At 39.8% G+C, this 139,948-nt stretch overlaps 12 protein-coding genes and 2 long non-coding RNA genes across 23 annotated transcripts; 7 read left to right on the top strand and 7 right to left on the bottom strand.

Moving 5' to 3' along the window:
- The first annotated feature begins 6,285 nt into the window (after nt 1–6,285).
- Nucleotides 6,286–13,770, top strand: LOC115732815 (nicastrin). The gene is made up of 16 exons (XM_030663572.2): nt 6,286–6,520; nt 6,639–6,755; nt 6,863–6,977; nt 7,899–7,978; nt 8,086–8,162; nt 8,826–8,903; nt 9,044–9,115; nt 9,220–9,293; nt 9,829–9,961; nt 10,096–10,167; nt 10,747–10,866; nt 11,119–11,190; nt 11,729–11,869; nt 12,210–12,294; nt 12,402–12,837; nt 13,302–13,770. Exons 1-16 carry the CDS (start codon nt 6,457–6,459, stop codon nt 13,564–13,566), a joined length of 2,001 nt encoding a protein of 666 aa, XP_030519432.1. The 5' UTR covers nt 6,286–6,456; the 3' UTR covers nt 13,567–13,770.
- A 1,081-nt stretch (nt 13,771–14,851) lies between these two features.
- LOC115734105 (biogenesis of lysosome-related organelles complex 1 subunit 2) lies at nt 14,852–15,818 on the bottom strand. Its single transcript, XM_030664694.2, has 2 exons — nt 15,660–15,818; nt 14,852–15,508 (listed from the first exon to the last, which is right to left on the bottom strand). The coding sequence occupies exons 1-2, from the start codon at nt 15,735–15,737 to the stop codon at nt 15,245–15,247; spliced, it is 342 nt and encodes a 113-aa protein (XP_030520554.1). The 5' UTR covers nt 15,738–15,818; the 3' UTR covers nt 14,852–15,244.
- Nucleotides 15,819–22,549: 6,731 nt separating this feature from the next.
- Nucleotides 22,550–24,570, top strand: LOC115733969 (centromere protein V). Of its 3 annotated transcripts, none has more exons than XM_030664600.2 (2): nt 22,550–22,620; nt 23,867–24,570. In XM_030664600.2, exon 2 carries the CDS (start codon nt 23,931–23,933, stop codon nt 24,366–24,368), a length of 438 nt encoding a protein of 145 aa, XP_030520460.1. In that variant the 5' UTR covers nt 22,550–22,620; nt 23,867–23,930; the 3' UTR covers nt 24,369–24,570. The 3 variants fall into 3 exon arrangements, with proteins under 3 accessions (XP_030520460.1, XP_030520515.1, XP_048129579.1); XM_030664655.2 differs by lacking the exon at nt 22,550–22,620 and adding an exon at nt 22,628–22,758; XM_048273622.1 differs by lacking the exon at nt 22,550–22,620 and adding an exon at nt 23,638–23,752.
- Nucleotides 24,571–25,222: 652 nt separating this feature from the next.
- Nucleotides 25,223–28,674, bottom strand: LOC115732947 (putative pentatricopeptide repeat-containing protein At1g09680). The gene is made up of 2 exons (XM_030663659.2): nt 26,370–28,674; nt 25,223–25,575 (listed from the first exon to the last, which is right to left on the bottom strand). The coding sequence occupies exon 1, from the start codon at nt 28,644–28,646 to the stop codon at nt 26,850–26,852; it is 1,797 nt and encodes a 598-aa protein (XP_030519519.1). The 5' UTR covers nt 28,647–28,674; the 3' UTR covers nt 25,223–25,575; nt 26,370–26,849.
- Nucleotides 28,675–32,294: 3,620 nt separating this feature from the next.
- Nucleotides 32,295–33,128, bottom strand: LOC115733797. Its single transcript, XM_030664444.2, has 2 exons — nt 32,459–33,128; nt 32,295–32,327 (listed from the first exon to the last, which is right to left on the bottom strand). The coding sequence occupies exon 1, from the start codon at nt 33,087–33,089 to the stop codon at nt 32,484–32,486; it is 606 nt and encodes a 201-aa protein (XP_030520304.1). The 5' UTR covers nt 33,090–33,128; the 3' UTR covers nt 32,295–32,327; nt 32,459–32,483.
- Nucleotides 33,129–34,540: 1,412 nt separating this feature from the next.
- LOC115733034 (kinesin light chain 3) lies at nt 34,541–51,115 on the bottom strand. 7 transcript variants are annotated; one of them, XM_048274434.1, is made up of 19 exons: nt 50,919–51,115; nt 50,203–50,310; nt 49,160–49,350; nt 48,970–49,074; nt 48,308–48,408; nt 47,957–48,035; nt 47,216–47,227; nt 46,727–46,792; nt 45,958–46,026; nt 45,834–45,890; nt 44,908–44,985; nt 43,659–43,747; nt 43,533–43,578; nt 42,324–42,451; nt 41,158–41,263; nt 40,760–40,822; nt 35,939–36,004; nt 34,894–35,168; nt 34,541–34,788 (listed from the first exon to the last, which is right to left on the bottom strand). In XM_048274434.1, exons 1-18 carry the CDS (start codon nt 50,992–50,994, stop codon nt 34,968–34,970), a joined length of 1,641 nt encoding a protein of 546 aa, XP_048130391.1. In that variant the 5' UTR covers nt 50,995–51,115; the 3' UTR covers nt 34,541–34,788; nt 34,894–34,967. The 7 variants fall into 7 exon arrangements, with proteins under 7 accessions (XP_048130391.1, XP_048130390.1, XP_030519708.1 ...); XM_048274433.1 differs by having other exon boundaries at nt 43,659–43,756; nt 50,919–51,114; XM_030663848.2 differs by having other exon boundaries at nt 34,879–35,168; nt 43,659–43,756; nt 50,919–51,114.
- A 511-nt stretch (nt 51,116–51,626) lies between these two features.
- LOC115733525 (glutamine synthetase nodule isozyme-like) lies at nt 51,627–55,445 on the bottom strand. The gene is made up of 13 exons (XM_048274122.1): nt 55,427–55,445; nt 55,288–55,396; nt 54,406–54,445; nt 54,194–54,297; nt 54,002–54,050; nt 53,767–53,873; nt 53,572–53,659; nt 53,020–53,148; nt 52,833–52,907; nt 52,705–52,758; nt 52,554–52,591; nt 52,259–52,418; nt 51,627–52,012 (listed from the first exon to the last, which is right to left on the bottom strand). Exons 2-13 carry the CDS (start codon nt 55,359–55,361, stop codon nt 51,860–51,862), a joined length of 1,071 nt encoding a protein of 356 aa, XP_048130079.1. The 5' UTR covers nt 55,362–55,396; nt 55,427–55,445; the 3' UTR covers nt 51,627–51,859.
- An 8,770-nt stretch (nt 55,446–64,215) lies between these two features.
- Nucleotides 64,216–72,703, top strand: LOC115734218 (condensin complex subunit 3). Its single transcript, XM_030664858.2, has 12 exons — nt 64,216–64,649; nt 64,998–65,201; nt 65,600–65,745; nt 66,051–66,322; nt 67,368–67,465; nt 68,906–69,053; nt 69,128–69,567; nt 70,115–70,626; nt 70,728–70,788; nt 70,902–71,174; nt 71,553–71,814; nt 72,059–72,703. Exons 1-12 carry the CDS (start codon nt 64,284–64,286, stop codon nt 72,373–72,375), a joined length of 3,099 nt encoding a protein of 1,032 aa, XP_030520718.1. The 5' UTR covers nt 64,216–64,283; the 3' UTR covers nt 72,376–72,703.
- Nucleotides 72,704–80,014: 7,311 nt separating this feature from the next.
- LOC115734232 (nudix hydrolase 18, mitochondrial-like) lies at nt 80,015–81,857 on the top strand. Its single transcript, XM_030664899.2, has 5 exons — nt 80,015–80,281; nt 80,534–80,651; nt 80,755–80,838; nt 81,215–81,343; nt 81,448–81,857. Exons 1-5 carry the CDS (start codon nt 80,097–80,099, stop codon nt 81,559–81,561), a joined length of 630 nt encoding a protein of 209 aa, XP_030520759.2. The 5' UTR covers nt 80,015–80,096; the 3' UTR covers nt 81,562–81,857.
- Nucleotides 81,858–82,691: 834 nt separating this feature from the next.
- LOC125313844 lies at nt 82,692–94,975 on the bottom strand. The gene is made up of 3 exons (XR_007197516.1): nt 94,964–94,975; nt 91,894–91,898; nt 82,692–82,807 (listed from the first exon to the last, which is right to left on the bottom strand). It is a non-coding gene; the product is annotated as an uncharacterized LOC125313844 (long non-coding RNA).
- LOC115734226 (plasmodesmata-located protein 7) lies at nt 86,211–88,414 on the top strand. Its single transcript, XM_030664886.2, has 3 exons — nt 86,211–87,148; nt 87,959–88,072; nt 88,180–88,414. The coding sequence occupies exons 1-3, from the start codon at nt 86,350–86,352 to the stop codon at nt 88,185–88,187; spliced, it is 921 nt and encodes a 306-aa protein (XP_030520746.1). The 5' UTR covers nt 86,211–86,349; the 3' UTR covers nt 88,188–88,414.
- On the top strand, nt 91,949–94,226 carry LOC115734223 (probable inactive receptor kinase At5g16590). The gene is made up of 2 exons (XM_030664872.2): nt 91,949–93,491; nt 93,606–94,226. Exons 1-2 carry the CDS (start codon nt 92,249–92,251, stop codon nt 94,187–94,189), a joined length of 1,827 nt encoding a protein of 608 aa, XP_030520732.1. The 5' UTR covers nt 91,949–92,248; the 3' UTR covers nt 94,190–94,226.
- An 8,357-nt stretch (nt 94,976–103,332) lies between the features above and the next one.
- On the top strand, nt 103,333–103,835 carry LOC125313892. The gene is made up of 3 exons (XR_007197593.1): nt 103,333–103,375; nt 103,636–103,698; nt 103,790–103,835. It is a non-coding gene; the product is annotated as an uncharacterized LOC125313892 (long non-coding RNA).
- Nucleotides 103,836–128,431: 24,596 nt separating this feature from the next.
- LOC115735325 (sodium transporter HKT1-like) lies at nt 128,432–131,310 on the bottom strand. 2 transcript variants are annotated; one of them, XM_030666534.2, is made up of 4 exons: nt 130,752–131,310; nt 130,084–130,691; nt 129,054–129,287; nt 128,432–128,693 (listed from the first exon to the last, which is right to left on the bottom strand). In XM_030666534.2, exons 1-4 carry the CDS (start codon nt 131,295–131,297, stop codon nt 128,495–128,497), a joined length of 1,587 nt encoding a protein of 528 aa, XP_030522394.1. In that variant the 5' UTR covers nt 131,298–131,310; the 3' UTR covers nt 128,432–128,494. The 2 variants fall into 2 exon arrangements, with proteins under 2 accessions (XP_030522394.1, XP_030522387.1); XM_030666527.2 differs by having other exon boundaries at nt 130,084–131,310.
- Between the last annotated feature and the right edge of the window lie 8,638 nt (nt 131,311–139,948).

Genomic DNA, 139,948 nt, shown 5'->3' on the forward strand with positions numbered 1-139,948 from the left:
CGCCCGTGCCCGGCGAGCCAAGACTTGACATTGCCTAGGCCGGTGACCCCAAATCTATTTGTCGACCACCAGCCATTGCCAAAGTTGCCGAATCTTGTCAAAATCCCTAGATTCGGCGTTGCCTATGCTCGGTGAGCTACATCCGAAGTCGCCTAGGCCCGGCGAGCTAAGACTAGACGTCATTCGACGTCACCAAGGTCGACGAGCCTAGATATGGGGTCGTCCGATGTCACCTAGGCCCCGGAAGTCCGGAATCGATGTCGTTCGATGTCGTCTAGTCGAGCGGGCCCGGCTTCGGCGTCCTCCAACACCTTCATGTGCTTGCGATTAACTGTTCTAATGTTCTATTAACTATTCTTGATGTTACGTTGTTAGTGTCTCTTATCCCACAATTTGGTGACCGCAATTGAGTTGGTTTTTTTTTTACCGGTGTGGGGTTGAATGTGTTGATTTCATGGCGATCGATGTGTTTATGATCGGATTGCATCTTGGGTTCAGAAGTTTTGATGGCGATTTTCAAAATTTGAAGACTTGTTGGAGTTGGTATTTATCATTATGTCGAAGCCAATGTTTAGAATGATGTTGTTATATACTATTGGATTGAAGTTGTGAACTACTGGTGTGGCTTGCCGAGCCCGGGCGATTCTGTAACTAGGGATTCCGACAAGATCCTGCGACTTCGGTGGTGGTTGGCGGTCGACGGTGGTGACCGATGGTTGACGGTTGTAAGTGGCTACATAGGGTTTAGGATTTCAAGAAGGCTCTAATATCATGTTGAAGGGATACTAATTTCTATTAGTTAATAATAATTAGAATAGGGTTCCATATACATAATCGCGACTTTTATTACTATTTTATCCTCCCAACCAACCAATACTTTCCAATAATTCCCCTCAAGTTGAGATGAAGATCTCAAATAATCCCGACTTGTTATATAAGAAGCTCATTCTATTTTCTAGTAGAGACTTAGTAAAGATGTCCGCGAGTTGAAGAATAATCTCTCCTTTTGGAACTTTTTTCTGAAAACAATGGCAATCAACCTCTTTGTATTTGGGTCGCCCATGGAAGATAGGATTTGATGCAATATGAATGGCGGATTGATTATCACAATATAACATTGACAAATTTGAAAGTGACATTCCAATCTCTAATAGTAACATCCTCAACCACAATAATTCACCGGTCGCATGTGCCATAGCTCGATATTTAGCTTCAGCACTTGATCGAGAAACTATATATTGTTTCTTGCTCTTCCACGCACCTAAATTACCTCCAAAAAACACACAATAGCCTCAAGTCGATCTCCTATCCATAGGACATTCAGCCCAATCGGTATCAAAAAAGCTTGTAGTGTTTAGATAACCATAATTCTTAAACAATAATCATTTACTTGATACTCTCTTCAAATATTTGATGATTCGAAACACAAGAGAAGAACTTATGAAGCGGCTTACTACGCTAACAATAAAGGATATATCGGGTCTTGTGATGGTAACAAAGTTTAAATTACCTACTAATCTCTAATATCTTGATGAATCATGTAGTAATTCTCCATGTTTTATATCAAGTTTTACATTCGGATCCATAGGGGTATCAATCGATAAATCCAACCTCACCAAGAATGTTAGTTACATACTTTCGTTGTGATAAAGTGACACCGGCATGTGAATAGGCTACTTTAATACTAAGAAAGTATCGAGACGTCCTAAATCTTTAGTGTTGAATTATATATACAGAAATTGCTTGAGTTTCTTGGTGCCATTTGTGATGATATCATCCGCATATATCACAAGAGAGATACAACCAACCGAAGAGACAGATCCGAAAACCGAATGGTTTACCTCACATTGCTTTAATCCAAATTTGATAAGCGCATCACTAAATCTACCAACCAAGCAAGATGAGATTGTTTAAGTCCATACAAAGCCATGTGTAAACGACAAACCATTTTCTCCCGCTAAGCTACAAATCCAGGTGGTTGCTCCATGTAGACCTCCTCGCCTAAATCACCATGTAAGAAGGTTCTTTTCACATTCAACCGATGAAGAGACCAGCCAAATCGCACAACTAATGAAATAAATACACACGCAGATGAGATTTTGACGATCGGAGAGAAGTTGTTGTCATAGTGCTATGATTCGGACCCTTATCTAGAATAGCATGGATCCTAAGGTTAGTTCTCTCTTTATTCGGTGTAGGTCTGCTAAAGCAGTTTAGGGGAAATGCGCATCACTCTATTCTAGACAGAATAATATGATGCAAGTATGTAACACGTGGGGAGCATTATTTGATATTCGGTGTGGAGATCAATCTTCATTCGATCATTATGCTCGGTTCACGACTCTTTGCCGGCAATTGGATACTTATCTTCCTACCTAGGATGATCCAAATGTTTTAGCCAAACACCAAGAGGATCTACGAGTATTCATCTCTTTGGCAACGTACTACGTCACAAAGCTCTCTTCTACAATAGATGAAGTCTTCTCTCAAGCTCTCCGTTCTACAGTCACCGAGAAAATTTCATCCATACCAACTTTGGAGACGAAGCTATGCTTTCCCATGGTCTTGGTGGACATGGAAGTCAAGGTCGAGGTTACCGAGGTGGTGGATGTGGTTTTGTTCATGATGGAGGTTATGGAGGCCGCAATGGAGGGGTTAGTAGTCGTGGTGCCATTAATTCTGGGAATGGTCATAGCTCACGATATTCCCATCATTATCAAAGAGCTGGACATATAGTAGCTTTTTGCTATACTTTTCACCCGGAGCTCAAACAACTCTTGTTGCCTATGCAGAAGTGAAGAATTATGTTGTTTTTCCCTCACCAATTCTGCCAAGTTCGACCATCATACAAAATATGGGTGACTATGTTACCTTGACACATGCTAAGTATGAAACATTGGTTCGTTCTCAACAGATGACAAGATCTTTAGCTCCTCCTACAGCTTTAGCATAAATCCCCAAAGGTAGTTCATCTTGTTTGTTTTCCGCGGCGTTCAACTCCTAAGTGATTGACTCTTGATCTACCCAATCTCATGATTAGCAACTCTAATCTACTATCTTCATTTCATTCAACATCACCTTTATTGTCAAACTCGATCACATGGGCAAATGGCTCCCAATCATATCTAAAGGGGTGCATGACAACCATTCTACTTCTCCGTTTCTATTTCAAACTTATTTCTGGAGCAGATTTGGAACAAAAGCTTGTTTGGTAACGTAATTCTTATTTTCTATTTTTGAAACAAAAATTTGTTCGAGAAATGGATTTAGAAGGGAAGTCAGAAACAAAATCTTTTAGCTTCTCGGAGAAACAGAAATCAGAAATAATAACCCCACACTTTTTCTCAAGTACCTGCTGCCCCCCGCCTCATCGCCGGCCGCCGCCACCAACCACCTCCTACTACCAACCACCGTCGGCCGCTACCGACCTTCGTTGACCTCCACCGGCTGCCACCAACCACTACCTACTGCTGACCTTCGCCGCTGCCGCCGACCAACATCCACCATTGTCTCCCGCCTCACCGTCGGTTGTTGCCACCTACAGTAGTAACCATCGTCGGCCATTGCCTCTAACCACCACCTGCTGTTGGTTGTCGCCACCACCAACCATTGTCATCGGCCGCCGGCCATCGTCGCCCCTCGCCTCACCACCGGTCGCCGCCTATCGCCGTTGACCCCGCCGCCACCCGCCCCCCTCCACCAATGGCCGCAACCATTGTCGGCTACCGCCGACCACTACCGACCTCTACCGCTTGTCGCTGCGACCACCGTTGCGATCGGAATAAAAAATAAATAATATTTTTTATTTTTAAATAGTAAATAATAATTTCTAGAAGTAGAAAATTTCAACAGTTGTCAAACGAACTTCTGTTCTAGGATTAAAAATTTTATGTCCTTATCAAACACTTTTTTTTTTCTTAAAAACTCATCCAGAAAAAGAAATAAAAAAATATATTTCTGAAACGGAATGGTTGTCATGCACCCCCAAATGATTGGTTCCGGCCTATATTTGCTACAGTAGGTTACTACACTCGCAGAACTATGCATGCGATCCTCGATCGGGTTCAAGACTCGTGCCGCATTCTTCTCTCTTCTATGTTTTACCTTCGAAATTGTTCATATGTAAGGAATCATAATCGGAGAGTCAGCACGGAAGCTTCTGCTCAAAATGGTCAATGACATTCGTCGGGAACGGTGGCAAGAAATGCAGCAACCATGTCTTTTTCATATGCATGGAGACAAAGAGTTGACCAAGTTATAGTGGATTTCAAAGCTGAGCCTTCGGGATTAATGACTGAAAATTCCAAACTAAAAGAAAGAGGATCGACTCCGGAAGCAAGCAATGACGTCAATTGGAATGATAGATATATGATGTAAGAGCACAAAATACATGAAAATAACTATCAGGGTATGTACCTAAACATGATGCTTGTTCGCACAGTCACCTTCATCGCATTTGCTCTCTTTTGCATCTTCGATTCGATGAGAGGCGATCATTGTAAGAAGCGTGCACTGAACATTCTCTGCAGCGGCTATGAGTATCCTCCCGAAGCGTTGTATAGGCAGTCCGTGCTGATGGTCCTCTTCAACTTGGTGAAACCGACGCCAGGCTCCGCCGATTGCAGCTATTACGTCCAGTAGTCGATATTCGAATCCAGCGCCGACGAAAGCTACGGCCACGCGGCATGTGTCGGAGTGATTCCCTGCGGTGACCGGGTCGACTGCATAACATGTGCCGGCAGGAAATTGTGGAATCTTTGTCCGGGGGGTTTCGGTGCTCAAGTTCAACTCATCAACTGCATAGTCGGATTCGAGAAATAAATGTGCGAATCTGACTTTGCAGTCGATGAGTTTATTCCAGAAATAGATTTAGAAGGGAAATCAGAAACAAAAAATTTTAGCTTCTCGGAAAAACAGAAATCAGAAATAATAACCCCTCACTTTTATTCGGTGCTCAAGTTCAACTGAATAAGCGAATGTTTGGCATCGTCTTGAAGATTACATTACATCTACATTTATGGGACTATAGGAGTTCGCTTTAACTCTATATAAATGTGCGACTCTGAAATATTCAATGCCAACCAAACATGGCCTAGTGTCGTTCATTCTTTCTTGAAAGATGATAAATTGTCACCGATGTATATATAAATGGGAAAATTTTCGAATAAAAGTTTAAAGTGAGGTTATTTTCTCAAAAGATGGTTGAGAAGTGGAATTCTGTTTCAAATAAAGGTTCGTACTGCCTATGTCAATGGCGATATTTATGTTGAATGAGCTTTGTTTCTCGGTAAAAGAGAAGGAAGGAATTATTTATGCAGTTTGCAATCTTCTTCAATTAAAAAGAGTTGATGCCATTAACAAATTCAATCCGTCACGCCCGTGCCACCTTTAGGAAAAGAGAGTTGCTTGATTTCTTAAGCAAGATTAGGATTGGAGCCACCTTATTTTGCATGATCTCTCCATCTTGAGCTATTTATTTAATATTTGAACTCTTCTTTGTGCTTTCGTTTAATTTAAGACATTCACTATACTTCTCCAAAAAAAAAAAAAAGTTCACTCTTCATTTTTACATCGGATTTTACAATGGAGTGTGCTTACGTAGAGGTATTCATCAAAGTAGTATTGATACCAACACGCGAAACAACACAGCACGCTAACATGTCATTTCTCCAAAAATAGAGAATTCCGATATATTGGGACATGCTATATATTAAATGTATATTTTTTGTGTATACATATATATGTACACATATATGTTCATATATAGGGATAGAGTTTTTTTCTTCTTCCGTTAGACATTCATGATTATGTTTTTTTGGGATGAGTAGGTATATTAATCTTGGAGCAGTTGGATATATGATTCAAGTGTATGTATATATATTTGATATATTTGCATTTTGGCCTATAATTTATTTAAAATGCTTAAAATTGATCCACACGTGTGGAAATGACGTGTCGAAATGTTGGACTCGTGTATCGGTGGCGTGTTTAGAGTGCTAATTACGTGTTGATTGCATATCAAAAAGCGTTGGAGTGTGCAGCACGCGTCCGACACGACACGGAAGCCATTAGAGAGTGTCAAAATGTACGACATGCGTCCGACACGATACGGAAGAATTCGGAAAATGTCGGTGCTTGGAAATGTCAAAAATGTAAATTAGAAGGTAAATCGAGTACTCCATTGAAATAAAATAAAAATTTTAGCTAAGTAGTATAAGGACGATTTTAATTTTGGAGAGTTTAGGGTTACTGTGCAATTAACCAGAATTGCAAGTGGAAGGTCTTTCATGTTTCAATTCAGCTAAAGCATATTCATCAGCATCGTTGCTTCAGAGTCAAAGCACAAATTCGCCGCTGTTCCACCTTGAAATTCTTGAGCGAGCGAGCGAGCGAGAGGGAGAGAGAGCATGGCCTAGGGTTTCTGCCGGACTTCGTCAGTTTCTATTCTCCATCGCCATGGCCGCGAGGCTCCTTTACCTTTTGGCCTTCTTCTTTTTCCATCTCCGTCGCTCTTTCTCCGGTGAATCACTGTTCTCTATCGCATTGTGGTTGACTTTGCTAATCCGCGCGCATTCGCAGCTTCCTTCAGTGTTTATCGGGGGAAATTGACGCTCGATCGTGTTGTTGTTTCGATGCAGAAGGAGAAGCCAGCTCCATGGAGTCGGTGCCTGATCTGCAGAAGCGAATGTACACTGTCCTCGACGGATACCCTTGCGTGAGGCTGCTCAATCTGTCAGGAGAGATAGGGTGTGCTAGTAAGTTCATTTTCGGGGCTTCAACGATTGTGCTGTGACTGTGCCGCGATTGCTTTCGTCAGTTTGTAAAGGTGTTGCGTTGATTGCTTTGTATCGTATGTTTAAAGATCCTGGAAGAGGCAAGGTCGTGGCTCCGATCGTGAGATTCGGCAACTTAACTCAGCTGACTCAGCCCTCGGCGGTTCTGCTATCTGTAGATGAGATCGAGGGGTTCTTCAAGAGGCACGTACAATAACTTCATTTTGTCATCAGTAAGCTTTCCATTAGGTGGGGATGGGGGCAGAAAGTAAATCGATCAGGAATAGATGTTGATTACAGGAATATTTTGAGAATTTCAAGATGCTCAACGGTAACCTCCCTGTAGATAATCAGGCCATTTGGCTTATTATCTATTTGGTTTCTGTTTTTAACTGCATGAATGTTTTTAAAGTTTGAGCTGAAGATGCAACAAGAAGTGCCAGCGCCGTTTCCATCTTTGCATTTCGGCTAACTCATAGCGGTTTGACTTTGATGGCATGGTCTTATAAACTGTCTTACATCAATTCCAATACAATTGCACCAAAATTTAATTGATGGAAAGCCACTCCTATCTCATGTTCATTCAGGGAATCCTGATTCTTATGCTGCCTCTATATGGTAGAATTGCACAGAAAAGAAACTACTACCTCCGTTTGGAAGAGAAAAAACCTTTTTCTCTAAAGTTGCTGCACTGAGGGTGTCGTTAAGTAGATAACCCCAAGGTATGTTGCTAAGGGGGATATGGGAGCATAAAAGCTGAGAAAACGGGAACAATTGACTGAGACTGTCTAGTTGAGTAGCTTCCCATCTCAGTTTGACTCTGATAAGGTTGTCCTGAATAATATATTCTGATGCTTATATGCATAAAATTTATCTTTTATTAGTCGTTTGTCGGAAGTGGAAACCGGAACTGAAGATAAACCTATTTTTCTGTCTCTAGTCCAATTTTGGATCAGGCCACACAATTATACAAAAGGGGACGGATCAGGTCTAAGCACAGAATTGCATACTTATCCATTGAACACATTTATGGTTATTTGTTTTCCCACTATTTGTTTAACTTTAAAATGAAAAATTCGGTGTTTTTCCTCCCTCACCGATGTCATGATATCTTTCTATTTCCAGAGTTTCAAACGATTTGAATTTTGCTCAGAATGTTGGTGGTGTTCTAGTTGAATCAGTATCTTCGTCCCAAGAGATATTGGGTAAAGTGCAACTAATTGTACATCATATATGATCTTTACTTAGATAAGCATATTGAAGGACATTTTACCTAGGTGCTGTTAATGGTGGCATTGTTCATACCTCATAGGGCTCTCTCCGGACCAGAAGTTCCCACAAGCTAAATTCGCACCCTACCAGAATATCAGCTATGAATGGAACCCCCTGGTATGCTATAAATGTAAATTTAGCAAAGATATGCTCTCACTTTACTTTAGATTACCTTTTTAGGTCTTTCCTTAGCGGTTCAGTCCTGCAAGGTTACCATCTAGTTCTCTTAATTTTGTCACTTCATATTATTTTCACTTGTCCTGGCTTTTAATTGAACTTCTTGTAAAGAAAACAGTATCTGGATTGTCAACTTTTGTAAGTGTAAGGTAGTGGGTTTATTATTGAATTTGTTTCAGTTTGTTATCTTTCTACTTGTTTAGTTTGACCAATTCTATTAAAAGCTTAAATTATTTATCATGTGAATCTGCAAAAAAGGAATGCAGTGTGGATGTATCATCCTAATGAATATGAATCAATCGACACAAACCTGTTCATTTTTTATCATAATGCAATAGTGAATTTCGATTTGTCTATCACAACAGTATAATATATTTTTTGATGATACAATGATTTAATAATTAGTGCAACACTTGTTTTACAAGGACAATGGCTCGCTAATATCACTTAAGGTTTTTCATTTTGATAAAGAGTTTTCTTAGTCTAGATTGATATTTGAATGGAAATTAGCCATTGCTCACACTCTGCTGCATTAATTATTTTTCAAAGTTGGGGAACATGTTTTCAAGAGGCTGAAGCATAAGATTTTTTTTGCTTTTTCAGGGATCTGGCATTATGTGGAACTCCTATCAGTTCCCTGTGTTTTTACTTTCTGCAAGTAGCTCACTGAGTGTTCAGGAGGTAAAACACCCCTTGTTTAAATCTGAAGGCAATCCCTCTGCTAGTTACTTATAGAATTCATTCGAATGGGTTTTGGAGCTAAATTTTGGGAAAGATGATTGGTAATCAAAACATGGACATAACCGATTCACTTCATGCAGCTTTCCACCAGTAATGAGAAGCGCGAGAAAGCTTATACTGCACATGTGGCTGAATTTGATCTTGTGATGCAGGTAAAGGAAGCTTTCTTTCCCCTGCATGAGCAGTTCTATCTCTTACTTCCAAGGCTGGAGTTTCTAATTCTGTTTTCTTTTCTTTAATGTTCTGTCTGAGCCAGACAACAAAATCTGGGACTCGTGATTCGCAGTCTTGTTTAGAAGGACGAACTTGTTTACCACTGGGTGGATATAGGTGAGGTTTTCATGTATATTATGTCAGTTGTCTGCTGGTTGTTAATAGGCTTTTCCATCTTTTGCTTAAAAAAGTGCGAATATATGCTACTCCGAGTAGTATATCTCCTACTAAAGCTTCCAATAGTAACCAGATCAGTGGATCTAACTTATGTTACTTGCTTTAATTTTATGATATGTCAAATTTTGTGCTTTTTAAACAACTGATCGATAACATCTGGGCGGAAATGATCACGCTGTAAAGACGATTTTTATCAACGCGTCTACTGTAAGAATATGTTGTTTATCAACTATTCTTATCAGAAGGGATACCCTCATATAACTTCCATTGATATTCAATATGTTGTGACTGTAACAATTTTCTAAGATCTCTTTCCTGTAGTATCTTGTTGAAGTGCTAACTTCAGATCTCGTGGAGGCTTGGAGCATGTTTCCTTTTTGGGTCTCTCATGCAAATACTTGATATCAGTAAAGTTCTACCTTTTTGTTTCCTATTATGGCAGATTTTAATAATATCTTGCAATTATGAAGGGCAGTGTCTGGTCATCTCTCCCGCCTATTAATGCTTCGTACTCAAACCAATCCAAGGGTGTAATTCTAACTGTTGCATCAATGGATTCTGCCTCTTTTTTTCGTGACAAAAGTCTTGGAGCAGAATCCCCTATATCTGTAAGTCTATGCTTCACTGTTCATATCATCGCAGAAAGATCATGGGTCTCACTGCTTATACCCTCGCTAGAAAAAACATCCGCTATTCTGTTTTCTTGGTTTATGTACAAAATTTTGACTGGAGTTTTTTTCAGGGACTGATTGCATTGTTGGCAGCTGTAGATGCACTCTCTCATGTTGATGGATTGGCTAATTCCAGTAGACAGGTGTGCAAATGATAAGAATCTGTCTATAGAGGCTGTTAGACTGTCTATTACTGTCTAGTGCTTATGTGGAATGCCCATAGTTGAACAGAATCCAATGCCTAAATATCCTTCTGATAGCATTATCTTCGCAGTTCTTACTGAACTGTGTGGTATTTCCGTATTACTATTCTTGTTCCCTTTCCGCCTTCCAAGTAAGCCATTGTTTTCTTTAACCTTTGGAGCAATGCGTCTCACCCTTAGATGTGCATAGATGTTCTGGCACTTTGTTTTATGAATACTTGACAGATTTATGTACTAATTCACTTGACAGCTATAAGTGGTGAGTCCATCAACTTTGACAGGTTTTGCCTTGTTGCAATTTGCTTTGGCGTTTTGGTGCTCATGAGGTTCCTTAAAAGCTAACGTAGTAAGACATACATGTGTGCACCCATCCATGCATGCATGCAGGGATGCGTGTGTATTCTCGTGCTTGCCTAGAAATGATGTGCTTACTGTTTCCTATTACATCATTTGCCTTCAGAATTTGCTTGGCACTTTGTTGAATTCTGTACTTTCCTGATATGTCGACACGTAATGCAGCTTGTTTTTCTTTTTTTTACTGGAGAAGCTTGGGGCTACCTTGGTAGCAGGAGATTCTTATATGAGCTTGATTTGCATTCGGACTGTGTCAGTGGACTCAATGAGACATCAATTGAGATGGTAATTTCGTAGTTTTGATATAATGCATTCCCAAGATCATGTACTTGTTAAGTTCACTAATTTATATGGAGTTTTCCTCAGTTATTGGATCTGTTGCCTGAAGTGTCTTAATTTGATATGTGATTATTTCACGTCTTTTTGGTATTTTCTACAAATGTTTCTTTTTCCCCTGGAACATTATTCTTTTATACTGATGTGATACGTTCTCTCTCATTTTATGGTATCGTGGGCTTGACAAATGCTTCTGCTTAGGTCCTGGAAATTGGATCTGTTGGAAAAGGAGCTGGTCAAGGAGCAAAGAAATTTTTCACTCATACAGCTGGGGTGAGAGCTTATTCCATTCTAAATTCAAATTATATGTATTAACATCTGTTTTGTTGTGTCAGTTAAAGTGCATTGGACATTTTATTTGTTTCCAGTAGCGTGTGATTGTTTTTGTTGGATTAGATACTCGTCACATGATGTATTGCAGTCTAAAATGCCATGTTGTATCCGGACTCATGTTGCCCTTCCTTTTCAATTTTTTTCCAGTAGAACTTTATTGTATATGTATTAATTTCTTAAGTGACATGTTATTTGTGAATGTGGTATGACTCATGTAAAAATATCCTCTCAAGCTGTATAGCCAGGAGTAAGTCCTTTTGTTGGCAACTGAAACCATTTCGTATGCATGGCAAATCGTATTTTAGTTGAACAATGACCCCGATCCACATGTGGCAAAAGAGGAATATCATGTGAACAATGGTCCAATTACAGCAAGTGTGTATATTGATTTACAGATGTCGTTTGCTAAACCACCTCAATGCTTGTCTGGCTTTGTTGACCTGCTTTTAGTCATAATAGTCGGTGTTTGTGAGTGCAGGCTTCATCCGTCATCAATGAGACACTGAATGCCTTAAAACAAGCTGGAGATTCCCTCCTTTCTGATGAAATCACAATATCCTCGGCAAGTACTGCAAATCCAGGGATACCTCCATCATCTCTTATGGCATTTCTTGGAAAGGTTTGTGAAGTAATTTCATGCAACTCTGTAAGCTTGAAATCATTAATGTGCATTTCATTTCTCCTTAAAATTCCTGTGTACAACCAGTATTTGGTGGGAGCTGCCTTCTCAATGGGACATTGGTTGCCTCTTCTAGATGACTACATATTTTTACACAGTTATTAGAGACTTGATGAGGTTAAACTGGTCCATATAGCAGAGAAAAAGAAACATTTGAGAGGAGAAAGAAAATTCTAGTGACTGTTATATTGGAGGAATGAAAGTGACTAAAACTAAGTACCGGGGAAATTTTTTGATTCAGCAATTTGAATACATATTTGTTTTCCTTTTCCTTGAGCAGAACTCTCAGACATCTGGGGTTATTCTAGAAGATTTTGATACTGCCTTCACCAGCAACTTCTACCATAGTCACCTTGATGATTTGTGTAAGTTGACCCTGAATCTTTCTGAGTTTGTTCCATCTTACATATTTATTGCGAGTCCTATCGAGCATCCACATATCTCTGGTTAGCTAACTCGTGCTTTAATGCAGCAAATATAAATGTTTCTGCTGTAGCAGATGTCGCTACAATAGTTGCCCGTGCCCTTTTCGTTCTAGCTAATGATGAAAAAAACTTGAGCAATTCAGCACTGGGCACAGTCAAGGTGAATGAATCGCTTGTGCAAGAACTTATGGGATGTCTGCTGAGTTGCGAACCGGGTCTATCCTGTGCTTTGGTGAAGAGTTACATCTCACCTAGCACTACCTGCCCAAGCCACTATCCAGGTGTTCTGCTTGGAGAACCCACGCCTTATGCTGGTTACGTGGATGATACCTCTAGGTTCATGTGGAATTTTCTCGCCGACAAAACTTCTATTTGGAAACAGAATGTTAGCTCAGCTTGTTCACAGAATTGTACTCATGAAGGTGAAGTTTGCATCAGAGCAGAAACTGATCAGAAAGGAGATTGTGTCATCTCTACGACCAGGTAACTTGCTAGTAGGATGGTGATTAAATACTAGTATTTAAAGGCAGGCCATTTACTTCGTTAGATGTGAAAATTGGACCAGGCCACATAATATGCATCTTCTAGAACATGAAACAATCCTAGCTTACTGTCCTGAAGATGTGGAAATATTTTGGCTAGGTAAAAGAACTGGAGACACGAATGCACCTATGTTTACCCTTATTGCTTCATTTGCTCCTCCCTGATCAGTGCCACATACATGTATGGAAAAGGACCTACCTTGCACTTCATGCGTGCCTATTTTCATTGGGTCTCTCTAGTTATGATGCTCCTTAATAATAATGATAGCCAAAGCTTGTTAAGAACCTTTCTGTTACTAAAACTTGTGAGCAGTGGTGAGGCCACTATTTAATGTTTCTCTTGTATTTAATGTGCATTGATATTCTTTGCCTAGATTTTTATGTCTTTAAGTTTATGGATGTCAGGTATGTTCCAGCGTATTCAACCCGTTTGAAGTTTGAATCTGGATCTTGGAAAGTGCTCCCTCCAAATTCTTCTGATCCCATGGGAATGGTGGACCCAGTTTGGACGGAGAGTAACTGGGATGCAATCGGTCTTCGTGTATATACCGTCCAGGACTCGACTTATGACCATTTTGTTCTGTTGGGAGGCATTTCCATTACGGTTCTATCCTACGTCGCCATAGTAACTACGAGAACCTTTATCACGAAAGCCTTGAAGCGGGACTGAAGATTCGAGTCTGTTAAAAGTGTTCGGGTGTGACACCAACGGTGGATGATTTACGGGTTGAACTAATTGGTGAGGGTGTCGCATAAGTGTGTTGGGGATCTCTCTCTGCTGCAAATATAGGCACGTAATTTAGGCCAGCGTATTCGATAAATTGAATCTTCTACTCGTGCATGTGAGAACCCGTACCATTATTTTCTTGGATAACTTAAATTCGGGGACTCTTATCACGAAGGAATAATTGGTGGCCCAAAGAATTCTACTTGCTTTATATATTACATAGATCATTGATTCAGCATTGTCTAAGATAAAAAATAAATAAATAAATAAATAAAAGTCAACTCTTTTCCAATAAAAGTTTCAAATAATTTCATCGATTCAGCATTGGCGAAGATTAAAAAAAAAAGAAGAGTGGCTCTTTTTCCAGTAAAGGCTTCAAATAATTTCATTGACATGAGTGCTCTCTATCAAAGAAAAAATTTTAATTGGTCTATTGAAACCGTTCTGTATTGAATTAACATAATAGTAGAAAAAAAATCATGCTACATTTAAACTTTAGTCGATTTAGCTATCCTTAGATCTTAAGTTAGCTTTTCGCCCTGTAAAGCATGTGATTTAGGATTTAGAAAATCAATTCCATACTGGCTTGAACTTAACATCTTGTCTAATAAATTTTTGTGCAATTTTTATTATTTATTATAATATAATAGATAAATGTATCGACAAGAAAAATAAAAATCCTCACCAGATAAAATATACTAAAAGAAAAAGTGATTGACGATACATTTCCTACCTTGCTAAAAAATCGATCCTTATTTACCAACCACACATTGCTTGATCAAATCCAATTCTCTCTCGATATTGATATCAACATCAACATCATATTTATTCTAAACTAGTTGGGGTCGGCGGTCAATGAACCCAAAAATAAATAAAATAAAAGCAAGACCGGTTGACGGAAAAAATAATTATATAAATATATATAAGAAAAAATGACCAAAAAAGACAGTCTGAAATATAAGAATTCTACCCTTCCACAATGCTAATAGCTTCCCTCCACTCCGTCTTAAGATAAACCGTACACTAATCTATTTCCACTTCATTAAATCTTGCTTTACTACTTTTCCCAAGTAAGTTTCAGCCGATCTCTTATTTCACTACTTTCTCCCTAATTCTCTCTCAATATGTTCCTAAAAAAAAAAAAAATTCCAATTCAAGCGGATTCCTCCCCCAACTAACGAAGGCTCGTGATCTTGGCGGAATTGCCACTTGTGAAATTGAGCACGAGTTTGCAAAGAGTGAGATCATTGGATTTGCTTCAGTATCCGAAAACAAACTATGAAGAGCAAACAAAACTTCGACATTTCAGATACATGGGCTCGTCCATCATACCTCGAAATCAAGGATGCAGAGAGGAGGCTGGCGAGATCCATACCCTGTGACAGCTTCGCCCCCGTTGACCCGATTTTTCGTTATAAAAACAAAGGCACGAAGTGGGGCCCTTTTTTCAGAATCGGAGCAGACGAGGCTTCCGGCCGGCGAACTTCCTCGAGTCCTTAAGATTGAATTTATGAGTGGTTTGCCATACGACGAGACATTTACAATGAAACGATTTTTACGACGCTCGAACAGTAACTGCGAACTAGAAAAGCGGAGGGATTGGGAGGAGCGAAGAAGCCCTTCACTGAGGCGTGCGGCACGCTGAATGCACTTTGGATTCCAAGAGGGACACGTGCTTGTCGAGCATGGAGATCACGGATTCGAAGTGCGTCACTTGGCCTTCGATCGCGTCGATCTGCCGCACGTACTCCTCGAAGCTCCCGCTCTTGGTCTTCAGCTGCTCCACGAACACTCTCAATCCCGAAGCCACGTCGCCGAACCCCCGGTACTCCTCGGCCACTCTCAGGTTCATCTTCTCCAGCAGCTCCAGATGATCATTCGCGCCCTGAAAGCGCCCGATCGGCGCAAGGCATCCATTTCCAACCGTCAGATCGGGAGAACAACACCGGTCGCGGAATCTCAAGGGCGGATTCATTGCATACAGAGCAGAAACCACGAGGAATTTGAGATGAGAATGAGGAGAGGGATTGAAGCACCTGGAGCTCGGATTTGACCATCGTGGATAGATTGAGGAAGAGATCGTTGAGCGACTCGGCGAGCTCGTCTCGCTCCATCGCTACTATCCGCCTTCTTCGTCTTTTGCTTTGGATCGTCCAACCCCCTGGAAAACCGAAAGCTCCTGGTTATCCGAGGGAGATACCGCAGCAACGTACCAAAGCTATTTTGGTACAATTAGAGGCCCAGCCCACACATATTCTTCAGGCCCATCAAATAGGAGGGTCGGGTCGGGCTTGATTCGAGTTGAAAATTGTCAAATCTAAATTGACCAATTTGTATCTAATACAATTTTACCGCCACAAACCCGACTCCAACCAAATGCAAACCATCAATTAATGAAAGATGGAATGAAAAGTATAAAATTGAATCCGAAGCATTTTTTTCTCTTAATGAATTTGTTCTTTAGATAGGACTCTATGTACGGTTAGGGTGCTATAAAGTCATCTACACCAATAGATATCGAACCAAGTAGCAATACCATGGGAATCTAATGTCTCAATTATTGTTACCGCATCGACTCTTAACTATTATTAGTAAACGAATATGAATTACTATACCCAAAAATAATTGAAAGTGGACAATATAAAAATAGAGAAGGATAGGTCAGGATTATCATGGCCAAAGTTTTGCATGAAGAGAGAATAAATCTTTTGCGCGAGACATGATTTCTAGGACTGAACAATTTCTCCGACTAAGTGAAAGCAATTGCTCAAGAAATCCACTAATGAACACCTATGGTATAGGATTAGAACAATTTCTCCTCTGCCCTACATTGCAATAAAGGGACTTTTAAATCGATTCGGGAAGGAGATAAGGAACTGGGAAAAGACAAAACAAAGTGAGGAAAAATAAGAGGAAGTGGCATAGACATAGACCTAACCTACGCTTGCACTGGTTGTATGTAAAACTTCACATTGAACAATTGATACAATTACATCCTAATGTTAACATTCTTTACTATGTCTCAAGTACACGTAACTCTTGCTTGAGCAAACTTATTTGACGTAGAAAATTACCGATGGACTTTACTATGTCTCAAAGTACACCGGGAATTCCGTTGGACTTATATGAAAGGCTGAGAGCCCCGATTGGAAATCTGTTCTTCGGAGGGGAAGCCGTGAGCATGGACCACCAGGGACCAGTGCAAGGGGGCGTAGTCGGCCGGAGTGATGACGGCCGAAGATTTGTCAGGGATTGCTATTGAAGATCTCAAGGATGTGAGCATCGGCATGCCACCCCCATAAAAATCTATTTACCTTTACTAAATTAATCCTCTTGGACAAGGGATAATTTGCAAATTCAAGCAGTGACTTGCTTTAAAAAAATTTGATCTCTTACCTGTGTCTCCTATTGTTTTGATTCGTTACAATGCATTGCCCGTTGCTCATGTACACCCGGAATAGATTGGTGCAAATTACGAACCCTTTTCATGAAAGTTTGGTAAAATAGTTGGTAACAACGAATAATCTCAATGTCAATCAAGACTACAAAGCTTTTCAAAGTCTACCAAATGGCAATGGAAAAGATGAAGTCTTAGATGTATGTGGACTTACAAGCGATACCAACAAGAATTCAGTTCGGCGGCCTTCCCTTGACCCGCTTGATCGGTTGGTCGAATTTCTAATATCTGGTAATATTTATAAAAAATAACAATATTCTCATATAACAAAATAGGATAAAGGAATACTATTTTTTTTCATTGGAACAGCTGAAACGCATGGATTCAAAGCACTTATTGGGGATAAGTACATTAGGAGTATCATAACTTGTGTACAGCATTCACTTAAGTGTCATAACTTTTTCTTTGCTCACTTGAGTGTTACAAATTTGAAAAAATGATCACTTAAGTGTCATCGCCAATTTGCCCTCCGAAAATCCTATGTGGATGCCGGAAAATCTGACGTGGTATCGCCGGAGCAATTTTTTTTAAAATTTTTAATATACATGTGGATTATTATTTTATTATTTTAGTTATTTTAATTTTTTTTTGTTTTTTTTATTTCCCCCTCTTGGCCGGCGAGGGTCACCATGAGAGCCCTTGCGGCCCGGGGCGAAGGCCGCCTCGCCCATGGTCGGTGGGGCATTGAGGGCCCTCGCCCGTGGCCGCCGGAGCCGCGACGGTTGTGGCCTAGGGCTGTCTCAACCCCCGTGGCCGAGGGTTAGGCGGCCCTCGCCCCCGGGCTAGTTGACAAGGGCCCTCATCGGCCATGGGAAATTCAAGCAATTTTTTTTCTAGAAAATTTTTAAATAATTAAAATAAAATAAAAAATAAAAAATTCCATACAATATTTTAAAAAAATTGTAAAAAAATTCATGTGTCATTGAAAAATAAATAAAATAATAATAAAAAGTATACATAATACAAATTTTCAAAATCGGCACTCAAGTAAGCGATTTTGCTCCGATGTGACACCCAAATAAACTAAAAATGACACTCAAGTGAGCATCGTATAAAAGTTATGGCACTTTCGATGTGCTTATTCCGAACTCGTTATATACCTAAGAATGAGAAAGTTCAAAGAATGCAAAAAAGTAACAATTGAAAAGCTTTCAGTTATGGATTGTATTGTCATTCACAAATATACCTATAATCAGTCTACTTGACGAGAGATGTTCCGGAAAGAAGACCGACCTCATCGATCATCGGAAGAAGTCTGGTTGACAAAGAAGGGCTTGATTACCCCAGGAAAATAAACGATAATTTCGAATTTTGTCCAATAGAAGATAACTGAAGGGGAAAAAGGAGGAAAATAACCTAAATTTATATGTCCCATGCATCATTCGTGCATGTGCCATGCATGTATTGCAGTTAGGGGTATCGAAACGAAGCAATATACACAAACCAAAATACGAACCGACCCAAATAAGACCAGAATTTTCTGAGTGCTTGTGGATAGATTTACGTGTATGCATAGCTAAGCGCGAGGATGGGCCAAGCCGATGTGATTACCAACCAAAGGGCAAAAATCACATAGTCCTATGGTCGGGGACACAGCAAGCCCCGGTAAGAGTGATAGGTTGCACTCGCCGAGGAACTCGGCCACGAAGCAAGGTATGGGTGGTGCCAGCAACATCACCTTTTGAATCTTACAAAGGTTGTAGTAGCTCCGTGGTAGAGCGGTCGGTGCATACTTACCAGTCTTATTAGAATCTTCACATCCAGTTTGTGACCCTTTGGCTCTTTGATTTTGACGTTTGCTTTTTGTTCGGCTCATGTCTGCACTCCCTCCCCTTTATCCAGCGATTTTGATTTGTATAGGCTTGTTGTCAAATGTCTCTTCTATTACGAAGACCACTTGATCATGAAGCTTGTCCAACAATCAACGAGTTGATCATACCCTTCTATGAACCATACGAGCACGTCCTTTTTCAGGCAATCCTTTGCTTTGATCGCTAAGAAACACAAAAGAAAAGAAGAAGGGTCAATCGACAAAAGAAATGAGAGAGAATTTATAAGATATGATCTATTTGTATCTAACCTATCAATTCATCTTGAAAATAAAAAGAGAAATCCTTTATTCTGAAATGTTTTGATATACGCTATGAATCTATTATTTTATTTCGATTTGCTACTTTTACTTGTTTTTTACTGAATTTTTTTTTGTTGAAGTTTTTTACTGAATTGAGTTGAGAGAATTTTCAGACGTATAAATTATTTTTATGCGCACAAAAAAAGTTTCATTTTATGGATGTTCCATATACATCTACTTTGGCTCAAATGAACATTCTGGAAAAACTTTATTAAGCTATGCTATGCTGAAGAAAGAAAGAGAATTCTCAAATTTTTTTACCTGCCGCTAGAAAAAAATTTCTTCTTCAGTTCAAGTTCATTTCAAAATAATACAATCGGTACACGCAAGAAATAGGCCAATTCGGCGGCTTTTTGCTTAATTTCACGTGGAGTCAAATTGGGCAAAGCTTTAGTAAAAACAAAAACTAGTCCCCGGACTCACGAAACTCTAATTGGTAGAAGTAAGACAGGCTCCGACATCTTATTCGAGCTGATAATAGTTTAGCGGCGACTTATAAATCTAACATTAAAATCAAATGAGAGATCAAGTTGCGATTAGGAAGAGTTACAAGGGATGGAGCTGTCCCTTAGAATACTCCTCTATAAAATGAACAACTCTTCTTTTGAATATGGTTATCCTGCAGAAACTTCAGAGCTTTGCAGCACCCGCAATCGCTTGACGGTGGATTCAAACATGCTGCGAACCAACAACTCTAAATTGGGATTTTCCTTTCACAGATATACTTAAATAGAACTATCGTTATGTTTGTAAAGACAAAAAAAAAAAAAGCAAAAGGTAGCATAATCTTTATTTATTTAAGAAATTGATCGATATGAAATAATATTCTAAAATACTGGCAATAGTGCAATTATGAAAACTTCTGAATAGTACCAAGGACTTATTTGACTTTGTTATGAAAATTTAATGGATTAGATTGAATAAGATTCAAGTTGAGAGGCTAGATTGAATATTTACAAATAGTTTTAAGAACCACGGTACGACCTCATTTAAACGTACAATGTCGAAAACTCACATTCCATTACTTCGATCGGCTTTTTTATTTTTATTTGCTGTTGTTGATTTTCTTCAGCGCCGCCTGCATAGTCGCTTGCTTGCCGGAAATTCACAACGCAACGACGAAAGTTGCTTCCTTTGAAGCTGACCCAAGACGCGTCTCTAAATCAGGTTTGAACAAACATGAAAATATGATCATCTGGACTTCCACCAATCCCGTCTCAGCCTTGATTCTTTACTTTTGAATCTGATGCCAGGCAAGTGCGCGAGCATTGAAACGTGGGGGGAGCAGCAAATTCAAAGACGCAAGCGTGAAGTCAACCTACGTTTTAGGGGAAGAAACAAAAGGTCGCGATTAGGGTTTGGGTTGATCTTGTCCTGGAGCTTTCAATAATTCAGTTGTATTGTTTATGGTTCAGTTGTCGAAATGTGTATCTAGTAAAGCAACCGCATAGAGATGGCAACATAGTTGGCCAAATCGGTTTTCGTTTTCCTGTATTTTAATCAAGTTTTAAATACAATTGACATCGGAAAACTTTTAAAAAAAAAAATTACGTTTTGGCAAAAGGGACACGGATATGCCGGTGGGACTCGAAGTTCGGGCGTCGAGGATTTGGGCGAGACTCAGGAAACGGGACTCGGCATTAGGGCTCTCGATAGGTTTGTTAACTCCAACCTCCCGCCTTTGCCCATGGGGAACCTCGGTCTGGCCTTTAAGGTCTCATGTCTCAGTTTGGTGGACTTGGTTCTAGGTGACCTTCTAAGCCTCTCTAGTCATCGAGGTGTCACGATCGAGTTCTATTGTGGTTGCCGTGGATCTAGTCATAGACTCAAGCTCCGGGGACTAGGGTCACAGTGGAAAGTTCCAGAACCAAGTGTAGGTTCTAAGGACCCAGTCGTAGTTCCGAGCTTTGTGGGCGTGGGTCATAGTGCAAGGTCCCATGGGTCGCAATGCAAGGTTCCGGATCTAAATGTAAGTCCCGAATATAGGAAGATGACCCCAGTCGAGGCTCCTTAGGCTTGAGGATATGTTGTCTACTCATTCCTACCTAGGCTTTGGGCAACCGAGTTCAAGAGCTAGGGGTATGGGTCGGGGCGTCGAGTTCTCAATATTGAGTATCCAGGTCCCGAGCACCAAGGTCGATGTTCAGCACTAGGGACCCGAGTTGAAGCACTAGGAGTCTCTCGTCCGGCCTCCCGGGTCTAGGTCTCGACTCTTGACCCTGCGAGACCCGATTTCCACGATCTAGCTCCTAGCGGGGCCATCGAAGACTAGTTTGCGCCGACGAGGCTAATTACGGCGATGGTAGAGGTTGCAATGGATTTCGAAAAGAATGAACTTTGGCTTTCCAATTGAAAATAATTTCATTTGCTGACCCTTCTGGAACGGTGCTAAGGAAAATGCTTTCCCAAAGCTTTTTCTTTTCTTTTACGCGACAATGGAAGAGAGATGTTCGGTCAGAGGGACGAACCAATTCAAATCAGACTTTACTTCTTGACCCACTTCGCAGCCTCTATGTCTCTGTTCTCTTTTCATTTCCCCTCAAGTTTCACATTTGACTAAGCTGCTTAGATCAGGAAGATAATCGATTTCTTAATACGAAATAGACAAACCAAGGATGTGGCGATCTAATAAAGCTATGACTATGATATATGCAGTGGTTGAATACCGGAACAACATGAAAAAAAAAGAAAAAAAAAGTACAATCCCATTCAATAAATACAACAACATGCTTTCTGTTGTGAAAAGAAAATGTTACATGGCTTTATACCTCTTTTAACGTTAGATCTATATTTTTTTAGTTGATTTAGTAAAAATAGAGTAATAATGAAAACTTGTCAATAGTAACAAAAGACTTACTTGATTTTGGTATAAGAACTTGATGAATTAGATCAAACAAATTAAAAGTTTAGAAACTAGATTGTGACATTTAGGAATTATTCAAAGACTTCATTGAACGAATTAAAAGTCAAGAATGATATTACACGTTAGGTCAAAGTTTACGGACTCGTTTTTCATTTAACTGAAAAATCATGATGATAATTGCAAATATTTTGTTGATGAGTGTCCAAAAGCACCAATTAAGCAACTAATCAAGGAAGTTTTACAGTCTCCAACTAATTGATTGCCCTCGTGTCATGCACCCGTAATCAGTGCATCAAGATCGAATTGTTCCGGATGAATTATAATTAACCAGTGTTTCAAGACAATCAGCACGACTTTAAGTACGATTTATATAAGAATAGACGGCGAGGGTATTATGGGTATCTCACCGTCGTTCTTCTATTTATTAACTTTTATCAACAAGCGAGAATTATATTCATACTTCGCTTCCGGCTCCTAGCGAGGGTTGTTCTCTGCCCTGGCTGCTCCTGCACTCACTTCACCTCGTCAGCTGTTCAACTCTCAAAGGTAAAGAAAAAACATGATCTTTCTCATCTCATCCGTCCTCTCTTGCCTTATTTACGAAACCCATGTGCTATATTGCATCGCAGATCATTTTGCTTGTTGCTTGCTTAGGCAGAGTCGATTCCCCTGCTACTTGAGGGTGTATAATGGGGTGCTCATTTTGACCCAGCTCATACTTTCTTGTTCTTCTTTTTTCCCCTTTGAGTTCTTCAACTTGGCAATTTATGGATTCGTGCATCTGTATTTGATTGGGATTATTGTATGATATGCCCATTGATAAAAGCATCATGTGCCTTAATGGGTAGAATCAGTTTCTTACCGAGATGGCCTCAAGAGATGCTCCTCGTTTACTGTTTCCCCCATTCCTAGTAAGTGAGAAGGAGGATGTGGTGAAGGCAATCGGTTTCTTAGTAATCAAAGAGTCCTTGAAAGTTAGCTCGAGTTCATGGAGTAGAAGTTGAGGGTAGATGAATCATATCTGAGTGAGACCGACCGATTTCAATGCATGCATGGATGTGAATTCAAAGCTTCAGTTCGCCCTCAAGTTTTTCCTCACCATTACCTATACAATTGGAAACTACAACAGAATGTATAGGTACTTAGGCTATTGTTGTTCTAAAATTAGGAAATCTGCTATGTGCATACCGGAGCGGTAGTGTTGCAGTCTATCTCAACACCGAGAAATTACAATTATCAAGCAGACCTATGCATTTTGAGTTCTTCGGCCCTCACAATTTTTGTAGACATTTGCTTCCACTTATATTTGCATTTGATCACACTGTTACTGCTGTCCACTTTAGTCTTTCCATGACAAAGCTTCAGATTAGGAGGTGACTCATTTATTATGGTTTAGCCTAGCCTAACAGTCTGCAACCATTCACTGAAATCCTTTTCTCTAAGGCAAAAGCATGAACTACACTTAACACTTCCCTTTGATTGGTGGAACAAGTGCATAATGCGTTTTCCTCTTGAATGTGTTTCTTGAGTTCTATGAGTTAGGAAAGGAAATGAATTGCGTAGCTGTGTAAACGTGCAAAAGTTTCTTGATGTTTTTGAGACGAGGCTTTACTAGACGGTCGCTGGGCTCTTAACACAGCTATATCATGTGAAGACTGTCTTTGCATATGCCAAAATGGTTCTTCTCCATGTACCCTCGTTTTATCTCTTGTTTCTGTAATGAGATACTACATCCTTTCCAACTGGGCATTCATAAATCAACTCCTAACTTATCACGATATACTGACTGCAGTGAAGACCGACCTAGATCCTTGCATCTGGCCTTCGCACCTCTGGTGAGTTAGAACGGTGCTGTTATGGAATCTGAGCTGCTACTTCATACCGGTGGATGCCATTGCAGGAGAGTAAGGTGGGAAGTCGAAGCGCCAACTAGCGTAGTTGCTTGGGAATGCAACTGTTCAGATTGCTCCATGAGAGGCAATATCCACTTCATTGTTCCTTCTGAAAAATTCAAACTTCTGGGAAATTCAGACCAATACCTTACAACCTACACTTTCGGCACTCACACGGCAAAGCATACTTTTTGCAAAGTTTGCGGTATTACATCATTTTACATGCCAAGATCAAATCCAGATGGAATCGCCGTTACTTATAGGTGCGTGGACCCTGGTACTCTGGCTCACGTCAAGATCAAGCAATATGATGGGAAGAACTGGGAAAGCTCATATGATGCGTCTGGCGTTTCTTCATGTTCTAAAGTGGATACAGAAAAGGCAAAACTTGGTTCCAGCTGAAAATTGTTCTGATGCTGCTAATGTCAAGTATATGCTCCGTAGCTCTGAGTAGTCTGTGCTTTTTTAACACGGCCATGAGGTTCCCAAAGTGTACTATTGTGTAATACTATGGTTGGATCAGTGAATCAATAATGGGAGGCCGTTGAGGTGATACTTCATAATTTCCTTAGGAACAAGATACTTGACAAGGTATTTCATGGAAGTCTATTTTCCCTTCCAAATGGTTGAGGCATCCAAGCCCACTTGAAACTGAGATATTGGTGCAAGTTCTTTCTACATATTTACTTGAGTAACTGCAGTTCTCAAAACTGTGGCATATCTCGCCAGATGTAACAACCAACTTGCAATGTCTCTGCATGCAAACATTATGAAGGGTAGAAAATGAGACTACTAAGATTTTCGTGAAGTATTGCAAAGTGTTGTGAACGGAAGCTGAAATTTGGTGAAGATCTTTCGGTTTGTTGTTAGTATAACCTTTGCCTTTGGGACAGACAGAGACATGATCGTTGAAGTTGCAGCCAGAGGACTGCATTCCACCATATATAACAGAAGGTTTCTGCTGCAAACAACCCCCCCTCCCCTCTCTCACCCCCTCTCCTTCTTCTCTTCCCTTTTTTGTGGGGGATGAGAATCTCTTTGTGATGTTTTAAGTACTGATTGCAGGCGCAAACTCATATATTCGAGTTAAAATTTGATGAAGTTATAGGCCTTCTTTAGTGGATGCCACTGCCTAACCTTTCACTGTTTGATAATCGCCAGTTTGAGTCTTGAAGCATCCACAATACCCTCGAGGCCCCAGAAGCATTAGTATCCCAACAGAAGAAACCATACTAAAATGACTCCAACAATGATCATCAACAAATTTGGGAACTACCTTTGCTTAGTTAATTTTCAGGTTCTACAGGCAATTGACCAAGCCACTCCTTGAACAGGTATAGTTGATTCCCTGGTATTACATTGCCAAGCTGCTTTGAGGGGCAAATGGAATGAAAACCAGTTTATGTAGGCTGATGATTAAGAACTAGAACAGAGAAGATACAAGATGAAACTGCCAAAAAGCTGTCAAAATCCATCACCGTAGTTAGAACTTCCATCTAAAGCCTGAATTTGATCATGATGATCAGTCCATCAAATGCACAAGAGTCAAGTTTCCGTAAACACTTTGATGAGTAGGAGACTTCAGCACATGAATCAGCAATAAAGTGGACTAGGGAGCTTGAAATAACACCGCTATCATCACCAAATTCTAGAGGAAAAACAACAATGCAACTTTGAAGATGAACTCCAACAAGAAACTGATTCTGATGCTAGCCATATTTAATGGGAACCAATATGTTTAAGCATAGTAAAAGCATCATGAAGTTCATTGTAGATGTTTGCAAAAAGTCATTCCCCTAAAACCCCTAAAGCACAAAGAGCTTGTAGACTGGCACATATTTTATTCATGGCTATCAACTGATAATACTTCGTCTGATAACGTGATGACTTGAACATGGGTCAACGTGGATCCTGAATGTTCTCCATGGAATATGAACTCAACAGAGGACCATATAAGTTCAAAGTTGTCTTTCTTTTCATATTGTTCTCAAACCAAGGTATGATAACCTCATTGATTGTTTTTACAGATTGAGCTCTCCAAATTCAAACTTAACACTAGATTTACAAGCAGAACATAACGGCCAGAGGATACGGGCTCCCATAGGGACAAGACCCTCCAAATATCTACAAAATCAACTTGACTCGGCAGATAGAGCAATAGGATACAAGCAGGCGCAATTGCCACCATAAAAGGAAAATCACGTGTATGGCTTCAACATACAGGAAAAAGATTTGAAGTAAGAGAAATTTCACACCAAGACATCCTATATCTTATCGCTACGAAAGCAAATACAGAGCGACCTGTTTCTCTTGTACCATGTGTGCACTCATTCAATCAAATGTCATTATTTCCTCTGCATTCTTCAAAATCACAACTGAGGAAACCTCTGATAAGGGTCTTACCCATAAGAATTGCTCCCAGATTAAGTGATATGGAGCAACATGATGCCTTCACTTCTAACCAAACTTGCACTGGTAAATTACAGCACCATCGGGGCAATAACAGCAGTGCAGACTGCCTCCCAGCCACTCTGTGCTTTGAGAAACTAGACCAAGTGTTTCGATTTTTTAACTTAACTGGTCTATTTCAGCGGAAAGATAAAATTATATCCTTGATCTGTGGAGCAGCTGACATTCTGATGATATTAAAAAACAGGCAAGCAGGAACTCACTGCACATCAAAGTCCATTATTGACATAATGAGAGGTTTTCCATTTTCTTCAATCAAGAATAGGCACATGATTTCGATTGTCATTGCTGAACCAGCTTCGTGTTTATCCAGAGCTTTACAAAAAGCTGGGCTCGGTACAACAAATTGTTTGCCTGTCTATTCTGTTTTGCCCGTCGAACAAAGAGATCGAACATACTTTGGAGAAGTTGCAGTCATCCATTTCGAGGAGATTTTGAAGCTTTAGTCAATTGGTTAACCAATGAAGTATACGAGGCATAATCTTGAACAAGCCCTTTTTCATCTCTTATTTTTCCAATGTTTACAGAGTTTCCATGCTTGCAATGCCCATCCAACAAAATGTTGTAGGTAATGTCATCTGGAACCACACCCAAATTCATCATTGCATCTAAGAGCATCTTGGCATTTTTCATCTGACCTTGTTTACATAGTCCATTCATAAGCACATTGTACGTCACAACACCTGGTACATGCCCATCGCTTTGCATCTCTTTAAGCAATCTAAAGCCCATCTTTGTATCCCCCTTCTTACAAAATCCATCCATGATCATAGTATACGTTGCGTCATCTGGTCTAATTCCCACTTTTAACATCTCTCTCAGTACTCTTTCCGCATCTATAGTGCGTCCTGCCTTGCAAAGCCCTGATATTAAAGCTGTAAATGCAACGTTATCAAGCTCAATTCCCTTCTCAACCATTTCTTTCCTAATATCTAAAGCAGATTCTATGTCTCCCTCTTTGCATATTCCATCAATGAGTGTAGTGTATGTGATCTTGTCAGGATTTAATCCTATGGATTTCATTTCTTCCACAAGCTTCCTTGCTTCTTTTAAATCTCCGGCCCTACAATGGCCATTGATGAGTGTGTTATATGTAACCAAATCAGGTCTTACGCCAGTGCTCAACATTTGTTGATAAATATCCGTAGCCATATCGATCCTCCCATTCTTGCACTGCCAGTCAATTAAGGTAGTGAAAATAACATCATTTGGAACAATACCTCTTTCAGACATTTCCTTCAACAATAGATTTGCATCCTCTATCCTGCTCTCCTTACACAAGCCATTTATCAAGGTACTGTAAGTGAACATATCAGCCTGAAATCCACTCTTCTCCATGACTATCTTTAACCCAAACCCCTCCTCTAAATCGCCAACCTTACAATATCCACTGATCAATGTATTGAAACTAACTATTCTTGGGGTCAAGCCCCGCTTTGGCATTTCATCGAATAATAACCGTGCAGACTTAACTTTACCCGCTTTACAAAACCTGCTCATTAAAATGTTAAAACTATATATATTAGCAGGGAAACCAGCATTTAGAATCTCTATATAAAACCCCCAAGCCGCCTCCGGCAAGCTATTTTTCAACATTCTATTCAGCAAATGCCCACAACCACGAAATGGGACGGGGAAATTACGCTTCCTCATCAGCCTAAAGCACTGAATCGCATCAGGCACGTAATTGGCATCCGCATAAGCGATGATCAATGTATCAAATATGAAAGAAGATTGATGGGCACTTCTAGTTTCGAGAAGCAAGCGAAAGAGCGAAGAAGACGAGTCCTTTCCCTTTCGAGAGACGACGAGATTGATCACGGACTGGGCCTCAGCGAACATCTTGTGAGAGCAGAGGAAGTGAGCCATGGCGCAGCAGGATCCGACGGCAAGGCGGAAGTTGGGCTGCGCGGAGACGAAGTTGAAGAAGGAGAAGAGAGAGGGAGGAGGAAGGTCGTGAGGGTTGCGAGTGATGAGGTCCGTGATGTGGTCGGAAGTGAGGGAAGGGAGGAGTTTGCGGAGGGAAGAGTTGGAATGGAGGGGCTTGGTGGGAGAATCGGATATGGCTTCAGATAGGAGAGAGAGGGTCGGGTCGTGCGGGTGGACCGGTGGCGGAGGGCTGTACCAGATGGTGCCGGTGGAGAAGACGGCGGAGGAAGAGGAGGCTTCACGGCGGAGGAGGCGAATTTTGGAGAGGTTGAGGTTGGCCATGTTAAGAGAGTGAGACCTCCAAAGCACGGTGACGGAGGACTAATGGCGTCATTTAACAGCAATGTCGCCGGTGATCCTTTAATTTGTCTCAAATTCGGAAATCATCCATTTACTTTTTCTTAATTAGAAAATTACCTTATACTTTTTGAAATGTTTATTCTTAGTCCTTTAGGTTAAACTTTTTTTTTTTTTAAATTCGTATATTTGCACTAGAAGTTCTAAAACTTCTCACAAATGTACAATTGAGTCATAAAACATACTAAAAATGCAATTAAGTACTAAAACTTGTCAAATTAGTGTAATCAAATCCTTTAATTAACTAGTCCAACTAGACTGAGATAAAATATCGATGTAGTTTTTTTTAAAACATTTTCTCTTTTCAACGTGGTCATAACATAATCCGATTTTCAGCCAAATTTTATTTGCATTAAATAAAATAAAGGAAAAATTTCAAATAAGGGCCTCAAGTGCCTTCGTTTTTTCAAATAAGGGTCTCAAGCGCACTTTGTTTCAAATAAGGGCCTGAAGTGCCCTTCTTGTTTCAAAAAAGGGCCTGACTCAAGGGCGTTTCCGTCTTTTTAGTTTTTTTTGAATTTTTTTTCCATTTTTGCAGTTTTCCTCTCTTACTTTTCTTTTCTTTTTTTCGTCCTTTTGCTGCTAAGCCAAGCTTCGATCTGTTCTTTCCTCCAAAAGCTGCTGCTCCCCTTCCTCTCCCTCCTTTTCCATCTTCTTCACCACCCCGTGCCCTCCTCTCTTCTCCAACTGCAAGCTTTATTTTCCTCCCGGCCTCACCCCACGAAGTCCTCGTCGGTCTGCTCTAGCTCACTCACGAGCTTTTTAGGCTTTCTTTCTCGGTTTAACCCCCGAGCCCCCCAAAGACGAGTTCCTCTAGTGCGAAAGCATGTCGGCTGAAGGTCATCGGACAGTAGCAATAGAGACGACTAGTCAGGCGTGGCGCGCACGAGCGAGAATGAAGAGTCTCTTGTTTCGGCGTTTTCCTTTTGCGACCCAGACCCCCTCTCTTTTCTGCTTTGCATTGCTCCCCTTTCTCCGATTTTTCTGTCAAGACCGAGAAAGCTTCTATCGCGAGCCTCCCTCTGCCCAGAGCTCTGCTTTCTGTTCTCGCTCGTTTCTTGTCCCGGTTCTACTCTCTTGGTCTTTCTCTGCTATGTTTTCAGCCGAGACGAGAATGTTTGTGCCAGCAAGCACGAGCTGAGCGGAGACGTCGAGAGAGATGTTCTGGTTGGCCTTGTGCTTGGTGTGGAAGGTACGATCGACGATCGGGAGCATAGAGAACTCAAGTCGTGGGGAAGGACGCCGTCAGAGACAAACTGGATGAGTTTGGTTGCTGCGACCGAATAGACGACCGCGAGGAGGAGGAAGGAACCGAAGCTTAGACTACTTTTCCGTACATCACTCGCAAAGGATCGAGAGATAATGACTCGATTGTCATAACCAAATCCCCCAAATCCTCAAGAAGTGATCCGCAATGCCCACAATCACTGTGCTTGACGTCAATAATTTGCGCAGTCTTCTTTAGTTGCGAGCCATGCAATCCAACCCACACGCTCGGCATGAAGCTGGCTTACACCGCAACCCCTCCGCACACCGCAGTTCATCTCCAACTGGTTTACACGCACCCCATCTGGAACCCCCATCTAGACAGATTACGCGTGAATCATCGAGTGATTGCCCTAATTTATGCTTATGACGATGGCCTCGACGCAGTCCCCCCCAGCCACGAAGCAGCCTCCGCTAGCCCCCTCATACGTTTGACGGTGGCGACACCGTGTTCGTTGGTCAAGAGAGCTTTCCTCTCGAGGGCAGCCCTTGCCCAAGCCTGAGGCCGGCGATGGGCGGGGGAGTGGAGAGGGTCTTTAGAGATCGCTGCAAACGTGAAGTACTCAAAACTGAAATGACCAAACGGAGGAGGGGAAGCTAGCCAAGGCTGCTTCTGGGTTGGGTGGGACTGCATCGAGGTTGTCGTCAGCTCCAGCGAGGGCGAGTCTGGAGGGTTCGAGGGGTGAGTCCGGGAAGAAAATAAGGCTTGCGGTCGGAGAAAAGAAGAGGGCACGGAGTGGCGAAGGCGATGGAAGAGGAGGGAGAGGAAGTGGAACAGCAGCTTTTGGAGGAAAGAACAGATCGAAGCTTGGCTTAGCAGCAAAAGGACGAAAAAAAGAAAAGAAAAGTAAGAGAGGAAAACTGAAAAAATGGAAAAAAAATTCAAAAAAACTAAAAAGACGGAAACGCCCTTGAGTCAGGCCCTTTTTTGAAACAAGAAGGGCACTTCAGGCCCTTATTTGAAACAAAGTGCACTTGAGACCCTTATTTGAAAAAACGAAGGCACTTGAGGCTCTTATTTGGAATTTTCCCTAAAATAAATTAAACAAAAAAAAGAAAATTTTAAAAATTTTAAAAAAAAATAAAAATAAAACCAAGCGACAGGGCTGCAAAGCCGCCGCCCCACTATCTCTAGGGAGAGCCAGCAATGGTGGGGGAATGGTCGGCGAGGCTCATCAAGCTTTGGCCAGGGAGACAACCCTCTCCTATAGTCGACAAGGGTCGTTGGCCCTCGCTTTTTCCTTCTTCTTTTTTTTTTTAATTTAGCTTATTTTTTTATTTAGTTTAAATAATACTTGTAAAAAAAAAAATAGATTAGGAACAAAACGACGAAAAAGATCACATATCACCTTTCGTCACCCAAGTTATACGGAGTTAACGGAAGGACTTAATTGTACTAATTTGACAAGTTTTGATATACTCGAATGCAATCTTTACAAATTTTAAGACTCAATTGCGTTTTCGTGATAAATTTTAGAACTTCGAGTTGACATATCCCTTCTAAACTTTTGGTGATATGAATAGTCAGATTGCTTGTATAGACATCCAAATAAACATTTGATATCAGAATTCACTCAAAACTACTATTTGGCACCACAAAATCCGTAACAAGGAAAGACTCGTTGTTGATGGGAGCGAAGCTCATCGGCGACGAGTGTCCGTCGTCAGCATTCGAACTCGAAACTAATCAGACCATGAATAAACATTATTAACGGCGCCGAAATGTTCTGTTGAGCCTCGCAAATAACAGACAAGGAGGTGATGAGACGATCGAGAGAGAGAGAGAGATGGAGGGAGAGGATCCGGAACCCACAAAGACCAAAACATCACTCCCAGTTATTATATGCCATGACGAGGAAACCTCTCTCCACCAGCATGGAGAGACAATGCATACGAGCGGACACACTGCGTATTATCAACTTTTACCGTTGGAATTTTTCTTATTTGGAGCTTGAGCGATAAGTTAACTCGATCTGTAACTCGTGATCACGACTAGTACTACGCAAAGATACATCATTAAACCGAGTCGATCGCTTTGACGGGGTGTCCGCGCTTCTGCATTGTTTCCGGCCGTCGTTTGATGGGTCGAAGAACTCTTCTGCGTCAAGAGTTACTTGCTGTCACGGATCGGTCGCCCCTTTCTTTGACTCGTCCCTTGAAGGGACAGGGTTTGGGATTCGCGGGGAAGGTAGATATTTGAATTCACAGATAAGTCAGGCGATGGAAGGAAGCACCGCATTTGTTGGGGTTGGATCCCCTCCCCCGAGGGACTCCACTGTAACTCCAGCAACCTAGTTCGGTTTCCAAGTGGTGGGAAAGAGAGATGATGGCCGAACTCGCCTGTTAAACCCATGCTCGGATCGTAACCACGTCTTATTAATTCGCAGCGTATAAAATGCAAACCTATTCATGATTTAACCAAAGATCATAATGTTTAAGTCAACTCACTTTGATTACTGTACGAAATTTACCAGTGTGGATCACATTGAGGACATCTCATCTGACTACTGGTACGTGCTTGTTGCGCCTTGACCTGGCCTCCCTCAAAACTGATGCCTCCACCACATCTTCTCTTGTCGGGCACATCACTCCATGCCTCTGCCAAAACCCTGAACTCTTCTTCTCCTTCCGCTTCTTCCTGCCGCCGCTTCTCTCACTCTCCGGCGACGTCGTGTCGCATTTCCAGTGATCGTGATGAAGCCCGACCTTGGCGGAACCGGCGTAGTTGTTGTCGTAGAATCGACCGGACTCTGTGAATCGATCTATTTGCCTCGAAATCACGTGCACTTCGTATGGATCCATAAGAGAATTCTCTTTCTCTTTCTCCTTCTCCCTCTCTTTGTCATCTTGAACCTTGGCAAGTTGAGCTAACTTAACGGCTTCTTGCCTGTACCGCGACGGCCTCGGGGCTCGGGGGGTCCTGGTGACGTCGTGCTCGCGAATCGGCTTCCCTTCCGACGCCGACCCGCGTTCGTACCACGCCCATGCAGCCGCTTTGGCTAGAGCCAAGTCGTCTACGCTTCCTCTGCTTCTCGACTTCTTTCTCTCCATGGACAAGCTGGAGGAGGATGAGGAAGGAGGAGGAGGAGGCGGTGGTGGCATAAGAAAGGTGCATCACGACAGGGAGTTTGAAATGGAATATGTGGAAATTTGAAGCTCCACGCTTACTGACGATAAAGCCTTGGTACTTCGCTGGCGCCTTACGTGTTTGTCTTCTTTACTTTTCCTGTGAAAAGAGAGAATAACGGTAGTTCAACGAAAAGGATCTTTCTCATGTCACGACGAGAAACTCTTTTCACGCAAGCCCTGTTAATCAATTTGACTCCTATGAAGTCGATCACCGCATCAAAGTCATTCTAAATAGGGTTAATAGCATGAAAAATACCAAATCAATACACCTATGAAAAATTTATCCCAAACTAATTGTTTGACTTTCAAATTTACCCTATGTTAATTTCTGTTAAATTTTCCTATCAAATTGCTAAGTTAGATTATACGTGACGGTTAGCAGATATACTAATTTGAGGTTTTTACCCTCCAATTGTCACATGTACACTTGTTTGATGTTTTTCGTGGCATAAATTCAATCACTGGTGTACCAATTTGAGATCTTTGGTGATTTAAAAATTAGTTTAAGGTAAATTAATCACAAGTGTACCGGTTTGAAATCTTTCATTTGTAACAGATGTACCAATTTAAGGTTTTTCGTAGTATTAACCCTTTATACTTATGAAAAAATTTCCAATAACGATGGAGCAAAGATAAATTGAATGAGAAAATAAAGAAGAGAAAAAAGGAAGAGGGCAAGACACAGATGGGTTGATTTTAAGGATGCCAATTTTCGGTTTCTTCCATTGCTGTTGACTAGTCGGCAATGGAAATGATCACGAGGGATGGCCGATTGGTGAAGTTTTGAATGTTGATGTTAGGTGGAGAAAGCATGGGGTTGGGACTACAAGCATTAAGTTCTCTAGCGAATGGACTCTTCTGACCTGTCGCTTTATAGCCAGGGAATTGTTCTACCATTGTGAAATTGTCCTTACCAGGGAATTGAAAGCCTACGGAAACTTTTTTAACTCTTTGGCTGGACTTTAGGAAATATGTCGCACGGGATCGACGTGCGTCAATTGTCGATGTCGCCTTCCTTTTCGCAATCGACAACGAATATCGATATTTGTTGTGGACCGCAGATGTTTCCACAAGCTGCAGAGTAGATGGTCCAAATACACATAAGACCAGGCAATGTCTGAAATGGATCGACACATTGAGAATCTTGTAGACCTTGTATTACCATCCTATGATGGACGACAATCGCAGCAGTCCAATTCTGCATGAAACAATTGGGAACCGATCGAAACGACAAAAAGCTGGCACTCAACCCTCCCTCATCAACTTGAAGAGTGTCCGGACGCTGAGAAACCATGAAATGAGTAGCTAACTAAACTCTCTGCAACGTGGAAAATGAAAAGCCAAGCAACTAGATACAAAACCTTGCTGCCTCCGTTTAACTAGGACGTACAACCTCCCAATAGCCACCTAAATAGCAGGCACACGAAATCCAACCACCTATGTACCTCAGCATGTCGATGAACTTTTAGCCTAAATATGAGCGGATCATCAAGACAGCATGCCACGATATCCCTATCTGTTTACCACTTTGTCCTGCAACGTCTTCAGTAATCTTACGGAAGCTCACTGGTCGTGATGATCAACAATTCATTGCTTTATCAGAACCAGAACAACATCGGAACCCCGTGGAGTTCCATCTTGATGTTGATCCATCTTGCTACTTTCCCTTTCCCTAAAATAAATTAGTGTTGAACAGACCAGCATCGCAGATTAGCTAACTAAACAATGACGGTGAAAATAGCGGATGCATTTAGTAGAATACATTTACTGATTGAACCTGCACAAGAAAGTTCTGTTTTTCCCTAATTATTCGACAGAGTAACTCCAGATCCGGCATTAAGAAGCTCCAGTTTACTTCTTATTTCTCCTCATTTGAGAAATTTCCTTTTCAACTCGACTAATTTCTTGTTTCAGCTCATGCATAGTGACTTCTTGAGAATGCTGCATCCCTTCCGGAGTGATATCCTCGATCAAGCTTGCTAGATGCTTTAAACATGAGACATACTCAACCTTTATCTCAACAAAACCGGACACCGACCTTTCATGAGCGAACTGCATGTGAACATAAGACAAACCCGATTTGTTACAAAAAACTTCACTTGCTGGCTTTAAGAATGATTCACCTAAAATGAGAAATTATCAGAGTCAATCTAAAGTTATAAGATCATAATAGGCTACCCCTACTCGTGAACTTTTAACCAACAGTGGCATCGCTAATGTTATTGAACTACAATATTGCCAAGCTAGCCCACATTTGAGTAATCTTCTCTCCTATTCAGTTTAAATCTTGATGGTTTTCTCTGCTTATGGACATACTGTGTTTCTTTGATATCGGTCAACAGTGGATGCTCCGATTATCAGTTTAACTGCAGGAAGAAAAAGGAAAGGTCTAAATAATCACAACAATGAAAGAGCTAGTGGCCAGAGGTCAAGTAACATTCAGCACCACTTAACATACTTTCTATGAAATTTTTTGTTGCCCTTATGCATTTACTCCCATACTAACTGCTAATCCAAATGCCATTGCTGTAATCTGAGGATATGAGTTAGATTCACTTCACCAGTACCATTACCTTGACAGTTGCTAACATTCCCAATTCTAAATCTATGAGGACAAATCACCTAGAAATTTTCCGGTCAGGCTATGCATTAGAAAAGGAAATATGTACGAAAATTAACATCAGCACACATCCCTGGACAGGGTAGCCTTATTCTCAGTGACCACATAGCACCAAGCCAAAGATGTATATCTTCGAAACCCAGCAAAGCAACATACAAAAAAGTAGATTAGGCTTAGTTCACTTAAGAGTAGAGCGATAAACCTCTTTGAAAGAAGACATGCATCGTAAAAGGGCATCTTCGGCTTCAACAAGATGTGAGTTCTCATCCTGGTCAAAGAGTAACATATGAGACAAGTCAACTGCAGTGAAATAGCTCAAGAGAGTACTTGCATAAATGAAGAGGTACCGTACAAAAATCATAATATAGGCATATGCAGTGAAACGCTATCAGTCTCAGAAAGGTAAGAGTCTGGCCATTGAGGTGCAAACTTGCAAGGAAGAAGGCGGCAATATATTTAAAGAAAAGTATGATAGGAAGATAAAGCAAAGTATAACTGTTAAGTGAAAGAAGACTAAACTTCAATAGAATGCTGCGTTCAATTGTAACGCAGCATTCTACTTTGAACGTAAAGCAAAGTATAACTGTTAAGTGAAAGAAGACTAAACTTCAATTTCAACCACACACCAGATTTCACTATTATTCCTGAAGTTTGATTGTCTATCACAACGTTGCTAAGTTCCTCAATAGGATAACCAAAACAGATACAATGCAGTGAATTCAGGATATCTATTCCACGTAAGATCACTGAAAAGCTATCTATATCAAATTTGAGCATCTGATTTTCTTGAGTTCAACGTCATTGTGAAGTTTAACCACTTTTAAAGAAATTACAGTTAATGAAAGAAGTACATGTGTTGAATTATCCTGATTTTGCTGTCCTCATTATTACGAATAGCTGTAATTAATTAGTTACGAAATGATTTATTAGTATCCCATAATTTGTGGGATTGGTCCCGTAATTTGTGGGATTACAATAGCTGTATTTTTCAGATCTGATTATCTCTTTAGCTTGTACTTAACATAGTCCTATAAATAGCTTTGTAATAGTGGTACAAGAAGTAATGAGAATTATCACAATTCTTTTCTCTAAATTATTCATGGTATCAAAGCTTTCGGCTTGTTTTTTTTTTTTGTTTTTCTGGGATAGTGTTGCAGTGCAGCCTTCATTGTTGCAATAATCTTCCAATCACAGCCTTCATTGGTGGATTTGTTTTTTGAGCCTTCATTGCTAGGTTTGTTTTTGTGCTTAACAATCTAATCGCAACCATCATTGTTGTGATCTTCCTTTCCGAGTACTTTTCCTTTTTTTGCATTACTTGGAAATGTCCATGTCTGAGACAAAAATTCAAGCCGAGGTGGCCAATACCAACCATATGACCAGCGATCTACAAAATTTGAGGGCAAACTATAGGACGAATGAGAAGAATTATCTCCTTTTAAGGCCTCTTGAAAAGCCCTATGGTGCATGTTCTTTGGCACTCTCAAGTAAGCCTCCATTCTCTTTTGGTCTAAATGCCTCAGAAACACTTTCTAGTGAAGCTTGGATAATAGACTCAGGTGCTACGAATCACATGACTCACACTTCACATTTTTTTAGTACCTATACCCCATGTCCAAGCAATAGAAAAATAGCAGTCGCAAACAGCTCCCTGGCCACTGTTGTAGGAATTGTTGATATCCATATTACGCCCATTCTCACTCTCAAAGGTGTCCTCCATGTGCCAAAACTATCGGCCAATCTTGTCTCCATACAAAAGCTCACCAAAGACCTCAAATGTTATGCAAGTTTTTACCCTATCTACTATGTTTTTCAGGAACAGGATTCGGAGAGGAAGATTGGACTTGCTAAGGAAAAGAAACGGTTGTATTATCTCGAGACGCCGAGGGTTTCGAAGAAAGTCATGAATAATTCATCCTTGTCATTTCTTAGTACTTCAAATAAAGATGTCATTTGGCTTTATCATTTTCGTTTTGGTCATCCATCTTTCCGTGTCTTAAACATCATGTTTCCTTCATTGTTTAAAGGGCTAGATATAAGTGAATTTCAGGGTGATACTCGTGAATTTGCTAAGCACATTCGTGTATCTTTTCCTATTAACAACAAAAGAAGTTCTCATCCTTTTGATTAGATTCACAGTGACATTTGGGGATCCTCCACAATTCCAAAAATCTCGGGGGCTCGATGGTTTGTTTCTCTAATCGATGATTGCACTAGGGTCACATGGATATTCTTACTCAAACACAAATCTGATGTAAGTAGTATTGTTCCCAATTTCCATTCCATGGTTCAAAACCAATTTGGAGTCAAAATTAAGAGATTTAGGTCAGATAATGCCCAAGACTACTTTAATCAGATCTTGTCAACCTATTTCCAAAACAAAGGGATCATTCATGAGTCATATTGTGTAAACATACCACAACAAAATGGGGCTACTGAAAGGAAAAACAGTCATTTGCTTAACACTACTCAAGCATTGTTGTTTCATGGGAATGTCCCCAAGTCATATTGGGGGGAAGCTGTCCTTACATCTACATACATGATTAATAAACTGCCATCAAGAATATTAGATTTCAAATCTCCTATGGCAATTCTTTCCAGCTTTTATCGTCATTTCAGGACAACAAATAATCTCAAACCTAGAGTCTTCGGATGCACCTCATTTGTACATGTTCATAATCAACAAAGGGGGAAACTAGATCCCAGAGCAATCAAGTGCATCTTTCTTGTTATTCCTCTACACAAAAAGGGTATAAATGTTACCATCCTCCTTTTAGAAAGACCTACATATCAGCCGATGTTACATTTGTAGAAAACAAACCTTACTTTCAACAGTCTTATCTTTAGGGGGAGAAATCATTAGTGAAAGATAAAAACTTTGAATATCTTAATCTTGACTTACCTCCTGATAATTTTACAATTCAAGCTGCCACTTCTGATCAACCGGTCCTTGATCAATCAGCTCCTGACCAATCAATTTCTAATGAATCAATTCCTACTATTTCAAACCCGGACCCACTCCCTACGTCCGAGTCTATTCCAGAACAAGCGTCCACTCTTGCATCTACCCGTATTTATGACTCTATGAGATTTCCTCAGGTGTACTCAAGAAAGGCAGCTGTTCCTGACCAAACACAGGTTCAAGATTTCCATCCAAGCTTTGCAAATGAATTTCTGATAAGTTCCAACTCTTGTTTGCATGAACAATCATTTTTTTTTTTTTTGGGTCAAATGAACAATTAATTGATATGCCAGAAAACGACTCACACCTTCCCATTGCTATTAGAAAAGGTACAAGAGAGTGCACAAAGCGACCCTTATATCCACTATCTCACTATGTGTCACTTGAACGCCTGTTACTATCTCATAGAAATTTAATTGTGAGTCTGAACACCATTGCTATTGCAAATACTATATCTGAGGCATTGTCTAAAGAAGAATGGAGGAATGCAATGAGAGAAGAAATGGATGCACTAGAAAAAAGCAAGACTTGGGAGATAGTCGAAAAACCGAAAGGAAAAAATCTTATGGGCTGCAAATGGGCTTTTACCTTGAAATATCAACATGAAGGTTCTCTTGAGAGATATAAAGCAAGATCGGTGGCAAAGGGTTATACTCAGACCTGTGGAGTAGATTATCAGGAGACATTTGCTCCGGTGGCAAAGATGAACACTGTGAGAATTTTACTTTATCTGGCAGCCAACTTTATTTGGCAACTTCAACAGTATGATGAGAAAAACGCATTCTTACATGGAGACCTAGAAGAGGAGATATACATGAGTATTCCACTGGGCTTTGAAGGAGAAAGGACAACAAACAAAGCATGTAGATTACGGAAAGCACTATATGGGCTCAAGCAATCACCTAGGACCTGGTTTGGGAGATTTTCCAGAGTTATGAAATCTTCGGGCTACAAACAAAGCCAAGGCGATCATACCCTCTTCATTAAGCATTCGGCAACAAGGAGAGCAACGGCACTTCTAGAGTACATTGATGATATTATTGTCACAGGTGACGATGATAAGGAGAAACATGAGCTAAAATGCTGTTTGATTAAAGAGTTTGAAATAAAGGAGCTGGGAAGACTCAAATACTTCCTTGGCATTGAAATTTCTTACTCAAGACAAGGAATTTTTATCTCACAACAGAAGTATGTAACTGATCTCTTGAAAGAAACTGGAAAACTTGGTTGAAAACCAGTGGCTTCACCTATTGAGCCTAATAAAAAACTTGGAGAGGCAAAGGAAGAACCTGCTGTAGATAGAGATGTATCAAAGATTGGTTGGGAAACTCATCTATGTGGCTCATACTAGGCCCGATATTTCCTATTCAGTGAGTGTGATTAGTTAGTTTATGCATGACCAAGAGAATTACACTTACAAGCTGTCGATCGAGTGCTACATTACTTGAAAGGAAATTCCGGAAAAGGAGTTCTACTCAAAAGAAATCAAAAACTTGTGCTAGAAGCTTATACAGATGCTGACTATGCAGGATCCTTGGTTGACAGAAGGTCAACATCTGGTTATTGCACATTTCTTGGTGGAAATTTAGTGAGTTGGAGGAGTAAAAAAGAGAATGTAATTGCAAGATCAAGTGCTGAATCAGAATTTCGAGCAATGGCCCAAGGAATCTGCAAGCTATTATGGCTGAAAATCATCCTAGAAGATTTAAAAATTGAGTGGGAGGGTCCTAAAAAGCTGTATTGCGACAATAAATTAGCAATTAACATTGCTCATAACCCTGTACAGCATGATAGGACAAAGCATATTGAAATTGACAGACACTTCATCAACTTGGTTTTTTTCTTTTTGATCAATGGAAAAGAGTGCATGATACTCCAAACAAATAGCCCAATTCGAGAACAAATGAATGTTGGAATTCCTGATGCTCCAAAGTCCACACCATGCTATTAGAAGGAAATAACACAACAATCACCATGTTGCCTAATGCAAAGTAAAGATGCATCGCGCTAGTAATTTGGAAAAGTAAAAGTAAAATAAGAACTTGATTTTGCAATACTAACCCTTGACTCTAGCAATTCTCGCTTGGTGAGGCCCAGGAGCCCTAATGAATCAAACGACTGCAGCTGGAAAAAACCCATGAAAAAGAAAAATGGCGCAATCGACATCATTAGAATCAATGAACCTAAAGGATCCAAAATTATGGAATTGATTTTGCTTTTACACACTTGACAAAAGCCAACATTGGAGTTTTGAAGTTTTAACCAGGAGTACTTTGACCCAATTAATTGAATGATTTCTTTCAATTTGACGGTACAATAACGCAACAAGTTCTTTCACATGTTTCGTTTTCTAAGACAAAATGAAGAAATCAGAGGAGGTTACAGTTAGTGGACTTCCCTAACCACGAGCTTTTCCTTCAATGTCAACATATCTAGAGAATGAAATAATGAAAACTTACCAGTATGACCATTGCTAGGCGTCCATTGTTTCCACTCTCTGCAGAATTTCCATTTCTCAATCTACCTCTCTGCTTCACTGATTTGTTAAGTACTTCCCTCGCTATTCTGTCATTCGAAATCAAAATATTCATAAACATCGAAGCAAGACAGAATTGACCCTGTCAAATGTGGAATTTAATCAACATAATAAAAAAAAAGAACCGTATGTTTTTTATATATCCCAATTCAATCCATTCTAAACATCTCAATAACGTTTATGATCTTCACCTTCTAAGTGACCCAACTTCCCAATGTCCCATAAATTTTTGTGAAATTGTGATCATGAAGTGGAAAGGAAATATAGTCATTACATAGCAGAGTGACTGCATAGCCAAGTAATGTAGTCTCTCCAAAGAAAGGGTCTCTTGCATGAAGGAAAAGATTTGATGATCAAGGTGAAGAAAGGTGTCCTGACAAGGTGGACGGAGAGGGAAGTGACCTATAGAAGATTGATGGAATATACACCAACAACCTTCAAGAATAAAAATTCATGTAGGTAAATATTTAAGGAAAATCAGATTACAGGACACTCCAACTAACTGCAAAGCTATAATATGACTTTCAAATGCTGCATTATAGCTTTCAAAATCAAAGTTCCTGGCCTAGCCACAGGGAATCTAAGAAAGAGGAGAGTTTGGTAAAAGATTACCACGTAGGACCCTAAAAGGCTAAGTAGACAGAGTATGACAATCATTGACTATTGAATTAGAAGTACATGAGCCATTCAGTGTGCCATCTTGTTAAATTCCTCCGAGCTCTTTAGTCCCATCAACTGCAATGTAATATCTATTGTCCTCTGCAGTAGGAGGAACATGATTCCTGTGTAGGACATAAAAGACAAAATACAATTCTTTCACTCAATTTTGGATTTCAATTTTACAGTTACAACCTAATATAAAAGAATGACAACTCATGATTGTATTAGTAAATTGTTCGGCATTGCAACACAAAACAGAAGGTACAAGTTAAATACTCAAGACCCCATAACTTTTATGGCTCTAACCAATGTGTATGAGAGAGAGAGAGAGAGAGAGAGAGAGAGAGAGAGAGAGAGAGAGAGAGAGAGAATAAGAATGCTGAAGCTCAAGCTAATAGGGAAGACTTAAATAATAAAGCAATTTAAGACCTTATCGAGTTGTCTAGGTAACCTTTTGCCTTGTCTAGCTCGACAATTGCTTCTGATGGATTTCCCTTCCTTAACTGATTGGAAATTAGCATTCCCACCCTAGCCAAGCGAAGCATGTTGGCTGCAACCTGCCCAAGGAGATAAAATAGTTTGTCTATTCGAATAGCAGCATGTTTTTTCCACTTCCAATCTCAAAAAATAGTACTCGATGAGAATAAATTATAGGGCCTGTCACCATTCTTATTCTTTCAGTACATGAAATGCAAGCCCTCAATGAACTCATTCTGGGAACAATTTGGCGTCTCTGTTAGGCTTAGGCGCACAAATACAACGCAATAGAGAGTAAAGATGAGAAAGAAAAAATCGAGACACAATGTTTATCCCGATTCACCCCTCAAACTAGGGCTACATCCAACAAAGGATTCCACTATAATTAGCACCTCCCACCTCTCTATTACAACTCTCAATTACAAAAGAAAGAGATTATTTCTATCAGTAGTTATTCATAGGCTCAAACTACCAACAAAATACGGGCAACAAAAGCCCTCTGGCTTTTCGGGGGCACTGCCCCCATGCCTTTCTGTTGATGAGGAGTATGAATAACACCCCAATAGTTTCTACATTTTACATATAAAGAAATGAAGATTTAGCACCTTTTCCTGCAGGATAGTTACGCGGCCAACTTAAAATTTGGACCCAGGAAAAAGTGGAGATAATGGTCCATGTTCAATGCAAAGTGGTGTAACTATTGCCATAGGTAGGACACCAAGTATAATTCAAACGAATAATGAGATTTGACAAATGACATAAGACAAGACTTCAACTTCTACATTATTATCTTCAACAAATTCAAAAATCACCCATATGGGTACAAAAGATTACTAAGCGACATTCTATAACACATCAACAAGATCTAGCAGACATGCCCACTTCCAGCAATCGCACATCGGAAGTTTGACCAGAGTTCCTCCTTGAATAAAATTTTGCATGTATGTACAGCAAAGCCATCAAGTGACTCAATTGTGGCACCTCAAACAAATTAAACAAGTAGAAGTGCAAGGTTTATAGCCTAACCATGGACAACAAATTTCTCCATTTTGGGAAATAATATGGAGAGAAAAGGCAACAGTAAGACATCCAGGTATCAAGAAGAATCAAGAATTCTAAATCATGCTGGGTCAAAATTTGGAGAGTTGATGATAGTAAAACCTGTATGTGGCTTTCTGTCAGCAAAGTCCTCCTTGCTTCCAGACACCTATAGGAACAATATCTCCGGAACTTACTTATTAAACATTATGAAGAATTGTTATCTTCAAATATTAATATGATACTCACCTTTCAAGAAGTTCTTGTGCTTCCCTCAACTTTCCAGCTGTCTGTAGAGTCAGGGCAAGTCCTTCAGCAGCCAAGACAATCTCCAAAGAATGCCATCCCTTGTAGCCCATTGTAGATTAATTAGACAGTGAAGGAATATGTCAAACAACATAGAGGGAACCGTGGTGGCTTTCGGTGCCGTATATGACCCAAAGCAGTATATGACTAAGCCTTCTCATTATAGGTACAGTAAAGAGAAAGCTTAAGCAAATTTTTACCTATGGTTGCCGTATATGAACACATTGCCAATTATCATTGGCCCAAAATAATATGAATAGGACAAATTTCATTTCAAATTTCAAATAAATTAATGAAAGAATTTTAATTTCAGTTTCTATTAGATCAAGCAAAAATTCCAAAAATTTAAAATCAACACCACATATATACTTTTTTAAAGCTTATACCAAGAAAAAAACCCAAAATAAAAATAACATGACACAAATTATCAAGCAACAGTTTCAAGTCAAGTTTTAAATATAATCCAAAATTAAAAAATATCCATGATAGAAGCCATAACATGACCTATTCTAGAAAGAGAGAAGAAATGCGGAATGCACCTAAGGAAGTCAAATATTTCTATTGAAAATTAATTAAGATGAAAACCATGATTGCACTTCCCCAATGTAATATATTCTCTAAAATAATCATTTGAAACAAATTAAATTTATGCTAGAACTAAAATAAGATGATTGCACTAAGAGTTGATATATTGAGATTATCTATGATGAGGACGTCTAATAGAGAAAGTACATTTCCTTTAATTTAAATCGATTCTTCAATTAAATTGATGTTATAAAAGTATTTTGATGAGACTTAATATATACACTCATTTCCACTTTTTGCACAAATAAATTCCTTCAATTTCTTCGTCCATGCGCATGCACAGGTTGTGGAGCTAGTAGACATTCACATGACTAAGCCAACTATTTTCTTTTTGGCAAAGATGTTGGCAACTGGACAAACATATTTACATATCACCAAAAATATATTACTTCCATCCGAAATGTGGTACTTATGTTCATTTTTCTTGTCCTTTCCAAAAGTAGGTAGGTACTTATATGTTCATATCACTCAACTGAAGCCAATTCAAAAGTTCAATGACTTGATTGAACAATTGAAAGGTACAACAACCAGAATAAAACGTCTGAAAATTGAATAGCCAACTCTAATGTACCATAATCGAGGACCAAAGTTTCAAGTAAAATCAAACCTTGGACACCTCCAACATATGAAGAATCTTTCTCTGTACATTCTCAGCATCCTCAAGACAACTGGACTTTAAATACATCTAAACAAGGCAAAGGGCAACGATTTGTTTCATTAGATGAAAGATCCAAACTACCTTCTTATTCAATAAATAAAAATTCAAAATAAAGGTACACTGTAAGGTGTTAGGAGAACGCTGCCTAGACAAAAGCAGAAAAGGACAAAAAGCAGATCAAATATCAGAAGGATTCACAGTGTTTTGTGAATTGTGATTGGATGATGGCACTCAACTCATAACTGGACAAAAAATTTAGTCCTTGCCTTCATAACATGCTAGGTTTTACTTTTCGGGATAAATGCACCCTTTTTGTGATAGCGAAAAGAACTATCTCTAACATACTCACAGCTATTGTGAAAGAAATATATACATCACAAGATCATGTCATCTAACTAGCTAGAACCTGTCACAACAGACATGTTCGTGCCTATGATCAATAAGTTTTCTGGGCCAATCTCATGGTCAATAAGTTGGAGTGACAGAAAAAATCAATATTTAGGAAATCTAAATGATCATATGCTCAAAAAATTTCCTCCGAAGTTCCCATATCCATCAATATAGCCATCCTCCTGGTATAGGAGCCCCCTCCTCAATGGTGAAGCATTCTTGAATATCAATCGATGTAATGTCATTAGGCTATGCTTTCTCTACCTTCCTTGAAAGAGACAGTTGCCCATCAAATATGTTACATAGATTAATGTTAGTTGCAATAAGTTGTAGCTCACAAAAAATTTCAGACTGGGGAAGCAAACAAAGACCAACATCTGATTTTCATGGCAAAGCCCAACAACAGAGGTTCCACGTTGACAAGAGGTGTGAATCATGTTTGTTAGTCAACAAAAGACCAAGTATAAGTGAATGCGAAGTATCACCTGAGCTAGACGACGCAATCTCTTCAAACATACCATAGATTCTCCTTGACCAGCTTCCTATGTGTTATAATTCCAGTCAGAGAGGAGAACAGAAGAAAGAAAATCAGCATGTTTTCCGACATACCTCCAAAATCCTGATCGAATGGAGGATAAGAGCCTCAGATTCCTTTTCTTTTCCTTGTAGATATAGCACCTGCAGTTCAATCACATGGCCCTTTCCAGATTATGTTGGCTCATAGGAAATAATAACATAATCATAGGTACATAGCACAGAGAGTCTTCCTTTCGGAATGCTTCAAACAAGTCGATGAGTCTTCATGTTCTAGAAATGCATCATCATTGTAATTGGAACCATCAAGCAACATTAGATAAATGTAAATGACCAGAAAAAAAAAGTAAGAAACCATGAAGCACCTGAACTTAAATAGCTGACAAATTTAGAGTTCAGAGGTAAAAGTCTAAAGTTAATTTGTGCAAAAGAAGTATAGTTACATAGATCTTAACATGGATCCTTTGTGGCCTCATAAGCTTCATGTGTCTCACAAAATTGGTGTTTATTGCTGCTTCAACAAGTTAATCTCTTTGCAATTTCAAGTTTATGAATATGTGTATGCAGAAGAAATTATTGAAAAATTGGAAAACAATTAATAAAACTCTTTGAATTAATTTCTGCTAGAAAATGGATGGGGGAAAGGACACCATCACCAAATACAACTTTGAAAGACTAAGGTCATGCAGCTAATGCACAAATGGAGTAAAGAACAGGATATTAACGTGGTATACTTGTGCTTGAGAACTACCAAGAACAACACTTTGCAGACATGGGCAATTTAAGAAGAGAAATTATCTAACAAGCTGAAGAATAGTACTAATATTGAAAACTGTGAGTTTACCATTCCCAGATGGTACATGGTATCTGCATATTCTTGATGACCATATCCCAAGACTCTCCCTTTTATCTGAATCATTTCAACACAACACTGAGCTAACAGTTTCACCTAACCGGCAATTGCTTCATCTGCATCACTACATATTAAAGAAATGAAACTCTGTTTATGCAAACTCTGGTTATGACTTCATATATCATTATCATGACCGCTGTGGAAGAGCTTAGACTGCAAACAAATATTTCCAAAGAGTGAAATTGAATTTTTTTTTTTTTTTTTTTTGGTGCCTGTTATAAGCTTGAGCTGGTCAAGCCACCAACGATGAAACATGTGATGTTGGAAGAGCTCAAATGTTGGAAAAGTGGTAGCTCTCTCACTCCAAGAAAAAGTGATATCCAATTTAGGGAGTTGAGACAATTAACCATGCAAGACTATATGTACGACTCCTTCAAGTGCTTGGACACAACATTAAAACGTATGGCTCACATATCATACCTCCAGAGCTCTCTGTCCAAGTAATCATTGCAGGACCCAGGAGACACCAAAAACACAATAAATTAGAAAAATGAGAAAAAGAAGACAATTTGTGTTTGTGTTGAAAATATTACTTATAAACAGCTCAAGTAAGTACCTATTAAATTAGAGGAGCATGTAACTTCTTACAAACCTACTATTAAATCAATTTAGTAAAAGCCAGACTTTGGTTGACGGTTGCAGCAAAAATGTTTCAATGATGAGGAGAAAAGATGCAGCAGACTGACAGTGACAAATCTTAGACAAAGATAATGAAATCACCTCCTTCATTATATGGAATTTTTCAACACACTAACAGAATGGAGACACACTAATCATTACTCTCTCAATATGGCAAGAAGTTCTAATTAGTTCCTCCCCTCCCTCATAGCGCCCCCTTCCTCCTCTCTCTTGCCATCCCTCCTTAGAATGACCTACCTTTGATGGAAGCAGACCCATAAAATCTGACAAAAATCTTATTCATAAGAATGACATATCAGAACCAAGCAAAAGGATTTTCCAAAACTGACCCATCACACAGTTAACCTTTCCATTTCTTACGCTAAGCTACTGAGTAAATTAGTCATGAAAATGAAAATTTCCTTTCTCACCATAAAATTGCCGCATTATGAGGTCTCCCTATCAGATGCTGGCATAGATTCAATACGCATGTCGAAGAATAGCCAAGAATCTAATGCCACCATTATTGAATATCTTATTTACCTCATAGTGGATTTGAGCTTCTTCTAACTTACGCTGTGCAAGATAAAACTGGCCAAGATTGTGAAAGGCAACTGCAACTCTGCATGTTACAGGTTCCAGTGAGCAAATCAGTTCATATTACATACAACAGACTACCCACTCAATAGACCACCCAATCAAAGCAAAGCATCTAGCGGGAGCAAAAATATCGAACAAACAGAGGAAGACAACGTGTCGTGCATTTTGTACATATCAGCCTATGCATGATTCTGTCACTTCAATAATATTTAGTATCATGGTGCAAAGATGCCAAGAAAAAAGTTATAATGGTGAGCAATCTACCGCAAATTTGACGTAAGTATCAAGCTATACCGTATATCCTGAGGACCAAATGACTCTTCAAGAATACGGACTGCCTTCAAGTACAGTGGCTCAGCTTTATCAAATGCCTTCATGACCCTATAAAGCTCTGCCTGAACAGAATATTGGAACCAAACAGATAATTATTCTGCGCCACAGTTTCACAAGTGACATAGATTGTCATTGATTACGCAATATAACAATTGCATTCAACCCATTCAATCCATCATTCCCAGATATGCCCACCAAGAGAGATGGAATAGTCATAATGGAACAACATTACATTCATTTTTGGCACTGAACTAAGGGATTTTTCCAAAATCATCAAATAAATGTTCCTAGGAAACCCATATAACTTCAATCCTTTAGTATCCAAATAGAAGAGATGTAGTCCTGTTTATAAACATTTACATAGTTAATATGGAGTGAATGATTTAGATGATGGTTAGGGGATATGTCACAGGCAAATCTAGCTTTAAACTTCACCAATAAATTCGAAAAATACCATCTAATTCGTCTTCTTTCCATCAGTTAATACAAATGAAACACAAACATGGTTATCGACATTGATAATTGAAAGCTCCTTCAGCACAATTTCTTATTCAACTTTCTAGAGATTTGGAACAAGGCAAGCATATAAATAGGCAAAGGAAGCATCTAATTAGTTGACCCACGAGATTGTTGCATGAGGATGCCACATGAGGGTCCCTCTCTCCAAACCCTTCTTTAGCTTCTTGCAGTGCAGAAAGGAAGAATCTTTCAGCTTCCTCCAGTTTTCCCTAACATGTTAAAAAAAAGGAAAAGATAAACAACACTGAAAATACCAGATTCAGAACAATAGAGTACATCACCAAGGAAGCTTGCCTGAAGAAATGCATCTCTCCCTTTATCAGTGAATACTCTCCACTTGGTCGTATGGATATTCGATACAACTGAACCGTCATCAATCCTGCGAAGTCCAACAATATCAGCAGCTTCTGCATTATTTTCAGAGATTGACTCGATTGGCACCCCATCTGCAAAAGCTGGATTTGATCTGGTCCCAAGAAATATTGCTGCGTCAATTATTATGCAGGAGACAATTGATTAGAGTAACACCATCACAACATATAACTTACCATTCCACATTTATCAGGCATATACATTGTTAAGAGAAGATATGGGATTCAACCAAGATTTTCACCATAGTACAAGGAAAAGTCCACTGTGAGACTCGCCTTACTAAGAATTAAATAGATCTGGAACAATTCTATTTTGTAGAGACAATCACATAAAAGATGCAAGATAAATACAATGGACAAACAGTTGAAGCATATCGTGTTGGCATTACTACTGTACAACATAAGCTAAGAGCTAGTCTCAAGGGAAGCGAACAATAATTAAAATAATGAAAGGTTGTATTGTATGACCACAACAGAAGTGCATTTTCAAGGGCATAGATGTCCTCAGAGGATGACCTCAGAGGAAGATCAACAATGGGACTACCAAAAAGCAATATTGACTTTTGTTATATTCTCTTCCTAGATAGGACGTCTAATGTTTCATCCCTTGAAGTATTGGAAAGTTTGAAACAGGGTTTCTAGAGAGTAAATCTGCCAATTTCACAGAGTATCTGCAACAAGACACGAACATACTACACTAAATGTAAATGCACCAGTTCAATGATGAAGCTTCAGTCTTTGTCCAACTTAAACAAGCATAACAGATACATGGCCCTCAGTCGCAAACAGTTATCAGGACTCAACAGCAAACAGGAAGCTTGCGAATTGTTTGGTACATGACTATGCAAGTCGTAAAAAGGAATTCAAAAGAATGGCTAGTGGCTAAGAAAAACAGGAACGCAGGATCTGACTAAGTAATCATTTAGAATCATAGCTGAGTTGTAAAAAGATCCCAAGAAAAGTTACCAGCTTGAGCAGCCACAACAACCCACCAAGAGAACTCCTCATTATCCTTTATCCATGCATCGCCACCCGATCGAAACACATGCGAACCCTTGTGGGGCCTACCACATTCTTTAGAAGGCTGTTAGGGAATCGAAAGACGAGATACACGATTTCTTCGTAATAATAAGGAGACAAAAGAACCAACCACTGGTACAATTAACAACATAGGACTAGATATATAGTACATAAACTTACACCATCAAATTATGGGTCAACTAAGTATTATCAATTGCTTCACTGTACTCACGCCACCCAATGCAGGATTCTTCTTTGTTTCACACCTCACTCGTGCACCAAGCAAAAACTTTATGAAATGCCACGTATGTGTCAAACAATGCTTTGTGACGGCAGTTCACAATATAGTCAGAAGAACTGAGCCTAACTAAGCAACACATATAATGCAACCGCGAAAAGATTTGAGACACCGCTGTAATCAACACGAGCAGCATTCTGCCAAAAGCTGCTTAATTCCTCCAAACTGAAGCTTTTGCAGGGAATCACAGCCTCTAGAGACCGTCGTTCATCAAAACCATTCACACGCCGGACAATAAAGGAATAAGCTTTTTCTGGCAGACACCAAATATTTTCAAACTGACAATGCTTGAAGCAACGAAAAATCAAAAACACGCACGCCCGCACGCCCACGCACGCACAAGAGTAGTACGAGAGAATCGTACTTGGAATCGGAAGAGCCAAGGCGGAAGGATAAAGACGAATTCGTTGGAGAAAACTAGCTGCTTGTCGCAGAAACATGGCGCGCTCTCTCTCTCTCTCGATTCGGCAAGAAACGAAGCTCAGATAGACAGTAAAAGCTTCGGCGGTGAACAGTGTCGCCTTGCCTGGAGAGTCAAACCCTTTGACTCTCGTGTCTGTCCGTGCCGCTTCAACATAAAGTCTGATAAATCCTAGAAAACTCTCTCAAAAGAAGTCAAATCGGTAATGCTAGTAAGGCCTAATTATGATTTCACTCTACTAAATCATTTGTATATTATTGGTGAAATTATTGTCGAAAGCAGCGACTAATTTTACAATGTTGTGACGGTATTATTATATTCATATACATGACTTCATAAATCGGGATAAAAACAAAAAATAAAAATTCTAAATAGAATCTAACGCGATGGATCTATTTTTAGTTCATATATAAGAAGCAAAATCATCTTTATTGTGGCAAATTGAAGAAAAACCATGTCATGACTGAATTTGTATTTTTGGCATGGACTTTTTTGACCAACCAAACCGATGAGAAGCTTCACATTTGACCTCCTGAACAGTGTCTTAGGGGGAATTGCAGATTTCAAACTCTTATCAAAACCGGTACAACCGGACTGGAGCTCATTTTTCGCGAGGAGATACGAATACAGGAAACCAAGAACATGAAAATCTAGCAATTCAAATTGGCGATCTGCCATTATTCGAAGAAACAGACCGGCTCATCTTCGCAAGTGAAAGCATTGAGTTCCCCTGACCACCTCAGTACAAGGGGCGAACATCAGTAACTGAGTAAACCTATAATAGGAGGAAAACGAATGCAAGCATTCCAGTTGGTACACAAAATCTTTCCTTGGTATCAAATCTGCAAGAAAGCACAATCTCTTGAGGACGAGAAGCTGCGAACTCATGGCTTCCACAGGATGGTGGTCTCCGCAATCATGGAAGTGACCACATACGGGTCCATGTTGGAAGCAGGCCTTCTGTCCTCAAAATAGCCTTTTCCAGCTTTCTCCGTGTCTCGGCCAACTCGAATGGATGCACCACGGTCAGCAACTCCCTGTACAACAGTAAATAGGAGCGCAACGTTACAAGGATTCTGTTACCTAAATTGCCAAAAGCACCTAGAGATCACACACATCGAGAAATACATCTGTTTATACGTCGTCCTTAAATAAAAATCTATCATTATCAATGGCATCTTTGCCATCTATCTGTCGCAAAGATGTATAATACGCTATTAACAAAACAACTGCTGCAGTTCCAAAAAAGGTCCTTTCCCCCTTTCTCCTGTTTTTAACTTTACCCATTTGAAAGTGTTGATATCAGCTGTCTCGTGACGGCCAGTGAGACGGCGCTCATTGCCTTCACCATATGCCGCAATGTGCTCCATGTGCCTCCGTCCAAGCTTCTCAATTGCTTTCTTAATGACCTCATATCCTCCATCGCTTCTCGTGGACTTGGTACTGCGGTATAATCACATAGAATTAGGATGTTAGGCGCACAAAGCAGAGAAGGGCACACTGCACATTGAGAGAGAGAGAGAGAGAGAGAGAGCGAGGAACAATTATCCGCGGAAGCATATAAAGATGAACTTTTACCTGTAGTTAGTGTGAGCACCTGCTCCATTCCAATCACCCTAGAAGGGATAAGTGCAATGAGAGGAAAGCAAATGAGTCGTACAAAGTTGAAATATTTCCAAAGTAGATATTACCGAGATGAAGACTAAAATATGAAGGAAGATTGACTAACCTGAATAGGCTTGGGGTCGAAGGAAAGGACCACTCCAGCTATCTCCGTTATCCTCTGTTTACAGATAGGCATGTCAACATTAACTAACGAAACACAAGAAGCAGCAGAACCTTCGAATGTTGAAGTACCTCCAAAATGTAACGGGCGATCCACAATTCATCTGCAGCTGAAATTCCCACGGATGGACCAACTTGAAATTCCCACTATAATAAAGGTGGGAAATTATTTGCATGTTTAATTAATAAATGTAACTGCAAAGTTTCACATAATAAAAGTCGTTATGTAAATCTTTTTACCCCAGATCTAGTCGCTTACCTGGCCAGGCATCACTTCGCCGTTTATACCACTCACGTTAACGCCAGCATACAAGCAAGCCTTATAATGAGCGTCTACGATATCTCTGCCAAATGCTTTATCAGCGCCAACACCACAGTAGTAGGGTCCCTGAAGCATCATAGCAGAAGTCCAAAATCACATAGCCAGCACAAGCAACGGGCAACTACCTTTGGTTTTAGCAAAGACAAAAGTTAGTAAAAAGGTTACAGTTGAGCCTCAACAATCAAACTCTCGTACTCAAGAAAAGGAATGTGCATCCCACTCCTGATGAGAGAGGAAAAAAAAAAAAGGAAGAAAAGAGCAGATTCTTCACACACTTAATTAACCCTGATCATGCTGAAAAATATGATTGACCGCAAACAAGACAGCTCTCCTTGATTCCACTTTGCATTCTATCAATAGTTCTCGTGGGAGAATAGTTCCGATCCAAAGCTAATAGAGTGGCTAAGGAGAGTGCCAAGCTAAGACCATTCACCAACAACCATATTCAGTTTTATGGCTGTTGACTTTACAAGGTATAAATTGCGGTACCTGGGGACCAGGAAAGCCACCAACAGGCCACCCTAGAGGCCATTTAACATCCTTCTGCAATAGGGTGTATTCTTGCTCAAGTCCATACCTATTTTCCACGAGATTGAAATTTGACCATAAGTTTGAATGGAAGGAAAAGAGGTAATTGTAAACCAACAAACTATTAAAGAAAGGATTGGGGCATTGAAAAGATACCAGGGCTCTTCGGCATCAACAGCAGGGTGGCTGAAGATCTTGGCAGCAGCACACCTCTTATTTGTGGGAATTGGTTCTCCCCCAGGAGTGTAGGCATCACACATTACCTAAAAACCAATTGGGATTTTAGACAGCGATTGAAGGACGCAATGAATGTAATACCCAAGGGAAAAAGGAAAAAAAAAAAGACAAGGATGCAAATCGCATCATGTATAGTGAAGGGGAGAAAACTCACAAAAATGTTGTTGCCCCCTCTGAAAGGATCCTTGAAAATTGCTTGAGGACTGTTTGATCATATTCCCAAACATAAGACAGACCATGTCAATTCAAGCACCAATAATCGACGATTTTGCAAGAGAAATTGCCAACATATGACTAAACGAAGTGCTAAAAATTGAGCAGGAAGAGGATAAAGCAGAAAACTCACTATAAAATCACTTCACTGTCCTCTCCAGGAGCCTGCTTTGTGCTGGAACCATCATAGTTCCACTTAGGAAGCTTTGAAGGATCATTAACAGGACCAGAGAGAGTCTATATCATAAAAAGTAGCTAAAGTTAAGCAGAGCGTGTGCGGTGAAGATTATCAACAAGAGTAGACACTTGTTCTCTCATCAACTACTTGTGCACGGAGTAACTAACCCTTGCTTTGCTCCTCATGTCCATCCCGGATCCCCCAATCCTAATTCAATCAAACGATACACATGATAAAAATTAGCATAGCAGAAGGCATCCTCTAATCTCAGGGTTTAAACCAAAATAGCATGTATCAGTTGAATAAATTTAATGGAAGCTAAAAAAAAATTAAACCAAGTAGGATGCCAGAATCCTCAGATATAAGGCCAGAGAATGCACGAGAAGGATAGAAGGAAAAAAATAGTAACATGGGAAAGACATTGATGTCTGACAAACAATCCCAAGAGTAAGAACTTAAAAACATGCCCGGAAAGCGTAAAAAAATGACAAATCTGTGAACGGATAATTCCAGCAGAATTGATACCTTCTATTAAACAGATCCATCAAAGGCAATTGTAAGTGAAGCCTCGCATAAAAAAAGTTCGAACTGGCACAACATAGGAAAGACTCCATTTCCATGCTTAAGTTTCGAAGGATAAAATGAAAGAAACGACGTTTCTATACCTCAGAGAGTGAAAAGAAACAAGCATTCTCACGTGATGAAACCAAAACGAACGACCACAAACTTCAAATAAGAATCCATGAGCACTGATCACAAACTGGAAGCAACTTCTATGAGACTTCTTACACACAGACCGTAAGACCGACATGAGCGATCACGGCAAAACTTGGGGACGAAAAGCGTCCCCAAAAAAAAAGCCAAGAATCCAATTTCAGCAGCTTCCCCTTCTTTTTCCATCCACAAACCAAAAGGGGTCCGCGAGATCACAAACGAGCAACACACTGACAAAGTCTAGACCCCGAACCAGAGACACACTCGGAGCATAAACAAGGAAAGGCGGCATTTTTACACGAGAAAAGTCGAGGGTGGGACTGAGAATGGCTGACCATATGTACTCGGCGATGATCTTGTTGGTGCAGTCGGAGAGGTTGAGGTTGATGAGATCCGAGAGCAGCGACATCTTCACGAACACTCCAAATCCGAAACGACACGAAACTCAACTCGCGCTCTCTTCGACCGTTTTACGGGGGATGTGAGTGAGAATGGAGGCGAGAGCCAGGTTCCTTTATATAGCGCGCGCCAGGCAAAACTGGACTTGAACTTGGTCCAGCTTTCCCACTAAAATAAGCAAATGGAAATTAATTTCGGCTTTGTAGTTTAATGCAATTGCTTTAAAATTGTCTTTTTCTATGGAAAAGATTAATTTTTTATTTCATTGCTTTTTAATTGAATGGGATTTTTGGGCTTGAGTAAAGTTATTAAATTGCTTCGTCTAAATTCTAGGACGTAAAATTCGAGATATTTCCTGGAATAAAGGAAAAAAAAATATTTTCTCTCAACTTAAAGGATGATGGTGGAGAAAGTAGACTCTACATCATCTTCGGATGGCTATCATCGGTAAGATCGTATAGTAGCATTCCGTGTCCGGAGTTAATTATTTTAGCTTCGGTTCCTATGTCGTCGATTTGTGCTTCGCACAGTATTTTTAAACCAACTTGTCGGCGACGTAACCCTAATTTAAAGACACTATGCGAAGCAATGGTCGATTGAACTAGCTCCACCTTTCCCACTAAAATAATCAAATGGAAATTAATTTCGGCTTTGTAGTTTAATGCCATTGCTTTAAAATTTTCTTTTTGTATGGAAAAGATTAATTTTTTATTTCATTGCTTTTTAATTGGATGGAATTCTTGGACTTGAGTAAAGTTATTAAACCGCTTCGTCTAAACCCCGGAACGTAAAATTCAGGATATTCCCTAGAATGAAGGAAAAAAAATATTTTCTCTCAACTTAAAAGGTGATGGTGGGGAAGGTAAAATCCACATCATCTTCGGATGGCTATTATCGGATAGGGCTGTATAGTAGCGTCCCGCATCCGGAGTGAAGTTTTGGAGCTTTGGCTCCTACGTCGTCGACTTGTGCTTTACACGGTATTTTTGAACCGACTTATCGGCGACGTAACCCTAATTTAAAGATACTATGCGAAGCACAAGTCGACTGAACTCGCTTAAGCTTTCCCACTAAAATAATCAAATGGAAATTAATTTCGGCTTTGTAGTTTAATGCAATTGCTTTAAAATTTTCTTTTTTTATGGAAAAAGATTAATCTTTTATTTCGTTGCTTTTTAATTGGATGGGATTCTAGAGGCTGTTTCTGGGAATGGTGGGGCGGGAGACCGGACCACTGGCGAGGACGATGGCTACCACAAGATTCTATTCAGATTCCATGATGTAGAAGTGTCTTCTGTTTACCGGGTAACTGCTGATCCGGTGAGAGATGTAGCCCTTGAACTTGGGCAAAGGATCACACGCGTGTCTTGACATTGAAGCGCACGCGCGATTATTATTAACTTAAATGAGGACAATGAAAATACCGAACGGTTTAACTGCAACGAGCCTTCCAGATTAATCGATAGGTAGAAAAAAAACTACATGTGAGTAAAAAGCACATAAATCTCGTAGTCAGTGTCATGCCCTATATTTAACTCATCGAGATTGTCCGCTATGGCCCTTCCCATATCTAGTCTCACGTTTTTATTTTTTATCGTACAAGTTGGAGAGTGCTCTCACCTGAGTACGCTTAACTTTAGAGTTCCAAAGCTAAGCATTGTCATTGCGTCAAAAGGTGTCTCTATGAATTAATATCGGTTTTCACGTATGTATTTCGGAATCGCTATCTCCCTATTCGGGTGCATTGTTCGGTTCATTCTTATTATCTTTGCCATCCAAGAAGTCTGTCAAGAGCCGTTCCTTGCCCAGACCCTCTAACCCCGGAGATCACTCCCCGCCCTCGTCGGATCGGGCAACGTGGAATATTTCGACAACAGAGAAAATTCAAACCAGTGCCGCTATCAAACACGGTCTAAAAGTCTAGGAAGCCATTTTGAAGTCCATCGTTGGAAACAAAATTTTGAGTGGGGGAGGAAACGAAAAGGATGGTGAAAGTTTGGTGTTTTTGCAGGAAATTGCGGAGCTCGGGCTATGGATTCGTAGTTGACATGGAAGCATGTGCTAAAGTCACCTCTACATTGACATGTTGGTTTTGGCTTTAGTGATGACTGGGTAAGGTAGGATGCTTGGTGCAGGATGCCCTTCTAGAGATAATGCCTCATCTTTGCTCCTAATTTAGTTGTTTTTTTTTTCTTTTTTTTGTTGACCATCCAATGGCTCGCGCAATCCACTTGCCAGATTGGGGGTCGGATCTTAATATTCTAGGTTAGATGGTTATAATTTCAGACATTGCGGGCTTGCAAGGGGGAAGTCGCTTCGCACGGGCAATGTCCATGTCGATGCTGCTTTTTCCGATCAAAACAGTCGCTCAACTGATACGCGCGTTCCGCTTCGTTCTTCGAACCGTTGGTCCGGTTCAGACCACCCGCATTTCAAGTATTTCTTTTTTCTGTTTTTTTTGGTCGAATGAACATTTCATTCGTATCTGCAAAAAAAAAAAAAAGTGGAATATCGCATTTTAATTGCTCCAGATAACAAAATGAATCATCGGCACAAAGATAAGAGGTCGCGTACTTAAAAGGTAAATGTACTACCTTGTCAAATCAAAATCGATTGTTGATTACCACATCCGTCTTTTATAATAAGCGCACACCGATATCTTCGTCTGTTGCTGCGGCTTTGCCTTTCGGTGATGCGTGCTTAGGTTCGGCATGCTTAAAACACCATCGTTATGCAGAATAAAAAATGAGCACATATATGATAGTGAAAGTGAAACCTTCACGAAACTCTTCCGATCTCCTTTGAAACCGGACTTGTACGCTATCGAAATACGAGGAAAGCGAAACCTCGAAAACACGCACCAAGAGATTGGAAGATTGTCAAAAAAAAAAAAACGGAAGAGCATTTCGCTTTTGAGGAACGCGAATTCTTGTGCTTCAATGTTCACTAATATGTGTGAGGCAATGAAGATTATTGCATTCAATATCAATCGATTGCCGACCGTGGGTGTACTAATAAAAGCTACGAATGGAATTCAAATCACGAGTCTCCACTATATTTAACAATAGATTGAAAGATTGTCCAAAAAATTAACAACATATTGTACTTTTATCGATTCAGTTATAAACTTTTTAACAGTGTTGATCGAGTCTTAAACATTTTTATGTTTTACCAATTGAATCTATTCGGCCAACTTTGGCCGGAAATCTACAACGTGAACGACGGCTGTCCTACGTCGGCGTTAAAGTGAACAATTTATATAATATTTTCGAAATTTGTTTTTTTTTTAACAGTTGTGGCCGGCGAGATCATCGCTGACCATCGCCGGGCCGACATGACCTCAGGGCTACGGTCAGAGTCTCTCTGAATCATCCAATGGACGACACGAAGCGTTATTTAAGCCGCGCAAATGTCGTCGTTCGTGTTAACCGAATTACCCACATTTGCCGACGTTAGGATTACTCCATCTCCCACGTCGAGCTGTCCAGACGTCATCCACTTTTGCAATTCCTTCTTCTTCTTCTTCTTCTTCACTTTTGCCCCCCTCGAGAAAAGTAGGCTGAATGGGAAATTACGCGCGGACCACACGGCACAAACGGTTAAATGTGGGCTGCAGCTGCTGCGTCATCAAGCGACCAACCAGGTGGATCTTATCTCGTTCTGCGTCGGGGCTGATGAAAAGCGATCGGAGGATCGCACGGGAAATCGAAGTGTTCACGGGACTTTCGCTTTGACCAAAAGGGGAAATTTCAAAAAAGTGAATCGATGAGAAGTGACGATGCAATGCCCTTTTAGAAATATCACGATGCCCACTATGAAAAATTATCAAGGGAGTCTTAAAATTATTATATTTATATCAATTCAGTCTTAAATTTTATAACTTGGCCAATTTAATTCTAAATTTTGTCGACGTTTTGCCTATTTAGCCCTTCTGAATAATTTTGGAAGGAAAACACTGGCGTGAACAATATTTTTTTCATTTTTTTTTGTTTAAATTTTATGAGTTTTTGCTTTTCGTTTTTCCTTTTTCTTCTGTTCTTTTTTCGCTATCCCGGATCCGGGCGATGGGTCCAGCAAGGGCTTCGCAGCCCTCGCTCAATTGCCGACAAGCTTCGACGAACCTTGACGGCCACGGTGAAAGGACGAAAAGAAAAATAGATAAATAGTTTGAAAAATTAAAAATAAAAATTGTCCACGTCAACGTCGGTCATGCCACGTAGGACGGTTGGAGTCTACGTCGGTGATTTTCGACCAAAACCGATCGGACGTATTTAATTGGCAAAGCTTTAAAATATTTAAGACTTTTTTTTTTTGTCTAAATACTTAAGACCGAATTGACATAAATATAATAGATTTAAGATTTTTTTTTATGACTCATGCTTCCGTTTATAGTCAAATTATATCCTTTTTTTTTTGTCGATTTTATTATTTTTTGTTGGCTTAGTAGCTGAAGAGTCTCTTAAACGCCACAAAGGTCGCAAAAGGGGGTCGCTAGAATATCTCGAGAGGGCAAGTCCAACTCCAACATTGGAACGCGGGTCGCTCGATTTCATTAATACACTGCTTAGGGACAGCAAATTGCTAATTTATCTAATGTCGCGAGCTCTTAATCTCGACGAAAGATCACTTTTGATTATTTCAAAGTCAGCCCCCGGCTGATTCGCGGCGTCTGGTCTTGGCATCACATTCCCTGTATTCCCCTCGAGAAAAAAATGATCGATGTCGACTAATTAATCATCGCTCAAAGCTAAAGTCATGCCTTTGAAAAAACGTGAAGCAAGACGTAACGGTTGGGGGAAGCGTGATGCGATCTGAGTTATTAATTGGGGATTAGATCTCCCCCTCTCTCTCTCTCTCTCTCTCTCTCTCTCTCTCTCTCTCTCTCTCTCTCTCTACTTTGACCACATTTATATTGAAAGACGTATTTTGTAAAACTTTAGTCTAGACAACACTAGCGCTCTCTAACTTTTGACGGTTTTTCCTAAACGAGCGATTAATGCTATCGTATGCAAACTTTGAGAAGATCATCCAAAAAGTCATAAACCTACCGTATAGCTGCCGATTCAGTTATGAACTTTTCGATTGTGGCAATTTAGTTATAAATATTTTGACGATTTATCAATATAGTCTTTCTGGACAATTTAAGTTGGAAATCACTAGCATGGATGCCAATCATCCGATAGGGTACGGTCGTCTTTGACATAGACAATTTTTACAATTCTTTTTCTATATTTTTATTAATTGCTTGTGTGTAATTTGGACTTGAGGACAGTAATCCCAATTAGATAACAGCTTCTTAACTTGTACCCCGAATAGGCGTGGGATATTACCGTGTCTTAAATGGCACGATAATAGATGTCTTAGCCCTTAAATTAATAAGCAAGTGCAATGCTTCTCCTAGGAAAGTGCTCTTGATATTTTTCCGAACAATAAATTTTCACTCATCACCAAAACAATACATGAAAGGGTCCATAAGAAATTTCAAAAATCACCGCAACAAAACAAGCCGATAGACCTGCAAAACAAACCAAATCCACAAATCTAAGGTATGTCATCAAAGCATGAACGGCAGAGATAAGCACATGCTCTTGAAGAGATACGAGATTGCATCCAAGCAAAAGGATCAGCGGTCGATTACCGAATGAGACATCTTTATCGGTGACAAGCAAATGCCGAGATATCAATATGGCTTTGCCTTTCGGCAGTGTGTGTCTAGGTTCGGCGTCTCCAATGCCATCACCATATGAAAACAACAAAAAAACATGTTGAATAAGCTTAAATCCAACACTTGTAAGAGCAAGCCCTTTGGCAAGTGTGACACACCGAAACTTCTAACGAAAACATATTGAACGAGCATAGACATTGGAGCTACCATGAACATCATTGAAACTAGAGGCAGAGTGCTTTAGAACTCCTAGATAAAAAACTAGATCGGGAGAGAAAAGCCACAATCTAAAATCAGAAAAATAGAGCAAGAAACAAGAGAAAATAAAAGGAAAAACAACCAAAGAGGGAGTAGAGGGAGACATCTAGGTCAAATCCCTCTCCTCCAGAAATTGAAGAATTGAAGAAAGGATGAATTATGAGGAGGGAAGTGCTCTTGTTAAACGAATGTTATCGTTGGCGATCCTCTCTCGACATGAATACCTTGGAGCCCTATTCTTTCGGAAGTCAATGTCGAGAGAAATGGCTTACTTGTTTCTACAATTGAACAATCCCCTGTTAGCATGCTCGAGATCATCAACCCTAGCCGACTTTAAGATTGTTAGGATTCACAAAATGTAAAAGAGAAGTAGAAAAACTATTTTACAATCAGAAAGAGAAAAATCACGATATCATACTAAATGATTTTTTCGCTATTAGTGTCGAGTAACAATTAACAAGAGATATTGCCTCAATAAATAATGGGAGCTTAGGGCATACAAAGTCACGGTGCAAATCACATGTATACCCTTAATAATTCATTCTTCCATTAGCTTTGACATACTCTATCATACTCCGCAATAATGTATCTAGAGAGCGTAAATAACTCCACACGAAAACTATTCCGGAGAGTTGGGTCGAGTAAAACCCTCAAGGGAGGGCTGAAACATAAGAAAGAGTCGACGGCACAACACCAAGGCATGGTGTGCTATCTCTTCATTCACCATCACCCCATCGGATCGACGTCGGATTGCATCGAATTCATTCTTTTTGAACTAGATACGGGTAAGTTGTAGAATATAATCGTCTCAACAAAGCTCGTCCATCCGCTCACATGTCGCTAGCAAAGTCCTTGATCGAGGACGACCAAACCATTTTATGCTCTATTGTACACCGAAGGTTCTTGTCCCCGGCTTAGTTCGGGCCAAGTTGAGGTTGCTTTTGAACTAGTGGCCACTATTTCTCGAACATGTTTGATACCTTCGAGATGATACAGCATCTAAGTGGAGTCCATCGTAGGACTATTGGACAAGAGGTTCTTTATCTCACGAGCCGTGCCGTATCGTGACGGCATCTCTCGTGTTTCTGGATGGATTCCCCGTAGACTCGCAAAATAAGTCCTCTCCCCGGATTGAGAGCGGCTCGTGCCCTGAATTATTGGGGGTGGATGAATCGACTGAAACCTGACTCGGCACCCACCAGTCGAACGCGGATTTGTGGTTAGACGAAATCCCGACGTGCTACGCGGTCGTGGACTCGGGTCGGGTATCTCTATCTTCTCAAAGAATCGAAGCAATCGATATCGTGTCGGTAAGTCAAGTGAAGATGGAGCCAGACAGACTCTTTCGCTTGGTGGGGCCGAGACGCTCTTCATCGAACCATTAATTTTCAATTGGAAGTCGCTAAACCGATAGTCCGACAAGATTTGTCGGTTATTTCTAACCACACGATCTCCCGATCAATGAATGCTTTATGCAAAATACGTAGTAATGATATGTGGATCCATGGTTGAGATTATACTGTCCCCGACAAAGATTGTCAGAAATCATTTTCCATTTTAATTTACTGGATAGAATAGATTCTGTTTGCATGGACTTGGTGGATTCTAGGATGAGGACAACTTAATGGATAGGAAACCAACAATTGTGGTGCAAATGCCCCTCACCTTCTCTCGGTGCAAATCAGAGTATCAATTCCATGGTTCTATGGTGCGGTAGTGGCAGAAAAAGAAGAAATCCCCCAACGGCGAATTTGAGTTTAGGCCCACGATAACTTATTATTGTGTACAAATTGTTGGGAATTAGGCAAGTAGTTCGGGATCTGAACATGGGATGCTTCCCGAGCATGGGTAGGACATGTCTTTGGAAAGAAGGGTTCAAGAGGTCGTTCCTGATATTTTCCTAGTATGTGTTGGGAAAAATGAGATTACTCAGCCGGACAAACGGATCCATGTATTATCAAAGATCACTATTTGACTCTGTAGCTTGGTAGATCTATACTATTAGCGAAAATTTACATATCATTTAAAAAGTTCATTTGCCTGTTGACTCAGAGATAGAGAGCCCATATCAGTCAGCAATTTTTTACGGCGTTGAATTTATGTCGGTTTTATAATCGGATTTAGTTCACGAATGGACATTGATCATTTCTAAAAAGTACGGTGAGTTTTTCAAATTAGATTAAAAAAAGGAGTTAATATTACGAAAAATCTCAAACTAATACACCCGTGGCAAATTTATCCAAAACTATTTTTTTAACCAAAAAGAAAAAAAACTGTTACACCTATTACAAATTTACTCCAAACTGGTACACTTGTGATAATTTTACTCTCCGCTAGTTTTCGTCAAATTTTACGATCAAATTGCTGAGTTAGATGACACATGGTAGTTGACGGGTGTAGTCATTTGGGGTATTTACTCTTTGTTTGTCACGTGTATTAATTTGGAGTTTTTCATGGTATTAACTCAATTTAAAGATAAATTTATCATAAGTATATCAGTTTGAGATAAATTTTCACAGATGTAAAATTTTTTTTAAACTTATTATAAGTGTACCAGTTTGGGATTTTACATAGTCAAAAAAGTGGTTTGGGGTAAATTCGTTACAGGTGCATGGTTTAGATATTTTCGTAGTATTAACCCTAAAAAAAATGAGCACATGAACGATTTAAAAGTACGTATTTAGGGGCCATATTGGTCATATCGTACTAATGAATCAGAAAAGATTAGAGAAAACAGAAAAAGAAAATGAAGAATTCAGAGGGAGCTATTGAGAAAGCCCGAACCCGTATAGATATAGCCGGAGGCCCGGTTATTCAGAGACAGATATACAAGAGAGCCCGTACAAAATCAACGGCCCACGGGCCTCAAAACTTCGTAGTCATACCCGACTCTGAATTTTCCCGCCCGAATTCAAAAAACGAAAAGCAATTTTCCTGGAAAAATGAATCTGAAAGCAGTCTCGTACTCGGTCCTCGAAGAAGAAGAAGACGACGACGACGCCGACGACGATGGGCGACGAAGTCGCGGTCAGAGACGAGCAACTGATGCGTAGGATCGCCAAAATTCTCGAAGAGGCTCGCGCCTCGCACGCCACGCACAACCGGAAGGTCAAGGAGCTCTCGGCCCTCCGGTCGCACCCCAATTTCTTCGCCTCCTTCTCCAGAACCCTAGTTCCCCTCTTCAGCTTCCAGCAGCGCAATTCGTCCGCGGAGCGCATCGTGCGGTTTGTTGCGGCCTTCACCTGCGCTCCCGCCCCAAAAGCCTCCTCAGGCTGCGACAATGCCTTCCTGGAGAAATTCCTTGGTTTCCTCCTCGTCGCTGCCTCTGCCTCCAATAAGACAGTGAGGTTTCGTGCTTGCCAGATCATTTCGGAGGTAATGACTCGGAAATTCAGTCCCCCTGAGAAGTAAAATTTTAATTTGAAGTTACTTTAGCTGAGAATTACTTAGACAGAAATAAATCTAGGACCGGGTGATATTTTGTGAGGTAGAAGCACGAGCCGATTACCCGTTTATGCATTTTTGAGATGGATGGTAGTTTACTTCACTTCCATTGAATACACTTTAAATGTTTATCTGTGAAGCATGTATTCTGACAAGGAAAAGTTGACAAAGGATTGTTTCTCCAAATTTACTGTCTTGTATTGTTTTCCTGTGGAAATTCTTTCTCTGAACCATATTATGGTAAAGAATGCTGGCTTTAATATTGTTTTGTCATTGCAGATTATATTACGACTTCCCGACGACGCAGAAGTCGACAATCAAGTGTGGGATGAGGTGATTGAGGGCATGATTCTTAAAGTCAAAGACAAAGCCGCTGTTGTCCGCATGTTTGCAATTAGAGCTCTTTCGCGTTTTGTGAATGATTCCGAGAATACTGACATCCTGGATTTGTTCCTCGAAGTACTTCCATTGGAGCCTAATGCGGTGAGATATGTTCATTCTTATTTTCGCTAATTCCTTTGGGTTTTGTGATTGAAGACGAGGTCAAGATTCCTCATCTGTACTTGCTGAGATGATGTAGAACTAAGAAGTACTTGCTACTGTTAGGCAATAAAGGTACATTGACCAAACGGCAGCTCCACCTGGCTATTATAAGCAGTAATCACGGTGAAATTATTTACATCATCATTGTTTGTTAGTTGGTGACATAAGAGATGTAACTTGCCAGTAATTGATGGCAACTATAAAGGAAGTTCTTTTCTTGTGGCTTTGCTCAGTTGCAGTGATAGGCACTGCTCTGTCAGTCTCTGAACACAAGCTTATAGGGAAATTAAGTAGCAGCTTTTTTTTTTGCTTATTCTAATAATTGTGGTCCTAAGCAGGAAGTTCGTAAGACATTGGTGCTTTCGCTGCCGCCATCAAATGCAACTTCGCAAGCAATAATTGATTGTACCTTAGATGTGAGTGATTCAGTACGTAAAGCATCCTACTGTGTTTTAGCCAATAAGTTTCCCCTCCAAAGCCTTAGGTAAGTTCTTGTTTTTATCTCTTGATATTTCTGTTGTTCTTTTTTATCTTCCTTATCTCCATAGTTGTCCGGCATTATACACAATATCAATTGCAAATTACTGGTCAAATTTGGTGCATTTTGTAGTTATTAGATCTTTAATATTTCCGTTGATGGTGCAAGATTGTTTCTTGCATCATTTGGCTTAGAGAAGCATACAACTGATATGCTTCCGTTGTATTATTATGTAATTCACATAAAAAAAATGGCTTAACTAGTTCCCTTGCTTTTTGGTGTTTTTCATTTATTTATTTTGACTATTCTAGTATTAAACATCGAACAATAATTCTCCGGAGGGGGCTTGCTGACCGTTCGGTAGCTGTTGCAAAGGAGTGTCTTAAGTTGATGAGAGATGAATGGCTCCTCAAGTCTTGCAAGGGAGACCCCATGGAACTTTTGAAGTATCTTGATGTTGAGACTTATGAACCAGTCGGTGAATCAGTGATGGAGGCTTTGCTGAAAGACGGATTTGTAAAAATTCGTGAAGATGAAAGCATTCAGCACTACATAGGATCACACTCTGACAAAACTGAGGCTGGTAGGCTTTTCAGACATTAATTGATATTTCAAGTGATCATTTTGTAGTCTCTACTCATACAACCCTCATGTATGCATTTTTTGCTCTTTCCATTTTAGAAATCTCATGATTCTTATAAGGGGATTTGTGTCTACGGCCATTGAATTTCCGGATCCCAATGTGGTCCGACATATTTTGACATTCACTTGGCATGCTCCTTTTCTAGTGTTGGATTTCTGGAAATTGCAGTTATCAAGTTCTTCCTGGAGAAACAAAGATCTCTTTGGGAATCTAAAATTGGTCATGAATTGTTCAATGACAAATGCCAAAAGTTTTGTACTCCTTATAAGTTAGTTGCAATAATGTAATTAACCCTCATTGAGAGAGATGTGCAAAAGGAGCGTGTCCTTTGGGCCTTTTCAAGTGCATACATGCATGTATGTTTCCATACATAGACAAGCTGTGCAAAGTGAAGTTGAGCATGCTGAGTTTCACCTACAGTTACTCATTTTTTTGACACCTCATCGAAAAAGTTTTTGCAAACAGTTAGGGCATGTCTGGATAAGCTTTTATTTTTTTCGTTTTTTTTATTCAAATCTTGTGACGGACGTACTTTGGTTTTTTCTTAGCCCGTAATACCTGAAACTTTCACAATATATAAACTTTGACTAGTAAATTCACATATAACTTTTTCGAAATTTATATAATTGGTGGGAAACAGCTAGTGTTGCTTTTGCCTTTTGCCGAAGCATAAATAAACACACCCTTAACTAGTTAGGCAGCAATACTTGACCACTTCAAATTGGATTTGTTGACAATGCCTGCATGTCCCTAATGTTTGGCTTAAAATATTGGTTCATCAAGCACGGAAAAGGTATCAAAAAAAGAAAAAAGCGTGGAAAAGGTCTGTAGAAGCCCTTCCATCAACTTAGATTAATCATCTAGCTTGTTGCTTAGCTATTGAGACTCTTCACACTTGTACTTTCATCTATTCTCTTGTTACAATACAACTTAGAAGCACCTGTGGGTACCCCATATTTGATATCACAGCGGTTTTTAAATCCAGGGGAATTATCTGCTGGCACCCAAAACATCAGACTTATGGAAGCAGAAGCTGCTCTTTACTGGAGGGTTGTTTGCAGGCACTTACAAACTGAGGCACATGTACGGACAGACTGTCAGACTTTCTTGATATGCTTTGCACTTGATTTTCTTTAAAGAGGGATGAGATTCCAATATTTCTATAATGTGTTGTCAGGAAAGTGTCTCTTTTACATTTATATTTTTTTATCAACTAACTCCATTGTCAACATTCACTTTTGTGATTTTTAGAACAAGAGTCCATCACTTCATCGTATGTTTTCGGTAGATGTAAACAGTAGGTACTTAGATCTCAGTTAAATGGATAACAGTCTCAGTCACTCAATTTTAATTTGAGTTAACATGAGCATCCAAGCACTGCATTTTTCCAGAAAAATATGTTTTGGTAATCTTTGGACTGCAAAAGAAGACTATTTTTCTATTATATTGTCGTGAAGGTATCCAACACTTCTCATTTTTAATAAATTCTGGAAAACTTTGATTGCCGTCACATGCCTTAACCTTAAGCAAGCATCATAGTTTGTCAACTTTTTGCAATGGGGATGAATATTTTCCCACTTCATGATGTTAGCTCATCTTACAATGGAAGTTTATAGATTTTCATCCCGCGATTAAAGTTGAGCACATCACATCTTCTCTCAGGAAAGTTTCAAAGCCATCAGACCTATTTGAGTTAGACATCATCACTAAATGTGTTAATTTTCTAAGTCTTATCCCAAACTGGTGCGATAGACATGCCATACAGCTCTGTTGCTGTGACAGTATCTTCATGTTCTCATAACTAAGACTGTCTATCCATAATTTGCTTTACATCTTAACAATGATCTTTCTTAGTTGTATGATTATATACTTGGAAAGACATGATCATGTTCTGCTTAATGCTGCTTTGGTTCTCCTGATAATGTCAGATCCCTCTGAGAATCAATGAATAAGCCTTTTCTCCATTTTAGTTTTTCCCTGATACAACATGAGGAGTCTCATAGTTTGAATGTGGTTTGCTTCACATGAGAGTGTTTGATGTAAGGAACCTGTATTATAGAATAAGGTATTACTAACATTGTGGTAACATGTGAAACACTTGCTCACTTGCAACTTTCGGTTTGCTTCACATGAGAATGTTTGATGTAAGGAAGCTGTATTATAGAATAAGGTATTACTAACATTGTGGTACACTTGCTCTGCTAGCTAGAAGAGAAGGTTTTGGGGTATGCTCAAGTAACACAGTCAATTTTTGTCGGTTGGCTTTGCTTTAAAAACCCTTGTGTTATTTTGGTGAACATTTCTAACCAATTCAAATTCAGATCAGTGGCTACTTGCTACTGATGGTTAATGAAATATTTTGATATGTTGTGCTCTATGCTTAGTCTACTGTTAGATTTCTTGGGTTTAGGACCTCTCTCGACAAATCTTATGTATTATCTTATTTCTCTTGGAGTTAGCACTCTGTAATTTGCTTGACTTCTATTTTAACTTTTGAGACTTATGGAAATTATTTTCAATCAGGAAAAAGGGTCTGAAGCTGCTGCAACAATGGGCACTGAAGCAGCAGTATATGCAGCAAAAGCTTCAGATGATAATGACCTACTAGAGAGAATACTTCCTGCAACAATATTTGACTACATCTGTTTAGTCAAGGTTCATATGGATGCTGGTAGGAAAGTTAATTACATTATACCAGAGGGAGTATGTTTCGTGTATATATTTTGATTTGTTGGTCCTTTTCAGGGCCAAACTATCGGTTTGCTTCTCGGCAGCTATTGTTGGTGGGTACCAGCCTTGATTTTTCCGATGCTACAAATAGGAAAGTGGCCAGAGCCTTTGTGCGAGAATTACTGCAGAAGCCTCTTGAACATGAATTAGATGATGGAGGAAATATGGTTGCCATAGGAGACGGTATAAATCTTGGTGGAGACAGGGAATGGGCTACAGCAGTTACTGGTTTGGCCAGGAAAGTTCATTCTGGCGCTGGTGAATTTGAAGAAGTTTTCTCTCAGGCTTTAGAAGAACTTGCTCAGCCCTGCAGGGAAAGAGCTGCTGATTTTCTACAGTGGATGCATTGCCTTGCTCTGACTAGCCTTCTTTTAGAGAATTCAAAATCATTCCGCTGGCTTCAGGGCCAGGCTATTGAACCTGAAGAGATACTTCGATCCTTATTGCTTCCAGGGGTAAGAATTAAGCAGAAGCTTCTCCTATACAATTTGTTTATTTCCATCTAGTTGTTCTTCTCAAGATTCTTGCCACCTATATTCTAAGGACTTGAGCAAAAATCCATTTGAAAGCCAAACAGTTTCTGGGTAACATCCGGAGTTTTGGTATAACTCAAAAGGCATTTTGTGCAGTTTAAATTTTGTAAGAGCAGCTTAATTTACTCAAAAAAGCTGATTCAGTTGTGTATATCTTTAAGTGTGACGATGCTGAGAAATCCGTATTGCTTAAAAGTTTCAGTGTAGGAAGTGGTAATTGTGAGTTGGAGATGATGGATCTGAACTTATAAGTTTGGTTATTAATGAGGAAGGTGGAGAGTAATTGATGTTGACTGTGATACCTTGACTCCCTAAATCTTGAGGTACCTTTGCCCATAAGAAAGGAAAAAAACAGTTCCAACCTACCCTTTATGTATCTAATATATGTCTATATATGACTTTGCATTGGTCAGTGTCATGCTTTCGGAAAGGAAAAGAGTTCTAACATTTACATGAGTTCGATTTGCAGGCGAAGCATGTTCACTTGGATGTGCAAAGGGTTTCAGTCAGATGCCTTGGTCTCTTTGGGTTGGTAGAGAGGAAGCCGAGCGAAGACCTTGTAAAGCAATTAAGGCTATCTTTTATCAAGGGTCCTCCTCCTATCAGCAGGGAGGCTTGTAGGGCTTTAGTAGATCTGATGATGTGGCACGGTCCACAAGAAATCGACAGAGCCCTAGGGAATGATCATTCAACACAGTTTGGAAACCAAAGAGTGGATTCTCTGCCCACCAATGGTTCAGACATGGAGGAAAGTGTGAACACAGATGTACTTGACCTCTTATGTGGTGGATTCGACAGAGACGATTGGGTGAAAGTTGTAAGTGATGAAAATGAGTCAATTTGTGCTGTTCTTGCAGAGGGGTTTGCAAAGATACTTCTCTTGCGGGACAAGTATCCAAGCATATCGAAAGATTCACAAGCTTCCGTGCTAAGGAGACTTATCTGCCTGTATTTTAGCAATGAGACGAAGGACCTGCCAAGGTATAGTGGTTTGTAGCCAGATAATTTTCATTGTCATCCCTTTCATCCTCCTTTATTTCACCCTTCACCCTCTTGAATATATAATTTTTGTTAAATGCCAGGTTGAGACAATGCTTGTCAGTGTTTTTCGAGCATTACCCATCTCTCTCTGTACATAATAAGGCAAGTTAAGGATTCTTTTGGAAAGTTTCCAGCTTCTTCAATGATTTACTGCACATGTCCAGGAGGATTGCATCTCGTTTCTTATTAATAGATAGTTACCTCCCTAAATGCAGGAAGTTTTATGCAAGGTTTTCATTCCAGTTATGCGATCAATGTGGCCAGGGATCGATAACAATACTGGAAATTCTCCATCTCTGGTGTCTAACATGCGGAAACGTGCTGTCCAAGCTTCACGTTATATGCTGCAAATGATGCAAGCTCCCATGTACCCAAAGGTGACTGAAACACAGGATGGTAATCTAAGTTCTGCTGAGGCCACAAATGACCTCGCGCAGTCCAATCTTGAGCATGGGGAAGAGGGGCTTGCCATACGCACAGCGGCAGAGGTAAGTTTCTCAATAGCATGATTACCGTCATATTTTAATGCCAGGACCAGATGATAAGAGGCATTAAACATATTAAGTTTTCAATAGAAGTATGGCTGATGACTAGGAGGATTTCCTCAAAATTACAATTTTGGCGGTTGCTGGCTAGATCGATTTCTAATTGTGATTTCATTACATGCAGTGAATAATTTTCACTGGACCAATCCCTTATATATGCATGCTTTTAATGACTAAGAAAGAGCTCAAGCCACTCACTATGTCCATATCTGAACTATAGGCGATAGGCATCTAATTTCTAGATAACTTTGCTCCTAACATTTCTCTTAGGTATCGTTTATTCTCGTCCTCCTAGCTTATTTGTTTTCTTGCTTTATTGAGGTTGCCCGTTTCCCTGGTAAAAAGACAGCTGCCGAGAGGTCATATATCTCGGCACTCTGTAGAGTACTTGTGTTGCTTAATCTGGGGTCATCAGATCAAGAAGCAGTGAAGTTGCTGAGGAGTCTTTTAAACCATGCGTTAGTGATTGTGGCAGCAGAGAAAGATCTTGTAAAGGATATGAAGCAGTTCTCTGAACGTCTGAAGGCACTAGATAGACATCCAGATCGAGAACTTCTGCAGGAACAAGCTGATGTTATATTTGGTGAGGACTAATGACCTTAGTCAAACGGTTTCTGAGAACTCCTCCTTTTTGCCTAGCTTTGAATGGTTTCTGTAGATTATGGTAGTGATTCTCTAGTAGGTAACAGCAAATAATGCTATATGTGCAGTAGAACTAGTTTCATCAGTAGAATACGGTATTTTGCCTACAATTTTGGCTAGCACTTAGTTATGATGCTTTCCCCTTACAGTTTTGTCACCGTCCTTTCACTCAATGTATGATACAGAGAGGTTGGGAGTGGACTTCAAGCTGGACGTCAATAATTTCATTGCCGTGCCACAGACACCAGTCCCGTGCTCAACCAGGGTGACCCGTACAAGGAGGCGAGTGAGGCGTGAATCATCATTGTCTGATGATGAATTTTCACCGAACACCGTTGCCCCTTCTATTCCTACCACAGTTGGTGCCCGCTCTCAGAGAGCAAGCAAGACTGCTGCTCTTTCAAAGATGACCGCTAAAAAAGACATCAGGATCTATGAAGAGGAGGGTGAAGAGAGTTCCGACTTAACATCTGAGGAAGATTCTGATGAAGACGCGTCATGAAGTAGACTTGCGGTGCATTTATCGATCAATCACAATTGTCTCTTTTTGGTTTACTGAAATGCGTGTTGTATGTGTTATCAGATTGGTGAATCCATGCATATTGCAAAGAGATAGGTTGGTTTTGCAAGAGCTACCTCATGATGAGCAATCGCTTTTGCGTGTATGAACGTTATTTTCACTATTTAGTGATGATATCGATAGCTTAGTCCCTCTTCGAGAGAGGTCGATGAGTTTGAATGGTCTGATGTGGTGCTGTCTACTATCAGTGTTATGGTTTTTTGGCCCGTACTCTGAACAAAAAGTGCATTATCCGTGGTTGCTAATGCTTCATATATGGACCCCGTCTACACAATAAGGAAGTATTCCAAACGGATATGACGCCTTCTTGGTCTTCGGAGGACCACTTACGGTCACTCTCGTACTCTTTTGTCCTACGTATGTGCTTTATTCTCCCAAGCAGAATCGCCCAACGTTTTCATCTGCTTGTGCTGAAATCGTCAACCTCTTCGTCTGCTTGCCCAGTCTATAAAGACGTGCTTTTTAGGCCTGGCCATTCAATTAGGCCTGCTCAGATCTGGTCTATTTTGTGTAGCAAAACGTTGTAGTTTACTTAGTCGTGGGTGGGTCGGGACAGGGGTTTTTAAGCCTAGTAGGAGGCTCTCTCGCCGGCCCCCTCATTGATCAGGTCTATCGATGAGAGAGAGGGAGTGGCTCATTTTGGGCTGGTATCACAATGCATTTATAATGTTACAGTTGCTATGAAGAGCATTATCATTATGAGAAACTAAATGAAAAGAACTATGATGTTTGGCGTGGTGAATTGAACAGCGCCCTTGAGTTGAGGAGCAACATATGTTTCAAAGGACCAATGAAGCCTAGTCCAAACATCAAGATCGTTGATAGCATGAGCACCGTTAGGATGCTTACAAAACCTCGAAGAGGGAAAAAAAAAAAAAAAAACATGTTTCTCACATTCTGCTTCCGAGTAGCTAAAGAAAAGATGCTATATAGGACGACTACTGTGGATTCCACCACTGCCTTTTTCTTTTCCAAATCTCCTCCATATCCATCTTCTATCCACATCAATCGCTTAGCTATAAAAGTTGTGGCGACGGCCATTTGAGGCGCTACGGATATTTTTCAGAGTCTCCCAGTTAGGAATTAACAGGTGGAAGTCGATTGGAAATTGCGAGTTGAAACCCCCACACTCAACTAACTTGGATATCGACACCTTCGTCTTGCGAAATTTATTTCATCTCCCTCCCTCCCTCGTCATTCGATTTGAAGTCGGTCGGCACACTTTCTTACCCCACGGATTGAACACCGAACCAACTCGTCATCACCGGCTTGGAAATTTAAGGAAGTTCGTTCTGGTCTTCTGTAAGACGATTGGAGCAGGATCAGCCGACATCTCAGCCGACAAGCTCGTAAGTCTTCTTCTTTTAATTGTTTCTGGTCGATGACAAGCTCGTGACTCACGCACCCGGTTTGCCAACGTTTCCGTCAGCATGCGACAAAAGACCATAGTTTTTTTTTTTTTTTTTTCCAATTCCACTAGGCAGATTAGATGCCGAATCCATTGGTTTTTGTCTCCTCTGGAAAGGATTGGAGTATTCGTAACGAAGGACACTCATGTTGATTTTTCCACGGTTATCATCTTGTCTCCCCCAAATTTCATAAATCAATCAAGTGACACGAGAATTAGTGACCCAGTCAGTCGCCCGAATATTATCGCATTTTACATTTGGTGGCGGGGAGAATTATGTATCGAATTAGTCAATAGCCCGCCTCTTGGGAAAATTACAAGTTCTATCTTCAATCTATCGTGTGGATATTAATTCGGTCCCCAACTTTTTCAATTTTGCAAATATGATCCCGAGCTTTTGCGTGATATTTCAATGTGATCCTTCAAGCAAATTGATGACGTGGCATCTAGTCATCGTCGGCTGCCCTGTGTGGTACATCGATAATCGTAGCAGCAAGAGCAATTCCCGGTGGCAATTTGCCGGAAGGACTATAATGGAATTTTTTAGTAAATGTTTTGGATTATATTGGCAAGACTATAAAGTTTAGGACTCAAGCGATATCCATACAATAGGTTTAAAATCGATTGGGTAACTGTCTCCCCGCCTCGTGATTTTATCCGAATTATCTTCAGTCTCTCGTGCGTCATTCTTGATAATCATGATCGACAAATTTTCACCCTAATTAGGTCAAACTATGCCGTGCATACATCATCTAATACTTCTCATAAAAATAAAACTGGTCAGCCCATTCCATACTAGGCATGAAAACAACGCACCAAACTTTCGACGTGGCCAAACATGATAATATTATCAATGTGACCGAACTTTCTCGTTACTTTATGTGATCGAACTTTGTCATTACTTTCTCCCTATATATATACAATCAAAACTTTAGTGAAATAAAGTAATGTGAATTAGTTTATATTGGCTAAATTATTCAAGATTAGAGGACAGTGGACTGTGGATCCCACTCGCACGCCTGATTAAAGTAAAGTCTAAGGGAATATGAATTTTTTATCCCCTATCACGTCCAAAGCTTAGCCGGTAAACCTCATACTATATTGGACACTCTAAAAAACTCTCCCCTTTTGAGACGAATGTGTTATAGAAAAATGGGGAGATTTCGAATTTCTATCCTCTCCTTCCCATAAAGAACATTAAGATTTATTCCAATTTTCACACACGTTCATAATTTTTTTTTCCTTACCCTCCCCTCCTCCTTAAATGAAAAATTGATCTTACATTTCCATTGTTCGGACAGTCCTTAGATTTGAAACAACTAAAGAAAATAAACTCGTATTATATAGGGCTTGCCCGTAGAAGCCTTAGGGCGCGCATGTCAACACTTCTGCTTTAGAAATCAACTTCCGCTTCTGAGCGGAAGTCGATTTGTTATACTAGTATATATATTACTTGTTCAAGTGACTTCAAAACTATTTTTTGAGTAAAAATAATGTTCTAAAAGTAGAAAAATAAAGTCGCGTAACTAAACGGATTTCTACTCCGAAAACACTTTTGGAGCAGAAATTTTACTTCAGAAGTGTTGTCATACGTGCCCTAAAAGGTCCTGCCAAAATGTCAAATACTATTTAAGCACTATGAACAAGTCATGTGCGGATGTTTGTATCAATATTTGTATGTGTGGACAACTTCAAAAAAATTCCGACTTGAACGATAAAAAAACTGTGTAGACACGTCGATTTTATGTTATGCTAACTGCCAAATAAAATGGTTCCATCACTGGGACTAAGTAAAAAGCTTATAATAAAGTTAAGTTGCAGATAAAGCAAGAGAAAATAATATAAAAGGGAAAAAGGAAAAGGCACGTCAGCTTGGGAAAAAGCAACAAATAATTAAATACGGAAGGAGAGTTGACATCCGAAAACGAGCCTAATTCTCTAAAAAAAAATCTTAATCCCAGATTTAAACCTCAATTCGGTCTCTATCCCTTTTTTATTTAAAAAAAATCATAAATCTCCAATTTGACCTAAATTTACCACGCGTTAAAAAGTCACCACTTATTTCTTTAGAATTATCGATATCGGGAGGCTGCGTTTATTCCATATAAAGGTGAGAGTATTTCGTGAGTTCATTACTCTAACAGGCCTCGATATTGATACTGGCGATTGCTGGACGCAGGGGCAGATTCGGGATTGCTGTGAAAGTTTGTGATAAAAAAAATCGGGATTAAATTGAAATTTGACCTATAATTATGATTTTATAAGCGATTAAGCCTCGGACATATCTTTTTTTTTTTTTTTTTTTGTGTGTGTGGAAGGACAACGACGCCATAAAGTCACATGTTACGTGGTTACCATTTCGGTGGATATTAAAAAAGGAAAAGTAAAAAGCCGCAATTGTCGCCATATCGGAAAAGACTATCCCACCACACATTCTGACCTCCAATATTAGGCCGATCTGGATACGACAATGACTACTTACCCAAAAAATTTTTATTTTAATTGACAAGGAAGTCAACATCAATTATTTAAAAAAAAATTATATGCGAATTTTTTGTGGCAATTAGCGAATCTCGAATAATTGCATCTTTAATACGATTGAGGTATGATTCATACTTCCCATTAAGAGTACGGGATCCGGAAGGAAGGTCCCGCTTCCTTTATGATTTGCACTCCTATTTTATTTGTAATTTGAGTTTGAACTCGTGAACAATTATTATTATATATATAATTTCTTTCTCTTGTAAAAGTGTGAGATGCTAATTATAATAAAATCTTCTATTGGATGTAACTTTAATTTAAAAGTGGATCAAGATAAACCTTATGTCTCAGTTTTTCTTTCTCATTTTTACTCTCTATTTTGTTGTGTTGGTGCGCATAATCCTAACAGTTTCCTTAAGCAACAAGTTCATTGCATAAACGATTTCCTCTTTATTAGTCTAGAACCGTGATGCCCTCATTCATACTTGGGATCAAACACGATCATCCACATTGTAAACATAATCCTTACACAATCATTGAGCGCAGTAGCAGTAAAAGTTCTTAGTTTCGGTGGTCAAGTCTCTTTCGTTAGTTGAAGATCCGGGTCGGTTGCATCGAATTCCTTAAATACAAATATTTGTGTAGCCTGATGTGGCTTGAGGAGCCGATTATAAAACGATCATCTTCACGGGGGTATATAGTGATGTAATTATTTTCGATTATGTAGAGGAGACCCGTGATGGATGGGCCGAGGCACGGCTAGATGAGTTTATGATTCCATCCCCATGAGTTGGCTCGAGATGAGTAAGGCTAAATACTCGTCTCTGTGTATACCGGTGAGCTTACCATGTGTTATTTGCGCATCATGAAACATTATCCCATCGACTTGTGTTTGGGTGAAAAATTTGTATGTCGCATTGTCCGTTTATTTTCATTTTATATCATGTAAGAAAGTAAAAGATTTTTGTTTTGGTCAAAAGAAAAATTTCCATTTCACTTAAAAGCTATGTACATAAATTCAAGATAAAAATGAAAATCAAATAAATAAAGTAAATCCGAAAGATAAATCAGTTTGGTATAGCCTGCAAAGGCTCCCTTATTTGATCACAAAGACGGATCCGTCATAATATCAAAGTATAGTCAGCGGCCGATTGCCAAGTCTTACATCAACATAGTGATGAACACATGTCAAGATTTCCTTCTCCAATTGCTATGACTTTGCCAAAATGCAGTACACGCCTAAGTTTGGCGTCCCCAACTTATAAATTTCAAATCTATTTTCAGATCGGAATAAAAGGAGTACCCAAATCTAAATGTAACTCTAGATCATGAGAGAAGACAAGCAAAGGAGATACCAGCTTATCAATTTTAAGAAAATATTTTCTAAATTATTTATTTTTCGGTAAACAAACAAAACCAAAATGTATTGTACTTTTCTTTAGGATGTGTATCAATAGAGTGAATGATATTAATGTATAGATGCATATATATTTGGTGTGGGATTATAGGTAGATATTTTGTTATGTTTCGCATGTAACAAAAAAGAAAATATGATATGTTTACTAGAATACCTAAAACTTATCATGAAAGTATAATTGAGTCGTAAAACTTGCAAGAAATACAATTAAGTCATAAAACTTGTCAATTGGTGCAATTGAGTCCTTCCATTAACTTCATCCAATTTGACTAATAAAAATGTTGATGTGGCTTTTTAAATAATTTCTCTCTCTGACGTGGCTAAAATGACGTTGTTTTTATCTAAATATATCTTTTAATATATTTTATTTAAATTTAATTAAAAAGCAAGCTAAAATTAAAAATGATGATGATGAAGAAGAAGAAGCACCTCAGCACATCCGTGACGAGCACGCCCTCTCGCCTGCGATGAGGGGGGCTGATGACACTCACCGACAATTTCCCCACCACGGCGGTGGACGGCAGCAAGGGCTTTCTGCTGCTGTTGCTTCTTCTTCTTCTTCTTCCCTTTTTTTTTTTTGTATTTTTAGCTTATTCTTTAATTAAATTTTAATAAACAATATATATTAAAAATCATATTTGAATCAAAACAACGTCATTTTAGCCAATGTATTGCTAAGTAGGAGAGAGAAAATATTAAAAATAACAACGTCAATATTTTTCGTTAGCTAAGTTGGACGATGTTAAAGGAAGAACTCTATTACATTAATTTGATAAAATTTATGATTTGATTGCACTTATGATAAATTTTACGATTTTCGATGAACACATTTTAAGAACATAATATTAAATTAAATGGATAAATATAAGAAAGGATACGTGCTGCACGAGAGGCCCCGGAATCCCATCTTGGTTACTACTTGGGCTCCAACGCGGTCATCCCCACGATGGTCACATTGCTGGTTCTAGAAAACGCAATCCCCTCACACAATCATTGAGCGCAAGAGCGGCGCCCCAAAAAGCAAAGTCGTACGTGTCGCTTTCTCGGCTTTGGTGGGTCCCGTCGCTTTCGGTGTTTGAAAATCTGGGTCGGTTGCTTCGTGCAAGAGAATTCCACATCATTACCGTTGATGGAGGTGGCTTTTTTCCTAAGTTTGCTTAGGACAGTTCTGTCGGCCCATAATACTTAATTCATCCGTCGGATCACTGCGGAGTAAGATTATATATGCAGTCTTCGGATGATCCTGTTAAACTTCCGGACGTCCGAGAAGGTGCTTGTTGCTCCGGTGGTGCCGGCGGCGATCAATCCTAGATATAATACTGAGTTCGAGTTGGAAGCTATCCAAGATTCACCGGTCGTAATCGGGCTTTGCCCTTTCCGACGGCGACTATACCTGGAGGGAAGTTGACCCTGCAACCCATTTGCTGGTTATTTATCGTACGGACTAATTTCAAGGATCGTGACGCTTTGACCGAATGGCAAAGCATGCACGATGCACGATTCAAAGACCTCTCTCTAAGGTATATATAAAGAGTCCGAGTTTGACAGATTGAAATTTCATGTTTCGGTGCAATTACATGAGTATCTCACCGGAAGAACGAGTTTTACTGAGGATGCGTTTGGTTGACCGAATATTTCGCGATAAGACAAAAAAATACTCCTCAAGAAAAAGAAAGATGATTAGTTTTCGTTTGTTTGATGATTTATGAAAAATGATTTATTTTTATTAATTGGGAGTGGAGTTTGTTTTCCTCGATTTAAGTTTTGCCGTTTTCGATCCATGAAAGTCGTCGTCCATAATTTTCTGTGGTCCGAACATCGAAAATCGCAAAAATAATTAATTTTTTTAAATAATTTTCTCCTGAATGAATTTATGGGGTATGTTTGCGCAACGATTCTCTTTCTTTCGAAATAGGAAGAGGAGGAATCTTTTTAGGCTTAAGTTTGATCCACGTCAAAAACACTGCCGTTCCACAGTGGGAGCAATTGGCTTTTTTTTCACTGGACGGACCGAACACGACATGTCACGTGACGCGTCAGCGACACGTCGTCTTCGACCGACCTCTTCCCATCGCAAATCCCACACACATATCCCAAAGTGGTCCCCCACCGGGCCCACCCACAACCCAAATTACTTTATTGCCCCCAAGCCCAGACAAAAACCCAAAACCAACGACGGCCCCACACCCCCGACAAAAGACCGGGCTCACTTTTCTAGATCCTCCCCAAGGTCTTCTTCTTCATCACCGTCGTCGCTATTAAACGGGGTGTGAGCTCGGCCTCATCTTCTCGCTCATCGTTTCCAAAGCTAAAAGGCGAAACTTTCCAAGGACGTGCATGCTCTGTTATTTTGGATTTGCGCCGGGTTATCGCATTGAAAATCTTGGAGAAGGGTGTGGTCGGAAACTGGTAGACATGGCCGCTTTGGTGTCCCAAGAGAACATGGTCACTCCCACTCTGGTGTCTCGCACCGGGCGGCACTTGCAGCGGTACAGCAAGCATGGCTCTCGCCAAGTCGTCGGGTTCGTATTCTCTCTCTCTCTCTCTCTCTGATTATTTGTGTGAAGATTGCTTCTGATTCGATGCGAGCCAGAATCCTGAAATTGATGTCTGAGGCTACTAGGAGAAAGGCGAGGTTTATATCCATACTGTCATGCGAATCGACCAATAGATCGACAACCAATTGAGAATGATACTAGGAAATTGTATTTTAAGCCACCGAGTGTACTGAACGACTCGTTCTTGGTTTCGGTTTTGTGCCGAACTATTTGCAGGTGCATTCCGTACAGATTCAAAAGCAGAGAAAAGGGTTCTTTGGTGGACGAGACAGGAGAAGAAGTGGAGGTGCTCGTCATAAGTTCCCAGAAAGGGAAAGGTCTGTTGTTTCCCAAGGTAAAAGATTTAACTCATTTTGACTGGTGTGGTTTTGATAGGTTGAATTAGCGATTAACTGTTAATCTCACCGTGCTTTTCGTCCGTTCGTTGTTCGTCTCAGGGAGGTTGGGAAATGGATGAATCCATGAACGCCGCAGCTTTGCGGGAGACCGTGGAGGAAGCTGGCGTCCGAGGTACTATTGAGGTGAGTGAGTTCATACACAGTCTTGCAATGCAAATTTTTTTTTCCAAGAATAGAAGTTGATTTGTGCAAAAACAAGATGGTCTGAAATCTTACAGGACATGGATATAGGCACTTGAGCGTTGACCTCTAGAAGTGAAGACCCTTTCTTTTCTTTAGTTCAAAATTTATGGATTTATCATTCTATACCCGAGGAGTATGAATAGGAAATCTGAATAGGTCGAGTTTTTTGGAAGTCAACTGAGTGTTAGATGCGTACATCTTTTGTTCACGATCACGCCTGAGATGAAAGAGTAAAGTCCACAACTTCGTTCGCTCCTCCGAGAAGATGCGGTCAGACTATTAACACTGAACCGCTGCTCGTTTCCTTGTGTTTCAGAGGCAACTAGGCAAATGGAGTTTCAAAAGCAAGAGCCAGGACGCGGTTTATGAGGGATACATGTTCCCGTTGCTCGTGGACGAGCAGCTGGAGATCTGGCCGGAGAAGAACGTCCGACGAAGATACTGGGTAAGAGCTTGTGCCCGAAAGCTTTTACTTTCTGTGCTACTGACTAAATGGAAAACTAGATTATATAGCGAATCTGACGATGGATGGATGAATGGTTGATGCAGATGAATGTGAGAGAAGCTAGAGAGGTATGTCAGCATGGGTGGATGAAGGAAGCCCTGGATGTTCTAGTGAGCCGTCTCGCCTCCAAGGAAGGAGGAGATCTTCCCTCGCTATGACGTTGCTCAATCGGACTCTGTATATAGAATTGCAGTGATCACTGAATGGAGGAAAAGAGGTGAGGCGCGACTTTTCGATCCCGAGCGGTTTTGGGGAGAGGATTAGGGGAGGTTATGAAGTTGTATCATTTAGATACTAAGGGCAGGCGGTAGGAGCTATTAGAGATTCAGGAACCAGTCCATCCATGTTTTCAAAGCAAATGTATAGCATTGTTTCTCATGGTAATAGGATCAGCAAAAATCTCTCTGGCCAGTAAAGTTGTAAGTGATGGTATGCCGTCGCTTTTCTTCTTCAAGAGTACAAAATCACTCAGTCTCCTCTCTATGCTAGTGAAATGCTGGTGCAAGAATTCTCTTTTGTCTTTTCATTTACAATATATACGTAAGAATATGCAGTAAGGATTAGGACTTTGCTAGGATTAGAGATTTGGTGAAATGCTGGTGCAAGAATTCTCTTTTGTCTTTTCATTTACAATATATACGTAAGAATATGCAGTAAGGATTAGGACTTTGCTAGGATTAGAGATTTGGTGAAGTACGTTGAAAGCAAATGGCCTGAGTAAAGTTGGCGTGGGAGCGTGTCGCATGGCTCAATCTCGCCGGGGAATCAAGCAAGAGCCAGGCCGACCATGGGTCAACCATCTCTTTCGGTCCTTTTCGATCCTCTTATGTCCTCACAAACATCGCGAATTGAAAGCTCTGAAGAATGTGAAGGAGACAAACAGCGCAACGAGCAAACTGAATATTGCTGTGAAATGCTATGTGCCAAAAGTGTCTGGCCAGCTCTCCGAGTCCGTTACCCAAAGCTAACTGCAGGAGAGATTATGAACATCTGCTGATGGATCCCCAGAAAGTAACAGGATCAACTGGACTCCATCAGCTCTGCTCCTCTTCCGCACCACACTTTCCAAATTCCAATACTTATGACTTGCCATAACAAGTCCGAAGCGAGAATTACTTGGCCAGCGACGAGGGGTCGGTGTTCCGGCATTTTCCCGGCCGTGCTGCCGCGTAACTCTCGGTTCTGTCTTCATGTTATGGTAAAAAAACTAAAATGGACTGGATAACAAGCTATGGCCGGAATTGGGAATTCAGAAGTACAGAGCCATTTGAAGTGATGAACGCCGTCATTATCTTCTGAAGATCAACAAGTTCTCCTCAACATTAGTGCTCTGAATTTTCGCCCGCAAAAGTTTTTAGAGGATATCTCGAATTCGTCGGAGGAGGATAAATCTAATAGTAAGGCCTAAATGAAAGAACAAAAATTCTGTGTTGGTAATCACTAGCAACATTTGGAGACTTTCAAATATTGTTCGTGTAAGGACATAGGGCTACCACGGTGTAATATTGTTCGCTTTGGACCCACTCGCTCTCATGACTTTAAAACGAGTTACACAAAGTAGAGGACCCCAAACATTTATCAACTAGCCTAGGACTCCATCTTCGGCGATGTGCGACAAGAGACATGTGCTTGGCCTTGCCCCACGCATGTCCAGGCTAGAGGCGCTACCTCTCCTACCATTAGGGTGTCAAAACTAAACTGAAAATTGAACCAAAACCTAAACTGAACTGAACCGAAACGAAATTTCATATATTTCCAGTTCAGTTCAATTTCGGTTCGATTAATAGTAAAAAAATTGGATAGTTTCACAAGTCAATTCGATTCAGATCAATTCGATTCAGATCACGGTTTCTCTTCCTTTGTGCGTGCTCGCTCTCCTCTCTCACTGTGCACTCTCTCTCCCCTTTTTCTACTTTATTCTCTCTCTTCCTCTGTCTTTGTGCTCTCTCTCTCCCCTACTTTTTCTGCTTTAATCTCTCTCTCCCTCTGTCTTCGCTATCTCTCTCCCCTTTTTTGCGTACTTCCCCTCCCCCCCTCCTTTTCTTCTTCTCTCTCATCAGAGCAGTGTACGGCTTCTTTCCTTTTCTTCCCTCTCCCCCTTTTCATCTTCATGCTCTCTCTCATCAGCAGTGGATAGTTTCTCTCTCCCATTTCCATCATGTTCTCTCTCATTGGAGTAGTGGATGATTTCTCTCGCCGCTTTCTCATCTTCCACACGATTCGGAAAAACCCGGTCTTTCAATCCATGTATATTCTGTTGAGTGGTGGAAGAAGAGACCAGCTTCAGCCATGGATGAGTTCCGACCAAATCCAGTCCCTTGGCGACAGATCTGGAAGTGAGGCACCGGGCGGAGGAGACGGCCAAGCTAGAGAAATGTGGGGCCGCGACTCCAGTGGCAATGGCAGAATGAAGCATTGAGGTTGGGCTCGTGGTCGCTGACGAAGGGAAGGCTGGCTTTCTTCTTAACCATCATTACCATTTTTTTCTTGGAGAAATCGAACCAACGCACAAAAGCAGTGGAGATCTCAAACAAAAGAAAAGAAAAGAAAAGAAGAAAAAGGGAAAAATATAAAAATAAAAATGAGAAAGTCGAACTGAAAACTGAACTACACTAAACCGAACCGAACTGAGTTTTTCAGTTTAGTTTGGTTCAGTTCAGAACAAGTTTTGGTTCAGTTCAGAACAAGTTTTGGTTCAGTTCGAGCAAATTTCTTAATGGTTCGGTTCAGTTCGGTTTTCTAAAAAACCAAACTGAACTGAACCACTGACACCCCTACCTACCATCCCTCCTCATGCGCCCTTTGCCAGGATCTGGATCGTCATAGTTTGTTAAAAAAGGCCACCATAAAATAATTGATTTGACTATTTACAAATTAGTGAACCGTTTAGATAAATTACTACTAACTTTATCAATGTCACTTACCAACTTGTTAAATCTACCATTCTTAATTTGAGAAATTCGCTAACTTTTCTTCGACAAAATTACCAACTAGTTTTATGTCATCGAGTCTACCTTGAGCCACCCTTTTTCGGATCAATTAGTTACTAACTTTTCGTCACTTAGTTACCAACTTTCCTATTAAAATGCCAACTCTACAATTGTAACTTTCCAACTTTTTGCCAATGCGGTCTTCAACTACTTTTAGTCTATAAAAGCCATTCACCAATTTTTATCTGATTGATATTGAGTTGCCAAACATTCTAACAATTTAATTCGCAATTACCTCTCTACTAGGCAAACACGATATTATGAAAGTTATTCAAGTTATGTATCAAAGCTTTTTTTCTCGATGAAGTTATCAACAAATCTTACTCGAGTCACTTACCGTCATTCTGTTGACTAATTCGAATTACTAAGTTTTCCAACCGTTGAGGTTACTCGCTTCTCTAATCAATTATCGACTTTTTTTCTGGGCTATTTACTAACTTTTCTTTCTAATGAAGTCGAATATTATGTGAGTCACCGACCGCATTTATGTGACGGGTTCCAAATTACCAACTTTTCTAATAGCGTACCGACTTTTATTAAAGTACCCAACTATTTCATAAAACACTAACGTTTATGAAAAGTAAAACATAGTGAGTTAATAGAAAAGTCGACCCATTGGCCAGTGGCTTGTACCGTCCTCGATGCAGAGGAAGATGGGCCCTGTGGATCAGGCCCAAAGCCCTACTAAATATGTTTTTTGGAGCATCATTGCAGCCCGTCAAGTAACAAATGGGCCGCGCCGGTTCGGCCTATTTTCCTCTTTTGCCTCGACCATTTTCTTTGCGTATTAATCATTTGCTTCCATTTGTTTCGCAGGGAAATGAAGGATAAAATCATATTTTTTTGAAAAATGATCACCTGTATCGCTTGAAATAATTTGCCAATAAAAAACGTTCTCTTTACCGGCAACGATATATGTCTAGACAATTTGGTGGACGGCGGAAATATTTTTCCGTCCATTCGTTTCTCTTTCCTCTTTTGCCACGACCATCTTCTTTGCCCAACAATCCTTTAGTTCCGTTTATTTTCACGGAAAAGCGAACGATTCGAAAAACATTTTTAATAAAAATGGTAGCTTATATCGCTTGAAATAATTAGCCAATGAAAAAATGTTTTTACTTTCTATAACAATATATCTGAATAATTTCATGAACGATGATAATATCTTTCTTTGATTCATTGATTAGTGATTCAAGCGATCATTTTTTGCTCTTACGCTCATCACAAAAAAAAAAAAAAAAAAGCCCCCGATGGTTATCTAAATCAACCACTCCAAATCGAAAAAGAGACCCATTAGCCGGGTCTATATATATGTGTGTATGTGAGCGTACGCACAAGACAAATCCCTTTTTGATAGAGAAATGGTTTGACACATGGAGAGCACAAATGCTTGTGATCGACTTGGGAACGAGAAAACTTCCCGACGAAGTTCATGCAAAGCAAAGCAAAGGCATGCAATTTAATTATGGGCTCGTCCCCTTTTGATCGTGCTCGCCATATCATCAGCTCAATCATGCACGGAGAAAAAGGAAACGCTTTCTGTCTTCTGCTCTGAAGAGAAAAAATATCGAACGTTTCCTTCGTGAAAGCCGTCGATTATCGATTTTCATTTTAAGTACCCCGACTCGAGCCTGTCACATCATTTAGTAAAAACGAGCCTTAGTGTCTCCTGCATGCTTCTCATATAAGTAGCCAGTTTGTGCTATCCTTCATTTATCTCTTCAATAGTAGTCCTTTTTCACCTCACATCACTCCCTGTGACCCTCTATTACCCAAGTGATTAAATTAATCAATGATCAGCAAAGGGAATCAACTAAAGAGATCCAACTAGGATTCTGTCTTTCTCGCAACTTTTAACACATTCAAAGTAAACATATACTAATCCCCACAAAGCAAAAGCTGTCTTCCCTTGAGAGTATCCTCCATCTTATTTGAGCCCAGAACCTGCATTTGCATATGCATCACATTCATGCACATGATGAAGATTTAGGAAGGCCAGTGACCCTTTCCCTCTCTAGATGCGCAGCCATGTCTAGAACAACAAAGCTCGTCTCCCTCTTGATCATCACCATCCTGATCCTCTTCATCGATCCTTCACATTCCTACACCGATTCATTCCTCTATGGAGGCTGCTCTCAGCTGAAATACGCCCCCGGCTCGCCCTACGAGTGGAACGTCAACTCTCTCCTCACCTCGCTCGTCAACTCAGCCACCTACTCGGCCTACAACAAGTTCACGGTCGTGGCCTCGAGCCCGCAGGACGTCGTCTACGGGCTCTTCCAGTGCCGGGGCGACCTCTCCATGCCTGAGTGCGCCGCATGCGTGGCCCACGCAGTGAGCCGGCTCGGGTCCGTCTGCTCCCACACGTGCGGAGGCGTGGTGCAGCTCCAGGGGTGCTATGCCAAGTACGACAACGACACCTTCCTCGGGGTGGAGGACAAGACCGAGGTGCTGAAGAGGTGCGGGCCCTCCGACGGGTACGACGCGGACTTGATGGGCCGGAGGGACGTGGTCCTGGCGAGCCTCGCGAGCGCCGGCGGCCCTTACCGTGTGGGCGGGTCGGGGAAAGTCGTGGGCATTACCCAGTGCGTTGGGGATCTGAGCGCGGGGCAGTGCCAGGATTGCGTCGCGGAGGCGATCCGGCGGCTGAAAGGCGAGTGCGGCACGGGGGTGTACGGTGACATATTCCTGGCCAAGTGCTATGCTAGGTACTCAACCAACGGGGCACAGTTGTTCTCCAAGGCGAATGATGGAGGTGAGTGATCACTTCTCTATTTTCTTCTTGACCTAAAAGCTCCATACTTCGCCAGTGCGTTCACTGGTGTAGCGTTATGCAATGGACAGATACAGCATCACTAACCAACCAAATCTGTTTTTTCCATCGCAATTCTTAAACATGCGTGGTAATTTGAATGCCCAACCAAAGAGCAAAGACACAAGCAGTTAGACACTATAACGTCAACATAACATAGACCTATTGAAACGGGTCATAAACTCATTTATTAACCCATATACGATGGGTTGAGTTGTTATATTTGAGTAGTTATATTCAATAAATGAGTCGTAAATGAATTCAAACATAATACGAGTGTTACATGGTTTGTAAATGGATCATGAATGGGTTTCCAATTTACTTAGACTTACCTAACCCATTTCTATGACTCTCTCTCTATTTTCTCTCGCGCTTACTCACTCCGCACTCTCAACTCAATTTGATTATGAGTTTTTCTATATTTAATTAAATATGAAAGTAATTTACGAATATGATACGGATCGGGTATGAGTCGAATTTGGTATATGTTACTAGATTTGCATTACAATAGACGAGTCTATTTGGATCGGATCATTTATGATCCGACTCAAACTCGACCCGACCTACCTGTTGATGAGTCTAACACATGGTGTGAGTTGCTGCAAAAGGATCGACTTCTTTGACGACGATCTTGTTTAGTTTGCCCCAAAAAGAGAAAGTACCGCGACAGTCCATCAGGAAACAGACGATGGCCGATCGACTCGAGTAATTTAGACCATGTTATCGATACAAATTCCGTTCTCGCAAACGCAGGGAAATCGAGGGACAGAGGTACGAAGACGTTCGCGATCATCGTGGGTCTGCTGGGTGGAGTTGCTCTGCTCATCATCTTCCTGACTTTCATGAGGAAGGTGTTTCAGGGAGGAGGTAAACCAAGCATCTACAGAAAAGAACACCAATGACAGGAATTCGTGCGTTTGAATAACTCTATAAAAAGACTGCAGTTGGTTGATGTTTTCTTTTGCCTTGCGCAGGTAAATAACGAGGTTGAGAGAAATTTGGGCAAGATCCCCCGACCATCGTGTTTGATTCTATTCATGTCCGAGAAGTCTTGAGGAATGAAAACGGAGATGCATTTGATCAAACAATTCATTTGAAAGGAATCAAAATAAGGCAAAGCTTCGATTTGTTGTGCGCGTGAAGATGTTGTGATCGATTAAATGCGACAATTTCAATCTTACGCTTTGCTCGATTTTACTTAACTTTTTCATATGAGTGCTTCTTCTTCTTCACTTTGTGAGAAATTAAAAGGGTTAATATCGCGAAAAATCTTAAATCAATACATTCTATGACAAATTTACACTCAAATTGATTTTTTTACTACAAAAACCTCAAAGTGGTACACATATGACAAATTTATCCCAAACTAATTTTTTTATCCTAAAAAATTCCAAACTGATATATCTACGACAAATTTATCTCAAACTAATTTTTTGACCTAAAAAAACTCCAAACTGCTACATTTTTTTTTGCAAACAAATTTACCCCAACCTACTTTTTTGGCCACCGAAAACCTCAATATGATATGTATGTATCAAATTTATCATTCGTTAGCTTATGTAAAATTGGGTTAATGCTCCAAACCGCCACACCTATGACAAATCCCAAATCGGTACATCACGAAAAACCCCAAATCAGTATTCTTATGACAAACGAAGGGTAAAAACCTCGAATGGGTACACTGTCAATTTGTCATGTGTCATCTAACTCAGTAATTTGATAGGAAAATTTAATGGAAAGTAACATGCGGTACCGATTTGGGATTTGTCAAGTATTTACCGGTTTGAGTTTTTCGTGATCAAAAAATTAGTTTAGAGTAAATTTATTACATGTGCATCAATTTGATATTTTTGGTGGTTAAAAAAGTAATTTTTTGATAAAGTTATGACAGTATATCAATTTGAGATTTTTTATGGTATTAATCCAAATGAAAATGATATTGAGAAATTCTCAACCCCGTTATAATAATTTTTTGCAAGCCTAATTGTGATGATTGTGTACGCGTACGAAATTGGTCATGTTAGATATTGTTATGAGTATGAGTACGCATACGAAATCGGACCCACCTTACTTTTTTTTTTCTTTTCTTTTCTTTTTCGAGGGGAGGGAGCGTAGTCTTGAAAGTCGGGAAAAATTCAAAAAAGGGCTTGAAGTGCTTTTGTTTTCTCAAATAAAAACCCTAAGTGAACTCTGTTTCAAATAAGGGCATGAAGTGCCCTCATTTTCTCAAAAAAGGGCCTGAAGTGAATATTATTTCAAATAAGGGCCTGAAGTAGCCATAAAATCTTTAAAAAAAAACGGCATGATTTCAAGGGCATTTTCGTCTTTTTTACTTATATGATTTTTTTTCTTTTTTTTATCTGTTTTACACTTTTTTTTTTCTCTTCACTCACTCTCTCTTTCCCGATGCGACCAGACCCTCCCCCACTCTCTTTTCTTTCTTCTTCTTCTTTTTCCTTCCGTTGCTCATGACCACCCCCTCCATCTTCGGATGCCGGCCAGCTGTCCACCTCGCCCCACCCGTAGCCGCGCCGCTCAACCTTCGGTCCAAGCCTCTCGTCGCTGTTGCCACTGTTTCGAGCCCTTGCACCTGACGCCGAGAGACCCACGAACCCACGAGCTCGATGAGGTCCGACCCCTATCTCCTTCTTTGCTCACCGCCACCAACCACCCACTTGACTACCGACTCCACCTCGCGCCATCGGCCGTTTGTTCGATCGTCGGCCCGCCCTCCCGTCGCCACCGGATCCGAGCCCGAGAAACTCGGATCTACACCCGATCTCGTGCCTTGAGCCGTCGCGCCACCAGAGGACCCCGCGCTTGCCCTCTACGGGACTCGACGCCACCCTCGGCCTTCTCAATCGCGACCCACTACTGCCCTAAGGCCGTTCTGTCGCTCGGGCGACCCCCGCCTAGTCCCAAGCGACGACCCACGACCCTTGGTCCGGGCGGGGGCCGTCGATTCCGCACTAATCCGAGAGAGGGCCCGACCCTCTCTCGGTGACCCCTGCCTTTGGCTAGTGACCTCACCGGCCTTCGCCGCCCTCACTAACCGCCCATCGGCGGTGGGCCGGCGACCCCTCCCCGCTGTGTGGTTTTTTTTTTAAATCAAAAAAATGAAAAAAAATAGAGGAAAATGAACAAAAATATAAAAATATAAAATGACAAAAATGTCATTTAGGCCAGACCCTTTTTTTAAAACACTATGGCCACTTCAGGCCCTTAATTAAAACATACTATATCACTTTAGACCTTTATTTGAAATAGAGTTTACTTGGAGTCCTTATTTGAAAAAACAAAAGGACTTCAAGCCCTTTTTAAAATTTTTCCCCTTGAAAGTCCCAAAAGCGAGATCGAATATTCAAGTTCCTCCTCGTAAAAAATATAGAGAGCATCATGTATGAAACAAAATGAGAAAATGAAAAGGGAAAAAAAAAAGAATATATGTAGTGAAGTGATGCTTTCTGATAACATGAAGCATTTCCTCTGGTTGTCAGTGCCACCATAATTCTTCCTGTTGTTGGGCACCACTACGTTTGGTTTCGGATCTTGTCCCCCCCCCCCTTTTTTTTTTTGTGGGCACGTGGAGGTTTTGAATTGAAAAGTAATGTTGCTCTTCTAGGCACTAGGCAGGTGCTTTTGACAACGGTCGACTAGATTTGCAGCAACTTAGGGGGTGAGCACTGGGAGATTCGATTCCACGATCGTATTGAACCGGTCCTACCCGACCAATTCCAAATTATACGAGGATCGGATAGATTCATTGCGAAAAATATATAATATATACACAACATTTAAACTTCTGTTTAGAAAATGAATGATTATATTAAAAATGGGCTTCGAATCTGGATAGCCTAAAAATTTCATCAATGCATTAAAAATTGTGTCACAGATTATTTATGTAATATATTTTTCGAAAACCATAGTTACAGTGCTTGGCATTGGCCGGTTTGGCTCCAGCCTGGTTCCTAAGAGAACCGACTATAAAATGGCAGATTTCTGATTTTCAGTCCGTAACCTGTCACGCTCTACAATAAATCACCCCACACCCACTTGTCCTTCTTGAAAAAAAAAAATCGTGCTATGAATTCGAGTATTCTCGCTTTTTGGATATTATCACGGGATTTAAAGAAGCAGTTGCCTCTTTCCTAATTCAATAAAAGGTGTCGTCTTTCTTGGTAAATGGTTGAATTAAAGGTAAACCTGTTCATTTTAAGTGATGGCGGAGTTGTTTTGTTAGTGGAGTGGAAAGGTCAAAGTCAACACTACCTCACTACCCCTAAACCGAAGAAAGTCAACCCCGCCATCCATTCTTTTGCATCATATGGGTTAGTTGACGGGCCCCACCTTGGAAACTTCCCTCTTCTCAAGGTTCCTTAATCAGGTGCCCAACGAGATAGAGATACAAAATCCTGGAGGGACGACACGCCCGGCCCCGCAGGCACTCTAGAAAATTGCTTGCATGATACGACACGATACGAGGATGGTGATTCTTGAGGGTCTTAGAAGCCCTTGGAGTAGACCTTTGTATCATCTTTGTCGACTGCTGAAGCAAATCGCAAAAATCTTCACACTTTTAAAATATGAATAGGATTTCGACACTGTTTTCGAGAATTTATCTTTTTCTCCTTTTTCTTCTTGCCAATCCGCTGTACGATGAAATAAAGTTCGAATATGATTATCTAGACCTACTCTTTTGAGCGAGTCTGGGCACCATGTACATGCTTCTGCTAAATTTAGGATCCACGTAAGTATGGACGAAATCAAACTCCTCGCCTTTTCTTCTTCTCTGTCCGGTGCAATTACTGTGCCATTCCTCCTCCACCGAACTTGCAGAAAAGCCTGCAACATCAAAATTAAAATCATCCTTCTCTTCAACTCACTCCTCCATCTCCCACCAATTCACATCAAACTCACATACTTCGCAGCTACCGCACTAATGTTTCTCACCGGAAACTCAATAAAATTCTTGCCAGCTGCGTTGATTCCAAGAGCCCCGGAATCCAACTTGGCAGATTTGTCGATCCCGAGTCCTCCCTCGCCATGAAACCTCCGTACCCCCCCAAACAGAGCATCCCCGCCGCCCTGTCCATGCCGCTCCTCGTCCTCCTCTTGCTCTGCCTCTTCTCTTCCCCTGCCAATTCTGACCTCGCCTCCGACAGAGCAGCTCTGGTCGCCCTCCGCTCTGCCCTCCATGGCCGCCCCCTCCTCTGGAACCTCTCTGCCTCCCCCTGCTCCTGGGAAGGGGTCAAATGCGCCCTCGGCCGAGTCATCGAGCTACGGTTGCCCGGGATGGGCCTGCGTGGTGAACTGCCATCCGGCGTCTTCGGCAACCTCACTGGACTCCAGACCCTCTCTCTCCGGTACAACTCGCTGAGCGGCTCACTCCCTCCTGACCTCGCTGGCCTCTTCTCTCTTCGCAACCTCTACTTGCAGGGCAACAAATTCTCTGGCCAGTTGCCAGACTTCTTGTTCTCTATGCAGAGCCTGATTCGCTTGAATCTAGCTGCGAATGAGTTCGACGGTGTGATCTCGCCGCGGTTCAATAGCCTCTCCGGGCTGAGCGCTCTGTATTTAGAACAGAACAACTTTACCGGGTCGATTCCTGAGTTGAGTTTGAGGCTTGATCAGCTCAACATGTCGTTCAATCATCTAAGCGGGGTGATTCCGACCCCATTCTCAGGCATGCCTGAGAGCGCTTTTGAGGGGAACTCGCTCTGCGGGAAGCCCTTGAGCCCTTGCAATGCAACAGCAGTGACGAGAGATAATAAGTTGTCCGGCAGAGCGATTGCGAGCATCGCGGTCGCTTCCTCGCTAATGTTGTTGCTGGTCCTAGCGATCGTTTTCTTGATATGTTGCATGAGGAGTGCCAAGAAGAAGCACAGTCATTCGAAAAATATTGAAGCTCCGAAGCAACCCAAATTCGGCATCCGCGCCATCGGGAAAACTAGGGATCCTAGCGGGTTTAACAGTCTGGTGTTCATAAGGAAGCAACAAGAGAATTTGTTTGACTTGGAAGACCTGTTGAAGGCTTCAGCTGAAGTTCTGGGGAAGGGGACTTTCGGGACATCCTATAAGGCTTCGCTGGGGACCGGAAACGCCATGGCCGTGAAGAGGCTGAAGGACGTGAGCGATTCCGAAACCGAGTTCGTGGAAAAAATTAGGGAAATCGGATCAATGAATCACCCGAACTTGGTACCTCTGGTGGCTTACTACTATAGCAGAGATGAGAAGCTTCTGGTTTATGAGTACATGCCCACGGGAAGCTTGTCTGCTCTGTTGCACGGTAAAAACTGACCTTAAGCTTTGTCTGCTTACGTTGGATTGTTAATCAGAGAGTTTAGTGCATTGTTTTTCTCGTCGACACCGAATAATTCTGTGACGATTTTCTCGATTATAGGCGATAACGGCGCCGGGTGGACACCGCTTAGTTGGGACACGAGGTGCCGCATCGCACTCAGGGCAGCGGAAGCGGTCGCGTACATCCACTCGCGGGGTCCCGAGGCCTCCCATGGGAACATAAAGTCGTCGAACGTCCTCCTGACCAAGTTGTACGAGCCCCGCGTCTCCGACTACGGCCTCGCCCGCCTCGCCGGCCCCGCCATCTCCCCCAGCTGGTTCCACGGGTACCGCGCCCCTGAAGTGATAGACATCCGAATCGTGTCCCAGGAGGCCGACGTGTACAGCTTCGGCGTGCTGATATTGGAGCTCGTCACGGGGAAGGCCCCCTCGACGTCGCTGCTGGCCGAGGAGGGGTTGGACCTCCCGAGGTGGGTCAGCGGGGCCGTCGAGCAGGATTCGGCAGCCGAGGTTTTCGACGCCGAGCTGCTGAGGTACCAGAATGTGGAGGAGGACATGATACGGATGTTGCAGATTGGGATCGACTGCACCGAACAGAGTCCTGATCAGAGGCCCTCCATGGCCGAGGTGACCAAAAGAATGGAGAGCCTGTCTCAGTTTCGCTCGCTTCAAGAACAACACTAGGAATTGTCTTTGTTAACGTGTCTGATGGAAGTGCATTCCGAGTCTGCATTTGAAGAACTGGAGGTGATCAGATTCAGCAACACGTTGGTGTTGGTGGGGTTTGAGAATTTGAGTCAAATTGTAAATTATTTTCCTATTTTATCCTTCTTTTAAATTGTTTATTTGATTTTTGTTGTTTGGATTTCTTGTACGCGATGATGATTTGTCAGTGTGTTTAGGTAGCTCCTTAGGAAACCGTTGTCATCAGATTCATCCTAAACAAGAAAAGCTTCATTAGTAAGCTATTAAAAGTTAATATACATGATACAAAACGCATCGGCGAATATCATAAACTAAGACTATGTTTGGTCACCTGAATAAAAGTCAGGATATCGTATAATTTTATCCTATCTTGTAGTTTCATCCAATAAAGCACGAAATGAACAAACAATAGTCCCATCGCATTCAGATCCCCAATCCCCTACCTTTCCATTTGACTTCTGATTAAAGATTGATCAAATTTGTGTTATTAAAACGAGGAAAAAGAATGTCACGCTTCGAGTGACACCGAGCACGATATTACCGAGTCAACCGCTCGATGTTTAAGCCGGTGTGAGCCGGGCAAGTTAGTTATTCGTACTCTCCATACCGTGGAACAATGATGAATCCCTTCGAGAGATTTTACCTTGCAGTTCCATGTTTCAAAAATATTGTTCTGTCCTGCTTTACTGAAGGTTCTCTTGTTGATACTTAATCACCATATCAATCGAGCATTTTGTCCTTTTGATCCACCACTAAGGCAGACAATGAACAAACAATATAGCCACATCGCATCATCGGTCGATATCGGAAGCCGAACAGATTCCCAATCCTGTGTCTTTCCATTTGACCTCCGATTCAAGCTCGATCGAATTCCACTCGCAGTCCTGGCTACATTATTAAGACGACGAGAAAGAAAGTCACGTTGCGAGTGGTGCCGACTATCGTGCCGACCCGATATTACGGAGTCAACCGCGCGAAGTTTATTTCGGTGTGAACCGAGCAATTTTGTCATTGGTGCTCTCCGTACCTTGGAACGATGATGAATCCTTTGCTTGGGTGTTTACTACTTCCAGCGTAAGCAAAAAGGTGGAGCGTTGAAGTAAAGGGGTAGCGAAACCGTGAGCCGTGGAGATGGAGTGGTTTCTTCGTGATTTTCCAAAGTTAAAGTGGGATTTAGACAGTGACCTTCCCTTTTCAGTTACGACCGGTCGCCTTTTTCGCTTTTCTGGGTTGTCCGATGACATCTGATCTGCTCCAACTTCCAATTAAGAAACCGACTTTACTTGTCTTAAACCGAAAGTGAGATTGGCGGGTCGCACTTGGTTTTTACGACGGTTGCCGTCGTGGGACTGTTAGTGTTTGGTTTCTTTAGCTTTCTTACGGCAATACCAAAGGACAAACATATATATATACAAAACTTTGCACCAAGATGTAGAATGTATTTTGTTTTTCGATGGATGGAAAATGAAGGATGGGTTGAAATTGGGGATGTTCTTGTGTATTTTTCGCAGAATAAATTACTGAGCATAAATGAGATTTAGATACCAAATCGAACTGTTTCAATTCGCGAAAAATGCAATATCAACCTGGCCTGTACTTGTACGTGTGGATTGGTCGTGCGATGTAAGTTCCATTCTCTCGGCCGTTTATAAGTACAAACAATTCCATGTGGGGATGACCCTCGCTCCGCTTTTAGCTCATATCGAGTCGATGAGATTAATGGATGCTTCAAATGCTCAGGGTTATTTACCTTAGTTGGCTTCCTTGTCTTACAAAAAAGAAGGTGAGGAACCATATCAACTCAAAACCAATTAGTTAAGGTCCGTTTGGTTCGGCTTTGGGGGAATTTCTTTAGGAAAACGCAAATACTTTTGAACTAAAGTAATTTTTCAAAATACAAGTAGTATTTGGTAAAGTATAAATTAAAAACACATTAGGATACAACTTTGATTAAATGGTGTTTGAAAAGATTGAACTTTACAAAGCCCTTTTGCATTTATTTTCGTTTCAAAGAATGAAATCGGCTAAGGATCGACGATCGGCGAGGCCAAATCTATCGCCGCCAGCCCCCGCCTAAGGTCGCCCACCTCAAGCGAGACTTGGATCGCGCAACTAGGCCAACATAGGCCTCATCGCATCAATTTGTACAACCCAAGCAACCATTGTCCTAGGGTTGCGCGACCCGCACCTCGCATAAGGTCGTGCGAACTCAAGTGAGGCTGGTGGCGGCTCGCCGGTGGCGGCTCGCCGGTGGCGGCTCGCCGGTGTTGAGGGCTTCGCCAGAACGGTTAGAATTTTCAAGGAAATTTTTGCGATAATGAAAGTAGAGCGAGGATAAAATTAGAAGGAAAACAAGTCTATTTTCATTTCGGAAAATGCAGCATTGCAAATGCTTAATCAAATAGGGTCTTAGTTCAGTTTTGTTACAAAATCGATAAGTTTTGTTCTAAACCAACTCGAACTAACCGAAGTATCAAATTACTGATATCCATAGTTTCGTGAACTTTAGTTACTTTTGTTTCCTAGAGTATGATATTGGAGTATTGCAAAATTCGCTCACCTTTCAGAGAAATTATCCAACTGAACTTACTACATGTACTACAATGAATCTACACCGTCAAATCCAGTAAAACTGAGCAAGACCCGGCCATTTGATGATCGAGATTCAATTTAGTACGTATGATATGCTCAACGTGATTATTTCCCCATTTCCATTGGGGAATCTCCGTCTCAACTTCATTTTAAAACCCTGCCCACTAGATGAACGTGGGCTGGTTACTTAGCTGAAAAGCCCATCTCCCGAAAGGCCCAAGTCTAGGACCCGTTTGGCTTCAGACTAACACCTTAAACCCAACAGCCTCGGTCAGGACCACTCATGGACGAGGCCTACTGCATCGCCGGACCGGTTTGAAGGCATGCAACCGATCCAATTCTCACTTCTCATTGATGAACCGGTGGTCGAGTCGGGTCAATCTAGGTATTAAATCCTGCATTCTGTTTTTCAGAACATATTCCTAGAAAGACTTAGGCTCTGCTAGCCATTCAATTGACTAAGCTGGTTGTCCAAGAGATAGACTAGAGCTCTTCAAATAAGAAACAAATCGATGATCCATTCTTTAATTTTTTTTTTTGGGTTTGATAATCACAATCGGTCAACATAATGAATAACTTATTAATCTAATTGAAATGTCGTTTTTCAACGAAATTAATTAACGTAAAGAAAACCACCATGCATGTTGTGCAATATGCATAGGGACAGATATTTGAATGAAACCAATTGATTTTTTGGAGGGCTTGTTTAGTTTGAATATTGTTGTTGCCGATGGAGGCGTCCACGTTGAGTTTTAGATATGAAATTGTCGGAGGGGACCAATTGAGAGGTAAGCTTGCATCTATCTTGGTAAAGCTAGGATGTTTGTTGTTCCATTTGTCGTAGCTATTCATGATAGCTTCTGCTTTGTGGATTAGGGTTGTTGTGCATGGTCTTTTTCCTCTCAATACCAAGTCGTTTCTCGCTTTCTAGATACACCTGAGCATTGTTGCTGTCAGTTTGAAGGTAGGTAAGTGAGTGTGGCTCTCAATCTACTCCTCAAGCCATACATCCATGCATGCGCGCGCACACTGTTTGGAGGGATATGCGCTCTCCAGATTCTATTCCATAGTCTGCGAGGTGGTTGGAAGGCGGTCGAGCTTGGTTAGTGGTAGACTGAGGCTCTTTATTCCTGAGTGCATTGTATGCACTTTTAACAGTGAAGAGTCCAGATTGCTTCTCCGTCCAGACTAACTTGTCCTTTTCGCGGATACGACGGAGTGGGATGGAAAGAATCTCCTCAACAAGCTCCTCATCAAAGTTAAGTCTACGCATTGGTTCATCCCACTTAGCTTCTTGGGGTCATATTTGTTTGCTGGACCATCAATAAGATCCCTCTAAAGCCAGTAGTCCTCTCTTATGTTGACATTTTCGCAAATTTCAAATGGACCATCTCACTGAACTTGAGATGGGTTCTCTACCATAAGGGATGTTTTGCCATCCCCAGGATGATCTTGGTTCTCTTTCGACGTGTGAAAAAGACACGTTTGGGAAGTACATTCCTTTTAATAATTTGCTCCACCGAGAATTCTGGCTTTGACTTGCTTGCCTAACATTGCTTTGTTAAAGGCAATGATATCTTGAAACCCAAGCCCCCGATGTCCTTCCTTGATTTTAAAACTTTCCAACTTCGCCGGTGTTAGTCCAATCTTGGATTAGCTGTTTTTTCACCAAAAGGATGCTATTTTTCTCTCTATTGATTTGCAAACGGAGATAGGGAGCTTTTGAGCAACCTCCAAGAAAATGTTTTTTGTATTTTACGGAGTTTGGCTCGTAGAAAATAAGCTAGTCTAGGAAAATATTTTTACCCATGAAAAAACTCATTGAAAAGTGGGAAAGATATTTTCTTTTGCTTTCTCAATCCTTTACATTCATTTTCTTTTATATTATTTTTCTTTGCATTCCTTTTCCTTTTCCTTTTTTCCTTTTTTTTTTTTACTTTTCTCCTTCTTCTTCCTTCCTCCGCTCGCGGTGCCTTCTAGGGACGTGCAATTAGATTAGGTAGAAGCGGATATCGGATTGGACAGCTTGAAAAACTGGTCCGATTTCGGTTCCAACATGAACAGGTCCGGTTTCCGATTCCAAAATTTTGGAACCGGTTTGAACTGGTTCGGTTTTCGGTTCCAAGTGAAGACCCATCTAGGAATTGGATCAATTTTGGAACCGGTTCTTAGTTACTGTAAAAATAACATAATTTCTCTAAGTTGAATCTAACTCTGCCTCGCCTCATTTGTTTGTTTTCCATTCTTTGTCACATCTCTCTATTCGTTGAAGCAATATTTTTATGGGTGAATGAAGAATGGAGTTTAAAAATTTATTTTTATGAATGGGGAACAGAGTTTTAGAATTTATGTTTTATGTTACACGTTTGAAATTTTTATTGTTTATAATTATACATGGCTACGTAATTGAACTTTTCATCGTTTATAGTAGTACATGACCATGTGTTTGGAAGATAGGGATTTCTGTTGATCATATTTTACTTTGAACCATTTTGTTGCTCAAATTATTTTCTCGTAAAAAAAGAAAAAAAAAAAAAGGTTCTTGAGTAGTCCTTGAAATCAAATTGAAAAAACAGAGTATGTTCTAGAACCTATTTTAGAAAAACGAGATAAATTATAAGTTCCAAAAACGGAGAACTGGTTATAATGAGGTAGGTTCTAAGTTCCAAGCTTGGAACCTACTCACCCCGAAATCGATCACCCCTAGCTCTTTCCTCCTTCTTCCTTTGACAATCGCGGACCTCGGCAATGGTTGGTAGCCCGACGTGCTCGAGGCTCGGCCGATCCTAGTGATCTTCAGCTTGCCCCGACCTCGCCGGATCTAGGATAAGTTTATTTTTATTTTTTTTGCATTCCAAAGGTTTTTTTTTTTTTTGTCAACATAAAAATTAATTGATTTTTGTGCTGTCCGTGCCCTCCAATTCTCAATGAGGTGAAAATTCCAATTCCGCCTTCAGTAAAAGATTGCGACGAAATGCAATAGTGACTCGACTATGATTTCCATGCATATCAACTGATAAAGAAGCATTTAAAATAACACTGATAAGAAGAAAACGCAAATAGACCAAAGCAGGTCGAATCATTCGGCCTTGGCTATGCTTCCTCAGGGGACCAATCCCATGTAATAATCGTCGGTCCTGTGGCGAGGTTGGAGCTGGCCGATTTGGTGAGCCCGAGATCGCCGGGATAGGCAAGCTCGCCCCTATGGCCGTCATGGCTGTAGGCTAGCTGAAATTAGAAAGTAAAGAATAAAGAATAAATAAAAACAAAAAATAAAAGAGAAGCGAATAAAAAGAAAAACAATTAAAAATTTTTGAATACAAAATTTAAAAAATGGCAAAATGAAATCATTGAAATGAGTGCATGGAGATTCTATACTGAACGATAGAACATATTTTTTTGGTATTTTTGATATTTTAGCTAAATATTGAAAAATATTAAATTTTCAAAAAATACTTTTAGAAAAATCTATTTTTTCGCGAAATAAATAAAGTCAATGTTTCATTAATGCATTCGATTTTGAAAAAAACAGAAAAGAAAAAAAGCATTGCAACGGACAACAGTGTGGAGATAGCCGTTGAAGGAACTTTACCTTTTTAACCCTGACGGGGGATCATCGACATTCCTACTGTGTGAGGGTTAAATTTGGAACAACAAGAAAAGTGAGAGGAAATACCCGATCTAGCCACTCCACTCCCTCTCTCCTAGGCCAAAAGAAAACGAGAAAATATTGCGTACAAACTTGGTAAGTCTGACGTGGTTCGGCTCACCGGTCTGAGTGCGACACGTGACAATTGTGGGGCCGCTTCTCGGAAAAATTGAAACGAGCGGGCGTTTCTCTCTCCATTGTCACAAAAAAATTCAACTCTTTCGGATGTGCGACACGTGTCCGAAGCGGGCCCACCTGTTAGCCCAAATTTTGAACTCTCGTTTGTGGTCTCTTTTTTCCTCCCGCCTCCCTCGTGAGATGCGCTCTCTGCCCTCCCTCAATCTCTCTTCACTATTCACTCTCCCCTCTCTCTCCCTCCCTCCCAAACACGCGATTCTGCTCTGCTCTCTCCATCACTCCCGAATCGCGATCGAGAAACCCTACTCTGCTCTCTCTCCTCGTCTCATGCCCAGTGACTACTCGCTGCTCTCTCTCCCTCCCTCCCTCTAGACGACATGCGATTCCGCTCTGCTCTCTTCGTCACTCTCAAATCGCGATCGAGAAACCTACTATGCTCACTCTCCTCATCTCATGCTCGGCGACTACTCCTTGCTCTCTCTCCCTCCAAAATCGACTCTCGACCTAGCAGAGACGACATCGGTCCGTCGAAAGTTGAACGATTGGCTGGGGAAGAAGGTGAGGGTGAAGTGCAACAGGGACGACACCATTGGCGACCTCAAGAAGCTCGTCGCCGCCCGGACCGGTACACGGGTCGACAAGACCAGTCCGCTCCAAGCCCGACTTGTTCGGATTCTACTTCCCGCTTGCTATCGTTGGAGCCACAAGTACGTGCCTGAAAGATTGCTCTGTCTGTGTCTACATTATGGTTATATGGGGAATTTCCTTTTGGTTTAGGTGAATTTATTTGGGTTTTAGTTGTTGTTCAAGGTAGACGAAAGACTTTTATTTTTGCTGTACAAGGAGTGCAGAGCTTGCAAAAGAGTGAATGGAGGCTTTTAATTAGGCCGATGCAAGGGCCCTTGTGTTTTCGCGGCTACGGTTGAATTTTCTTTGATGATTCTGGTGTTTAGATGTTCCTTTTACTTGAGAAAAGAGAAGTCTTTTTGCTTGAAGCGAAAAATTAGCACCCGAATGGTTCGAGTCAAAGAAGGTGATTGTGATGATTGGTGATGATAATCATAGATTATAAATGCTTGGTGTTCATTAGCCCCCATCAGAAATATGATTTTGGCCAAATTAGAAATGCTTAGTTTGCACAACTAGTGGCGTAGCTTTTGCCAAATGATTGGTTAATCATGGAGTATCCCTTTCCGTCCGTGTTTATCTATGTGTGTACCTATCTAAATGGACGCAATTGTGTGCATTACGTATATGTATGCATATGCATTAGAAAACTTAAGCAACGCCTCTGATGAAGTGATGCTGTAAGTGGTGGTGTACACTAATCTATATTCAGCTATGTGCTTTGCATTTTGATTTTTGAGCTAACATGAGTTTACTTTTCGAATGTTGAGCTTCTAGCCCGCTTCACCGTCTAAAACAAGTATTCGGTACTTAAGTGTTCTCCCCAATCCCTGTTGGTAACCAATGAATTTCAGTTTTTTCCTTTCTTTTCTCATGCCGATTTACTCCTTTTTGGGTAACTGCGGTAGTTGGCTACACCATTAGTGCGTGGACTACCCGTAATCCCTCTATTCCGTGGAAGATTATATTTTTTTTTTTGGTACTTTTTATTGTAAAGTTCTAATTTTATCCGAACAATGTTGGCTTGGACTAAATCTCTGTGCATCTTATAGGCTTTCATTATTGTGGGATGCAAAAGCAAGATTAGCTCGCTCCTCGACTGAAGCTGGTGAGAGTTTTGTAAAGACCATTGTTCTTATTAGGGAAACATAGCCATTTACCCTCTACAGCATGCTCGCATCCGAAATTTCTACCACCATTTTTAGTTGACTTCGAATTTACGAAATTGGGGTGTCTTTTTTTGTTTGTTTGTTAGATCTGAAATAACTCATATGTGTGTTGTGATATATTGGTCATCGGAACAATTGTTACGTGCCTTTATCTCAAGTACTACGTTAGATGGATTGGTTCATTTGTATACTCTCGGGTGTTTGGGGATTCAACGTGAACATGTTGTCAGATTTGACCCTGCAGACTTGTCGGTTTCTTGTGAATGTAAATTATTCGAATTAAAAGGGTAGTTGTGTCGCCATCCCTTGAAAGTGCTGGGTGGGAACATCTTGATTATGAGGATTCCATTTGCTTATATTTTGAAGAGATGGACTAAGGGTGCCAAACAAGGGATTGTGGATTATGAATCTCATCAAATGTCACTAGGTGCATCTAAGTTTAATCGATTTTCCACGTTAATGCAACAATCTTTGGAACCGATGAGTTTGGGAGCCGAAGACGCAAATACTATGAAAATAGTGACGAAGAACATGGAAAAAGCAAAGGCTGAAATTTCAACATATAAATCAAGTGTGGTTGTTCTTGATGATGCTAGTGATGATGATGATGATACTGAGCCTTCTTTGTGCAAGATTTCAGTATTGGACCCCCTTTGAAGGAAAGAAAAGGGAATGGGTTATGGAAGGCTTAAAAGCTCAAGTGAGAAAAAGAAGAAAAAATCTAAGAAAGGAACACCCTCAACGCGAGTAGAAAGTCGAGGTGAGTGACATACTATTCTAGTTAATATAATTAGTTAAATTTTTCACTTATGTTATGTTACATGATTTCAATTAACATATTTATTACTTTGTAATGTAGAGTTGGTTGTCCAAGCAACACATGACGAAACTCATTTCCCAGATTATTCGAGTAATTCAAATCTATTTTGAAGTGCCTTTTATCCCAACAACATTGGTGGTCCTATAGTGAATCTAAATTTTCATAATCGGGTTTGTCTCTCTTACTCCTCCATTTACAATTACATTTTACTTATTTTGTTCATTTTTTTATATAGATGCAACAGCCACCATACATCATGCCACCGGGGAATATGAATGGATTTTGCCCATTCCATAGTCGGGTATTCAATAGTTTGGTGTATTAATTTAGTTATAATGGACTGTGCCTATCTACAACTACAGAAAAATTCCTTCTCAAAAGTTACAATCGTTTGAAACATTATGCTAATGGGTTCATTTATTTTATGTAGATGCAATCACCATATATCATGCCGCCGGGGATTATGAGTGGTTTTTCCCCGTTCACTAGTCAGGTACTTATTTTGAAATCATTTTGGATCCCAGTTATTTCTTGTTTTTGTTGCTGCTGTAATATTTATGTTGATGGTTTTTTTTTTGGATTAGATGTTGGAGTACCATGATAGATCTCGGGGAACCATTTTGAGTCGGGTACAACTTACGCTTTCTCTCGTGGAATCACAATTCAGCACTATCTGTAATGTTGATAACGGATCATTATCTTCGCATGTCGTTTAGTAAAATGTAAATAAATTCGTTATTCTTTGTATAGGGGTCATCAAACTCTTTTTAGCATCTTGAGCATCCCGCAAGCAATAGGTATGACGTTGATACTGGAAAATTGTTCAGCTCCAGTTTACTTCTATATCAAACTTCTTGCGGTGTTCTATTGGCGATCTTGACAGATTCAGCAAAGGGTTGTAATTCTGTCTAGTTCTTGTGCTGTACAAAGAACCATATTATATGTCTATCTTCGTGGGATTGAACGATATTGGAACGGACCATCTTGCTTTAAGAAATGTTTGTATAGCCTTAACTTAGGTTGCACTTTGTTTAACTATGAAAGAAGGTAAAAATACAGCTTGTTCAGATTTATTTTACTGGTTTTAGCAGTTGAGTTTGATAGTTGTTAGTCCTTGTTATCTCTTGGTGACGCAGAGAACAATTTGATGAGCCGAAGGGCAATTCATAAAGCCTTTGTCGAGCTGTTGTTATGTTTTCCGTTACACAAGGCAAATGCGCAACTTGTGGCAAAACTACCCATCCACTTGAGAAGGTGTATTTTACTTGTGTCAAAGAGTCTTGATATGGGTTATGGATCAAGAGGCTACCAGTTTGATAGTAATGCTTTATATAAGAGTAATTTCACACGGAATCCTAGTTTTCGCATGGTTGGTAATTGCATGCACTGTTACACAGTTTGTATGTATCTTCTTCTTGAATGGACATGCCTCTACCTTTGTCTTAACATGTACAGGCTTCGCGACTTATTTTGTTTTATGAAGTGTCAGAATTCCCATTTTATGTTTTCCCTTCTTTCGGAGCTCTGAAGCACCCATGATAATTGCTTAGCATGTGCTTTCTTGCAATGAATTTCAGATAAGTGTATCGTTGCTTCTTGCAAAATGAGTGTAGGTGCTTTGAAGTTGCACCGTAACAGCTTTCTAAATAATTTCTCTATTCCTCTGCTTCAAAACTTTTTTTTCTAGTGGCTCGAGCTATGTGCCCTAAAGAAACAGGCATGGCTAACTCTATGTTTATGAACACAAAATTGCAGGTGACTGGAGAGCCAAACCTATCATAAATTGATGTCGGATGCCCCGGGTTTTGACGGAAACGGTGATTCTCTCTCTCCCACCCAAATCAATGATCAATGCTTTTTGTTTAGACCGCGACGATGGTTCTTGACTCGACCCTTTGTGTTTAGACCACGACGGTGGTTCTGGCGTGAAAAAAAAAAGATGAAGAAACTGGATTTGTCTGATGGGAAGTTGCATATGGATCCCTTTTCCATTCTTTTTCCTTGTTGAATATCATAGCAGAGATTGTTTAGGTGATTATACTTAGTGTAGAGACAAAAATACTAGAAAAGTCTTGCTTCTATTTTAATGGGCAATACAACAACTGTCTAGCATTTATGACTGTGGAGTATGGCGAGTCAATGCAAGTGGCCCGATGGGTATTACTTGAAATTTTGATGGAATTAGGGGAAATGAGGGAGAGAGGCAATGTCCCTATAGGTTCAAAAGTGGGTACGAATTATAAAAAACGACGTGAGTTTGCACAAAGCGAATTATCCCTTTTTTTGGCGAAAATGCAAAAGCAAAGATAAAAATAAAAGTAAACATGCGGATGAATTGCAAACTCGAATAATCGGACACAAAACGTGATCGGGTATATAATAAACTAAGCAAGAATGGACATCGGTCGACCCCCATTGCAAAATAACGACAAAAGAAACTAATTCGGCGGAAATGCAAAAGCAAAGATTGTTTGTTTCTTCCAATTTTTTTTGTCCCTTTCGATTTTTTTTTTACTTTTCTTTTATAAATAAAAAAAAAGGTTTCTGACGCTACGCTATATAAAAAAAAGGCCTTCGCATTAGAAAAGTATGAAACAGGAACGTAAAACCAAGATCGTGTACGAATTATAAAAAACGACGTGAGTTTGCACAAAGCGAATTATCCCTTTTTTTTCGCGGAAATGCAAAAGCAAAGATAAAAATAAAAGTAAACATGCGGATGAATTGCAAACTCGAATAATTGGACACAAAACATGATTAGGTATATAATAAACTAAACAGGAATGGACATTGGTCGACCCCCATTGCAAAATAACGACAAAAGAAACTAATTCGGCAGAAATGCAAAAGCAAAGATTGTTTGGTTCTTTCGATTTTTTTTGTGCCTTTCGAATTTTTTTTAACTTTTCTTTTTATAAACAAAAAAAAAATGTTTCTGACTCTATGCTATATATATAAAAAAGGCCTTCGCATTAGAAAAGTATGAAACAGGAATGTAAAATCAAGATTAGGTACGAATTATAAAAAACGACACGGGTTTGCACAAAGCGAATTACCCCTTTTTTTTGCCTTTCTTTTTTTTTTTTACTTCCTTTTGGTCTTTCATATACAAAAAGAAAAAGTATTTCTGATTCTATGTTATGTTTAGATTACGAAATCTTCTAATAAAATAAAAATAAAAAAATGCAAAACACAAACAAAATAACAGAACCGTAAGTCTAATATGAATCATCTTAAAGCACCGTGGGTTATAAACAAAGGGGTTCCTTCTTTTTTATGTTTTTTTTTTTTTGGTCTTTCCTCAGAACTTGCATTTACAGACAATCTATAAAAACCGCTTCAAGGGGTGTTTTCATGACCGCAAATCTCGAACTTCGGGTATCGCAAGCTGCAAACTCAAACATAGATACAAACTACTATGCACGCAAAATGATTTGAACTCAGTAGCAAAGGATGGATCACACTAAATCCCAATGAAAGTTCGCCCCAATATGCGAGTTTGATATACTTGAGAAAAGCTGGGTTTAGAGCCAAACAGGTTCTTTTTTTTATAACCTCCACTAGTCAACAGGTTCTTTTTTTTCTTTTTTTGTGTTCTTATCCCTTCGGAAATTCACCTCCCCTACACCGCAAAAGCTAACTCTCTCCTAATCCTCTCCTTCTATCTCGGGTGAGATTTTCTGCTATTTCTGTACAGCAGCTATTCTCCGTCGATTGCCTTCTGAACATCCGCCCAAAACAGCCTCTAAGAGTCCCCCACCTCAGCTTAAGCTTGCTACTTGCGTTTGGTCATCATTCTCTTCGACCGAATGAATCTCGTACCTGGTCTTCAGCAAAAATCTTTGCTCTAGCTTGCTTCTCTGCTCCAACTTGACCCTTAGTAATCATTCTTCTTCGCCACGGATATATTTATATGTATAAATATATATATATATTTTTTTTTGCGGCAACTTGCTCTGTAACTTGGCCTTGCAACTTGCTCTTTATCCATGCTGCAACTGATTTTCATATCTAATAGTCTCCTGCTGAGATATTATCTCATGAAGTAGATAATATTCTCATATATTCTTTGCTGTAGATGATATTCTCTGTGGTAGACATTCTCGGATATTCTCCGTTTGCAAATTCTTGGTGTAGATCTCCCTCTTTTTTAAACCGTGTCATCATCTTTTTTTTCTTTTCTTTTTTTCGCTCAATGACTCAATCCGACATCCTTCTTTTTTCTTTTTCTTTCTCTTTTTCACTTTTTTTTCTTTTTCTTTTTAAAAGCACAATGGGTGTATTTACATGAATCGGCCTATTCTATTTTGCGGAGAACAATAAAATTCAAGGCTGACAAAATTAGGTGTCAACACATCGTTTACCGGTCTAAGTTCACCCATCAAAAAAGGAAAATATAGGAAAAAGTACATTGACAGCTTACCAATAGCAATTGTTGTAATTAATTGGCAGTATGTCACCTTCGCTTTCATCACCATATTTTTTTTCTGCGTTTGCCCAGTCATCTTCTAATCCATGATTTCTCAGCACTTTAAAGTTTTTTTCTTTTTGTAAATAGATTTTAATGAACAAAGGTTGCATTTGGTCGTCGGGATTTCTGGTCGGGATATGATTGGATAGGATAGGATAAGAAATCTAGGGATTTGACTATATCCTATCCATTGTTTGGTGAACTACGGATTTAAAGTCGGATATTCTCATATTCTATCCTATCCCGCATTTGGTAGAAATCGTATATCAATATAAAGGACATATATGCCCCTACGTGATGCTCATGAAATATTTCGATCTTATTACTATAAAAATAACGTTCTCATACACAAAAACAAATTGAAAATATACACATTTTATTAGATTTTCAAACCTCTTTGCAAAAAAAAAAAAATTAAAATAGAAACAAATGAGATAAGAAAGTTGTCATTATTCTAAAAGTTAGCTTTTATATAACGGAAAAGAGAAATCCTATCCGACCTTATCCCCCCCCCTCCCCTCGGATTTTTTTATCCGAGTTATATCCTCTCTATATCCGACATTATACTATCCGGGACACCTACCAAACACGGGATAGGATAAAACATATCCTATCCCGAGTTTTATACGGACGATCAAAAGCAGCCAAAAAGTTATGGTTAGAGAAACTAAGGTGCATAATTAAAATTTAAGGTCATTCAATCGTTTCCAATATTATGCTTACCCAATGTAAGTAACATGATCAACAAACAAACACAGCACCCACCACCGAGCACATATTCCTTCTTTGGAGAAGTATGAAATCAATCGGAAAGCATTGCCAAAGATCTATGGCTTGCAAGGAAATCATGCAAAAGAAGAATTGGAGAACAGAACAATTATTTCCAATAAACAACTGCCGGAACAAATTAATCAATGGGCAGAAGAAATGACCCATGTTACATTAGTAAAATTCTCAAAAAGGAGTGCCCACTAGATCAACAAAAATATGGCCGAACTTGTTCTCACGCCGTAAAGCTGGCGTGCTCTCAAGCTATTACATGGGATGACTACCGACAACCAAATATCTTCCCAAGTTTTGTAGAACATCAAGGCGATATTTGAGGAGGGCATAACTTTCAAACAATTTGCGCCCTACCCTCCGATACAGCCCTATCGGACCCTCCTCCCTAGTGATTGCGCTTATAGTCAAGCGATCCTACAAGAGAAGTAGGACAATATCAGTTTTGAAAAGCTCATATGGCATCCCGAGACCACAAGAATTAAGAACAAATAATCATCTACACACAACTCAAACAATGAAAAGCAAAAGTAAGCGAACACATTGATGCACACAGAATGGTAGCATAAGTTTGGATACTTATGGAAATTCAAAGGAATACACAAGAGTGCTAGCAATGCTAGCAGTTGCACCGACAACGACAATTGGAGAGATCCAGGAGAGAGACACTATTCGGATAACCTAATTGCACCTTGAAACCCTCATTCTGCTTCCACCATTCTTGCGCAGATGTCATTGATCGTTTGACACACCGTTCTTGCAATTTTATTAATTTTGTAGATGAATTCTAGTTCGTAGTTCTTTGGCGTAGTAGAGTTTACTTTTTTGTACAAGAGCATAAAGCCAACTCCTGCATATTGTAACAACAACAATTTAATGTACCACTCACCGACCGGGAAAAAATAAAACAAGACAAAATAGTAGGCGGTTGTATATACTTGCAGTTTTACAAATAGAAAAACTGCGTCCCAGTTCCCCAAATATATAAGAGAGGAAATCCCAATCCAACTTCAGATATCCGAGAACAAGATATCAAAAAAATCCAAGGCCAATAGTTCCTCTTTTCTCATAGATTCTATTATGCAGGAACTCACAAATGAATCTAAAACAAAGGGAAAGGAAAAACGAACTCTCTCGAGAGTAGAAGCCAAGTTAAGGACTAGTCTCATGAAGTCATTTTCTACCCCGGAAGAACTACGAAAAAGAATTCATCTAGAGATCAAGTCGGCTCCAAAATAAGCAGTAAACAACCGGCATTCAAGAAGTTCTTGCAGGAATCTACCACGTAATACTGAAAAAATCCATCCAAAAGAGATAATCTTGCGTATCATCCACCACATATATAGAACTACAATCCCAAAAGAAGCCGACCTTTTAATGGATATCCGACATCTAGCACAATGTATCCCCAAATTAATAAAATTCCCCATATAACCGTAATATAGCCAGCCCAAAGTCCCAACCAATTCGGTATAACACAGGCAGCACCTTTCATTCCAAATAAGAAAAATTGCAACGACTATGCGATCTATGATAGCGCCGTAATAAACATACATCTATCAAACAAATTACCCTAAATCATGAAAATTATTAACTCAATTAGCAGCAACTAAGAACATGTGTTATTTTAGATCTAATAAAGGCACGGAACAATTGTTCCGATGACTAATATATCACAACACACATATGAGTTATTTCGGATCTAACAAACAAACAAAAAAAGACACCCCAATTTCGTAAATTCGAAGTCAACTAAAAACGGTGGTAGAAATTTCGGATGCGAGCATGTTGTAGAGGGTAAATGGCTTTGTTTCCCTAATAAGAACAATGGCCTTTGCAAAACTCTCACCAGCTTCGGTCGAGGAGCGAGCTAATACGCTTTTTGCATCCCACAATAATGAAAGCCTATAAGATGCACAGAGATTTAGTCCAAGCCAACATTGTTCATATATAATTAGAACTTTACAATAAAAAGTATCGAAAAAAAAAAATAATCTTCCACAGAATAGAGGGATTACGGATAGTCCTCGCACTAATGGTGTAGCCAACTACCGTAGTTACCCAAAGAGGAGTAAATCGGCATGAGAAAAGAAAGGAAAAAACTGAAATTCATTGGTTACCAACGGGGATTGGGGAGAACACTTAAGTAATGAATACTTGTTTTAGACGGTGAAGCGTGCTAGAAGCTCAACATTCGAAAAGTAAACTCATGTTAGCTCAAAAATCAAAATGCAAAGCACATAGCTGAATATAGATTAGTGTACACCATCACTTACAACATCACTTCATCAGAGGCGTTGCTTAAGTTTTCTAATGCATATGCATACATATACGTAATGTACACAATTGCGTCCATTTAGATAGGTACACACATAGATAAACACGAACGGAAAGGAATACTCCATGATTAACCAATCATTTGGCAAAAGCTACGCCACTAGTTGTGCAAACTAAGCATTTCTAATTTGGCCAAAATCATATTTCTGATGGGGGCTAATGAACACCAAGCATTTATAATCTATGATTATCATCACCAATCATCACAGTCACCTTCTTTGACTCGAACCATTCGGGTGCAAATTTTTCGCTTCAAGCAAAAAGACTTCTCTTTTCTCAAGTAAAAGGAACATCTAAACACCGGAATCATCAAAGAAAATTCAACCGTAGCCGCGAAAGCACAAGGGCCCTCGCATCGCCTTAATTAAAAGCCTCCATTCGCTCTTTTGCAAGCTCTGCACTCCATATACAACAAAAATAAAAGTCTTCCGTCTACCTTGAACAACAACTAAAACCCAAATAAATGCACCTAAACCAAAAGGAAATTCCCCATATAACCATAATGTAGACACAGACAGAGCAATCTTTCAGGCACGTACTTGTGGCTCCAACGATAGCAAGCAGGAAGTAGAATCCGAACAAGTCGGGCTTGGAGCGGACGGGTCTTGTCGTCCCAGGTACCGGTCCGGGCGGCGACGAGCTTCTTGAGGTTGCCAATGGTGTCGTCCCTATTGCACTTCACCCTCGCCTTCTTCCCCAGCCGATCGTTCGACTTTCGACTGACTGCAGCCGTCTCTGCTAGGTCGGGAGTTGATTTTGGAGGGAGAGAGAGCAGGGAGTAGTCGCTGGGCATGAGATGAGGAGAGTGAGCTGAGTAGGTTTCTCGATCGCGATTCGGGAGTGACGAAGAGAGCAGAGCGGAATCGCGTGTCGTCGAGAGGGAGGGAGGGAGAGAGAGCAGGGAGTAGTCGCTGGGCATGAGACGAGGAGAGAGAGCAGAGTAGGGTTTCTAGATCGCGATTTAGGAGTGACGGAGAGAGCATAGCAGAATCGCGTGCTTGGGAGGGAGGGAGAGAGAGGGGAGAGTGAATAGTGAAGAGAGATTGAGGGAGGGCAGAGAGCGCGTCTCACGAGGGAGGCGGGAGGAAAAGAGAGATCGCGAGCGAGAGTTCAAAATTTGGGCTAATGGGTGGGCCCGCTTCGGACACGTGTCGCACATCCGAAAGAGTTGGATTTTTTTGTGACACTGGAGAGAGAAACGCGCACTCGTTTCAATTTTTCTGAGAAGTGACCCCACAATTGTCACGTGTCGCACTCAGACTGGTGAGCTGAACCACGTCAGACTTACCAAGTCTGTACGCAATATTTTCTGAAAGAAAACAGAGACCTCACTCCCGTCACATCATCAACTCCCTCCCTCCATTCCTCCTCTCTGTTCTTCTTCGTCGTCTGGTGTTTTCTTTCCTTGTTCTTTGTCTCCTCGAAAGCTCGGGTTGGAGAGGATACTCAATTTTCGAGGTGATTCTTCTTCTTCTTTTATTTTTTTGGTGCATTTGGCTACCCAATCCGACCTCATATTGTGCTCTCTAGGACAAAATAGCACCTTAGCTTCAGGGAAATTAACAAGCAACTCTTTACATATTGACACTTCACAATCTTGAGTAAAACAGCAAGTCATGCTTCGTGGGGGGTAGAAAACAGATCTCGGGGGAACTCGACTCTTCATTTCGAGGAGTGAGTAGATAATTAAGAGCTTCAGCCATAGCCATGGCTTCGGCAGCCAAAGCAGATGACACAGAGAGACCCTTTTTTTGCTCCTCCATCCAGCAATGTCCCGCCGAGTCACGGAGAAACCCAAGCCGTTGCTCCTTCCATCGATCCGGGGGTGAAAGCTACGGAAACATGGATGGTAAAGGTGCGACCAGTGGTTTCCGAGCTATTTCTGCCAAGATTCCTCTCGATCTGAACCGTATTTACTGAGATCTGCTATCTTTGAAAGGTTCTTAGTGAGTTTAGGGCTGAATCTACAACTTCGTTCGGTTCGGGTGGGTTTTTTTTCTTTTTCTTATCTTTCTAAAAATGACTTAGTTCCTTGCTTTTTCAAAATTCCTCATAGCACAGAAGCCACCGAAGCTAGCGGGGTTGAGGTAGATTATCATCTGGAAGAAAATATGGCTTTCTTGAAACTACTTGTTCCATTGAAAGGCTTCCGTCTACTTCTGCTTTCCAAATTCCTCATAGCACATAGCAGTCGTCCAGGGGGTTTCCTTTGGATAAACAATTCTGGTATTTTGGTAGAAAAGCGAATCCCTTCGGTGTAATCTTGGCAAACTTTTGTCATGTTTCTGAGTTAAAAAAAAATAAAATTAAAGATCTCAGTGACAAGACTCCCTTTTTTGTTATTTTGGAAAAAAGGTGCTGTTTTTCTTTAAGATGCCACTTTACACTAAGACTTACTTCGAAAATTACCTCAACTCTTCATGTTCTGAAGCATTTCATTTTCGTCTTAATGGACTTTTTTTTTCCAGATTTCACACCAAAGACACTTTTTATGCAGTCCTCAGTGCAGATGAATACACATTTTGTTTAAAAGCCCTTTTCTTTTGTCGCGACCTAAAAAATAAACAAGTTAATTTTCGGGCTAATGGATTATCAGGTTAATTAATTAACTAACCTAACTCGGACTCTCCCAAGTCCATACCAAATCGCAACTTAAGGTTCAAATAATTAACATGCAATGTGTTTTGAATTTGGAGTCGCCACTAATCATTTTCGGTAGGTTGATTAGAAACCTAAATAAAATAGCGGGAGAAAACTATCTTATTTCCGCGAACCGTAGATTTTGAATTCGGGGATTTGGTTACGCTAGATTACTCTAACGCCCTTTCGGTACCATTTTCATGAAAAATATTTGATTTGGCAATTTTGATGGATTTTACTTGAAATTCAAAGATGCAATTTTTTTGATTTTTTCTTCTTTTTTATGGGGATGTAAAACATTGAACTTTGTACGATATACACCATGGGTGATTTAGAAAGAAAGAAAACGCAGCCAATCACGAGTATTTATAAAAATAAATTAACATGTAATAATGCTAAAATTTGGAACACGTGGCATGTCTAAAATAAACAAACAAATGTTCAAACCAAACGATTACATTTTTGTAGATCGAGATGGAAAGGATTACCTTCTATTACACAAAATCTTACTCATATACACGTTATAGTTCCCTTCAAGATCTCGGAGCTGGAAGAACGCGGCTGTCGTCGAAAATGGCAAGCAATGGCGTTGTTGGGTGGCGAGAGGCGAAATATGTGTCGGGACTCGTCGAAGATGATGCTCGACTAAAACTCTTTTCTTCACTCTCGAATTTTCTCTTCTGATTTTTCTCAAGAACTCTCTTTTTCCTCTCTAAAAATTTCTCTCAAAAACTCTCTCAAAACTCTCTCAATTCTCTTCCACTCCCCCCTAAAACTCTTCTCAAGAGCTCTCTACCTTCTCTATCACCAAAATTCTCCTCCTCAATTCTCAAGAACTCTCCCTCTTTTATAGCCAAATTTCTCCACCCTTCATTCTTCATCTTCATTTCTTCACCTTCCATTTTCATCTTCTCTTCTTCATCTTCATTTCTTCACCTTCCATTTTCATCTTCCCTTCTTCATCTTCATTTCTTCACCTTCCATTTTCATCTTCCCTTTATCACCTTCCCTTCTTCATCTTCTTTTGGTATTTGCAATACGATCCCCGAAGTTCCAAGTATTTGCAATGCAGTCCCCGAAATTTTAAGTATTTGCAATACAGTCCCTGAAGTTTCAAATCTTCTCGGTGTATTTTTCCATCCCGTGCCTAGTCTAGACGCATGCTAAATTAAGTGTTCTGCTTGCCCAATTATATGCCAATGCAATGTACGCTAAAAATAAATATGTGAGATGATTTTTATTTAGAACTAAAATTAGTTCTAATTTTTATGCAAAAAATAGATTAGTCAAAATTTAGGCGTCAACATCTTTAAATACCTTTCAAGTAGTCTTGGCGATTTTTTTTAATTTTATTTTTATCAATAAAATGTTGAAGGTCTCGGTGAGCAGACTCTTTATACTTGTAAAAGGTGCCGTTTTTCTTGGCAACTCTTGGTTAACTTTCGCAATAAAAAATCGAAGATCTCAGTGAAGTGAAGGACTCATTATTTTTGTACACGTGCCATTTTACATTGAAAGGTCATATTTTACACGAGATTTCTTCAAAATAACTGCATTTTTTCATCTTTTGAAGCATTTCAGTTTTTGCAAAGTGGGTTTTTCATCCTCGCAGTCTATTTCCAGGGCGATTGAATGGTGTGTGGCTTTTCATGAGACAACTTTTTCCACTGAAAGGTCTCCCTCCCTTCTGCTACGAATTGTCAGACAAAAAAACTTTCCGCAGCCGCTTGGACACTCCATACAAAAATGGACACTGCTCTATTGCGAGCCCCACCTGTCAAGCAAATTTTCAAAATCCCTCTTCTCCGTCTCCGTTAGTTCTTTCCCCTCTTTTTTTTTTTTTTCCCCTGTCTCATCCCGAGAACCTGTTCTCTCTGGCGTCTCCCAATACTCCCTTTTTTTTTTCATTTTTTTTTCATTTTCAAACCCTCTTCACTTCACCTTCCTAGCGGCCGAGCACCCCATATTTTCCACGAACGCACTCAAGTGCAGTCCCCCTCTGCATTCGTTGGCGGCATTAAGATCATGCTTGCGTTTGTAACTTCATTGTCCAAACTGTGCTCCAATTCCTATCCCTGAATTTGTTGCTTTGAAGGAAAGAAAATTGCAATAATGGATGAGATTAGGATTATCTGTTCAGTGATGCTGTTGTTAGTAGCTTATTGTTAGTTCCCTTTTGGGAGAATCAATGATTATAAGAAGGTGCTTTAGTTAAGTTTGAGGATTGTGATTACAACGCTCTGAAGGTTTATCGTTAGTAGTGATTTTGTTGCTAGAAAAGTCGTACTCATTGAGTTATTGCTTGATAACAAACTGAATAACACTACCTTTGCGATCGCTGGTGCTGCAGTTTGATGTCAAGTTTCCTGCATTAGCTTGCTCTATGCTCGGCCTTGATGCCATGGCTCACAGCTCAGGGGACTCTGTTCCATATGTGGCCTTGGTATTTTGTTCAAAGCCAATATTTATAAATCCCTTTCAAGTAATCTTGACATCTTTCTCTTACGTTTTTCATTGAAAATTGAAGTTCTTGGTGACAGTAATCGTTACTTTTCTAAATTTTTCGTTTTTCTTTGAAAGTTAATATTTTACATGGGACTTCTACTGTAATAAACTTTGGAGTTTTGAAGCATTTCATTTTTAACTAATTGTTTTTTCTACTTACATCCATTTTCCAGGGCATTTAAGTAGTACATGCCTTTTCTTGCAAAAACTTTTGTACTGAAAGTCTTTTTTCTACTATGATGAGCTTTCACCCCAAAGACTTTTTATGCAGTCCTAAGTATAGAGGAATTTGTTTGGATATAAATTTTTTGTATTTTGTTTCAAAAAGTATACTTTTTGAATCCCTTTCAAGTAGTCTTGGCATCTTTTGGTTAAATTTCTCGATAAAAAATTGAAGATTTCGGTGACCAAACTCTTCATTTTTGTAACAAGTGCCTCTTTTCTTTGAAAGGTAACATAAGACTTCTTCCAAAATAACTACAAGTTTTCACCTTTTGAAGCATTTCATTTATGACTAATTGGTTTTTCACCTTACATTCTATTTCCAGGTCAATTCGAATAGTTAATGGCATCTGTTGCAACTACTTTTTCCCTGAAAGGCTTTCCTCTACTGTGGTCTTAATTTTTTTAGCCTTATGGCTTTTCTTGAAACTACGTTTTCCCTGAAAGGCTTTTTTCTACTATGAGTTTTCACACGGATAACTTTATGCAGCCGTTAGTGCAGTGGTCTTTGTTTGATATGTAATTTTGGTATTTTGTTCAAAAGCCAATGGCATCTTTTTCTTGTCAGATTAAATTTTTTGTCCAGCAAGGTAATAAGTTGTTTGTTACCTGAAAGCACTATTGTTACCAAAAATCATTAGCAACCAAATAGGGATATTGGCTCCGTATATAATTCAATCAAGACGATCGAGATAAAAATGACTTCTTCAATTCTAGAATAAACTTATAAGCACCAATATTTTGTATCCCAAACCTGTTTAAAAGTATGGATCTCCATCCATGAGTTGGCATAATTTCGAAGAAACTTCAAGAGGGGGAATGTGTCAACTACCGATCAAAATAATTAAACTACTCGATCAAAATAATTAAACTACCAAACAAAGAGGTAGAGTGAAATCCATTCACTTGCGACATGTCATTATGGATGTTCAAAGAGGTCATCAAAACTACGGGATCGTTGCACCCATGTCTAGTATTCAATTTCTATGTGAATAGAAGGAAGATGTGATGAGAAGCTATAGAGCTAAACAAATCCATCGCGTGCTTCTACGAGGCATTTGCTTCAAATCAATATTAACACATATGCATCTTATAAAAACAAGGATATTAACAATTTGTAGGCATCATACAAGTTCCAAGGAAGGTACATTTAAAGCTTGACCAAATATTGCGATTACGTAAGATCTAGAAGTACCAAGCAAATCAAATAGACGCATTAGTGAAATTGTGCATCAGGGTGATTAAAATTTTGTCAAATAATGATTTTTAGAATAACATTATTTTAGTATAACCAGTGCGAACACATTATCTTTTTATCTGCTTGGTGCGAACACATTATTCGAGAATAACTTATCACACTTCTACAATAATAAAATGAAATGTCGTAGAATGTAAGATCAGAGGCATATAAGGGAGAAGGAGAATCTGCAGTTGTAATTCCTAATTCAGCATTGAGCTTCAAGACAACAAGTTTATCTAGAAGATTCTTGGTCGCCTTAGGATCAGCACAATTTTAGAAATCATTATTAATTTGGTGGAGAAAAAGAATAAGTTCATGAGGAAGTAAAGTTAAGAGCCTCAGGAGTCGGTGCCAAGCTATCATAAGGCCCAAAGTGGGCCGCTGTGGTTTACTCCAATCAACTTGTCGCACTTTTTGATTGAAAATGCATAGTCTCGAAATAAGTTAAAAGCCAAATTAGGAACGGAGAAAACATGAAAATCAAGATGAATGATCTCAGTTGAAAAGTGCAACAAATTGAGTGGACTTTGGACCCTTATGATAGCTTAACTTTACCTCCTAAAGAACTTGTTCTTTTTGTCCGTCAAATTTTATCATTTGATTCCTAAAATTGTGTATATCCTGCAGCGACCAAAAGCCTTTTGAACAAACTTGTTGTCTTAAAGCTAAATGGTGGATTACAAGCTACAATTGGAGATTTTGCTTCTCTCTTGTATGTGATCTTACTGATGCTTCACTTTAGTATTGCCGCAAAAGTGAGATAAGTTATTCTAAAATAATGTGTTCGCACCAAGCAGATAATATGTTCGCATTGGTTATTTTATGATAAGAATATTCTGAAAATCATTGTTTGGCACAGTTTTAATCACCTGATGCACAATCTCACTCATATGTATATTTGATATGCTTGGTGCTTCTTGATTTTATTTAGTTGTATTATTTGGTAAAGCCGTAAATGTAGCTTCCTCAGAACTTTTACCATGTAGAGTTGTTAATAGAAGCTGTCTTCTGTTGTGAGGCAAATATCTCATAGAAGCACACAATGGATTGGCATTTGTAGACTTGATAGATATGCAAATGGAGGTAATATTCTAATTTTTCATGTGACGCGTGCATTTGTTTAGCTCTATTGCTTCTGATCACATCTTCATTTGTATAGAAATTAAACCCTAGAATACCCATGGTGATACGTCGGAGGTAAATGGATCTCAGCCGCCCTAACTCTTCATTTGATAGTTTAGTTATTTTGATCGATAATTGACACATTCCTTTTGTTGAAGTTTCTTTGAAATTTTGCCAATTCAATATGGAAATGCATATTTTTAAAAAGGTTTGTGATGCAAAATATTGGTTAGCTGTTTATTATCTTATAAGTTTATTCTAGAATTAACTAACACATTTTTATCTGCAGAGCCAGTATTCCTATTTGGTTGCTGATGATCTTTTGCCGCTGCCCTTGCAAAAGATGGACGGGGAAAGATGGGTGCTAAATTTTCTCAAGGGTGCCGCTGCCCTTGCCACATCCAGGTGTCACAACTTCAGAAGGGTGAGTTGATTTCGGAAGGAAATCCATAAGTTGGGGAGATTATTTGAGGTTGAACGAAATGATTTTTATGATTTTTGGTGGGGTTCTTTTTTTTTTTTACATCGAGGTTTGGCAAATCCAAGGGAGAAATTTATTTGAGGTGAGTAATTGCTAGTGTCCCGATTCTACAAAGAAGAAATAACAGAATAATTTCTGGATTGATGCTAGTGTCATGCTTTCTTAAGCTTCTTGATATTGATTCATAGGTTCCCTGAAGGAATTTAAAGGGCAGACATGATATACGGAGTAGAGAGAAACTTAGAGTAGAATGATTTTTTGGAGTATCGATTTCTCTAACTTCTGAAGCGAGGAATGATTTCTATGATTTTGGAATATTATTTGAGCTTGAATCAAAATGATTTTTATAATATTGTGGTGATTATTCGGGATTGGTTTTTGGGAAATTTCGAGGATGAATTTGATTTGTGGTGAGTAAATGCTAGTGTCCGGATTGTAGAAAGAAATATGCGGCAGAAGAGTTTTGGATTGATGCTAGTGTCTTGTTTTATGCCTTGATTTCGAGTAATAGGTTACTATGAGAAATTTTGAAGTTCAAGTTTTCTAAATTAATGGGTAACATTATATGCTGATGTTAGAGAGACGCAGTTGAATAACTGTTGGTGTTTGTGGAATGAGTGATAGCTGTAGATTTGGGCGACTCTTGGAGCTCCACATCAGGAGACTTTTATAATTGCAGCTGATTATTTGAGATAGGTGTTTGGCAAATTGCAAGGATTAAATTGATATGTGAGTAGATGCTGGTGTCCTGATTTCAGAAAGATATAGAGCAGAATTATTTGAACTTTTGCTTTAGTGCTGAGAAAAACCGTGGAGTTAGTGTTGAAGACAGGCATTAAGTCTTCACCGTGATTGAGTACCAAATTTGGAAGGAAAAAAGTGATAAGTAGCATTTGACATTATTGGTGGCTTTAAGTGCATTATTTAACGCTTGGTGGATGTTCGTAAATTTTATGATTATTATGAATTTTGGGGATTACTGGAATGATTATTAAGATTTTTGGGGATTTTAAGGTTAATGAATGACGAAACTTTTAGGATGAAGCTTCATTTAAGGGCGTATCCAGATTTCGAAAAGAAATATGGAACAGGACAATTTTCAGTTCTTCATGTCCACAACTCTTTTGAGGCTGAGTTCATTAGAGAATATTTCCTATAACTTTTGTTGATTATTTCATGTTGATGCTTCTCAAATTCCAATAATGAAAAATTTGGACACCTAACTTGCCTGATCTCTTCGACCAAAAAAAAAAAAAAAAAATTCCCAGATCTCCTTTACTTAGCAAAGACAAGTTTGGCAATTTATGAATTAATCCAGCCACGGTGCCAAATGATTGCAACTTAGTTTGAAATTTGCAGTCAGGAGAAGTCTGTCCATCACGACCAGTATGTTCTTTTCTTAAATGATGTGGACTACTTGCAGGTAGGATGGATCTCCTTTTTTTTTTTTTCCTTACACTTCATTTTCCTGAGAATATCAAGAAACTTTATTGAGTTACTTTTGGAAGATAACCAAATTCCAAAGTCACGTGGTTCCTTTGATTTTAACCCATAGTCGTCGCTCATTTCATTTTGACCGGTTGGCTAGTTTTCTGTCTTTAGGATAGTTGCCTTTTGCCATAGACATGCATATGAGTTTGTACCTAAATTCCCTCTGGCTAGTCTGTTAGATTGTCCGGCAGGAGTTGAGGGAACTAAATTTGGGGATTTGAAGAGCCATAAGATTCGGTAGTGGTCTTCTGCAGTTATGTTTGCCGAAATTCGTGGATACAAAAGGAGAGCTTACGGGGATAACTTGTGGGTGTGGTTAAACAGCTGGAGGAGGATGAATTGACATTAAAATGACAGTAGTCTTAGTGTGGACAAAGTAAGAGCCGAGTTCCAAGATGACAGATATGGTGAGAAGCGCTTGGAGCCTCATGATTTGAATGAGGAGGACGAATGTACTAGGATGTTAAACGGAGGAGAGAAGTTTATGAAATCTGTAGCATTTATGTTTATAAGCTTTTCCTCTTGCAATTGACCTTCGAAGCACCTTTGGCTCGGTTGGAGCGGCAAAATTAAAGGACAAAATGATGAAGGATTTTTTTTTTTTTTTTGGGTTTAGAGCTAGGATATATGTACAACCTCGTTATTCTATTGTGTTTAGATTGGAGTCATAAATGGGATTTCATTTATGCTGCTGTTGTACAAATACATAGGGAGTCTCTGTTCGTAGTCCCATGTGTTTCTTGCTGAGTTTTGCTGGCCAAGGTCTTTCTTTCTTTTTTTCCCATTGAGCGTGTATGAAGCATTTTAAAATTTTTCCCCTCGCATTCTATTTCTAGGTCAAATTTAATTAGTATTTGGCTTTTCGAAACAGCTTTTTCCATTGAAAGGCTTCTTTCTATTGCTAGTCTTGACTATTCACACCAGAGACACTTTATGCAGTCGACACTGCAGATGACTTCCTTTTGATGTATAGATTTTAATTACCATTCAAGTAATCGTAGCATCTTTTTGTTTGAGTCTCAGTAAAAATTTGAAGATCTATCGTTGACACTCTTTATAAGGTTGTATTTTACAAAGAGACTTTTTCATCAATGACTCTTTTCACTTCGCATTGATGACACCTAAATTTTAGTGATATATTTAGTAATTGATTGCATAAGAAAATGAAACAAAAAAGATATTATTAAAGGGTATTTTTCTATTAAAAAAAGGGTATCTACATTTTGATTAAAAAAAAAGGGTATCTACATATTAGGAAAATTTTAATTAGGCCCACATAAACGCCATCATAATTGGACTGACTTTAGTAGGAGCCTCGGAGCTTGATTGAATAATCTGGACTATACCTGCTAGATCAGAAAATTCGGCCAAGCCAATTGAATATCTTTTGTAGCCAAATTTGACACATGAGGAGCACATGACAGTAGCTAAGTAAGAAGAGATTGCGTTCTTGACTAAGATTTGGGTCAATAAATTCAACATCTTTAAGAATTTTGATCATCAGGAAATAAAAAGTGATACACCACAAATTCTTAGTAGGAAATATTACATGATATACAATTGTCCATATAATGTGACTTGAGTTGATCATGTGGAATCCATGGGTCCACCGTTCAAACTTTTCTAGATTGAAAGTCAAATTAGCAAATTTCATTAACTTGAATAAATAGAAAGATAACATTGGTTATTTTAATAAAGTCTAGCATCTAAGGGTGCGTGTGGTAATTTTTTTTTTTTGGGGGATAAATTCACTTCAGAAATAGTTTTTTTTTTCATTTTTATTCCTTAGATGAGTTTCTAAGCGGAAGAACGCGTTTGGTAACTATGAAAAATAGAATAAAATAAGAATGGAAATGTTTTTTGTACAACTTTAAAAATATTATATTGACGATATGGTGATCGGTGGCGATAGTCACGGCCGGTTCGGTGGAACCGCTGGTTCCGGTTCGAGAACCGGCGGTTCCGGTTCCACGAAAAGGTGGAACCGGAACCGGCCGTGAAAAATGGCGGTTCCGGTTCCGAACCGGAACCGGCGGTTCCGGGCCGGTTCCGGTTCATTCCGATTCATTTTTAATAATAATTTTTAAAATAATAAATAATAAAATAAATATAATAAATTATAAATTATAAAATACAATTAAATTGTACATTGTAATAAAATATGGGAAAAAAAAAAGAAGAAGGAATGGGCTTGAACTTAATGAATTATCATTAAGCGGCCTACATATCTTCTTGGGGATAGAAGAATCAAAGCCCATGTAGTTCTTTTTACCTTTGAGAACCCCAACTTACCTCATCGTCAATCGTCGCTACCCGTTGTGGTACCCGTGGCGGTGGTATCTCCAACATCATCGCTAAAAAATTCGTGTTCACGATCTAACTCTTGGTGTCGATATTTCGCCCTCGTCCAATCGCCGACACAAGCTTGAGCTTCCACAGAATCCGGGCTTAATCTTGAACGGCGAGAGTCCAAAATTAATCCTCCGGAACTAAATGCTTGTTCAACTGCAACCGTTGAAGAAGGGGTTGCTAATATTTGACGAGCGATGAGGGCGAGAACTGGATACTCGATTTGGTGACTCTTCCACCACTTCAAGATTTCGAAATCTGTACTATGTTCTGCATCACGAAACTCAAATTGAGTGGTTAAATATTTTTCTAATTTAGAAATATTACCTGTTGCCCCTTTTTTTTTTTTTTTTGCCTACTCTTAAGCATATTATACCCTCTACTAAGTGAACTACCACCTTCGCTACGTGAGGCAGTAGATTGTAAAGATCCGGAATCACTTAAACCATATCTACTACAAAATTCTCCATATAATGCTACTATAGATTCTTTAACATGTCCTAATATATTTGAAATATCTATTGAATTATCCAAATGTAAACAATCATGATAATACACATTCAAATAATTTTGTAAACCGTCTAATTTAATACGTGGATCAAAAACAATACCAACTAAATAGACAAGAGGAATTTGCAAATAATAATGCAACCATATTTCTCGCATTACTAAAATAGTTTGACCTAATTCGGTATCTTTTTCATATTCACTAAAAACACTACTAATATTAACACACTCTATTAAAAATAAATGCGTTGTAGGATAATAAATACCAGATAAAGTCTTAGTAGCATCATTAAAAATTTTCAAAATATCTAAAATTTTCTTGCAAACGTCCCAATGTTGAGGAAGTAAAGTAATTTCGGGAATATTTTGTGAAATAAACATACATAATAAATCTTTATATTCAAAAGTTTGCCGAAGCAACTCGTACGTAGAATTCCAACGAGTCGGAATATCTTTTGGAAATCTTCTTGGCCTTCTCCCATTTTGTTTACAAAATTTTCCCCACGATTTCATACATTGGGGACGACTCCATAAAAATTTAATTGCACTTTTTATTGGGGCGAGAGAAGTGTCAAGAGTTCGTAAACCATTTTGTACACATAAATTTAAAACATGACAAGCACATCTAATGTGAAAAAATTGTCCGCCAAAAGTGGGTTTGCAAATATTTTCTAATTCGGGAATAGAAGCGGTATTTGCGGCGGCATTATCAAAACCAATTGAAAATACTTTATTTATTAAATTATATTCTTCTAAAACTTGCCTAATTATTCTATAAATATTATGAGCCGAATGGCTTTCATCAAAAACTCGGAATGCAATAAGTCTTTTTTGAATCATCCAATTGTCATCTATCCAATGACACGTGACACCCATATAAGAATGAATTTGCCAAGGATCACTCCAAATATCGCTACCTATATGCACACGTCCATTGAATTCCGCAAAAAATTTTCCTAAAGATTTTTTTTCCTTTTTTATAAAGATGAAAAACTTCGCGTTTAAGAGTATTTTTTGGAATAGTTGGCGCTATGGAACCAACGCAGTATTTATCAAATATTTCATATTAAAATTTTCACCAGTATTAAACGGAGCATGATCAAGGGCAACATATTCACCTAATGTTTGTTTATAAAGTGCTTCAGTGAAACGAAATAAAGGATGAGGCTTAGAAGTGGCGTACCCGGAAATTTGTTGTTGCGTATTGTCGATCCCCGCTTGCGTTGGATGTTTTTTCGTCAAATGCCGACGGAATGTTCCGTAACCGTCTCCTTTCATGAATTTATAAGTTTGCGAACAATATTTACATTTTACATTATACTTACCTTCGACTTCATCACGTACCTTGTCGAAGTATAGCCACAAGTCCGATGTATTATCTCGGCCCTTCCGTTCCGGCTCATTTGCCGTTGACGTTTCTTCGACACCAGTGGGAGGATGAAGACTTTCTTGTGTTGGGATGTGCTCGACGTTCGGAATCGGGACATAGTTGATATTATCGTCGTCGTCTTCCCAACTTGCATACTCACGAGGATCGTATTCATGAAAGGGATACACGGAATCTCCCATAGCCATCTTGCCCTTGTCGGCATTTCTGCTTCCACTTGCCATTTTTGAGAGAATTGATCGGAAATCCGATTGAGAGAATTGAGTCGGGATTGAGAGAATTGGGAGAATTTGAGCGATTTGAGAGGATTTCGGAGAGAATTCGAGAGATTGTTCGGAGAATTTGTGACAAAAATGAAAGGGGAATCATATGCATTTATAGGCAAGAATCATTTTTTTTTTATTATTTTTTTTTTAAAAATTGGAAAGCAACGGCCAAATTGGCCGTTGCACGTTGGCAACGGCCTAAAGCCGCGCGGGGGAGGGGGGCGGGGGGGGGGGAGGGGGCCCCGGGCGGAGAGCCCAACGGCTCTCCGCCCCCGGCCCACTTTTATTTTTTATTTATTTTTTTTGCGGTTCGGAACCGGCCCGGAACCGCCGGTTCCCACATTTCCGGAACCGTGGGCCCGGTCAACGGGCCGGTTCCGGGCCGGTCAACGGGCCGGTTCCGGGCCGGTCAACGGGCCGGTTCCGGGCCCAAATGGCCCCCTCTAGGTGGCGATGATCGCTGGTGGCGGCGACGGGGATCGGTGATTGGTTGCGGGGATGACCGGTGATTGGTGGTGGTGACCGGCGGCGGCGGGGAGGCTACCGGCACTAGACTTGTGATTGTAAAGATGAGCATTAAGTTCACATCGAACTTGTTTTATTGAAATAATATTGTTTCTCTTTGTTCTCGGAAACAAAAGAGCTACTTCTTTTACTTCTTGTTGCTATTTCAAATCTATTCTTTGACCACTCTCATCTGTTCCTAGGAATAAAAAAATCAATTGACATACACAAATGGATTTCTATTCTTTTTTTGTTTTGGAGAGCAAAAGAATAGAAAAATAGAGAATCAGAAATGTTACCAAACATGTCTTGAATTGAAGCTTTATTAAAAGTTCATAGAACACATTGAACAAATTAAAAGTTTTTAAGGATTAAAATGTACGTTGGGCTAAAAATTCAGGGATTTCGTTATATAAATTAAAAGTTAATGGATGATATATTTCACATTGGACCAAAATTTCGAAAATATATATAATTGCTGAATGTGTTTTTCTAGATAGGACATTGACCAAACTTCATTCATATCTCGTTCAATCACGAACTAGCGTACCTATCATTACAATTGCGTAATATCTCTACAAATATTGGTGTCTCTAGGTGAAAAAGTTTCGGTATTATTATTGAACACCCCATTAGAGAAATTCTATTCTCCAAATTGGGCAGACCTGAGCATGCAAACATAATTCGTCATTATAACTATAATGAGTCGTTCGGTTGGCCAAAAAAAGGTTGTACCAAGCATTTTGGGGATCAAAATGTCCAAACTTATTGTAGTTTTACCGATTCATTCATAACATTTTAATTATGATAATTAAGTTTTAAATGTTTTCATGTTTATCAATTAAGTTGGCCCAACAATTTTTGATCGAAAAATCGCTGATCTAGACGCTAGCCGTCCTACGTTGTATTGTCAGCGCAGATATTTTTAATTTTTTTTTTTTGCTCCTCTTTTCCTTCTTTTCTAATTTTTAGTATGGCCAGCGAAGGTAGTAAAGGTTGTTGGCCATCACCAAGCCTGGGCTGGCGAGGGCCCCATCGATGATCGGTGGACCAAAAAAGGGAGAAAGAAAAAGGACAAAAAGATAAGAAGAAACAAGGAAAAAAAGGAAAAAAAGTAAAGAAGGAAAAAGAAGCAAAGCTGCCGAACTTATTCCAATTCAATGAGTATAGTAGATGCTATCGCACATACAAGCATACTTACTTCGATGGAATTGTTTGATCCTAAAATATAATTAAAAAATTTCAAAAAATATTAAAATATTATTAAAAATTATCAATGTTCAACGTCAATCTTGCCACGTAGGACGCTCGATGCTTACGTCGGTGATTGCTGGCGAAAATTGATTGGATGGACGTAATTGATATAACGTGAAAATGTTTATGACTTAATTGACGCAGTTAAAAGAAGTTCAATAGGCTTATGACTTTTTAGACAATTTTCCCTAGCATTTTGACCGTTACCGATATGGTTAGCAACTTATTCACTTTTCTTATCAGGAAAACGAGTAAAATTTCTAGTATGAAATAAGAAGCGTCGGGTCATGAAAACCTATCTCTATCTAGGACTTGGAATTTTGCGATGACGATTTTGACAAGTGAACAGAACAGCGCGGCATGAAATTATTGAGAAAAGCTTGAACTTGACACGGTACGACAATTCAAAATCTGAGTGAAGATAACATGCCAATTATGGTTTAATACCTGCGGTATTCTTTGGGAAGCGGCCTCTCACGTGACTCCGGACTCTTGGCACGTGATTCCCTGTTTCCCCCAGCTTCCCCTCGGTCGTGTGACGATAACTGTTCACCGAGGGTTTCCAAGTGAAGAACTTGCCCCGTCGCTCTGCGAGGTTCCCGTTCTTCTTCTTAATAGCTGAGGCATTTGGGATGGGTTTGCCACTTATGCATTAAGAACTTTATCAAAGGAAATGAATCTAATTATCTTTTACAATTTAATCACAAATCGTTGCAAATCGGTGAGAGATCTCGGCGTGTCCTCATCACTGAGTCCGGTCATTAGTCGTTGAAGCTTCAAGGTGCAGATTTGTTCTTGAGGGTGAGAGTGTGCTTCTAACTGCAAATTGTGTTTTATTATTTGCTTTCTAACTTTTGCTTTGTTATGCAATTATTTAAGATTTTGTTACACTTAGAAGATATAAATCTCGAGTACTATTATGATATATCTATAACATCTTTCTTTTGAAAGAAAAAAAGAAAAAGCGCTTTCCCTATACATTTAACCGACAGTGGCATTTGGATTTCACGATGGATGGATTACATAATAAGGAGGAAAAAAATAGAGTTATTATACCGTTCACCATCGGTGGAATCCAAATTCCACCGTCAAAGCACTATATGTGGGAACTTCGGTGATATTGATATTGACTAAACATTTATTTTCAATAGAAAAATGCTTACATGACAGCATTGTTAGGAACAGTATAATCTCAACCGCATGATTTGCATAAAATACTCACTAATTGGGAGATCGAGTAGTCAGAAATAACCGATGATCTTGTTAGACTGTCGGGCTAGCAACTTCCTTTTCAATATTCATATGAATTGATTAACTACCCAAAAAAAAAAAAAAACACTTAGTTGATACTATAAACATAGCTGAAAGTCGTACTTGTTTTTTATTGATGTTAATTTAAAAGTTATGGTTTAACTTAGCTGTTAAAATGATTTATTTTACCCTTTTCCTATTTTAGTAGATTTACATGTGCAACAGAAGAACATGTAGTAAAAATAAATATAACTCGAGCAGAAAATACAATATATGAAAATGACATTACTTCTATTAATATGCTATAGTTTTTATTTCTGACTATTTTTAATTCCAACTCTGTGGCATGCCGATTTTCACAATTAGAACACCTTCTGTACTGGACAAGACACTGAGGATAATTTTGCCCGGGTCTCTAAACCTAGTGATGTTCACCATTTGCTTGCCCGGAGGTAGGGCGTGAAGAGTTCCTTTTGTCTCTCTCACAAGAGAACCCAAGCTCGGCCACCTTTCACGTTGGACTTCTTTAATCTTCCGAAAATCATGACGATGATGAGGATGATTTTTCCCTCATCGCTCCACTTCCCAGAGAATCCGTACCACTTGTCCTCGCAGCCTTCGACACGCCTTAGTTGTCGTTCGCAGCTGTAACCTGTCGTGAACCCTACATTTCCGTATGCGCTGCAATTTCAAAAATCGTCACTTCATTACACGGATTCATTCATGTTATGCATGAGTGCTGATCACTCTTCTTGAACCCCCAAACAAATAAAAACTAACTATTTTCCTTGAAAATATTTTTCCTCTATCATGAAGTTTTCGGTAAGAACAAAGGAACCCTAGAGCCGGTTGTCCTATTATCTTTTTATATACGTTTATACTTTCATTTGGCTATTTATGATGCTCATTTGATTAGATACCCAAAAAAGTCTCAAACCTTATGGGATGTTGCATCGATGGAATTTATAGATCATTCCACACCGTGTCACATTCTTTATGACTATGAATGGAAAGGAGACGGGGGGAAGGAAAGATACTTACCTTATCACTTCGACCACGATGTTCAACACGTTAAAGTTGATGGGATCTTCCTTCATCTTTTTCGTCTCGGCCATGCAAACCATGATGATGAAGATGGCCAAGTAGGAGAGCTGTGAGAATATGAGATTCTCCAACAAGATTTCATAACTCCTTTTCGGCTTTCCTCTTTCCCCGTTTCCCGGGAGCCCCTCACCGCCTCTCGCCGGGAAGAAGGTCGTATACGGCGGAAGGTACCTGAAGATCATAGGCATGAAAGAATCATGCATTTACCAGGTCAATTATGCTTATTCCCTAAATGATCGTTGAATAGTACACTCTTTAGATGTGGAAGCGAATTGAATGCAGCCACACATATAGCATTTGAGTCATGAAACCTATATTATGTCGATTATCTTAATTTAGGACATGAATACTATTCCAAGTCAACAAATTAACAGGAAAAGTTGAAATTTTCGTGATATTTTGAATATGGACATAGCCGGGCTGAGGGTTACCATTATTCTCGAGAATAACGGTGACCTTCCAGCCACATATTTCCAATTTAGAGAGAGGGGCAACCGAAAGGTAAATTTGGCCAATTATATCTTATTTTAGCTTTTTTATTTTTTGCTTAAAGCTTAGGTTATGTGCCAATAATTTTGGCACACTCACTTTATATCACATTAAGTAGGCACAAGAATTAGGTCATCGGCTTATGATCTCATTATCATGCATTCAAGTCAAACTCAAGATCGAATACTGCATAAAGTTTCACAGGGTTGAGCCTTACGGTTGTCGTAAGTGCTTCAAATTCTAACAAGAATAGCCCAACAGTGCCGTAAGTGCTTAAAACTAGCGGTGCATTTTGAGCCTCTAATATCACTTCAAAAGCAACATGATACCAGATATTTGATTAGTTAATCATTTAGCTTCATCAATAGAAGATTGTACGTATTTTACGAGGAGAGTTGCTACCCTAATAATCTAACCGCACAATGGACTCGAATATTCTGTTCCTGAACGGGAAGGTGAGAGAAAGAGAGAGACTAACATCATGACGACGAATAACACCAAGACGGCAGGAGCAACTTTGGACAGATCGACGATCGTCTCGCCCGCATATCTGGTGTTCACGCACTGAAACAGCACGCCCACGATTTTCTCGTACGAGCTCAGTCCACTTAACGATTCCGAGTCCCGCTGCATCGAGCAAAACATTATGAACTGAACACCAATAAACCCCAACACCGTTACCACCAGTAGCGACGAGTGGAGGCTCGGAAGCAAGTGCTTGTAACCAACTTCACCTGTGCTGCTCAACAGGCCCTCGATCTCTGCTCTCCTGCTAAATCTCCCCATGAGCCAAAGCGTGAGCCGTAAGGCCGGCGGGAACAGTGTGTTCCCGAGCAGGACCTGAGGGATGAGGATAAGGAGGAGGCCGGAGTTTTTGCTGAAGACGATCATGTTTTCGTTCGTCGGGACGAACCCGCAATTGGTGAAGGTCGACACGGTGGTGAAGACTGAGAACGTCATCATTTTGAGCCCCTTCTTCTTCAACACGTCTCTCGCGCTGGAAACGAGTGTCATATAGAGCGAAACTGCGGCAACACCGAGAACATGGACTCCCAGAAGGTAACCTAACACCACAAAACACAAAAACTTAACCGAACGACATTTCAGATAGTCGAGTTCTATGGACTCGTCTTGCGGCCCGTACAACTGAGGCTCCACTTGTGGTTTCCGGGAATCTGAATCCGCTACTGCACCTAATTCGATGTGGTCAACAATAACGTTTGTCGGTTTCGAAGGGCAGAGATTGGTATCGACGGAGGTGACTTTTTCTTCTGTTTTGATGAGCCACCGGAGTTTCGACATCCTAAAGTGAAGCCCGATGAGGGAAGTGAATACCTCCCCTCCGACGAACATCAGGACGGTCATCACGACAAGCTGGGCGTTGGAGAAGACCTCCATCTCCACCGTGGACATGCTTGAGACGGTAGCTGAGGAGACAGCGGTGAAGAACAGATCCAAGTCCCTAGGACTAAACGAACTGGTCCGTGGCTTCAATGCCTTGAGGACCCAGAAGCCAAGGAGCGAGAGGAAGACGAAGTAAAGAACTTGGATACAAAAGGAGTTGACTAGGAGGAGCAGGGAGCGGTAATACCGAGAAAAGAGGAAGCAAAAGGACCTGCAGAGGCGGGCTAGTTTGAGCCATGAAGCACTACAAAGACACCCAACTTCTTTGCCTAAGCAAGTAAAGCTCATCGTTTCAAGGGAATGAAACTATTCTTCTTGATGCGAGAGTTTGAGGGGGTGGTAGAGGTGCATATAAAGGAGACAGTCAACCTGCTGCATAAACTCTGACCAAAAAAAAAAAACCTGCTGCATAAACACAAATTATGGGGTGAAAATTACCAAAAAATACCCTAATCCTTTTATACTTTTTTAATTCAGTCCTACACATTTTAAGTTTGTTGATTCAATCATAAACCTTTTAACCTTTTGCCGATTCGGTTCTATTGACCGGAAATTGCTGAAGTGGACATTGGCTGTCCTACGTGGCACCGCCGATGCCGACATGGACAATTTTTAGTAATATTGTAATAATATTATTTATTATTTATTTTATCCATTTTTATTTTTTTATTTTTTTTCCTCTTTCCCTTTTCCTTTTTTCCCTTTTTTTCCTCCACCGGTGAGGGCTGCCCTTGCCCAATCCGGTGAGGCTGGTCCTCGCTTGAGGCAGGGGGAGGTCGAGGTCGGGTGGAGAAGGAAAAAAAAGGGAAAAAAGGAAGAAGGGAAAAAGGAAAAACATAAAAAAATAAAAAATAAAAATATTTCATAATTTTTAAAAAAATATTAAAAAAATATTAAAAATTATCCACATCGGCGCTGACAGTGCCACATAGAACGATCGTCGTCCACTCAACGATTTTCAACTAATTGGATTGAATTGGCAAAATATGAAAGGTTTAGAATTTTTTTGACAATTTTCCCAAATTTATGGATAGTTAGTAACCTAAAATTGGCAAAAACCATCAGTATACATACACAGCATTACCCAAATCTTTTTTAGATTCATTTTGCAAAAAATGTGATTTGGTGGAAAATATCGTCATTAAAATTTTGGCGTGGTGCTGTTTCCACCTCTATATGATCCACCCAGTTTTCACCAAAAAGACAAAATTATCCTCAATCATCCAATTGCAATTTAAAGTGGAGGTCCCCAATTTATATTATTTAGTTTTTCTATATCTAGGTAAGTTCTACTTGCCACAATTAAGAATTTCACATGTTTATTTTTTTGTTTCTTGTAACTTTTCCATGTATATTAAAGGCACTATGTTTTTTTTTTCTATTGTTATATACTACTTCCATAAAATTTTGTTTCGTCCAAAAAGAGAAAATTTTCAAAAAATCTAGTTCTTTTCTAGGTAGAGAAAATTTATGGTCTTAAATTTTTTGCTTTCCTTTTCTTTAGTTTTTCTATATCTATGTAGGATCTACTTACTAATTAAGAATTTCACACCTTCGTTTTTTGTTTCTTGTAGATCTCCCATGTAAATTAAAGGCAGTATGTTTTTTCTCGTATTGTTATATATTACTTCCATAAAAGTTTGTTTCATCCCCAAAAAACCTAGTTGTTTTCTCCCTAATCAAGCAAATGTATGGATAAATTGTTACGTAAAGTATATAACAAATTTGAAATAGACAACTTTTTAAGACGTTGACTTGTTTATATATTTTCACTTTTCTCGTGTACATCTATGTCAAACCCCTTCTTATCGATTTTCTTTACATACATATACAAATAACGAGATGATCACATGAAGCACAAAAAAAAAAAAAAACTCTTTGAAGATTTTCCAGAATAAAATCATAGTACATTCTGCAATGTGAACCTTTAGAATATAAAATTTAATTAAATCAAAACATTGCATAAAATTAAGATTTTTATTTCTAAATTCCAGTGAAATATCATTATTTGGATTGACAAGAATTAATATCACCCACGAACTCTTTATGGAAAAATATCAAGATGCTTAGTTGCATGTAATGTTTTTAGTGTATTCCTAAATATTCCTCTAACATCATGCTTTGTGTAAAAGTATCTCGCCGGTATAGTTAGGAAAAAAGAAAAATTCATTAATATAGTAAATTAAGAGACCACACTATATATTTTAGACTAATGAAACTAAAAAAATACAATGTTCACCAAGAAAGTGAGCTTTGCAGATAAGATTGACAAATGATAGATAAGTTGTTATAAGATCAATGAACAAGAGATTTTTCCATTTCTCCTTACTATTGGCGATATTGTTTTATACGAAGTATGTTAAACTTGATAGGAATATCTAATAATGCACTTTTTCTTTAATACACTAAAAAACATGTGAAATGCTTAATTATTGTAACTAGATCCTAAATGAATAAAAATAGAAAAATAGGAAAAAGGAGTAGTAGTACCATCACTTTAAATTGCAAATGAAATATTGAGGGCATTTTGTCATTTTAGTGTAAATGGAGTGGATTTAATCATTTAAGGAGTGGAAATAGCACCAACCTTTTTAAGGAATTCTTCTATATATGGTTGTATTTTGTGAAGGATATGAAAGTAATATTCTGACATATGTTACAGGAAAATTATCAAACACGCATTTGGAAAACATCTCTAGTACAATCTTATGTCTCGGGTTCGAGTGTCGGGCATTAGGGCTCGTGTGCATGTGATCAAGCCCAACTGTCGGGGACACGACCCCAGTCGTCGAGATCATGGGACCAGCCTTAGGGGACCTAAGCTCAACCTTGGGTGACCTAAGCTCGACTGTCAAGGATCGAGACATGTTTGCAGGGGTCCGGGCAAGGGTGTTGCCTTCCCATGCCCAATACCGAGGACCGAGGCCCGGCTTGGGTCAACCTGGGGTTCATGGACAAAGGAGAGAGTCAACTCGAGGTTCATAGATGATCGGGATATCAAAAAATTTCCGACTCAAGAACTGGACGGTATTTGTTCAAATCCAATCAATTTCATACAAATTGCTATGGATTTGGCCACCTACATAGACTAAAACACCTTACTTGCACAACGGCGTCCATACTTTTAGATTAAGTATGGAATAAAGAGAGTCCGGTGTACGTGGTACAGATGTCTCCTTGGACACCTCTAACATTTTCTAGTTTGGCGATAAAAAGAATCGCGTTAAAAGGAGAAAGTTTTTTACACTCGTCCCACGCAAATTCCCTCATCAACCCACGCTTGTTGTTTTTCTGTTTATTATTTTATTTTAATTTTTTTTGTAGTAAGATAATTGATTCTGTTACGATTATTCACATTCCCTTTTGATCCAACGATAAGTATGTTTCAAATAGAAAATATAGATAGTCAATAACCTAAATTTTGCACATATCTTATGTACTCATTTGTAGCCTTACTGGAATCTTTTCTAATTCATTTATTTTACGAGAAAGGAGTTTATACCATTAAAGTCCCAAAGTGTTATATTATGCTAGATTTATCTCAGATTAATTTTCGTTTCACAACAAATCTTTTATCAATACCCTTTACCCAAATTTACGATCATGATTTTCCACATCGGATCTATCATTTTTCACGTCGCACGTATCCATTTCAACGAGATATGAGACGGAATGCTAACAGAGTGTAGATTTAAGTCGACAATCTTGGTTTGTGATTTTTATTAGTATTAATTAACCCATGGAAGATGAGATTTGCTGGAAAATATTTTCAAAAAAAAAAAAACTAAGGTTCGATGGATTTCCTAAGTTTGGCTGTATTTTGTAGATTATACGGGGCGCCATTAAGATATGTTGTTATACTAGTTCCCCTTCAGGTAGCCGGCCAACTACAATTGAATCCCTGAATTATAAGAATACTAATATACTAAATAATTAAAAAAAGAGCCTGTATCGTGAGAGGGAACAAATTATTGTTATCATACTAATAATGTGATTCCACATTCAGTTTATTATTGCCCACATTAATTTCGTTAACGTTTATTGTCCACATTAACTTGCGTGATAACTGTCCATTAACTACATTAAGTTGTGTGGTGACCACCCAATGTCATAATAACTGTTTTGATGGAAGAAATCATAAGAAGGGGTGTGAATGAGAGTATAAATAGGTCTAAGCCAAACCTCCTCGTGAGTGAACACACCACGGACATTGAGAGGGCAATTAGTTAGAAGTATCCATTCACTGACCGTTCAAGTCTTGCGAATCTAATTTTTTTTGTCTAATTTCATCAATGGCTAGAGGTCAGTATAGAATTTTTTACGTTTCCGCATTCACCTTTGATTATACATGGGTTTTGTTCATCCATGAATAAATCGGGATCTTCACTCCTTAGATTTCCAACAATAATATGATGCACAATAATAGCACTACCTTGCCCCCATAATCAAAGGAACCATGGTTTAAAATTGTGAGACTTATGGCGTGCATGATACCATTAAATTTCTCTGTTTTTTTCTTCTTTTTTCACGATAATCGGTTTGGAACATAGATCTGTTTGGTAACGTAATTTCATTTTTCTAATTTTATAACAAATTTTTAGTGTATAAATAGGTTTGGAACAGAAATGAGAAATATAAATTTTCTACTTTTCTATTTCTAGAATTGAAACATAAATAAGAATTCTTCTCACCACTCACTCTTTCTATATCATGATTTTGTGACTCGATTACCATTTCATGGGTGTCTGGAATCCATGGGGAAGATTATCAGATTGGAATCATCTTTAAGCTTTTCATGTCATGTTAAGAGATTTAGATTCCTGCTCTTTTTTGGTTCCATAATCCACTATCCCCAGATTTGCATCAATACCTGTTTTAAAGAGTTTTACTTTAAATTGGAACCAGAAGAACCGAGTTTTTGCTTATGGCATCTCTATCGTGCAGATAGGTTATACATCAAACAATTTTATAGTTCTCTCTTGAGCGACAACATTATATGCGCGGGTCCTCTTAGTTTGTGGTCTCTGCGAACAATTTTGCTCTTTACGATGAGTTTGCTTAACAAAAAACCATTTCTTGGTTCCGCACTTTTCGGTGTTTGGATGATGGAAAATTACTTGATCAACAAAAAGCTATTTCTGTGTATTGAAAATAACAAATTTAGATCGGGTAAAATGACTTTCCTGTAGGAAATTATTTATTGTGGTTTTTAAAGAACATGAAGCTGCCTTTGATGGATTCACTTATTACCAAGTAGCATGAAACTAAATTTTTTTGACTTGTTTGCGGCACAAACAAACTTTAAAAAATGATTTACTTTCGCTGAAATTGAATTTCCTAAGAAAATTTTCCAACAATAAGAAATTTTGAGTGAAGCAAACAGATTCCAATTCAATACACCAACATGCGTAGCCCTCATATCACAGGAATAGTGCATCCATCTCCAAGAAAATAAAAGCCAATTTTTGTTTCCAAAGACCGAAATATAATTCTCAGTTCAATTTTGTATTTCAACCAAGCATCAGAAAATAATCGACATTTTTCCGAAAATTGGCATTTTAAATAATAATTTTAGAATGATCATATTTTTTTTTTTCGAAAAAAAAAAAACCTTAAACCAAGAAATCTCTTTAAGTGCACGCAACGCGTCCGTGTTATTAGTCAGTTCAAACATGCCCGTGTCATAAAAATTGTCTATTAGTTTAAAAAAAAAAAAAAGAGTCACCCAACCTTGGAGGCATTCCTCTCCTGCACACGAATAATTGATAAACCAAGTCCGGGGAATATCAGAAAATAATCACACAAGTTGATGAAACTCCCACTAATTTAAAATTCGAGTGCTTTTTGCCATTTAGTCCTCGGTCACTAAACATTTATGGACAACTGAAGCCTGGTCAGACCAACATTTACGTATACAGATACAGAGCATAGGTCTTACTAGTATGGATAGATAGTTTTTAGGCTATAAGAGCGAACTCCCTCGTACACCCACCCGCGAACTAGTAGCCGAAGTGCTCTGGTTCATCTGGAAAGCGAGGAATGGGGCCATATTCCGAGCTAAACCACTAGATCCGCAAGGAGTGGTAATCGAAGCGCTTGCAATGCATGAAAATGTTGAAAGTTGGAGCAGGAATCAGAATGAAAATACAGTAAAGGCTTGAGACTTATCCTCGAAGTGGTTGCCACCAGATCTGGGTTCTATGAAAATTAGCGTTGATGGCGCCTTCATAATCGGAACAAATACCGGAGCCGTCGCCGGAGTATGTAGAGACGCCTCTTGTGTGTTGCTTGGTGGTTTCGCCCGTGAGGTGAAGGCGCAATCTGCGTTGCACGCAGAAACCCTAGCGATTATTGAGGGCTTGGAGTTTGCAGCCAAGTGGGAGAGAGAAAAAGAAAGTCGTGTTTCTACTTTGGAGTTTGACTGTGTAACTTCAATTCAGTTACTTTTGAGAACAGATCATGCACCATGGGAAGTTACTGTGCTTATCAACAAAGGCCAGGCCGCACTTGCTTCTTTACCTCATATTTGCTTGACCCATTATCCCAGAGACCAAAATAAAGTTGCGGACTGGGCCGTTAAGGCTCAACTTCACCAGTCTCTTCCTCAAAATTGGGTTTCAAGACAGCCACAACCTCTTTTGGATGTTCGTTGTTCTGAAGCCCATGTTCGTTGTTCTGAAGCCCATTTGGGTTGTGATTCTGCATCATCTACTTGAAATGAAATGAAGTTATTTTTTGACAAAAAAAAACATTTATAGTTCACTCCCCTGACTTTCACTTATTCATTTTCGTCAAGAAAATTGCGAAAAAAGTCATAAACCTATTAAACTTTTGGCAATTCAATACTGAACCTATTAATTTTCATTTGCATATGCAATTCAATCCAAAATCTTTTTTTTTGTGCCAATTCAATCCTAAATTTTTTGCATTTGTGTCAATTTAATCCATCCGACCAACTTTAGTAACATTTTAATATATTTTTGAATTAGTTTTTATTTTTATTTTTCTTTCCTTTTTTTTCTCTCTTTCCTCCAGCCGCTGCCGGCGGGAGGCCAGAGGACCTCGCTAGTGCTAGGCAGGATCTGCAGCACTCTGGATTTCCACCCATTGAAGAAAAGGCCAAAAATTCCCAAACCATTCGATTCATTAGGACTGTGGCAACTTTGGATCTCTTTGGCTTTTTCTTTTTCTATTCATTTTCCATCTTTGCCACATCTTTTCCCGTAAAATCTTTCCTTGCCTTTTTCATTCTTTCCCCTTTCTTTTCCAGAGCACACACCAGTTTTTCTCCTATCACACGCCGTCTTCCGCTTTCTCTCCTTTCCTTGCTCATCTCGATCTTCGTCTTCGTCTCTATCTACCGCACGCACTCTCTTCTTCTTCTTCTTTTGTGATTTTGGCTCTCCCACTGCACGGGCGACCTCACCCAGATCGGCTCTTTTGCCCAATGTCAATGAGGCTCCTTCGGCCAATGGCCAACAAGGGCGAGCTTTGCTTGAGGCCGGCTAAGTTGACCTCGCTGGCCCTAGCCTCTGGCCAGTCGCTGGGCGGCAACAGGCTGGAGGAAGAAGAAAGGAGAAAAAAAGGAAAGAGAGAAAAAAAATCATTCGAAAAATATTATGAATTGTCAATGTCAATGTTGGCCGGATCTGATAATTCAATGGGATAAGAATTTTTCTTTACCCATTTCTGAATTGGCTCATAAAAGGGAGAAGTAACATAGTTTTTTGGTGATGGGGGTGAGGGTGGTGGAAGTTTAGGTTCATATGGACAAGAAGGCGGTGGTGAAGTGATTTGAGGGGGTTTGGGAGATCCATACTCGACTATGAATTGCCACCTACCACCATCTTCTCTAAGCAGTCCCATCGTAGTTCACCATTAAGATATCTCTAATAGAGAGAATTGTTTTTCGTTTTCTTCTTGGAGAAAGGTCTGTCATCTTCTTCTTATGTTCGGGAACATGACAAATAGGCACAATCGATGTCCCAAAAGCGGTGTCCTGTAGGATCCTTGAAATAATGGATAGGTTGCCCATTTGAGTTAAAGGACTGAACGAACTCATTAGGATCAGTTCATTCCATGCTGATTGGATCAGTTGGACATGGAGTAAAACACAAAATGGTAGGGAAGGAACGGCAAACAGAAGGAGAATCTTCTTTTTCTTTTGTAAACTTGATGGTAACAGTATCATTTTTTTTTTTTGGTGAATTAAGGTTCATAGGATTGTGGATTGGTCTGGTATTCTTGTGGAGTTTTTCATAATTGGTTACCCAACTATCGGGAATGAGTTTGACAACATGATCTCTGGAAATTTGAAGAGGCACATGGACACATGAAGTCTGGTTATGGCCAACCGAGATGAATATGGCATCTTTCAAGCGGGGAAGATTGAGATTAATGGCACGATTTCGAACCCTATAAATCATCCGGCAATGTAAGTAGTAGCTATAGATCCAAGAATTTGAGGTGCTCCAGTAATCAGTAAATGTACCTTAAGAGTCGAAAGAAAGCTAGGATCAGCAAGGACCATGTTAAAATTTGGAAAGAAGGTGACAAAAAAGTGCCGGCATTCAGAGTAGTCTGAATTGTTCCGATGCAAGCATGCTGGTAGTCGATGAAGCGAGTGTCAAGTAAAGCCACTCGTACCACAACAGACAACCCTTTACGTCCATGAAAAGAGAGAGCAAATCGAATGACTCCAAAATGGAGATGTGTGTAACCCTATTGAGCCCACTGAAGAGGGAACTCTTGAGGGATTTGTAGAGTGATGAATTGCTCTTGTTGGGTGGATAGTATAGGATGTTGATCGAATTTGGAAGACTAAACATATTCCTTAATAGTGCAAGGAGTATGTCTTATAAGGTGTTTGATGGATCCGATAGGGGAGAAAGATGAGGGTTTTGAAAAAGTAGAATAGAGAATCATCAAAGGAAGCTGGT

The sequence above is a fragment of the Rhodamnia argentea genome, chromosome 2, assembly GCF_020921035.1.
Source record: "Rhodamnia argentea isolate NSW1041297 chromosome 2, ASM2092103v1, whole genome shotgun sequence".
NCBI classification, from domain to species: domain Eukaryota; kingdom Viridiplantae; phylum Streptophyta; class Magnoliopsida; order Myrtales; family Myrtaceae; genus Rhodamnia; species Rhodamnia argentea.

Excerpts from the sequence above, each read along its gene's own strand:
- LOC115734218 (XM_030664858.2), top strand. The coding sequence starts at position 64,284 with ATGGGCGACGAAGTCGCGGTCAGAGACGAGCAACTGATGCGTAGGATC. Across the intron at positions 64,650-64,997 it reads CTTGCCAGATCATTTCGGAG|ATTATATTACGACTTCCCGA; the intron begins GTAATGACTCGG and ends TTGTCATTGCAG. Across the intron at positions 67,466-68,905 it reads ACTTACAAACTGAGGCACAT|GAAAAAGGGTCTGAAGCTGC; the intron begins GTACGGACAGAC and ends ATTTTCAATCAG.
- LOC115734223 (XM_030664872.2), top strand. The coding sequence starts at position 92,249 with ATGAAACCTCCGTACCCCCCCAAACAGAGCATCCCCGCCGCCCTGTCC. Across the intron at positions 93,492-93,605 it reads CTTGTCTGCTCTGTTGCACG|GCGATAACGGCGCCGGGTGG; the intron begins GTAAAAACTGAC and ends TCTCGATTATAG.
- LOC115734226 (XM_030664886.2), top strand. The coding sequence starts at position 86,350 with ATGCATCACATTCATGCACATGATGAAGATTTAGGAAGGCCAGTGACC. Across the intron at positions 87,149-87,958 it reads CTCCAAGGCGAATGATGGAG|GGAAATCGAGGGACAGAGGT; the intron begins GTGAGTGATCAC and ends TCGCAAACGCAG.
- LOC115733969 (XM_030664600.2), top strand. The coding sequence starts at position 23,931 with ATGGAATCTGAGCTGCTACTTCATACCGGTGGATGCCATTGCAGGAGA.
- LOC115733034 (XM_048274433.1), bottom strand. The coding sequence starts at position 50,994 with ATGTTTCTGCGACAAGCAGCTAGTTTTCTCCAACGAATTCGTCTTTAT. Across the intron at positions 41,264-42,323 it reads TACCTAGACAACTCGATAAG|AATAGCGAGGGAAGTACTTA; the intron begins GTCTTAAATTGC and ends TTCGAATGACAG. Across the intron at positions 36,005-40,759 it reads GAGAATTGCTAGAGTCAAGG|GATGAGAACTCACATCTTGT; the intron begins GTTAGTATTGCA and ends CTCTTTGACCAG.
- LOC115735325 (XM_030666527.2), bottom strand. The coding sequence starts at position 131,297 with ATGAGCTTTACTTGCTTAGGCAAAGAAGTTGGGTGTCTTTGTAGTGCT. Across the intron at positions 129,288-130,083 it reads GTGTTATTCGTCGTCATGAT|GTACCTTCCGCCGTATACGA; the intron begins GTTAGTCTCTCT and ends TATGATCTTCAG. Across the intron at positions 128,694-129,053 it reads ATCGTGGTCGAAGTGATAAG|CGCATACGGAAATGTAGGGT; the intron begins GTAAGTATCTTT and ends TTGAAATTGCAG.
- LOC115732947 (XM_030663659.2), bottom strand. The coding sequence starts at position 28,646 with ATGGCCAACCTCAACCTCTCCAAAATTCGCCTCCTCCGCCGTGAAGCC.
- LOC115732815 (XM_030663572.2), top strand. The coding sequence starts at position 6,457 with ATGGCCGCGAGGCTCCTTTACCTTTTGGCCTTCTTCTTTTTCCATCTC. Across the intron at positions 9,962-10,095 it reads GAGCAGAATCCCCTATATCT|GGACTGATTGCATTGTTGGC; the intron begins GTAAGTCTATGC and ends AGTTTTTTTCAG. Across the intron at positions 10,168-10,746 it reads TGGCTAATTCCAGTAGACAG|CTTGTTTTTCTTTTTTTTAC; the intron begins GTGTGCAAATGA and ends CACGTAATGCAG.
- LOC115733797 (XM_030664444.2), bottom strand. The coding sequence starts at position 33,089 with ATGCCACCACCGCCTCCTCCTCCTCCTTCCTCATCCTCCTCCAGCTTG.
- LOC115733525 (XM_048274122.1), bottom strand. The coding sequence starts at position 55,361 with ATGTCGCTGCTCTCGGATCTCATCAACCTCAACCTCTCCGACTGCACC. Across the intron at positions 53,149-53,571 it reads GTGGCTTTCCTGGTCCCCAG|GGACCCTACTACTGTGGTGT; the intron begins GTACCGCAATTT and ends ATGATGCTTCAG. Across the intron at positions 52,759-52,832 it reads TCGCCCGTTACATTTTGGAG|AGGATAACGGAGATAGCTGG; the intron begins GTACTTCAACAT and ends ATCTGTAAACAG.
- LOC115734105 (XM_030664694.2), bottom strand. The coding sequence starts at position 15,737 with ATGGAGCGAGACGAGCTCGCCGAGTCGCTCAACGATCTCTTCCTCAAT. Across the intron at positions 15,509-15,659 it reads TGGTCAAATCCGAGCTCCAG|GGCGCGAATGATCATCTGGA; the intron begins GTGCTTCAATCC and ends GGGCGCTTTCAG.
- LOC115734232 (XM_030664899.2), top strand. The coding sequence starts at position 80,097 with ATGCTCTGTTATTTTGGATTTGCGCCGGGTTATCGCATTGAAAATCTT. Across the intron at positions 80,652-80,754 it reads AAGGTCTGTTGTTTCCCAAG|GGAGGTTGGGAAATGGATGA; the intron begins GTAAAAGATTTA and ends TGTTCGTCTCAG. Across the intron at positions 81,344-81,447 it reads ACGTCCGACGAAGATACTGG|ATGAATGTGAGAGAAGCTAG; the intron begins GTAAGAGCTTGT and ends TGGTTGATGCAG.